This window comes from Caretta caretta, chromosome 12 (genome assembly GCF_965140235.1).
Source record: "Caretta caretta isolate rCarCar2 chromosome 12, rCarCar1.hap1, whole genome shotgun sequence".
Classification (NCBI taxonomy): Eukaryota; Metazoa; Chordata; order Testudines; family Cheloniidae; genus Caretta; species Caretta caretta.
Window position 1 is genome coordinate 40,678,126 of NC_134217.1, and position 121,896 is coordinate 40,800,021.

A 121,896-nucleotide genomic window follows, 5' to 3' on the forward strand; every position below is an offset into this window, starting at 1 on the left:
ACGTGGACCACGTCCATGTCGTAATCCTGCAGGAGCAGGCTCCATCTCAGGAGCTTGGCGTTGGCTCCTTTCATCTGGTGCAGCCAGGTCAGGGGCGAGTGGTCGGTGTACACGGTGAAGTGCCGCCCGAAGAGATAGGGCTCTAGTTTCTTGAGGGCCCACACCATGGCCAGGCACTCCTTCTCGATGGCCGCGTAGTGTTGCTCCCGGGGTAGCAACTTCTTGCTCAGGTACACGATGGGGTGTCTCTCCCCCTTTTCATCCTCCTGCATTAACACCGCCCCCAGTCCCGTGTCGGAGGCGTCGGTGAACACCACAAAGGGCTTGTCAAAGTCTGGGTTTGCCAGAACTGGGCCACTGACCAGAGCCTCCTTCAGCGCCCGGAAAGCCTCCTGGCACTGCTCGGTCCAGACCACCTTGTCTGGCTTCCCCTTCTTGCATAGCTCAGTGATGGGGGTGGCTATGGCGCTAAAGTGAGGCACAAATCTTCGGTAGTATCCTGCCATCCCAATAAAGGCTTGGACCTGCTTTTTGGTGTGGGGAGCGGGCCAGTCTCTGATCACCTCCACCTTGGCTGGTTCCGGCTTTAGGCGGCCGCTCCCCACCCGATGGCCCAGGTAAGACACTTCTGCCATCCCCACCTTGCACTTCTCCGCTTTTACAGTCAGCCCAGCCCCCTGGAGTCGGTCCAGCACTTGTCTAACCTGGGACACGTGGTCCTCCCAGGTCTGGCTAAAGACACAGATGTCATCAATATACGCCACGGCAAAACTCTCCATCCCCCTCAGGAGCTGGTCCACTAGGCGCTGGAAGGTGGCCGGCGCTCCCTTGAGGCCGAAAGGCAGGGTCAGGAACTCATAGAGCCCCAGAGGGGTGATAAAGGCCGATTTCAGCCGGGCATCTGCATCCAGCGGCACTTGCCAGTAGCCCTTTGTAAGGCCCATGGTGGTAAGGTACCGAGCTCCTCCCAGTTTGTCTAGGAGCTCGTCCGGCCTGGGCATGGGGTAGGCATCAGATACAGTGATGGCATTGAGCTTCCGATAGTCCACGCAGAACCGGACCGACCCGTCCTTTTTGGGGACCAGCACCACCGGCGAGGCCCAAGGGCTGGCAGATGGCTGGATCACCCCCAAAGCCAGCATGTCCCGGACCTCTCTTTCCAGGTCCTGAGCAGTTTTCCCTGTGACTCGGAAGGGGGAGCATCTTATCGGCGGGTGCGACCCTGTCTGCACCCGGTGGACAGTCAGATTAGTGCGTCCAGGCTGGTTGGAAAACAGCTGTCGGTACGGATGCAGCACCTCCCTGACCTCATCTTGCTGGGCAGGGGTTAGCTGATCCGAGAGGGGGATTGTTTCCAGGGGGGAACCAGCTCTAGTCCCAGGGAATAGATCCACTAAAGGGTCATCTCCCTGCTCTTCCCACTGTCCACACACGGCCAACACCACATTCCCCCTGGCATAATATGGCTTCATCATATTCACATGGTACACCCGGCGGTGGTGCGCCCGGTTCGACAGCTCCACCACATAGTTTACCTCATTGAGCTGCTTGACGACCTTGAAAGGGCCCTCCCAGGCGGCCTGTAGTTTGTTCTTTCTCACTGGGATGAGAACCATCACCGGATCCCCGGTCGCGTAGGCACGGGCCCTTGCCGTGCGGTCATACCAGACCTTCTGCTTCTTCTGGGCTCTGGCCAGATTCTCCCTGGCCAGGCCCATGAGTTCAGCAAGTCTCTCTCGGAAGATCAGGACATACTCCACCACTGACTCTCCATCGGGAGTGGCCTTCCCCTCCCACTCGTCTCTCATCAGGTCCAGGGGGCCCCTCACCCTCCTTCCATATAACAGTTCGAAAGGCGAAAATCCGGTAGACTCCTGTGGCACCTCCCTGTACGCGAACAGCAGGTGAGGTAAGTACTTGTCCCAATCCTGTGGGTGCTGGTTCATAAAGGTTTTCAGCATCATCTTTAGCGTCCCGTTAAACCTCTCCACCAGCCCGTTGGACTGGGGGTGATAAGCTGAGGCCCAGTCGTGCCGGACCCCACATTTCTCCCACAAGCACCGGAGCAGGGCCGACATGAAGTTGGAGCCTTGGTCTGTCAAGACTTCCTTGGGGAACCCCACTCGGCTGAAAATGGTCAGGAGTGCATCGGCCACGGTGTCTGCTTCAATGGAAGCTAAGGGCACTGCCTCGGGGTAGCGGGTGGCAAAATCTACCACCACCAGAATGTATTTCTTCCCCGACCGGGTCGTCCTGCTGAGAGGCCCCACGATGTCCATGGCCACCTTCTGGAAAGGCTCCTCTATGATGGGCAAAGGTCTCAAAGCCGCTTTCCCCTTGTCCCGGGCCTTCCCCACCCTCTGACAGGGGTCACAGGATCGGCAATACTGCCGGACCGTGGTAAAGACCCCGGGCCAGTAAAAGTTCTGTAGCAACCTCTGCCGGGTGCGCCGGATTCCCTGGTGCCCTGCGAGGGGGATGTCATGGGCCAGGTACAGGAGCTTGCGGCGATACTTCTGGGGGACCACCAGCTGCCTCCTGATCCCACAGGACTCTACTTCCCTTGTGGGAGCCCATTCTCGGTATAGGAACCCCTTCTCCCACAGGAACCTCTCCTGGCAGCCTCTCCTCATGGTCCGTACCACCCTGAGGTCGGCCAGGTCCCTGAGCTTCCGCAAGGAGGGATCTTTCCTCAACTCGGCCTGGAACTCAGCAGCTGGGGAAGGGATGGGGACCGGTTCCCCCTCAGTGGCCAGGTCTGAGGCCTCAGCCTCTCTGAGCCGTGCCCCTCGGCCCTCCCTTCCCACCAGGGTAGGGTCCTGCGCCTCCGGTGCGGTACCCTCCCCGAGGTCAGGGAGCAGTGGCCCTCGCCGGCTCTGGCTACGGGTCACAACCAGGGCGGTCTGGGGCTTGCTTGGCCAGTCCTCTAGGTCTCCCCCCATCAAAACTTCAGTGGGCAAATGGTGGTGTACCCCCACATCCTTGTGGCCCTCCTTGGCCCCCCATTTCAGGTGTACCCTTGCCACGGGCACCTTAAATGGGGTCCCACCCACCCCTGTCAGGGTCAGGTAGGTGTTGGGCACCACCCGATCTGGGGCCACCACCTCGGGCCGGGCCAGCGTCACCTCCGCACCCGTATCCCAGTATCCATTGACCTTCCTCCCATCCACCTCCAGGGGAACAAGGCACTCTCTCCGGAGGGACAGCCCCGCGCCCACCCTGTAAACTGAGCGCCCTGAGTCCAGAGCCTCCAGCCCTCTGGTGGAGCTGGCCTGGGGTACTCTTCCCTCCGGGGCAGGTGGTAAACTGGCAGCCCCCCTTGCCTGAGTCGTCTGCCCCTTGTCCAGCTGGGTCCCTACCCAGTTAACCCTGGGTAGGTTGGGTCTGCTCAGTTTGTCCCTGAGCCCAGGGCACTGGGACCGTACGTGGCCTCTCTGGCCACAGTGATAGCAGCTCAGGTCACGTTGGTCCCCTCGAGCGGGTCGGAGGGGCCCGACGCCAGGCGTTCCCCTTGGGAGGGGGTTCTCCCTATTTCCCCGCTGGGAGGCCCCCTGGTGACTCTCTCTCTGCATCGGGGGGGGCCTGTTCTTTTGGGACTCCTCCCGGCTACCCCCTGACCGACTGTTCACAAACTCGTCGGCCAGCTGCCCTGCGTGCTGGGGGTTCTCGAGCTTTTTGTCCACCAACCACAGCCTCAGGTCGGAAGGGCACTGTTCATACAGCTGCTCCAGTACAATTAGGTCAAGCAGGTCCTCTTTAGCTCGGGCCCCCGCTGTCCACTTGCGGGCATACCCCTGCATCCGGTTGGCCAGTTGTAGGTAGGTGACCTCAGGCGTTTTACGCTGACTCCGGAACCTTCTCCGGTACATCTCGGGGGTCAGCCCAAACTCACGGAGCAGGGCCTGTTTGAACAGTTCATAGTCCCCTGCCTCCGGCCCTGTCATCCGGCTGTACACCTCCACGGCTTTGGGGTCCAGTAAGGGGGTGAGAAACTGGAGCCTGTCTGCAGGGTCAACCCTGTGCAGCTCACAGGCATTCTCAAAGGCCGTCAGGAAGCTATCTATGTCCTCCCCCTCCTTACGCTGGGCCAGGAAGCACTTATCAAAGTTCCTTGCAGTCTTGGGTCCCCCCTCACTCACCACAGCCGGGGCCCCACTGCTCTTCAGCCTGGCCAGCTCCAGTTCGTGCTGTCTTTGTTTCTCCTTCTCCTGGCGCTCATGTTGACGTTGTTTCTCCTTCTCCTCCTGCTCATGTTGACGTTGTTTTTCATGATCCTCCAGCTCCCTCATTTTCATCTCCCTCTCCCATTCCAGCCGCCTCCGCTCCAGGGATGGGGAGCTCCGCCGGGAGGATCCCCTGCTGGGTGCTGGGGTCAGGGTGCCCTCGGTATTCGCTGGGCTTCCCCCAACCCCTCCCCCAGACATAGGTAGGAAGGGTCTCGGGATGTCCTCGGCAGCAGTCTGACCCCTCCCAGCCCGGTCAGGCCCCAGGGCCCACGCTGCGTCTGCCGGGCGGCTCCCCTCAGGGATAGGGATCGGGTCATCCAAGCGATCCCTCTCCTCCAACTGGGCAATCAGTTGTTCCTTGGTGGACCTCCCGATGCGCAGCCCCCTCTGCCTGCACAGCTCCACCAGGTCACTCTTAAGGCGTTTAGCGTACATCTCCCTGCTGGCCACTCGCAGGCCGGGCAGCTTCCCACGGTTTCCAGGAAAAGCCCTTAGTGTGCCAGTCCTTCTTGAGGTCACCACCTCTTTGCCAGGGTCGAGCTGCAGACTCCTCCGCCCCTGGGACTGCTCGCTGCAATCCCCCGGGGGACCCTGTTACTGCAAAAGTCTTTCTCTCTGGTCACACATTCCCAGGGGTTAACCGCCCCCCGAAACCGTCTCTGAGTCTTCAGCACGCCTGGTCCCCGTCAATTCCCCTTCGTTTTACTGTTCCCCAGTCACTTACTGCAGGAAGCGCCGTTCACGGGGTGCAGTAGATCCCACCGCTGCCACCAGTTGTCACGGAGTGTGGGGGAGTCCAGGCCCTGCACCCCTCTTCCTGGGATCCACTGAGACTCTCAGCCAGCCAGTAAAACAGAAGGTTTATTGGACAACAGGAACACAGTCCACAACAGAGCTTGTGGGTACAACCAGGACCCCTCAATCACGTCCTTCTGGGGGAGCAGGGAGCTTAGACCCCAGCCCTGGGGTTCCCTGTGTTCCTCCCCCCAGCCTCCAAACTGCCAACTAAACTCACCCCGCAGGTTCCCTGCTGCAGCCTCTGTTCACATTCCTGGGCAGAGGTGTCACCTCCCCCTCCCCCTCCTGGCTCAGGTGACAGGCTCTCAGGACTCCCATCCCCAGGGCACATTCCCAGGTCAACACTCCCCCCTCCCTGCTGAGTCACATCGTCACACCTGCACACAGTGCCCCTGGGCAGACGCGGATCTGCCCCCGCTGTCTCTGGGCAGACACAGATCTGCACACGGTGCCCCTGGGCAGACGCGGATCTGCCCCCGCTGTCTCTGGGCAGACACAGATCTGCACCTGGTGCCCCTGAGCAGACGTGGCTCTGCACACGGTGCCCCTGGGCAGACACAAATCTGCAAGCGGTGCCCCTTGGCAAACAGGGAACTGCCCCGTCCATCTCTGGGCAGACACAGATCTGCACACAGTGTCCCCAGGCAGACACAGATCTGCACACGGAGCCCCTGGACAGTCACAGATCTGCACCTGGTGCCCCTCTACATAGGAATGCTCCAAGCTGGGGATCCAGCTGGCGCTGAGATGCCCAGCCCCTCACTCTGGGAGTGAGTACCCAGCTGCTTCCGCCCTGGCCTCTTTCAGTCAGGAGCCTGCCTTGCCGGGAAGCGCTTCTCATCTCCCTGGAAGTGGAGCAGGGAGCTGGGCTGCCCAGGGCTCTTGAGTCTGGGACAGCTAAAGCAGAATTGCCTCTGTTTCCTTCCTCGGCTTGTGCTCAATCTGCCTCCCTGTGTGGCACCGCCAGGCTCCTCGCGCCGTGCACTGCCAGGGAAAATGCTCCCCAGGCTGCAGATGAGGGAATGAGGAGGCAGCCTGGGCCCAGCTAGGAGAGTTACTCACAGAAGTGAGGGGTTGATGGTGCCGGGGGGAGGGAGAATGGCTGTGTAAGCTTCCCTCCACAGCTCTGCCAGTAGCCCTGAGTCCTGCCCCCCAGCCCCTCCTGCTATCCCGTCCTTGGACTCCCCAACCACCATCTCTGCCGATGCCCCTCAACCCCAACCCGCAGCCCCTCTGCTAGTCCGGCCCTGGGCTCCCAGGTGCTCGTGCCCTAGGTCTGCTGTGGGCTGCCGGGAGTCAGGGATTGCCAGGTGGGCAAGGTGTCTGGCACAGGCAGCTCCACTTACACAGCTCCTGGCCTCAGCCCCGGGCAGAGTGTGACGAAGCGGGACTGTTCTTAATGTTTCCTCTGAATAGTGTGGGGGTGCCTCAGTTTCCCCATGCAGTTCTTAAGCATCTAGGTGGTGGGATAAGGGTGTATGATCATTGCAGAGCCCTAGAGGGCAGGTGTGTGCGGGGGGGGTGTGTCTGGACACAGAGAATGGCCGACAGCCTGTTTCCTGGCAACTGATGGCCTGGCCCTTCCCCCCTGCAAGGTGAGAGCTAAAGGTTGGAGAAGAAAGGAATCCGGTGACCTCCTGGCCCAGGAAAGGGGAAAACCCAGAGGAGGAAGGGCTGGAGGGAGTTTCAGTTTGGGGCTGGCTGGAGACATGGAGTGAAGTGCAGATGTGGTTGTCTGGCTCATTGCCCCCCAAAATGGACCCAGCTGAGGGGTCCAGTTCTCTGCACCTACAAGCTCTGTGTTAGACCATGTTCCTGTTGTCTAATAAACCTTCTGTTTTACTGGCTGGCTGAGAGTCACGTCTGACTGCGGAGTTGGGGTGCAGGACCCTCTGTCTTCCCCAGGACCCCGCCTGGGCGGACTCGCTGGGGGAAGCGCATGGAGGGGCAGAGGAGGCTGAATGCTCCGAGGTCAGACCCAGGAAGGTGGAAGCTGTGTGAGCTATGTGTCCTGCAGACAGTCTGCTCCCAGAAAGGAGACTTCCCCAGAGTCCTGCCTGGCTTCGTAGGGAGCAGTTCCAGAGCATCGCCAGGGACTCCATCACACAGAGTCACTGCAGAGATCAGGCCCAGCCAGCCAGCTGCAGCCCTCAGTCCCCAGCCTGGGGAGGGCCCAGAGTCAGGGCCCAGTTCGACAACCCAGGCAGCTTAGGGCCCCCAATTTACCCACCAAACAGCTGCAGGCCACGCACTGGCAGGGCTGGGGCACTGCCCTGGGGACGCTGGGCTGGGGCAGAGCAATCCGGGCTCTGGGGCTGAGCTGCCAGGGGCTGCCAGGGGCCGGGTTCCAGCATGGCCAGCCTGTGCACTCATGCCTGCAGTACCAGCAGCCTCTGGGGACGGGCTTTCAGGCAGTCGCCAGCTCATGCCAAGACCTGATTAGGGGTAAGTGGAAAATCAATGCTAATTGGATCCAGCGCAGGCCACGGAGCAGCTTCCTGCTAATAATCTTTATGCCGTCGCCAGGGGAGCACACGGCTCCAGCCCAGACTGCGGTGCTCCCAGGCGTAGAGGGGAGCGTGCGGAGGGCCCTGCCAACAAGGAGCTTTGCGGGGCAGCAGCGGGTGAGGGGCTCCAGTGGGGAGACCCTGGGGAGCTAACTTGGGGGCCACCCAGCTCTGTGCCTGCGGGGCCGAGAGATTCCATCCCCTGTTCTGGGATACCTGGGGGAGAGCAGCCGGACGTGAGGCAATGGGGCTGCCTGCTAACACTGCACACCCCCCGTGTGGGGGCCCGGCTAGTAGAGCAGCTGCCCCAGTCAGGGCCTCAACCTCCAGCCCTCCCATGGTCAGGGCTCCCTGTGCAGCAGCTGGCTTTGGAGAGGCTGGGCGTCGCGAATCACAGCACCTCGCCGAGCATCGTTAGAGCCCCGTCGGTGAGAGCGGAGCAGGAACAAGGCTCCTGCCCGCTCGCTGGGCCTCAGCCTCCTTCCCCGCACCAGCCGCTCTCCCCAGCAAGCGCGGCTTGTGCCTGGGGCCTCCCAATGGCCCCTCTGCTGCCCCTTCTTCTCTGGCCACCCCGATGCCACCCACTGCCTCCTCCACAGCCAGCCAGCTCCCGTCAGACCCACAGCTGCTGCAGAGCCCTGGGCTGGGCCCGACCCGCTCCTCCTGGGGTGCTTAGCAGCCCTCAGACACGTTCCCCCTGGGCCCCGGGAGCCCTGGCGAGGGAGTCCCCTGCCAGCCCCCCTGCAGCTTGTTCTCCAGGGCACAGGCAGCCCTGCCTGGCCCATCTCACTGCCACTCCTGGCAGTCTGGCCCCTTCGTTCAGTGAGCCCCAAGTCTGTCCATTGGCTTCCTCTCCCCACATGGCCCAAGCTCGGGCCCTGCCCCAGAGACTCCCCTACCCAGCCCCTCCCCACTGTCCCTGCCCTGGCCTCAACATGACCTTCCTTCCCCTCCTCCACCTCCTGGGCCGTTTTCCATGCTGGCCCCTCTGCTTGGACCCCCCCCCAATACCCCCACCCTGCCAAATGGGGGTAGTGCTCTGTGCCTGGCCCTGCCGCCTGTCCCAAGGTGGGTGTCAGCTCGGAGGGCCTGAATCAAATGGGAGTGGCTGTGATCTGAGCCCCCACGCGCCCTGCATGCAGCCAGCAGGTCTTAGCCCTCCCCAGTAATAGCGCCAGCAGGCATGCCAACCACGGCGGGCTGGACTGGGCGAGCTGCTGTGGGGAGATGCGGGGCAGAGCCAGAGGCTGGGGAGGTGCAGCCGTACCGTCCGGGAGCCACTTCTCAGCCAGAGGCTGGTGCAGAGAGACGGCCTCGTCCGGCCCCGGGCCCCAGCCCCAAGCTCTTTGCAGGCTGCAGCCTCAATAAATAATTAGGATGTTTAATTCACTCGCTGGGTTAATTATTCACTTCGCCTGCATTTAACAGCCATCTTTTATAATGGGCTGCCTTCCTCTGGCTGCCCAGCCAGTGACGGGAGGGGAATGAGGGCATGTGAGGGGCTGCATGTGTCAGGATGCACATGTGAGTGGGGGGCTGCGGGGGGGATTGTGACAGTACAAAGCATGTCTGTGTTCACACCGGAGTCAGAGGCTCGTATGCACGTGTGTGCGCGTTCCCAGTGTGCCCGTGGCTGGGGATGAGCCACAGGCTGCCGATACTTGGCTGCACGTAGCTGCACACGCGCCCCCGGTAATGTTCGGCCCCTGACCTGCCCCTTTGGGCACACCGTTACCTGGACTGCGCATGCGTCCACTGTGCTTTGCCCACACCCCAGACAGCCCGGGAGCAGGGCCTGACACTCCTTTCGTATTGAGAGAGCAGCCAGCAGGCCCCCAAGAGCTTTACAAACTGGAATCCAAGCAGATTGCCTCCCCCCTCCCCCGAATGCAGCCCCCGGGGGGTGGAGCCCCTGAGCTGGCACCGTGAGGAGACCCTCGTTCAGCAGAGACTGCCAGTGAGCGGAGGGCAGCCGAGTGGAACCTCCTGGCCCCGGGGAAGCACTAACACCCCCAGGGCTGCAGGAAGTGCCACAGGTCCTCACCCCCGGGGTGGCACCTCCGGGATCTCGCATCTAAGGAGCAGCCCCGCCCAACGCTGCTGAGCTCGGGTCAGAGCCCTTGGGGAATGTAAGTGCTTGCCCCGGGCCTGTAGCCTCCCACGCAGCCCCTGTGTATTTCAGGACCAGCCAGGAGAGCAAAGCCCCCGATTCCCATGCGAAGCCCTGGCTGGGCGCTGGCTGAGCGGAGACAGGGCAATGCCCCCCTACTCCCTCGCCGCTGAGCAGGATGTCAGTGCGCTCAGTAATCAGGGCACCAGCGGGAGGCAGGGGGCGGTAAATGCTCTGTCAGAGCCTCGCCGAGACTCATGCAATATTTGGTTGAACAAATCTGCCGGCGTTTAGGAGGCTGTGCCGGAGGGCAAATGCCGCAGGGAAGCCATGAATAAAAGATGACAGGGAAGCACCAAGCAGAGCTAAAAAGCTGCTCATCAAATATCCATGCCAGGGGGGAGCCAGCAGCGAGCAGCACCAGCTCCTGCAAACGGAGCCAGCGTCCACGGGCTCAGGGCTCCCCAGTGGGCAGCACTTCTGTCTGTGCTGAGCCACCCTGCACAGGGCCCTCACGCACCTCCCCACTCCAGTGCTCACTGGCCACTAGGCACCAAGGCCCCACCACCCTGAGAGCTGGCAGGGTGCGGGTCCCATCACCCACCTCTGCACCCAGCAGTGTGGCACTCACTGCCCCAAGGGCCCCTAGCTGGACACTCAGCTGGGGGCAGTGGAGATGTTCTCAGCCTGGGAAGCCCTGTGAGATGTTCAGCAATTTACTCCAAGCTGGGGCTCTTTTCTCCCTTCCAGTCGCTCTGCCCAACCCTTGCAAGCCTCTGGGGTCAGGCACGAGTGCTGGGAGCATGGGGGGTGATTCGGCAGGACAGGGGCATGGGCCGGCAGGGTCGAGTGAGTGGCAGGCACTGCAGGGGCTCTCACCTTCACACCACGCTCAGGGTGCCCAGTGCTCTACGTGCCCATGGGGCTCCACATTCAGACCATCTCCCAAGCAGCTCTGCCATCCCCAGCGGCCGGGAGGTCTGGCAGAATAGGAGCAGGCCCCCAGTGCCTGGCAGGGTAGGAGGACAGTGCCAAGCGCTGGCTGCTGGCTAGCGTGGGAGGGAAGTGCAGGTTCAGGCCAGCCCACTCGCTGGTGCCCCGTGGGGCAGGCTGCGTTTGCTGCACAGCTGACTGGCAGGCCCATAATTAAGGCACTCACCAGAAAGCGATTGCAGCAAGTAATCAGCTCCACGTCTGGGGGCTGAGCCGCTCCAAACAAACAGGAATGATTTCTGCCAAATTGCTGCAATTGCAGGGTTTGCAAAGCAAAATGGAGCAGAAAAGGCAGGAAGTGTCTGAGCCCCGTTCTGGAAGGGGGGAGGGCCAGATGTGTGCTGGAGGGTGGGTGTTAGCATCTGGCCTGTCCCCGGTGGAGGACTCCCCCACCCCCTGCAGAGCCACAGGCAGGAGGAAGCAAAATGAAAGGAAACCGGGCCAGGTCACTGGTTCTGGGCTCATCTCTGCCCCTTACTCCCTGGTCTGGGAGCAGTGCGGTAAGCAGCTCCCAGCCCTCCACGGGGAACCAGCCCCATCCCCCCTCCATGGGAACCAACCCCACCTCCCAATGAGGAACCAGCACCAACCCCCAAGGGGGAGCCATCTCAGCCCTCCCCACAATGGGGCTCCAGCCCAGCACCCCATCCCCAGCAGGGCCAGCCCAGTGCACACACCCAGTGGGAGCCAGTGAATGTCCCAGACAGATGGGTCCAGCAGGGGGCACCCTACTGCACTGGGAGCTCCTTGGCTTCCCTTGTATCTTGTGCCTCCCCATGCCATTTCTCTCTCGCTCCCCCCTTCTATTCCCCCTGAAATCTCAGCCCCCTGCAGGGCAGGAGGTACTTCCCAGGGACCCCAGAACTTGGGGTCACTGTGGTTTCAGATGAGGTGACTGGATCATCGCCCCATTTAACAGCTGGGGCTTCACCTGCCGGGAGGTTGCCCCTGCCCATTCATTCCCCACTGAGAGTAAGGGGCAGCGCAAGGGACAGGGCGCAGTTCCCAGCCACGCCCTCAGCCACAGGAACAGAGGCGAGGGCAGGGCAGAAAGGAGCATCGTGATGAAGCAGGGGGTGGCGAGAAAGAGCAAGAAAAATGGATTGCAAGGGCTGTAGCCAAGGAATGAAGGAGAGGCGGGAAGCCAGGCTAGCAAAAAGGGACAGTGAGAGAAGGGGGACAGTGGAAAGCAGTTGGGCCCAAGCCCCGGGATGCACACGTCTGGGAGAGCTGACATTAATGGAGGTGGGCCTGTGACATTTGGAAGCTGATGGCTTGGTTGCATCGAGCCTGGGAGAGAATTAAGTGCAGCCAGCTTCAGGCAGGGAGTGGCAGGACCGCCCCAGACCCCTTTGGGATGCTGGGAATCACACTCAGGAGCAGGTGTGGGGACGAGGGCCACAAGAGTGTTATGCTGCCCGTCTGGCACCCCACTGAATGGGCAGAGTGGCCAGGAGTCCCCGCCAGCCCCAGGAGAGGCCTGAGTTTTCTAGGTATGCCCAGCTGCTGGAGGCGGGAATGGCAGGTCCAGAGCAGCTCGTGGGCTAGGCCAGGCCAGCTCCCTGCAGGGCACAGGGCTTGGGCCACTGCAAGGGGCCTCCAGCATACAAACGCTGCTCCCTCGCGCCCAGCCTTGGCCATGGCTGCCCTGCCGGACCCCATGGCTCTCCACTCACCAGTCGCGGATATTAATAGAGCGCTCAAAAGCCACCATGTCATTCAGCTGCCGCCTGCTGCTTCCAAGCAGCAACATCGAGCTGCTGCCGACCCCCCAGTGTGAGCTTCAGGCTGCATTCAATTAGCTGGGGGAGCAGGGGGCTGTCCTCTAGGCCCCCTCATTTGCCCACCCTGGCCTCCTGCTCCATTCCCAGTCTCTGCTGTGCTGCAGCAGGGGAGGTGCCTGCTTTTGTCTGCACTCAGGACACACGCAGGAAAGTCCTTTTCCCTTCCGTACACACACGTGGACTCACCTGGAAGCAACTGAGCAAACAGGTCCCAGTTTGAATGGGAGGAGGCTGGGAGCAGGCTATTTCAATGGACAGGTATTCAGTTCTGAATCTTGTATCCCAGTCGATCTGGGAAATCCTCCAGGGACAGAGCCCCTCTTTCTTCTGAGTAGGGGGGCCCTGTGAGCTGTGCTGGAGAAGGCCTCATTTCCTGGGTGTGTGGGTGGATCTCAAATATCGGACACTGACCCTGCATCTGTTCTATTGCGCAGCTTTTCTGCACACGCCTCCTGAGCATCCACAGGGCCCATTTTTAAGTAAGCCCACGCTATCGCCATTCAGGCAGCGAGGGACCCTGGCCATTGAAAAGCAACTGATTCAACCTTTTACCAAATCTGAGTTTATTAATTTTCATTTATAAACTGCTGGGACTTCCCACCCAGTTAAGGGAAGATCTTATACATAACAGAGGTGAGGATAAAACTCACAGGTGCACATACATGCAGGCAGCCTGTGCTTTGGTGGGCTGAGAAGGGAAACACTAACGAACAATTTCCAGCTTTGATACATCCGATAAGGCTGGTGCTGAAAGCCGCGTATTAAGGATGTATCCCTGGCTTTGCAGGATCTCCATGAGAACTCTTTGCCCTGGTGCTTATTAACCATCAATAACCCTCAGCAAGGCAGAGTTTCAAAAGACACATGGTCAATCCTGAAATGTGACGGGTGGATTTCACCTCAAGGGCAGCATTCGGATGCTAGACCAGCTAACCCTCTTGTGGTGGAACCCGCTCCAAGTCCTCATTCTGACTATGCACATACAGGAGTGCGAGGAGGAACTGCCTCTGATTATTAGACATTGTAAGAGACGTCTCATCAAACAGCAATGAGAAAACACCATGCCTGACCCGGAACGAAAGGCAAAAGACACAGAGATGACATCACGCTATGGAGCTACCTGCCCCGGGATCAGTAACGGACATTGGACCAAACCGCAACACAATCTATAGCTCTGTCCTGGGTGGATTGTGCCTCTCTGCCAAAGACCTGAGGGGACCAACTCTTTTTACATTTTGGCAACACTTGCCCTGCTTGTCGTGCCAAGAAAGTCTCATTCCGTTGAGCTGAGTTTGCAATTCAGAATCAGAACCCTCCCTCTGTTTCTCCATCTGTTTCGTGCCTCATCACTAGAAATGCTTTGCTCCCATGGATGCTCCATAGCTGGGTGGGGACGGCATCGCAGCCTCACCTCCTCTCTCAAGGAAGTTTACATTCTGGACCCTCTCCCATACAGCTCTTACTCCTGGCTCTGTTAAAGGGCAATTATGCTAAGAAAAGCGTCCATGTAAAAGCTGCCTCTTCTTGCTCACTGGTTAATTCCCCGCATGCATGCTCATTTGCCAACTCCACTGACTGTGGGCTTGATTGCCAGTGACAGGCCAGAGTCAGAAGGAACCTACATTCATTTGGGGAGCCTGTGGCAAGTTTGCTCTGTAATGTGAGCAGATCGGTCCTGGCTGCTATTAAGGCAATCTCAGCATGGAATCCTTTAATGTCATTTTTACAGTCCCTTTCCAGCTGATAACCACAGTGCAAGGATCTAGCTGCACAACTAATAAGGATTATTCCTACAATTTAAGTCTCCTGTAACCCAATTTGCCCCCCAAGAAGGATTCAGAAACAGATATTTACAAACTAGAACTAGAGAGCTCATTTTGTAGGTGTGACGAAGTGGGACTGTTCTTAATGTTTCCTCTGAATAGTGTGGGGGTGCCTCAGTTTCCCCTAGGCAGTTCTTAAGTATCTAGGTGGTGGGGTAAGGGTGTATGATCATTGCAGTGCCCTAGAGGGCATGTGTGTGCAGGAGTCTGGACACAGAGAATGGCCGACACCCTGTTTCCTGGCAACTGATGGCCTGGGCCCTTCCCCCCCTGCAAGGTGAGAGCTGAAGGGTTGGAGAACAAAGGAATCAGGTGACCTCCTGGCCCGGGAAAGGAACAAAGCCCAGAGGAGGAGGGGCTGGAGGGGTTTTTTCAGTTTGGGGCTGGCTGGGACATGGAGTGAAGTGCAGACGTGGTTGTCTGGCTCACTGCCCCCCAGAATGGACCCAGCTGAGGGGTCCCGTTCTCTGCACCTGCAAGCTCTGTTTTAGACCATGTTCCTGTCGTCTAATAAACCTTCTGTTTTACTGGCTGGCTGAGAGTCACGTCTGACTGCGAAGTTGGGGTGCAGGACCCTCTGGCTTCCCCAGGAGCACCGCCTGAGCGGACTCGCTGTGGGAAGCGCACGGAGAGGCAGAGGATGCTGAATGCTCCGAGGTCAGACCCAGGAAGGTGGAAGCTGTGTGAGCTGTGTGTCCTGAAGACAGGCTGCTCACAGAAAGGCGACTACCCCAGAGTCCTGACTGACTTCATGGGGAGCAGTTCCAGAGCATCGCCCAGGAACTCCGTGACAACTGGTGGCAGCGGTGGGATCTACTGCACCCCGTGGATGGCGCTTCCTGCAGTAAGTGACTGGGGAGCAGTAACACGAAGGGGGATTGCCGAGGACCAGGCCTGCTGAAGGCTCAGAGAGGAGCGGTTTCGGGGGGCGGTTAACCCCTGGGAGTGTGTGACCAGCGAGAAGTACTGTGCAGTAATGGGGTCCCCCTGGGGACTGCAGTGAGCAGTCTCAGGGGCGGAGGAGTCTGCAGCTCGACCCTGGCAAAGAGGTGGTGACCTTGAGAAGGGCTGGCACACTAGGGGTTCTCCCTGGAAACCGTGGGGAGCTGAGAACACACGGGCCTGTGAGTCCACAACAACTTGGGAGGAGCGGAGTGATGGCCTGTCACCGTCTCCTTAAGAAGGACATTGTAACCCTGTGCAGAAAGAGAGGGTTGAGCATTGGAAAGTTCACCAAAGCAGAGTTAATCGTGCAGCTGGAGGAGGATGACCGCTCTAAGGAACAGATTCCTGACCCCAACTGGGGCTATAGCAGGATCTGGGAGCAGCTGAAGCGGGAGCCAGGCATCGCCAAGACTCCTGTCCCCGACCAGACGAGGGTCTTCATGATCGGGTTCCCCATCGGGGGATCAAGACGGACGGGATTGCAGCTGAGTCTGAGAGAGCAAGAGGACCGTGGGAGACAGCGAGAGCCCGAGAAAGAGCTGCAGAAGCAGCAGCAGCATGAACTGGCGGTGGTGGGGCGGAGAGGCCTAGGGGACCTCCCCGGGGTGAGTGGGGATAGATCCCGGGGGGCCAGTTCCGCAGGGAACCTCGAGACTAAATTGCTGCCCCTGGTTAAGGAGGGGGGGGGTGTGGATGCCCACCTCACTGCCTTTGAGCAGGCTGGCGATTTGAACCAAGGGGACCCTGCGGAAAAGCCCCGGTGTCTAGCTCCCTTGCTGGGTCCCAAGGCCATAGACTCCGTCAGCCAGGTGGTTGGGGATGTGGACAGGCTCCCACTCCTGACCCCAACCTATATGTCTGTGTGGAGTTTCCTGGGGCCAGGCCCCCCGGACCTCCAGTGGGAGTAGAAGGTGATGGTCAATGGGGAGACATTCTTGGGGTGGCCAAAGGGCATGGGCTGCATAAACCTTCCCACATGCGGCCTGCGAGTGCTATCGACCACCCCTGATCTAAGGGAGGGCGTGAAACTGGAAGGGCCTGGTGTAACTCCTACCAAGGAATGGGAGAGATGCTGGGGCATCCATGGGAACGTTGGTGGCTTCGAACTTCCCCAGGTCACCGGCTAAAGTGACCCCGCTCAGTTCGATCTCGAAGGGGGGAGAGATGTGACGAAGTGGGACTGTTCTTAATGTTTCCTCTGAATAGTGTGGGGGTGCCTCAGTTTCCCCTAGGCAGTTCTTAAGTATCTAGGTGGTGGGGTAAGGGTGTATGATCATTGCAGTGCCCTAGAGGGCATGTGTGTGCAGGAGTCTGGACACAGAGAATGGCCGACACCCTGTTTCCTGGCAACTGATGGCCTGGGCCCTTCCCCCCCTGCAAGGTGAGAGCTGAAGGGTTGGAGAACAAAGGAATCAGGTGACCTCCTGGCCCGGGAAAGGAACAAAGCCCAGAGGAGGAGGGGCTGGAGGGGTTTTTTCAGTTTGGGGCTGGCTGGGACATGGAGTGAAGTGCAGACGTGGTTGTCTGGCTCACTGCCCCCCAGAATGGACCCAGCTGAGGGGTCCCGTTCTCTGCACCTGCAAGCTCTGTTTTAGACCATGTTCCTGTCGTCTAATAAACCTTCTGTTTTACTGGCTGGCTGAGAGTCACGTCTGACTGCGAAGTTGGGGTGCAGGACCCTCTGGCTTCCCCAGGAGCACCGCCTGAGCGGACTCGCTGTGGGAAGCGCACGGAGAGGCAGAGGATGCTGAATGCTCCGAGGTCAGACCCAGGAAGGTGGAAGCTGTGTGAGCTGTGTGTCCTGAAGACAGGCTGCTCACAGAAAGGCGACTACCCCAGAGTCCTGACTGACTTCATGGGGAGCAGTTCCAGAGCATCGCCCAGGAACTCCGTGACAGTAGGTGCTAACTTGACTCATTATAGACAACTTAACCTTTGGCTGCTGCCATGTAAACCAAAAGGCGAGCAAATTAGATAGCAGGATAAAGGGGACCAGCTGTGCCGATGAATGTTCAAAAACCAAACCATCCAGCTAGACTTTAAAAGAAACATTTCTCCCATTAGATCAGAGGCCCAGTTCAGACAGACCCAGAAAACTTCAAGCACACATCACACAGGGGACTCTAGCTCTACAGAACAAGGACAGATGGCTTTTTTTTTCATCCTAAGGCAAGCAGAAATCCACACTTGCTATGGAGATTTTTGGAGCTGGTCTGAAAGAAATCTTTGGGGCACTTCAACAGGGTATTGGGAGAAGCAGGGACTCACTCAGGGACACGGCCAGCATCCTTTCTGGTATAATCACCGTCAACAAACCAGGCAGAGTGAGTGAGCACTCGTCACTGATGCAGAATGGTCTAGACAAGAGCTGAGGACAGGCCTCATTACCCTGAATTCCTTGCTGGAGAGACCATGTGAAACTTTTACATCAAATCAGACCAGGGAGGGTCCTCTAGGGTTTTTTCTTCTTGTTTCTGAGCAGAGGAGCAAGCCCTCTTGGAGGCTGGCTGTGGGAACTTGAGGAGCTTTTTACTACAGGCCACATACATTCCTATTTCAGTACCCTCCCATTGAACTGTATTGGGCACTGAGCACCTCTCCCAGCCCTGCAATTGCACCTCCCAAGTGCCAGTCCCGTGAACCAAGAAATTTTCTCAGTACAGATTTGCCTAGAGCCATTTTTCCCATTGCAGGTGTTTGAAGGAGCTTAAACAATAGAACTGTCTTTGCAGAGACATAGCTAAAGAAGGGAATGTGGAATTGGAAGCAGATGATATCCAAACAGCGAGGCTCTCAGGCTGTGTTCAATTGTGCTTCAATAGGAAAGACCTCTGATTCAAATACGTCTCTTATGTTTTTGGGAACGCGCTTTAAAGAGAGACATTAAAGAAAGCACCTTTTCAAAATAATGAGTCTAATCTCTCTCTGCCTAGAGAAGCTAGAGAGAAAAGCAAACAGTCAGGGAATTGTTGCCTATCATAATCACTGCATGAATCACGCTCCACAAATCCCTGATAAATTGGGGCTGTCAGACATGTTCCGTTTAATAGGCAATTCGTGCCCCCACACTACTCACTCAGTTAATATTGCACAAGGAATGACAATGCTCACCAAGAATACATGCTTCTCAGACACAGCTGTACAGATTGTCTGGTTCCAAAGCTTCACTGTCCCAGGTTCTCCTGCACCCCAAAGGAGCTAAGAATAAGGGACTCTTAAACCCAAATAAGAGCATCTACACGGGGTCTGCACCTGTTTAATGAAAAAAGCTTAAAACTTACACCTTTCATTAAACTGGGTCAACTTTCTTAAAGAGACAAGGCTTTAAGCACATTTTTTTGGGCTTTCATTCTGCATAAAAGCTCCCAAATTCAGGAGCGTGAAACTTCTCCCAGTGCACAGGGTCTGCTCCACTCTGCTTAAACCCATATTGTGAGGCTGTACTTAAGTGATGAATAGAGCCTCATGCAGGCTTTTTTCAATGCGGTGAAAATCACTCACAATATTGTGTGTTAAGCTGACATTGGCCATCTGTGTCAGACATTGAGGGCACACTGATTCCCTTTGCCAGTGTTCTGAAAGGTGGATCTGAGAGCAAAAATGTGCCCTAATAGGGGAAAGGAACAAAGGTTTGTGTGCTGGGGGTGGGTTGTTTTGATTGATCATTTTAATATTGCCACTTATTCAGATTTTGTGAGCCCCAAAATTAAACTCCTTTTTTTTTTTAAAACCCTTATGTCTCCTTCTTCATTGACTTTGAAGCCAGTTTGCTCTGAGCTTATGAGCAGAGTAGATATGGACATCTTTTTTTATATTAAAAATAATAAATCCTGCCTGTTCACTGGATAGTCTTTTTCCCAAGACCGTACAAGTGGCTTTCTTTATTGTTTCCATCCCCCGCATAAAGCCTCATGTAAAGATAAACATGAGGTCTGACCAAGGAGGTCTGACCACATCTCCTTTAGCGCCACTCCCAAACTGCTCCAGTGGGGGGTCATACATTGGAGGTCTTTTCAGGAGCCAAACATGCTGCCTCATAGCAAATATAACAGGGTTCGTAGGACTGAGCTCTTATCTCAGATTCAGACCTCACTGCACCAATATTGGCCAACTGGCTTGCCCAGCTTCAAAGGTTCATATTTTCAGGTGCACACAATTGTTACTTTTGGTACCCCACAGCAGACACACAATACAGAATAAGCTCAGATATCTTTCTTCACAGTTCCACTTATATTTAGTAATCTGTTTCATATTCCCAGCAGTTAGATTGGTGGTGTTCCTGCCAACAAAATACACTCAGGACGCCACTTGCAGTAGATTCTGTGGATGTCTTCCCAAACCAGAGAAAGTGAGGGGAGCAACTGTCAGGTGTTGGTATAAAAGAAACATCATGAGCTCTATAATCAAGTGAAATTCTGGGGATGTGGGTGAGAGAGCTAATTCAAAGGCAAGGGTCAAGATGTGATGCCGAATGCCAGGTGTGCATGAGTACTGTTCACTCATGGAACTTGAAGTCTTTAAACCAGGATTTGAGGACTTCAACAGCTCAGACATAGGTGAGAGGTTTTTCGCAGGAGTGGTGGGTGAAATTCTGTGGCCTGCGTCGTGCAGGAGGTCAGACTAGATGATCATAATGGTCCCTTCTGACCTAAATATCTATGAATCTATAAGACTGCATGGGACATGTTTGGCCACATACTCGGTGCCATCCCCAGCTGGTTCATGTCAACAGCAGCTTCTCACTCATTTCTAGAGAGCACTTCCATTTCTTCTGTTGTTTACTCCACTGATACCCTCACCCTATCCACAAAAGAGCTCTCCATACGTCCTAGTGGGACCCTGCTGGCTGGTACTTCACAGGACAACCCAAATGCTCCTTCCAGCAGCAGGACTGAAGAGGGACACACCATGCAGCCTACTATTCAGCTGCTTTTGGAACACATCAGATGGAAAGGATGACAATGCCCCAAACCCACACTGCTGCTAACAGGGAATACCCCCTCTGCCCCATTGTATCAGCCATCCCTTCCCATGATGGGCAACCTCCAGGCAAAGAAATCAACCGGGCCATGATGTCTGGCATTTGGTAGTGGGGGGGATGGGACGGGACTCTCCAGGATGAACTAAACATTTAAGGCTTTAATATAATACATTGAAGCTCTTTCAGAAGGGCACAGACGCTGGCTGAGCTCCACAACTTCCCTGTGGGGCGGATTACTCTCCCTTTGCAGTTGGGGAATCAGAAGCAAGGGAGATTAAGTGACCTACCCCATATCACACGGGAAGTCTGCACCAATGCAGGAAACCGAATCCAAGTCTCTTGACAGCAGGTTTCCTGCCTTACCTACAAGACCTTCCTTCCTCCTATACATGTCCTTTCATCTGTCTCTGTGCCCGCGTGCCCTGTCACTCCAGCTATGCTCTGGCCAGGATGGTTCACATTCAGAACTTCCGACCACTCAGCAGCCTTATTTGGCTAACCAGGCTCAACCTTTGCCACCCCATGCAGTACTACCAGCCTGGCAGTCATCCTTAGGAACCCTACCCTTGCTCTCAATATCACTTAATGGATCTTCAATACTGCAGCCAGAACACTGGGAATGAAACCCGCCCAGTGCTGCGCTCTCTTGGCTGCATCTGGTCCAGTTTAATTTCCACTGAATCCTAACTGCAAATTCACACGGAGGTGATAATTGACAGACTCCTTGTGCCAACATAACCAACCACTTTCAGCATCCAAACATTAACCACGCAGGGACTCTTTCCAAGCCAGCGTAAATGTAGCTTTGTTTGTTACAAAACATAACTGGCATTTTATGGGCACTGGCACATCTGTCTGGAAAATCAGAGCACATCTAGTCAGGCAAAGGGTCAGAAAACAAACGGATATAGGAGCAAGCTCACAACACACTTCTGCTTGACTTAAAACAGCAGCTCTCTTCCACGCAGTGCCAAGGATCCTCAGGGCAAAAATCCATGCCCTCGCTCATGCAGTCACCCAGGTTTTGTCACATATCTGGGGAATACAGCCCAAGTGGCAGTGCCTCCTGTGAGCGGTCTGAAGGGGAGAGGAGGTAAAACCTTTGGAGAACAGAATACCTTCCCCAGGGAATCTCCTTTGAAAACTGTCAATCAGGGGAGAGAGAGTGTAAAATTCTGGGCTGCAGGGCCATCTATCCATCATCTAGGTTCTCATGTTCCCCTTTGTATTGTAGCGTCTTCATACAGGATCAGAGCGTTGATTTGCATGAGAGTGCCTAGAGGCGCCGGCCAAAACCGGAACTCTGCTGTTCTGGGCACAGAACGTAGAAAGAAACAATCCCTGGCCCAAAGGGCTTACAAACGAATGAGACCCAAGTTATTTGCCCAAGATCGTACAATAAGTCTGCTGCAGCCACTGGAATAGAACCCAGGCCTCCTGACTCCCCATCCAAAGCCCTAGCCACTAGACTGTGCTGCCTCTCAGCTCTTCATCTTTTTTCATGGATGCAGACAATGCATTTTTTCTGCTTCCTAGTCTCTTACCAAGATAGAGACTTGTATGACAGCAAACTGTCTCCAATCTCTCTCTCTAATACCTGGGACCAATACAACTACAACACACAACAAATGGTCTGAAATTCAACCCAAAAAGGCAGAGGTGACAGGGGAAAGCAGCACGTGAATCTGAGATGGTACAATCTGCCCTCTCTCAAGCAGGAGTGCCTCTTTTTAACAGTGGGTTGTATCTGAGTCCTGATTCTTTTGGACTCCCAATAGCCTATGGAAGCTGAGGTAGTGGTGATGGACACTAGCATTTTGCACTGGGCTAGGTTATGATTTTTCTTCTTTAATACAGACCCCTCCACAATGATCCATGTTTTTGTCTCTGCCACGTGAGACTGCTCCAAAGTGCTCTGCACTGGGTGGGGGTTACTGAAGCTTCAGCTGGTGCAGAAAGCATAACACATTTGTTTGATGTTAGTCATATGCACATAACCATCCTGGGCTGCTAAGGAGAATCGGCTTCCTATCTGCTTCAGGATCCAATTCAGAGCATTGATTCTGTTCCAGATACTGGCTATAAGACAACAGCTTTCTATGAAACATGCCTGTAATTGAGATCAGCTGAAGGACTTCTTGCTGATACAGACCCAGTGATCTTGCATGATGGGACCTTCAGTCTCCAAACTCTGTACCCAAAAAGACGTGGTTACAATCTGTTCCATTTTAGATAAGAGACATAGCCCTTAGGCTTCGGGCACATTGCCAGTATGGCTCTTGGTAGAGCAGACTGGTCAATCCAACGAACATGAGCAGGGTTTTTCTGCATAGACATCCATCCCCACATGGGATATGTTGGGGAATGACGATCAACCAGTGAGTACTGGGCCTTACAATCTCCAGAGCAGGGTGAAGGAAGCCCATGGATGTGCTCTCTTCAGAACAGTTGGAGCTGCCTTCAATGCTCCAGTCAAGAGAGGTGACAAATCTTCAGTGGGAGCTTTTCTCTACTAAACTCTTTCCTTCGGCTGCTACTGATACTGAATGGTTTTGGCTCAAATACCACAGGGAAGGATCTTGTGCAGAGAGAAGAAGCAGTTACTCCACTCTCACAATTGCTTCCTATCTAAATCAACTTGGATAAAGACCCAAAAGAGAGCAAACTGCAGAAATTCTTGATTTCATCCCTATTGTTATCCCACATGTGAGAAATCAGCAGTCCAACTCCTGCTGCCTCTTCTGTTCCTGAGTATCTTCACTTATAAGAAAGCAACACTGCCTTCAGTTTAATTCACCCACCATCTTGGTAGCAGCTGGTCAAATTCCTGGAAACTCCAACTGCTCTATCAGACAGTCTGACGAAGGAAAAGCATCAAGAATGCAAATAGCTTGATGGGCATCATACTTTCATTTCATCAGCTCAAAGTAAGAGTACATGGCCAGGGAGGAAGCATGGGAGTCAGGCTTTGGGTTCCCTTCCCAGCTCCGCTACTTAAATGTGTGGCCCACGGAAGATGACATAGAGAAGAATTTTCAAAAGTGTCTGCATGGCTTAGTCCTGCTGCCTTTCAATGAGACTTGTGCTGATAAATTACTTTGGCACTTTTGACAATCCCACTCTTAATCTATATGTGCCTCAGTTTCCCCATCTGTACAAAAATGGAGAACACTGAGAAATCCACACAAAGGCAAATTGTTTACACTTAACCGTCAAGGCAAGTTTCAGCTATGTGTTTTATTTATGGACAATGGCACAAGAGGGAGTGACTGTGTCCCAGACAGCCTTGGCTCCGAGGCGGACTCGGACACAGCGTTGAACAGGGCTGGCTGAATTCCTTGCTCAGCATTTAATCTAAAGACGTGAATGTACGTACTAAGCTCCCTTCTCCGTGGTGTTTCCCTTTAAATCTTCCAGTCACAGCTGGCAGCTGGAGAAAATGTTCGAGGGCTGGGGCCGCTGGCGCACGAGCCGCTGCCACAGCCGAAGCCTGTCCGAAGTCGCAGGGGGCTTCGTTTTGCTCCGGGGGGGGGGGCCCTGTCGCCCCCGCCTGGCACCACCGGGATACGCTGGGACCCCAATAAGGCGACCCACACGCCCTGCCGGGAGCCCAGCTTCCCCGCCCCCACCCAGCCGGCTATATAACGGCCTGGCCCGGGGCGCTGGGCCCCCAGGCCGGGAGGGAGCATGCTCGGGATGGGAACCGGCTTCCCCGCCTTCCTCCTCCTCCTCCTCCTGCTGCTGCTGCTGGCCGGCGCCCCCGCCTCCCGCTGCGGGGGCCCCGGGGCGGAAGCGGGGCCGGGCGGGGCGGCCCCCGCGCCGGAAGCGGGGCCCGGCGGCAGCCGGCGGCTGAAGACCGGCATCGTCTGCGCGCTGGGGGCGCTGGTGCTGCTGAGCAACGGGGCGGCGGGGGCGGTGGCCGCCTCGGCCGTGGCGGGCTGGAGCCGCAGCAGCCGCCTCACGCTGCTCTCGCTGGCGGCGGCCGACGCGGCGCTGGCGCTGCTGGTGGTGCCGCTCAACCTGTACGGCAGCCTGGGGCCCGGGGCGCCGCCCGAGGCCTACTGCCGGGCCGTGGCCTTCGTCAGCGCCAGCCTCTTCGGCGCCGCGCTCTACTCGCTGGCCGGCGTCTCGCTCGAGCGCTACGTCGCCGTCGCCTTCCCGCTGCGCCACGCGCGCCTGCTGGGCCGGCGCCGCCTCGCGCTGCTGCTGGCGGGCGCCTGGCTGGGCCCCGCCCTGCTGCTGCTGCCCGTGGCCCTGCCCGGCCGCGCCGCCGTCCTGCGCGTGCGCTTCTCGGCCGCCGCGCTGCTCTGCGAGCCGGACTACGGCTCCAACGCCGCCTACGCCGGCCTGCTGGCCGCCGCCATCTTCTGTCCCGCCGCGGCCACCGTCACCTTCGCCAACCTGCGCCTCTGGCAGGCGGCGCGCGCCCAGCGCCGGCGCGGCGAAGGGGCGGGGCTGAGGCGGCTCCGCCTGCTGCAGCTGGACGCCGCCTCCCGGGTCCTAGTGCCCGTCGTCGTCGGCTTCTACGTGTGCTGGGCGCCCTGCATGGCCACCATCCTGTACAACGGTGAGGAGTGGAAGGGGGCAGTGGGGAGGGTCAGAGGGATGGGATGGAGCAGTAGGGTGGGGGCAGGGAGCAGGGGGATGGGATGGGGCTGGGGGCAGGGGGAAGTGGGGGGGGGAACAGGGGGTTGGGATGGAGCAGTAGGGTGGGGCAGTGGGGAGGAGCAGTGGGGTAGGGGTGGGGGATGGTGGAAGGGGGCAGTGGGGAGGGTCAGAGGGATGGTATGGAGCAGGGGGGTGGGGCAGGGAGCAGGGGGGTGGTGGAAGGGGGCAGTGGGGGATGGTGGAAGGGGGAAGTGGGGAGGAGCAGGGGGTTGGGATGGAGCAGTAGGGTGGGGCAGGGAGCAGGGGGATGCAGAAGGGGGCAGTGGGGAGGAGGAGGGGGTAGTGGGGAGGGTCAGAGGGATGGGATGGAGCAGTGGGATGGGGCTGGGGGCAGTGGGAAGTGGGGAGGAGCAGGGGGATGGGATGGAGCAATAGGGTGGGGCAGAGAGCAGGGGGATGGGAAGGGGGCAGTGGGGAGGAGCGGTGGGGTAGGAGCAGTGGGGTGCGGCTCGGGGCAGTTGGAAGTGGGGAGGAGCATGGGGATGGGATGAAGCAGTAGGGTGGGGCAGGGGGATGGGAAGGGGGCAGTGGGAAGGAGCAGTGGGGTAGGGGTGGGGGATGGTGGAAGGGGGCAGTGGCGTGGGGAAGGGAGATGGCGGCTGTGGAATGAGGTGGGGGGGAGACATGGGGTATAGATAATGGAAACTGGATGAGCTGCAGTGGGTACCACGCTCTAAGAAGCCTGTGCCCAGGATTGCTGCTGGGCTCCCACGCTCTTAGAAGCCTGTGCTGCAGGGAGTGGGACCCTTGCACAATGAGGATGCAAGAGGCTCAGTGGAGCTCCCTTGGGTGTGTGGGGGTGTCACGGAATCCCTGGGCGATGCTCTGGAACTGCTCCCCATGAAGCCAGTCAGGACTCTGGGGCAGTCGCCTTTCTGTGAGCAGCCTGTCTTCAGGACACACAGCTCACCCAGCTTCCACCTTCCTGGGTCTGACCTTAGAGCATTCAGCATCCTCTGCCCCTCCGTGCGCTTCCCACAGTGAGTCCGCTCAGGCGGGGCTCCTGGGGAAGCCAGACGATCCTGCCCCCCAACTCCGCAGTCAGACGTGACTCTCAGCCAGCCAGTAAAACAGAAGGTTTATTAGACGACAGGAACGTGGTCTTACGCAGAGCTTGTAGGTGCAGAGAACCGAACCCCTCAAGCTGGGTCCATTTTGGGGGGCAGTAAGCCAGACAACCACATCTGCCCTTCACTCCATGTCCCCAGCCAGCCCCAAACTGAAACTCCCCCCAGCCCCTCCTCCTCTGGGCCAGGAGGTCACCTGATTCCTTTGTTCTCCAACCCTTTAGCTCTCACCTTGCAGGGGGGAAGGGCCCAGGCCATCAGTTGCCAGGAAACAGGGTGTCTGCCATTCTCTGTGTCCAGACCCCTGCACACACCTGCCCTCTAGGGCTCTGCAATGATCATACACCCTTACCCCACCACCTAGATACTTAAGAACTGCCTAGGGGAAACTGAGGCACCCCCACACTATTCAGAGGAAACATTAAGAACAGTCCCACTTCGTCACAGGTGGTGCACACGTGTTTGTGTCCGATCACATCTTAAACCTGAAATGCTCACACCCAGGTTGGCTGTCAGGGGAGCACAAACAAAAACTGCTCATGCTTTTATGATCTCTGAGCTTTTTAAGCCAACCTCATGTCTTTGGGGGTCTGACTTGTGTGTGTAACCTTTGGGGCTGGCAATACTAGGATCAGCCTCCGGGGAGGGGCACCTCAATGCCATGTGCTGATATTATTATTAGGTGCACTTGCCCTGTCCTGGGGGAGAGGAGAGACCCAAAACCAAGGGGTGGTTGGGAGCCCCGCTTGAAGTGGCCTGGCTTTGAGTGCTTGCCTGGGAGAGGTGAGGGGTGGGGAATTGGGAGACTTGTTTCCCTTTACCTCTGCCCCATGTTACAGGTGAGTCATGGTCTCAGCTGGGGCAAGTGAGGGTCTAGAATGGGAGCATCACACTAGTGGGCCTGGGCTGGTGTGGTGCTGAGGCTGCCCACAATGAGTGGGGAAGGACCATAGGGTCTCTCCCCTGGGCATGAAGAGCCCCGTGTAATGTGGGGAACACTCACCTGGTGCTCTCCTTCTTGCAGCAATCACGAAGGATAGAGTCCACGAGTGGCTGGAGTTCGTGGCCCTGTGGCTGCCTAGCGGCAGTGGCTTTCTCAACTGCTTTGTCTACTTCTGGACCAACAGGAACTTCAGGCACAAGTTCCAGAAGATCAGGCACAAGCTCTGTGGGCCCTGCAGCCGAGACAAGTGGGAGCAGGACGTGCACAGGATGGTCACCATCAGTGCAGTGGTGGAGAGGAGCAGCAGCCAGCCTGTTCTCCTTCTGGACCGCTCCTGCAGTGGGTCTTCCACCAGCATCTTGCTGCCCAGAGAAGCACAAACTAGCCTATAAGCTACTTTGACACCTTCTGTGTCAGCTACAATATGTCAGGCTCTTTGTGTCCTGCAAGATGTGTGAATGCCTGGCTTTGTCAAGAGCCTGGACGCTTGTGCAGCAGAAGGAGCTGCTGCCTCCTCCTGGGGCTGAGGCTGCTCTGGCTGTCAGAAAGAAAATTGTGAAAAGTCACCAGAGGAGGTCAAGCATCTTTCTGTGAGCTTCACCAAATGGTATCAGTGGAGAAATATACAAAGAGTGTTTGAGTTAAGGAGCCCTCCCTGGGAAGGGGTTTTGTGTGGGGAAACTGGTCACAGCATGGACATGAGCGTCTGCTGTGAAAGAAACAGGACATCCACTCGGAGCTAAGTGCCCTGATCCACCCCAGCCAGGGGCAGAGAAGGTATAAAGTCCCTGCTGCCCTACAGCCCCACACACAACTACCTCTCTGATCAGCACAGTGTGACAAGGTCTCCCTCTAAGCCAAAGGGGACATGGTTCTCTCACCACCAAGCCAGGTCCATCCAAAGTACCTGATGGGTTGGCAATAATGGCTAGTGCCAGGTTTTCAGGAGAAGGTTGGGTGAAGCTTAAGGGCTGAGGGGAAGGTGTGAGATCCTGACTGCAAAAGGGACTGTCAAGCAGGCATTGCGGTTCATGCCCCATGGCTATTACACCTGCCATGTGATCACTTCTGAAACCTGCCCAAGGGCCTGCTGCACTGTTGCTCTGACTGCAGACTTGCCTATCTCCATTCACCAGGTTCAGGTTCTGCCTCCTGCTCTGTTTGCCATCCCAGCTGGGTGATCCTCCTTCCCCTCCCCTCACTTCACGGGGACCCTGGGCATAGAAGGACACAAACTCACTTGGGGGAAGGGTGGAATACTTTTATATAAGTTAAAAGAGAACTGCAGCTTCTGGCGTGACAGTCTGTCTGGTTTTAACACCTTTTTATCTGCCAGCCTCTGCCATCCAGATGTTGAGGGTTTTTAGAGTAGGTTTTAGTTAAATTGGATAAATTCTCACCGTCCGTGTGTTTGATCAATCTGGACAAAGGACTCCAGGTCATAGGGGTGGAACTTTAGGGAGCCCTTTGCTGACAGCATTGATTTTTGGGTGCTCTCCTAAACTGTGTCCTGGTGCAAAGGAAGGAGCAGCAGGCTGATGGGTAGCCTCACTCCTCCACTGTATGGCTGGGGGTTTTGCTAGGCTGAATGTCCCATTCTACTGGAGCTGCCTCCCTTGCACCTTGCTGGCCCACTCCCCAGAAACAGGTGAGGAAATTGACATTTTGTAATTAGTTAACCAGACTTTTAATGACTTGGGCTGGTAATGGAGAAAGGTCAGGAGATGGAGCTCGTCCTCCATTCTCCTCTCACCTCTAGTCAGACCAGAGGATTAAATGAACAATCACGGAAAGATGAAGTGAGCAAACCAAACATGTAGCAATCTGGGAAGTGGAGCTGTGGTTAAGGCCTGCCCAGTTTGTCTTTGCTCTTTTGCAAGGTGAATTCTTCCAGCCGCTGAAACCTCCCCGTCCAGGGAAAGGCTGGGGTTTGTTCCTATTGTCAAAAAATATTAAGTCTTAAAGTGAATGTGTGATGTCAGAAGGAAAGCAGCAGTGCTGGGTTAGAGGAAAATGGCCTCTGCTCTCCACTGTGCCTTAAATTAGGGAATTATTCTCTTACTGTTGAATTGTAAATAGCCATTTTACCTGCTCTACCCTCCCAGGGTTCCTGCTGCTCTTCTCCCCTCCCGCCCCCTGTGATTTATGCATCAGGGACCAGTGGAAACTGCATCAAATTGAAATAGTATTTGTAACTGACTTGATCAAGTGTATACTGTAGTGGATTTGGAAAAAGCTTTACTGTGGAGTCTCTCCTGTCCTGTATGCACCAAACCCTCTTTAAATGCACACTGTATTTTTTATTGCTGTCTAAGGTGTATTTTATCTCTTGGGTTTGGAGCTGTCTGTAGGGAGATTCCCCTCCCCCTCAATCTTTAAATGTTCTATTTCTGGAAAAAAGTATTTAATTACAAGGACTGTAAATAAAAAATAAAGATTTAGTTATTTAACTTCAGGCTGAATGTGTTTCCTTGGCTGGCTGTGGACTGCAAAAGCAGCAAATCTGACACGCCAAAGGGGTCTGGAATAGGGGAGGTGTTCTGGTGAGCAAGTGTTTTTGGCAGGGGTTGTGGAGTTCTCAGGACTCTGGTGAAGTAGGATTGGGAAGACAAGCACTAGAGGAGCTTGCAGTGTAATGTAAAGGACAATAGCACTGCCGGACTTAGAGTACACTTGGCTGGAATTACAATAAATGAAAAGTTATGGGGGCCGGGGGTGGGAGGGAACCTCCATGATCTAGAATAGGATGGAGACAGTTCTGCTCCTGCTTTCAAGCTTGCATGAGCAAATCTGGGTATTTTCCCAAATAAATTAGGTGCACAAAATGCATGTGCAGTTGGGTACCTATCTTAAGCTAAAAAATCTGGTCCGTAAAACGTCCTTGACACTTTGAATCCCTGGGCAGGTAAAACAGTCCTGATGCTCATGGAACTGAGTGAGTTCCCAAACTCTCCGGGAAGAGAACTGAAGTTCTAGTAACGGCAGCCTGGCCATCCTGCGTACGTGCCTCAAGGCCTCATTCTTGTTTTTAAACAACCAGCTGTTGTCATAGAGAAGGCAAGGCAGCAGCCAAGTTCTGTGCAGCTTCATGTGACATTTTATGTAGAGCGTTTAATCAGCCAGTTTGCAAAACCATCTACTCAACTTCCTGTACCGTGTGACTACAGGGTTGATAAGGGCAGCCTGGCTACACAGAAGTCTGTTTTACTCCTGAGGGCATTCTACACTAAAAAAAAAAATTAAAACTACAGCAAAAAAAGTAAAATATTGTGCACAGAATTTTTAAAATTATGCAAATTTTATTTGTCAAATAAATGTGAAGGCTCCAGCATAGCAGTGGGGAGCACAGGCCACTGGCTGCACAGAGGTGGGAGATCAGTGTGCAGTTCCCCCACTACAGGACACGCACTGAGGGAAGAGGCTGCACTCAACCCTGACACCGCGCAAGGACCGGGCCTGCCCCAGAAACACCTCAGGGCCTGCCCCTCCATGCCAGGTGTGGACAGGCAGGCTCAGCAAGGCAGGATCCAAGTGTGGAGGGGCTTAGTGTGAGGGGATCCAGGTGTGGGTTGAGAGGGTTCTCTGTGGGGCAATCTGGACTAGGCAGGCGGCTCGGTGAGGGATCCGGGTGTGGGGGGGAATCTGAATGCACAGGGGCTTATTGTAGGGGGGGCTCTGGTGTAATGGGACTCCACAGGGGGGTCCAGGTGAAGGTGGTTCAGGCTCAGCGGGTGTGGGAGGAGACAGAACTTTCAGGGGGGCCTTGGTGTGTGGGGCTCAGCGGGGGAGGACCTAGATGCTGGAGGAGTGGGGCTCAGTGAGGTGGGGATCCAGGTGTAACTGGCTCATCAGGGTGGTCTAGGTGCAGGGGGAGTGGGGCTTATCAGGGGGGAGTTCTGGGTGTCGGGGGGGTTGAGGCTCGGTGAGAGGGTCTGGGTATGATGCACAGGGGTTGGGGAGATGGGGAGAAGCTCCCTGTACAGTGATCCCGCCCTGTGCAGCTGAGGGGAGGTAGGTGGGTGGGTTGCAGAGCTTCTTACAGCTGGGGGAGAAATCTGGGGTGGGTCTGACCTGGCCCTGGATGCCATGCAGGGGTTAGCCCTGCTTTAAGCAGGGGTTTGGACTAGATGACCTCCTGAAGTCTCTTCCAACCCTAATCTTCTATGAAAAGGAAGTCCCCGTCCTCCCTAACCCAGCCAGGACTAGCAGCTGAGCCCGTCTCAGGGTAGGAGCCACCAGCCGTGTCTTCCCCAGTCCCGCCCCTTGCCCCACAGTAATTTTGCCGGCTGCACTGGGCACCCGAAACATATTGCTGGGGAGGGTCTAATGACCACTCTTGTGGCTTCCCATTGCTTCCCTGTCAAAGATATTTTTCTGTGGAGAGGCAAAGAAATCTGCAGGGAACATAAATTCTGCACATGTTCAGAAGCGCAGAATTCCCCCAGGAGTACTGTTTGTCAGAGGTGCAGCCACAGAGCAAACTCCCTTCACCTTGATCTCCGGGGAATAGGGGAAAGCAGCTTCCTTTAGGGCAGAGTGGGGCAGTTCAGCTGCCATGGGGTGCCTTGCCTAGGCCTTCCAGAGGTGAGTCTAGCATTGCTTCACATTTCCCCAAGACTCTGCCTTGTTTTTTTCAGTGGGAGGCCATGCCTCCTTGCCCTGGATATGGGTTTGTGTTTCAATGCTGTACCAAGCACACCTGTGTGCTGGGCAGTGCCTGCTGGCTCATGCAAACGCTGGGCCAGTCTTCCCCCACCGAGGCCCAGTGGGAGACACTGGCGTACCTGTTTGGGCAGTTTGACGGTTCTCCAAAGAATTCACCAGACACTTTCCATAAACGGAACCATTCAATAATTACATGTAACACTCCAATACAAAAACCAGCCCCAGCTCTGAGGGCACGAGTGACCCCCCCCCCCCCCCCCGGGTGCGCTCAGCACTGTCACCATAATATAGAACTGTGGCAGTTAGACAAGTCTTAAACCCGCTGGCCATGGCAGGGGCTGATGGTTGGCAGGGCCTGCAGGCTAGTTTGCACTGGGCCAAGGGCTGCCGCTTGGGCCAATGGGCCCGCCAGCCCGAGGGGAAGTCTGCTGCCTTCTGATATATAAATACAGCTTATCCACAAACCCTCTGGTCAGAGTCAGCCTGTCATTCTGAAGCTTATTTTGGCTTGGAGACAGGAGACCCTTGTTTCCTAAAATGATTCACAGGAATTTCACAGCAGCCACCAAAGCTGCATCGCTCCCCAGCCCCCGGGGCCGGTGCTTCCTTTTTTGGTCACAGTCAGTGTTTTGCAAAGTCTGAGGAAGGCGGGAGTAACTGGGCGGAGGCAATGTTCCCCCATCAGGACCCCCAGAAAGGCTGCTGCCCTGGCTCCCTCTAGGGGACTGGCACAGCCCAGCGGGCGCTCGCTTTTGTGAAGGGCTGGGGGATGGTGCTCACAGCTGTGTGTGGGGTAACATTCAGCAGGGCGGGGCCTTGTGACCCTGGTTGTGACCAATGCATCCCCCCCGTGATGTTCCATCCAATCTTCTGTGTGCCCCCCCTCACTCCAGGAGAGGCCAGGGGCCTTGGTCAGCTCCCTAGGGCTGTGACTGGCACAGCCTTCTCCACTGTCCGGGGCTGGCTGGTGGGGGGCCCAGCACGTTACCCAACAAAGTACATAGCTTAGAGTTTTGTTCCCCGAGTCCCAACTGTGGACAAAGCCTCTGCCCTGCCTGCTTAGCCATGTCCCTCGCCCGTGCAGCCCCCGCATCAGTCCATGAGCCAGCGGAAGCACAGACTGGAGTCCTGCATCTCCTCCTGGTAGATCTTGTGGAAGAGCATGTTCTGCCGCGGGGTGAAGTGGTCTCTCCAGTCTCCAACTGTCCCTAAAGCAGAGGAGAAGATGCAGAGCGAAGCCGGGTACTGGGCCAGAGCCAGGCTTGGCAGCCTTTTCCCTATCAGGGCCCAGATACCATGGCAATGGGCGCAAAAGGCCCATATAGAGGGCACATAGCTCTGGGATTCACTCTGCTCCTTAGCACCCCACAGGGGATCAGCTCAGAATGCAGAACATCTGCCTCCAGGAGCACAGCATGCTGCCCCTTCCCACTCCAGCCGCAAAAGCCCCGGGGCTGCTGCAGGACAGCCCTTTGAAGGTTTGCTAGCAGTCCCCGGTGGGAGGAGTTCCCTGGAGTCCCTGCAGCCAAGCCTGGGTTACATCCGCCCCTGACCGTTGCAACCCACTTGTGACGATGTGACGCAGCAGGGAGGGGGGAGTGTTGACCTGGGAATGTGCCCTGGGGATGGGAGACCTGAGAGCCTGTCACCTGAGCCAGGAGGGGGAGGGGGAGGTGACACCTCTGCCCAGAAATGTGAAGACAGGCTGCAGGAGAGAGCCTGCTGGGTGGGTTTAGTTTCAGTTTGGGTCTGGGTGGAGGAACACAGGGAACCCAAGGGCTGGGGTCTAAGCTCCCTGCTCCCCCAGAAGGACTTGGCTGAGGGGTCCTGGGTGTACCCACAAGCTCTGTTTTGGACTGTGTTCCTGTTGTCCAATAAACCTTCTGTTTTACTGGCTGGCTGAGAGTCTCAGTGAATCCCAGGAAGAGGGGTGCAGGGCCTGGACTCCCCCACACTCCGTGACACTACTGCTTTGGCAGCAAGGGCTGCGGGCACACAAGCAAGCAGGACATGCCTGGCTCCTTCTGACTCAGCCCGCCTGCTCGTGGGGGTGGCTCACACCCATCGTTAGCTCCCATCCAGGGGCAGCCACAGGGCAGCGAGCTGGTTCCATCCTGCCGCAGCAGTCGGAGCCTCAAACCGTCAGCAGAGCACCCACCAGCCTGCGGGGGCGGAGGCAGAGAGGCCAGGGGATGAACGAAGGCCCTTTGCTGCCACCACTGCCCTGGTGGGAGGGGAAGGGGCTGGGACAGGACTGCTCACCCCCCGCCCCCGTACCTTTCCTCATGAACTGGCCCTGGCGGTGGTCCATGATCTCGCAGGGGATGAGTGTGTAGTTCACCATCTCGTTCTCGCGCATGGAGGAGAAGCTGCAGTGCTGCTGGATTGCTCTGATCGCCTCCGGCTGCAGCGGGCAGCCCAGCCAACCAGCGAGCTGCTCGACCGAGCGCCCCAGCTCCTGCGAAGCCGTGGCGACCGGCAGCGTTAGTGAGGGGCACCCCCAGGGCAGATCGGGTGAGCAGCCAGCGACTGGGGGGGCTGGACCCCTGCTCCGGGGGCTCCGGCTCAGCCAGGAGGTGTTGTGTGAGTGGGTCCAGGTCACGGTGGGAGGTTCATGTGCCTTTGGCTTCACCCTTCAGGGGCCCCCCTCTGCCTGCAGCTGTGCTGGGCGTAGCACCCCTGACCAGCCTGGGATTCCTGCCAACTGCTGCCACCCAGACAGCTGGGATGCCGCAGGCGGTGTCAGGGTGAAGCAGAGGCTGCTGGGCCTTGCGGGGGCCTGCAGCAGATGTGGAGCCATGTGGGAGTTGGCGGCTGTCGCTGTCCCACAAACTAAGGCCACCCATGACCTCCCGGAGCCCAGACAGAGCTCAGCTCCCCCAGCTCCCAAAGTGCACACCAAGGGAGCGGCTCCTTCAGCCGGGCCATTTGGCTGGCCCCGGCAGACGCCGGTGGCGGTGACCCACATGCCCGTGGCAGCTGGGAGCCCCAGGGCTAACCCACCTTTTGCATGTCCTCATAGGTGATGTAGAAGAGACCCAGCTCGGCCTGCAGGCTCAGCCAGCCCTTGATGTGGTCGAACCAGGAGCCGTACTGCACTGTGGGGAGGAGAGAGGGTTGGGATCGAGAGGTGACTCTGGCCGTGGTGCAGACGGCCCTGGGAAAGCTCCTGCTCTCGCACTCCAGAGCCAGCATTGGGCCCCGTGTGGCACTCCTCCAACCCTGCGCTGTGCAGTACCCTTGGTTCTGACGGCAGGGCCCTGGCAGCCTGGATCTGCCCCTCACTCCCTCTGGCTCAGCTGCGCCGTTGCCCCTCCCCAGAGCACTTCCTGGGGTGCTGCTTGGCTCAGGCAAAGCCCCAGGAGCGTGCCCAACGGGACTGTGGGGGGTGGGGGCAGCCACATCCCTGGCTGAGTGTAAGGGACGGCACTAAAAGCAAACCTGCCTTTGGGGCAGCAGAAAGCTGGCTCCCCTGGGCTCTCCACTGGGTGTGACTGGGCTGCAGCTAATTCTCAGGCTCCTGCGGATTGCCTGAGCCTCTGAGCTGACCCCCCAGTCTTCCTGGGCAAAGCCTAGTGCAGGGGCCACAGAGCCAGGCCTCCTAAGCTCTGAGCCCAGCCAGCCTCCTCATTAGCGCTTGGGTGAGTCATGCCCTTCCCTGGTTTCCCCAGCTGTAAATGCGGGAGACGGCACTGCTGCGGGGCAGTGAAGCCTAGGGCATGTTTGCAAAGTGCATGGAGCTCTCTGGGGCAGAGGATGCCGCTCACCTGTGCCATCCAGGAAGCGGATGAGGAAGTCCTCAAAGGAGCCCGGGTCAGGCAGGAACTTGGCCATCTTGTGGAAGTGATAGAAGGAAACCGCGATGTCCTTGGGGTTCCGGGCCATGTAGATCACCTGGGATCAGGAGCAGACAAAGGACATCTGCATCAGACAGACACACAGACAGGAGGAGCAATGGCCACATGCCCTGCCCCTAGCGGGGTGGTTCCTCTACGCTGCACTCTGCCGTCAGGATTCGCCTCCCTTTCCATGCCCCATTCCCAAGACACTGTCTCCAGGAGTGTCCTGAACAAGGTGGTGGGACCCAATCGCGAGGCCTTTGGAGCAGCGAGGCTCCTTACCCCACCCCAGTGACTCAGCACGCCAAACCCCTGGTCCACCACCCCCTGGGCCCGATGTGTGGCAGCAGGGTGCTTCCTCATTTGTAAATTACCTGAGTGCACAGAAAGCCCCAGGGCAAGCCCGCTGACTTGGGGGAAGCCCCTTTCAGCCACATGGCTCACTCAGCCAGGGCAGACCCACCTAATCTAGTGCAATCCCCTTGGGGCTGAGACCAAACTGAGGGAAACCCAGTCACGGGGTGTCCGGGCAAGCTCTGGCAGCCATTTGAGTCTTCTCCATCTAGCCCCACTGCTGGGCAGGCGCTGGGCACATGGGCAGAGCACTCGGCCACGTCCTCGCCCCACGGTGGAGATACAAGCCACAATACAGCTGGCCCCAGCAGAGCAGGGTGAAGAGCTTGTACCCCAAACACTCATTCTCTCCCTGCCTGGCCCTTCTCTAGCCAGCCCGTGTTAGGACGTGGGCACTCACTTTGGCCTTGGATTTCCTCAGCGCTGGGGCCAGGACCTGGCAGGGGAGGTGTGTGGTGATGAGGCGGGGCTCGCCGGTCTCTTGCAGCATGTCCTTGAAGTATGTGTGCTCCAGCCAGGGGGCTCTGGCCCAGTTCGGGATGGTCTTGGCTGGCTCAAGGTCCCCCTTGCTGCGGATCAGGGTCAGGATCTCCTGCATCCAGGTGGTGCCTAGAGAAGAAAGGCAGGGCTCTAGCGGTGAGCTTCTCAAGGGATCCTCCCCTGCCCCAGAGACAGAGCAAGGGTGATAACCTCTGGCAGTTCCAGTGGGCCTGCCTGGAGCGAGCCCGCCCGCCCCTCAGCACAGACACTCCCAGCCCCCAGCTGTGCTGCATTCCCCCACCAGAGCAGGGGCGACAAGGAGGGGCTGCGTGCTCCTAGAAGCCTCTTGCATAACAGAGAATTCCAAAGAAGTGGAGTGATCGAAGGGTCAGACTCGGGGCTGTCATAACACAGCTGGCTTTATGGACCTCTGATCCAGAGCCTTGAGTCAGAAGGGGGGACCTGGCGCCAGCTAGTCCTGGTGCAGTCCAAGTGCTGCACTCCTGAGCAGGGCCCTGGCCAAGCATTCCTACCAAGTGAGCCGATCCAGGCCAGGCCTGGGCCAAGGAACACCCAAGCCAAGCGAGGGGCCCGTGGCCCTGAGCTAACACAGCCAGTCACCGGCCAGCTGGAGCAGAGCTGCAAGGACTCATGGCTAGTCCCCCCAGCCCTCACAGCCTGGGAATTCAGGTGAATGTGGGGCCCCACAGCCCGCGCCGTCCCTGGCGTCTCAGTGCTCTGAGCAGAGTGTGACCTTTGCTGGAGCGGGACAGTGACAGCAGAGACCGCTCCACGCCAGGGGCATGTCTGCGCTTGGCGCCGACGTTGGGGAGTCATTGCAATAGTCTGGGCCCACTCCACTGCCCGTGCTTGCTGGGAGCCCCCCTGCACAGAGCTGGGGGGCCCAGGCTCCTCGCTGCTGTGGACCTCCCAGCCTTGCAGGCGGTTGATAGACACCGTCCTCCTGCCAGGCACCCTCCAGCATGCTGCAATGGGCACCCAGGGCACCCCTCCCCGACCGTGCAGGGTGCCTGAGGCGGGACACAGCTGGCATTGGGGGCTGTTAGGGTGGGAATGCAGCTGAGCTGGGGCTGGGGGGCCTCCCTGGGGCCAGGCAGGGGTGAGGGGGGATTTTGCCAGCCCTGCTGCTCACAAGCATGAGTCCTGGTATCTGGGCGCTCCCTGACAGTGTCTCGCTCTACCAGATGCTGATAAACATGTGGAGAGCAGAGCCTGTAATCCGTCCAGCTGGCCACAGAAAGCTCTTCTCCAAGCCAGCGGTGACGGGCTGGGAGCCAGAGGGCGTATGCAGCCCCAGACAGAGCCCTCTTCCCAGAGGCTCTGGCATGCAGCTTCCACCACGCTGACAAGCGGTGCCCGGGGCCGGATTGATGGCCCATATGCCAGCCTGAACAAACCCTCTCCTGCAGCCCCCCAGCACCGCACTGCCCAGGAGGACAGTTCAACAGAGTGAGACATGAATGGCAATCCAGTCCCTGCCCTGCCTGTCTCAGGGCAAGTGCTGCCCAGCCAGCCTCCTAGCGGTGGCCCCTGCTAGGCTGGGGAGCAGGGTCCCTGCCCTTCGCCACAGGCACTGGGTCAGCGAGACTCCGGCTCTTACCAGACTTGGGGTAGGTGGCAATGACGACATCCGTGTCTCGGAACTGGAAGCTGCTGGCAAAGCGCAGGGACTCCTGCGTGTGCAAGTAGCCAGGCAAGGACATGCCAGCGAAGGTCTCTGTCACCTCCATCCTGTCCATGGTGACTGCAAGCGGAGGAGTCTGAGCACTCCCAGGTGCCAGCAGCTTAAATAGCCAGAGAAAGAGGAACCTTCCCTTGCTGGCTTCACCCTCCTCTTATGGGCGTGGGGCCAGTGGAGAGGGAGGTCTCAGGCTGTTCTGCTTTGATTCAGGGCTTGTCTACATGATAAACTTGCTCCACTTGGCTGCAGCGCTTCTGGTGAAGCTGCTCTGAGCCGATGGGAGAGAGCTCTCCCATCCTCTGAATAACCCCGCTCCATGATGGGCAGGACTGTGTCTGTGGGCAACACTCTCCTGCTGACATAGCACTGTCCATACCAGCAATCAGGTCAGTATAACTCTGTCGCCCGGGGGGTGGATTACCTCTGAGCGTCACAGTTATAGCAAAGGAATTCTGCAGTTTAGACCAGGGCTCGGGGGCTGAATATTGACCTCAGGGCACACTGCTGGACTCCAAACTACCTGTGAGAGCTATACTTCGATTTCACCAACCAGTTCTCAAGTGTAAACCCCTCAGGCACTAGAAGAGCCTTAACAAGGAGTCAGACAGTCCCCTTGGGTGCACCGCACTGTCTTGCCACCCAGGTGAGCCTGCTTTGTGACAGATGGTCCTTTACACCAAGACTCAGCAATATTCAGGTCAAGGCAAGTCGCTTACCCCAGCTCAATTGCACGTCAGATCTCACGCCAAAGACAACGCTTGTAGCCAGTCCTATAATAATCTGTCTCAAGATTTATTATGTAGGACAAGGAAACAAGACAGGTATTTACAAGGCTAAAGCAGCTAAACACACACACACACATAAGTTCCAGTTGTAAATTTCAAAAGGTAATAGAAGCTTGTATGATCAGCAAGCTCTATATCTTCTCTAGAGCTAACGCAGGCCAACCATTGGGGAGCTTTTCTTAAGCTTGGTGATCCTTGCCTCTCACAGTCCAAGCAGCATAAAGACACAGTTCCTTCTTCTTAGAGGTTTTTATCCCTCCTCACCTTCTGCTTGGAGTTGCAAACTGAGTTGTTGGGAGGAATTCACTTGCAAGACGGCTTCATGGGGGTTGTGGGGGAAGAGCAATCAGCAACGTCTTTTGTTCTCTTTGATGTTCCACAATAGTTCGTCTGGTATCCATGGCCTCCCTTGCGAGGCAGGACATAGCACAATCTGTTGGTGCTCAGCACTTTACACTAATGTCTCTCTCCTGGCTGGTGATTTACACACGGAGGCTTATTGTACAAACACTTAAATATTACCATACCATACGGGACATGGCTATTATAAGTGAGATTACTGTAGGCAGCAACATACCAGCATCCAATAAAATCTAAGCACTAAGCACATCTTCATAAGTCTAAGACCTATTTTAACAATACTGACATACAGATGAGCCAGATTGATTCCAGCTATGTCTGTCAGTGCTCAAGTGAGCCATGGGGACCTTGGCATCAGCAGGCACCTGGTCAGCCAGCGTCACAGAGTGGGTCTGGCTGGAGCAGCTCACACAACACTGGCAGATTAAATGTCCCATAGACGAGTCACCCCATCAAGATCGGGGGCCCCTTGTGCTGGGGCGCCCCCTGCCCAGCGCCCTGTAACCAGCCGATTCCTCATAGGCACCATGGCAGAGCTGGGCTGGAGGGGGCGAGGGGAGGGGGCTCGCCAGGCAAGCAGCTTTTGGAGGCAGGATGACCTATTGTGGGAGAGCAGGCAGTGCTGGTCAGGCAATGGGAACCTTGGGGGGAAGCTGAGCCTAGAGCAGCTCCCCATCCCGGTTAGCCCGGGGGCTCAGTCTGCGCAAGCTGGGAGCCCCAAGTTCCAGCAGGCAATGCTGGGGGAATGCCCTGGGGATGTGTGGGGTCCACCCGGACTGCTCCCAGATGGCGGTACCCTCCCTGCTGCCCCCTGCCCTGCCTGCTTCTTGAATTGGCTTCCAGGCCACGGACTCCTCTATGAGGCCCCAATCTCAGCCCCCTACATCTCTGCTTCCCTTCCCCTGCTCCACTTGTTCCCTTTGCCCATTCAGCGTGGCACCCCTACACCGGAAACAGTCGCCTGTCCTGTCCCATCCCCCGCACCCCCCAGACCAGACCAGCCTGGCAGCCAAACCCTCCTGCCTTCCTCCCCAAGAGCCCCCACCCCTCTCCAGGCTGGTGCCGGAGCCCGTTCCCCAGAACGGTGGGGGAGGTGCCGGAGCCCAGTCCCCAGAGCAGTGGGGGAGGTGCCGGAGCCCAGTCCCCAGAGCGGTGGGGGAGGTGCCGGAGCCCGTTCCCCAGAACGGTGGGGGAGGTGCCGGAGCCCAGTCCCCAGAGCGGTGGGGGAGGTGCCGGAGCCCACCCCCACGGCGCCAGCTGAGTGATCACATTCACCACTGTTAGCATCCAAGGTAGGTGACTGGTTTACTTTCACAGACTGCCAGCAGACCAGGCACCATCCGCCCCAAAGCCAAGGGTGGCTCCAGGTCTGAGCAGACCCAGTGCGCCTGCTCCAGGGGGTGACCCTGAGCAGGCGCCAGGCCTGAGCCCAGCCGTGCGCTCGTCTCCCAGGGTCAGGCTGACACTCGGCGCCCATCCCCAAGGAGGGGAGCGTGGAGCAGAGCGGGAAACATGCTCTCCCCAGCACAGCCTGGGAAGCACTCGGGACCTTCCGCAAACCCCAGCCCGGCCCAGGGTGGAGAACGACGCGACGTGTCAGCCTCAGCTTCCCCCAGCCGTCACCCCCACCCTGGCCCGGCTCTGCAAGCCACACGGGCCAGGGCTCACCACGTTCCCCCAACAGCCAACCACTGCCCAGGCACTGCGCCCCTGCCCCAAACCGCACCCCCTTCCCCAGCAGCCACCTCACCGGCCCATGAGCCGGGCCCTGGCCAGTGGTTCTGGGCCTCCTGGCCAGCCAGAGGCAGCTGGTCCCCTTTGCAGGGCGGGCTGCCCTTTGTGCCGTAGGCCTGTCGCAGGTGGCCCCCTCACTCCCCCACCGGCTGGGAACACTGCTTACCATTTAGAGCAGCGATGCCAGCGATCTATGACGGCCCCAAGCCCACGGCCTGCTCGCCTGAGACGCTCTCGGGGCACCAGGCCAGGAGACAGCGGCGCCACCTCAAAGATATGAGAACTGCTGGCACCACCCGGAGCAACGGGGCCTTCGGCTCCCTCCTGAGCGAGACACTGACGATCCTGTAGCCTGGGCTGCTCTGCTCCCCGCAGTGCCCTCCCGCCCCTGGGCTGCTCTGCTCATCGGCCAGCGGTGCCCGGGGGCGAGGGCCGGGACGCTCCTGAACAAGCCCGACGGGTCTGCCAGTGGGCAGGGGTGCCGAGGAGGGGCAGCTGCAGCAGCCACTCGCCATGCTGAGACTGGGTGCTGGCAGTAGAGCCGGTGGCTAGAAAGGGAGCCGGGCGAGATGGAAAGAGCCTAGAATCATGCCAGTGGGATGGCAGCACCTGCCTGGGACCAGCACGGGAGAGTCTGGCAGGAGCACAGAGCTGGCTACGGCTTTGCAGCCTGCCCAGTGCCCAGGGGCCCCAGGAGGGAGCCAGGTACCTAAAGACGCTCCCTTGCGAAGGGGGGTAAGTTGGCATCTCCGCGCACCACAGCAGGCCCCACTGTGTCTGCCCTGGCCTTGCTCACAGGGCGCTAGGCGCCACCCCAGAGAAATGGATTTCCATCGAGCACGGTGCTGGGGGCCTTCGTGGGAACACACAGGCAGCAGTTCCGTGCATGGCACAGACCGGAGCATAGCCATCCAACTGCCCTCCGCCCCAGCCAGCCGGCAAGCCCTGCACTGACTTTAACCCAGCGAATCTCTACATGAGCCCTGCAGCTCCACCAGCCTGCAGGAGGTGTGAGATCAGGGGTGTTGGCCAGACCCCCCACATACCCAAAAACCCAGCCCTGGAATCCCTGCCGGTTGGATTCCATCAATGCTTGGAGCTGATCGCTCCTGGCTCTAGCTGCTAGCTGGGGCTCATGTTGGTTGGGGCAGACAGTGACAGGCCAGCAATAGCCTGAACAAAGCCTAATGGGATTAAGATAAATGTTATTGGATTAATTTAAACCTTATTGAATTGCGGTTAGCGCCTTTGGGGTCCATTGGATTAACAATGCAGTTGTGTCTGCTACTGCAGCATTGCACACACCTGCTCTAGTAGGAGTGGGGGCTAATTTAATTCCTCCTTTATCAGCCCTTTGAAGCCACCCCCAGGGAGATGCACATGTACTGGTCAGACTGGATCCTCCAGGGATCAACACTCAAAGGAAGGGTTTGGGGATAAATAGCCTGGTTTTAAACAGGCTTGGGGCTTTCAATTCTGATCTAGAATCATAGAATATCAGGGTTGGAAGGGACCTCAGGAGGTCATCTAGTCCAACCCCCTGCTCAAAGCAGGACCCATCCCCAATTAAATCATCCCAGCCAGGGCTTTGTCAAGCCTGACCTTAAAAACTTCTAGGGAAGGAGATTCCACCACCTCCCTAGATAATGCATTCCAGTGTTTCAACACCCTCGTAGTGAAAAAGTTTTTCCTAATATCCAACCTAAACCTCCCCCACTGCAACTTGAGACCATTACTCCTTGTTCTGTCATCAGCTACCACTGAGAACAGTCTAGATCCATCCTCTTTGGAACCCCCTTTCAGGTAGTTGAAAGCAGCTATCAAATCCCCCCTCATTCTTCTCTTCCGTAGACTAAACGTCCCCAGTTCCCTCAGCCTCTCCTCATAAGTCATGTGTTCCAGTCCCCTAATTATTTTTGTTGCCCTTCACTGGACTCTTTCCAATTTTTCCACATCCTTCTTGTAGTGTGGGGCCCAAAACTGGACACAGTACTCCACATGAGGCCTCACCAGTGTCGAATAGAGGGGAACGATCACGTCCCTCGATCTAGCAACAGCCAGGACCCTGGTCCAGCGAGGGTCCCAATCCTTAGGGTAGGGTTGGCAGGACTGGGCCTATGGGGCCCCATACAACTGGGTGCTCGTTCTCAGCTGAGGCTGTGATGAACTTGTAACCACAAGGAAAGCCTTTCGGTGCTGGGAATAGCACAGGGAAGGCAGGGAGCTGGCAGCCCAGAAATACCCTGCTCTGAAGGGAGACGGACACAGGTCTCCACCCCAGAGAGGTGTCAGCCAGGGGAGCTGGAAACCTGGGCCGTGGAGGGGAAGTACAGGTGCACTTGCCCAGAACTGTGACAAGTGGCTGGAACACTTTCTCAGTGCCAGGCTAGGCGGCAGAAGTGGCTGGTAACAAACGCATGCCAATGAGCCCCCTCACACATCCCGCACAGGGCGAAAAGCGCAGCACTGGCCCTGCCCAAAGAGTGTCGGCCGCAGCTCTAGGGCCGCACAGCGAGCCCGGGCTGTTTAAAGCATTGGTTGTCTCTGGGATTCAAACTCTGGGCCCTGTGTTCCCGGGCCCAGCAGAGCGGAGGGCAGGGCCTTGCAGGGCATGCTAGTCTGAGCAGCAGCGCCCAAGGCAGCCAAGTCAGAGCTTTGTGCAAAGCCAGGCCCGAATCTCCCCTCTCAGGCCCCAACCACAGAGAGTTTTCTCCCTGGTGCTCCTCCACATCACTGCTATTGTTTGGGGCTAACCCCTTCTTTGCCACACCATTTTAATTTGGATTCAGCTGGTTGCTGTTGTGAGCATGTGGCAAGTTCTCCAGCTGGGACTGCCCCCCACGGGGGAGAAAATCCAGAGCGGGGAGGGTGGCTTTTGTTTTCACACCTGTGCATTTCGCTGTCTGGTTATTTACACTGCGCTCATCACCTTGGCATCTCCTCAAGAAACACGCTGCACTTTAGACCTGTGTCTTCCACACGCGCCCCATCAGCTGACACAGCCGACAAACCAGCTCAGAGATCAGGGAAGGTGCCATCAGCTGAGGATGGGCGTATGCGCCCCACTATTTGCCCCGTCAGGAGTACATCCTGAATGGAACCTGGCACCAGGCCCAGAAGGGAATGCTCTCTGTGTAAACCCAAAACCAAAACAAATTTGCAAAGTCCGTGAAAACCCCGGGGGCCTTTAGATCATTAGCAAGGGAGCCCAGACAGTGCAGCCATTAGTACATGGGCTCTGCTGGTTTGCAGTCCCTGCCTATGCCCCGGGATGGTCTGGAATACAGACTCTGACTCACACTTACTCTAAGGAGAAGCCCTCCAACTTCCCCTCTCCCTAGCCAAGGTCCCCTAGACACAGGCGTCATGGAGTGAACTTGAGGGCCCTGGTCTCTGCTGGAAGGAGACTGACCAGGTCGGGCTGAAGAGGAGCTCTGTGAAGCTCGGAAGCTGGTCTCTCTCACCAACAGAAGTTGGTCCAATAAAAGCTATTCCCTTGTCTCACTAATGTCCTGGGACCAACACGGCAAACCGCAGCTGGGCCGGAAATGTGTGGAATTGAAGGGACCCCTGAAAGCAGTGGCAGGGCCTGCCCCTGCTGGTTTTCCATGGTTTCAGCACAACATTCTCCTCTTTCAAAGACTCCTTTCCTCCCCAGCTGCTGCTCCAGGAAGGAGAGAATCTCTGAGAAGTGACAGCGGCTGGCCTGGCCTGGCCGCACACAGGGAGTGCTCAGCTCCCTTCTAGATGCCTTGCAAATGAGGGATTGTACAGGCATCTCCCACTTCCAGTCTCCTGCCCGGCCCCGCATGTCCTTGGACTTGCCTCTCTTGGGGTATGTCTACACTACGGAATAAGGTCGAATTTATAGAAGTCGGTTTTTTAGAAATCGGTTTTATATATTCGAGTGTGTGTGTCCCCACAGAAAATGCTCTAAGTGCATTAAGTGCATTAACTCGGCGGAGCGCTTCCACAGTACCGAGGCTAGAGTCGACTTCCGGAGCGTTGCACTGTGGGTAGCTATCCCACAGTTCCCGCAGTCTCCGCTGCCCATTGGAATTCTGGGTTGAGATCCCAATGCCTGATGGGGCTAAAACATTGTCGCGGGTGGTTCTGGGTACATATCGTCAGGCCCCCGTTCCCTCCCTCCCTCCGTGAAAGCAAGGGCAGACAATCATTTCGCGCCTTTTTTCCTGAGTTACCTGTGCAGACGCCATACCACGGCAAGCATGGAGCCCGCTCAGGTAACCGTCACCCTATGTCTCCTGGGTGCTGGCAGACGCGGTACGGCTTTGCTGCACAGTAGCAGCAACCCATTGCCTTCTGGCAGCAGACGATGCAATACGACTGGTAGTCGTCCTCGTCGTGTCCGAGGTGCTCCTGGCCACGTCGGCTGGGAGCGCCTGGGCAGACATGGGCGCAGGGACTAAATTTGGAGTGACTTGACCAGGTCATTCTCTTTAGTCCTGCAGTCAGTCCTATTGAACCGTCTTATGGTGAGCGGGCAGGCGATACGGATTGCTAGCAGTCGTACTGTACCATCTTCTGCCAGGCAGGCAAGAGATGAGGATTGCTAGCAGTCGTATTGTACCATCTTCTGCCAGGCAGGCAAGAGATGAAGAAGGGTAGCAGTCGTACTGTACCATCTTCTGCCGAGCAGCCATGAGATGTGGATGGCATGCAGTCCTTCTGCACCGTCTGCTGCCAGCCAAAGATGTAAAAGATAGATGGAGTGGGTCAGAACAAGAAATAGACCAGATTTGTTTTGTACTCATTTGCCTCCTCCCCTGTCTAGGGGACTCATTCCTCTAGATCACACTGCAGTCACTCACAGAGAAGGTGCAGCGAGGTAAATCTACCCATGTATCAATCAGAGGCCAGGCTAACCTCCTTGTTCCAATAACAACGATAACTTAGGTGCACCATTTCTTATTGGAACCCTCCGTGCAGTCCTGCCTGAAATACTCCTTGATGTACAGGCACCCCCTTTGTTGATTTTAGCTCCCTGAAGCCAACCCTGTAAGCCGTGTCGTCAGTCGCCCCTCCCTCTGTCAGAGCAACGGCAGACAATCGTTCCGCGCCTTTTTTCTGTGCGGACGCCATACCAAGGCAAGCATGGAGGCCGCTCAGCTCACTTTGGCAATTAGGAGCACATTAACCACCACACACATTATCCAGCAGTATATGCAGCACCAGAACCTGGCAAAGCGATACCGGGCGAGGAGGCGACGTCAGCGCGGTCACGTGAGTGATCAGGACATGGACACAGATTTCTCTGAAAGCATGGGCCCTGACAATGCATGCATCATGGTGCTAATGGGGCAGGTTCATGCTGTGGAACGCCGATTCTGGGCTCGGGAAACAAGCACAGACTGGTGGGACCGCATAGTGTTGCAGGTCTGGGACGATTCCCAGTGGCTGCGAAACTTTCGCATGCGTAAGGGCACTTTCATGGAACTTTGTGACTTGCTTTCCCCTGCCCTGAAGCGCATGAATACCAAGATGAGAGCAGCCCTCACAGTTGAGAAGCGAGTGGCGATAGCCCTGTGGAAGCTTGCAACGCCAGACAGCTACCAGTCAGTTGGGAATCAATTTGGAGTGGGCAAATCTACTGTGGGGGCTGCTGTGATGCAAGTAGCCCACGCAATCAAAGATCTGCTGATATCAAGGGTAGTGACCCTGGGAAATGTGCACGTCATAGTGGATGGCTTTGCTGCAATGGGATTCCCTAACTGTGGTGGGGCTATAGACGGAACCCATATCCCTATCTTGGCACCGGAGCACCAAGCCGCCGAGTACATAAACCGCAAGGGGTACTTTTCGATAGTGCTGCAAGCTCTGGTGGATCACAGGGGACGTTTCACCAACATCAACGTGGGATGGCCGGGAAAGGTGCATGATGCTCGCATCTTCAGGAACTCTGGTCTGTTTCAAAAGCTGCAGGAAGGGACTTTATTCCCAGACCAGAAAATAACTGTTGGGGATGTTGAAATGCCTATATGTATCCTTGGGGACCCAGCCTACCCCTTAATGCCATGGCTCATGAAGCCGTACACAGGCAGCCTGGACAGTAGTCAGGAGCTGTTCAACTACAGGCTGAGCAAGTGCAGAATGGTGGTAGAATGTGCATTTGGACGTTTAAAGGCGCGCTGGCGCAGTTTACTGACTCGCTTAGACCTCAGCGAAACCAATATTCCCACTGTTATTACTGCTTGCTGTGTGCTCCACAATATCTGTGAGAGTAAGGGGGAGACGTTTATGGCGGGGTGGGAGGTTGAGGCAAATCGCCTAGCTGCTGGTTACGCGCAGCCAGACACCAGGGCGGTTAGAAGAGCACAGGAGGGCGCGGTACGCATCAGAGAAGCTTTGAAAACCAGTTTCATGACTGGCCAGGCTACGGTGTGAAAGTTCTGTTTGTTTCTCCTTGATGAAACCCCCCGCCCCTTGGTTCACTCTACTTTCCTGTAAGCTAACCACCCGCCCCTCCTCCCTTCAATCACCGCTTGCAGAGGCAATAAAGTCATTGTTGCTTCACATTCATGCATTCTTTATTCATTCATCACACAAATAGGGGGATGACTACCAAGGTAGCCCAGGAGGGGTGGTGGAGGAGGGAAGGAAAATGCCACACAGCACTTTAAGCACAGCACTTTAAAAGTTTACAACTTTAAAATTTATTGAATGACAGCCTTCTTTTTTTGGGGCAATCCTCTGTGATGGAGTGGCTGGTTGGCCGGAGGCCCCCCACCGCGTTCTTGGGCGTCTGGGTGTGGAGACTATGGAACTTGGGGAGGAGGGCGGTTGGTTACAGAGGGGCAGCAGTGGCAGTCTGTGCTCCAGCTGCCTTTGCTGCAGCTCAGCCATACACTGGAGCATACTGGTTTGGTCCTGCAGCAGCCTCAGCATTGAATCCTGCCTCCTCTCATCACACTGCTGCCACATTTGAGCTTGAGCCCTGTCTTCAGCCCGCCACTTACTCTCTTCAGCCCGCCACTTACTCTCTTCAGCCCGCCACCTCTCCTCCCGGTCATTTTGTGCTTTCCTGCACTCTGACATTATTTGCCTCCACGCATTCGTCTGTGCTCTGTCAGTGTGGGAGGACAGCATGAGCTCGGAGAACATTTCATCGCGAGTGCGTTTTTTTTTCTTTCTAAGCTTCACTAGCCTCTGGGAAGGAGAAGATCCTGTGATCATTGAAACACATGCAGCTGGTGGAGAAAAAAAAAGGGACAGCGGTATTTAAAAAGACACATTTTATAAAACAGTGGCTACACTCTTTCAGGGTAAACCTTGCTGTTAACATTACATACATAGCACATGTGCTTTCGTTACAAGGTCGCATTTTGCCTCCTCCCACCGCATGACTACCCCCTCAAACTTCCCCCCTCCCTGTGGCTAACAGCGGGGAACATTTCTGTTTAGCCACAGGCAAACAGCCCAGCAGGAATGGGCTCCTCTGAGTGTCCCCTGAAGAAAAGCACTCTATTTCAACCAGGTTTCAGAGGAACAGCCGTGTTAGTCTGTATTCGCAAAAAGAAAAGGAGTACTTGTGGCACCTTAGAGACTAACCAATTTATTTGAGCATGAGCTTTCGTGAGCTACAGCTCACTTCATCAGATGCATACCGTGGAAACTGCAGCAGACTTTATATATACACAGAGAATATGAAACAATACCTCCTCCCACCCCACTGTCCTGCTGGTAATAGCTTATCTAAAGTGATCAACAGGTGGGCCATTTCCAGCACAAATCCAGGTTTTCTCACCCTCCACCCCCCCACACAAATTCACTCTCCTGCTGGTGCTAGCCCATCCAAAGTGACAACTCTTTACATAATCAAGTCGGGCTATTTCCTGCATAAATCCAGGTTTTCTCACATCCCCCCCACCCCCATACACACACAAACTCACTCTCGTGCTGGTAATAGCTCATCTAAACTGACCACTCTCAACCAGGTGACCATGAATTATATCTCACTCTCCTGAGGATAACACAGAGAGATAAAGAACGGAAGTTGTTTGAATGCCAGCAAACATACACTGCAATGCTTTGTTCTACAATGATTCCCGAGTACGTGTTACTGGCCTGGAGTGGTAAAGTGTCCTACCATGAAGGACGCAATAAGGCTGCCCTCCCCAGAAACCTTTTGCAAAGGCTTTAGGACTACATCTAGGAGAACCGCAAATGCCAGGGCAAAGTAATCCTTTCACATGCTTGCTTTTAAACCATGTATAGTATTTTAAAAGGTACACTCACCAGAGGTCCCTTCTCCGCCTGCTGGGTCCAGGAGGCAGCCTTGGGTGGGTTCGGGGGGTGCTGGCTCCAGGTCTAGGGTGAGAAACAGTTCCTGGCTGTCGGGAAAACCGGTTTCTCCGCTTGCTTGCTGTGAGCTATCTACAACCTCCTCATCATCATCATCTTCTTCGTCCCCAAAACCTGCTTCCGTATTGCCTCCATCTCCATTGAAGGAGTCAAACAACACGGCTGGGGTAGTGGTGGCTGAACCCCCTAAAATGGCATGCAGCTCATCATAGAAGCGGCATGTTTGGGGCTCTGACCCAGAGCGGCTGTTCGCCTCTCTGGTTTTCTGGTAGGCTTGCCTCAGCTCCTTCAGTTTCACGCGGCACTGCTTCGGGTCCCTGTTATGGCCTCTGTCCTTCATGCCCTGGGAGATTTTCACAAAGGTTTTGGCATTTCGAAAACTGGAACGGAGTTCTGATAGCACGGATTCCTCTCCCCAAACAGCGATCAGATCCCGTACCTCCCGTTCGGTCCATGCTGGAGCTCTTTTGCGATTCTGGGACTCCATCATGGTCACCTGTGCTGATGAGCTCTGCATGGTCACCTGCAGCTTGCCACGCTGGCCAAACAGGAAATGAGATTCAAAAGTTCGCGGTTCGTTTCCTGTCTACCTGGCCAGTGCATCTGAGTTGAGAGTGCTGTCCAGAGCGGTCATAATGGAGCACTCTGGGATAGCTCCCGGAGGCCAATACCATCGAATTGTGTCCACAGTACCCCAAATTCGAGCTGGCAACGTCGATTTAAGCGCTAATCCACTTGTCAGGGGTGGAGTAAGGAAATCGATTTTAAGAGCCCTTTAAGTCGAAATAAAGGGCTTCATTGTGTGGACGGGTGCAGGTTTACATCGATTTAACGCTGCTAAATTCGACCTAAAGTCCTAGTGTTGGACCGAGCCAATCAGGCCTAGCAGGTGGAATGCGGCTCACTCCCCGTCCCGCAGCCAAGTAGCTACACGCAGAACAATGGCACCTTCGGGGGATGCAGCAATGGTGACCTTCTAAACAGAGCAGCCGGGCAGCACAGCAGGGGCTAGCTACCCACCTGGACCCCGTGGGCACGGACTCGGGGCAGCTGGCCCGTGCTGTCACTCACCCCCTCCTGTGCTGCTTCTGGTGCCCTAGTTCACCAGAGCTACCCGGGTGTCACCCCCCAGCTCCAAGTGTAGACGTGACCTTGGCAGGATGGCACCTGAAGCCGCCACTTGCGCGTGACATTTCTGAGCGGGGGGGCTCTGAGCTTCAAGACCATGTGTGGGGGTTGCCCCATGTGTGCCCAGAACGCTTTGTACAGGGCACTTTTGTGAAGAGCTCATGTGTGGCAAGGCTAAGAGATAGAGATAGCTAGAGATTGCAGCCAGCTAGAGAGAGCTCCGAATCGCTTTATGATCCAGCACAGTTATTTATTGACTCTGGGTTGTTACCTAAGCCAAATTCCAATCACTGAGATCTTGGTCTTGGACTAGACAGTCTCATTTATGCAGCGCAGTCTCTGTGCCCAGCCGAAGGGACCCCTCTAGAGCAGGGTTGGAGGTGGAGGACTCAGAAGCCAAGGCTGGGCTGTCTGGCCACCATGAAGCCAATGCTGTTCAGCTACTTGCTTTTATCCATTTTCCCATTCTGCTCAGCGGAGCTTTACAGGGCGGAGGCAGAGAGAATCATGAACGAGACTCCTCTAATAGACGGGTAAATACCAGCCCCTGCTGCTCCCTGCCCTGTCTCGGCAAGTTGGGAAACTCCCCCTAGAGGGAACGAGCCTCCCCCCGTACTCCTGCCCTGGGCCCCCCGTACTCCCTTCACCACCTGAGCTCTGCAGGAGAGGGAGGGGGAGCGATATGGTTTACCCTGGAGCTGGGCAGGTGATATATTCTCAGCACCTCGTGGCGTGAGGCCAGGCCAGCGTGAGCGCATAGCAGCTGCCGAACTCAGGCAGTGGAAATGCAGGCTCAGGAGTGAGTCCCCACTGCACGCAAGAGGCTCTCCATGGCAGGGATGCATGCCTGCTACCCCGGCGCCACGCAGCCCCTGAGGGAGCGGCCGGCCCTCCCGGGAGCTTTTCCTTACCAAGGGGTAGAGTTATCCCCTCTGCGCAGCCCCCAGCTCAGGGGAAGGCAGGGTGCACCAGCTCCATCCAACAGGAAAGTTTCCCACCTGCTCAAGGATTCTCAGTTCCCTGAGAAACCCCCCAGTGATGAAAGCCCTGCGCGGCTCCATTTCCAGCAAACCCCCACCCTGGGGAAGCCCCACGGCTTGGAACTCCACAGGGACCTGCTCAGTGTGCCCCATGGGAAATGCTGGAGTTTCTGGCATGCCCCAGGGGAATGGGAGGGCAGGGTGGATTTGCATGTGGTGGGTTATCAGGGCCAGGCCATGCTACACTACACCATGAGTTCGCTGCAAAACATAAAGGGGAAACCCAGCCCTGCTGGCACATCACAGCCAGGGGAAAGTGGCTGCTCCCAGCTGGGGGAGAACCCCATGAGGTCAGGCCGGGAGCAGCTCGGAGAGACCCTGAGGAAGGTGGGAGCATTGGTCCAAGGACCATGTCCGTCCCACTGTGCGACAGGCACAAAGCTAGTGGGCTGTCACGGAGCTGGAGGAGAAACCCCAGCACTGAGTCATTTTGCTAGCCTGTGGGGTTTGGCTGCAGGGCTCACTGGGGCTTCCCAATCTCAGCTGGGCAAAGCCCTGGGAACTGGCCTGCCTCAGAGAAGCTGCCATCCCCAGCGCATGCCAGGAGGTCACTGCTACCCAGCAGTGTTTCTGCATTTCCCTCGGCCTCGTTGGCACTAAGGAAAGCCTGGGTCCCTGGAGCTGCTGCAGACAGCAAGCCAGAGCCCAGAGGGGGATGAAGCGCAGGGTCTGGCTGGGCCGGGCAGGCGGGTGTGTGGCATGGGCGGGGGGACGCAGCTGCTGCAGTTACTAGCTTCAGGGGTAGAAGGGGTAAGTGTGATGCTGATCTGCAAGCTGCGCTAGAGGGAAAGGGGCACCTGGACTGAGACTGTTACTGATACCCGGGGGGTTGCCAGACTCAGGCTTTGGGGCTTGCCAGATTCAGAGCAGGCAAAAGGTCTGCACACCTAGGGGGAGTCACTGAGACAGGGGGCTGGGTGTCACGGCTCTTCCACCCCTGGGCCTCCACGTCGCTCTGCCAGTGACTTGTGTCACCCCTCCCGCTGCTAGTCCGTTAGTGGGCTCCCACCCCCAGCTCGGTCACTGCCCCCAGTCCTGGCCCACAGCCCCCCAGGCCTGCCTTGGGCCCCTCCAGCATAGCGACGAGCAGGTGGACCCAACCGCGTGCGCATCCGTCCAGTGGAGCTGGTCCTGCTCGCAGGGCTGGCATTGCCCCATATCCATGGGAGACTGACCTGAGCCTGCAGCGGTGAGGAGCCAGGCACAGTCCCGGCAAGCCCTGGGGGGGCTGGACTGCAGGGTAAGCCCCTTGTCAGCCCCTTCCCTTGGGCTCAGTGGGGAGACGCTCTTCACCCCCCGCAGTGAGGCTGAGGGCTGCCAAATTGGGCAGCGTCGCCCTGGGCCCCCCATACTCCCCTCAGCCCTTCCACACCCTGTCCCCAGGTTAAACCAGAAAGAAGGGGCAGGACCCCCCCCCCCAGCTATACAGAAAGGGAGGAGGATCCCCCCAGGCTGAGACCCCGCGGGCTGGTGCTTGACAGAGCCAGAGGGACCCCTCCTCTTTCCTGGGCCCCAGCCCGACTGCCCTGGCGCTAGGCAGCAGCACAGAGGGAGACGTCATCCCGCGTGAGCTTCCAGGCCGAGGCACAGTGACCAGGGACAGAAATAACCCCCGCGGGCCGTCTGGTGCTGAGTGACGTGGGGAGGGGGCCGTCTGCGGACCGAAAGGGGAAGACGCCCCCGCAGTTGCAGCACACACCTTGCTTCCCCCAGCCGCGTGACACTTCCTTAAATGACGGCAGTGGCAGCCGCGTAAGTCAGCAAGCTGGGGCGGTTCTCGGGGGCCTGACGGGGGCCGGTTTGAGGTGGAGAGGGACCGCCCCTGAGAGCCCACCACGGGCGCAATCCTGCGCTGGCCAGGGGGGCGGATGAGCTGTGTCTGTGCTGCCGAGGGGGCATCACAAGCCGGCCTCAAATGCAGCTGGCTGGGGTGTGGGAGCAGGGCACGCTGTGGGTGTGGGCTGCACAACCCTGCCGGGAGCCCTGGCAATGCCCAGCTGGAGTCTGTGGTGTGTGCAGGGCAGCCGGCCCCTGCCGTGCTCTGAGTCGGGAAGCTGAGGATGCTGGTTAAAGGCCCAGAGGAGAGGAAACTCACAGGCAGCCAGTTCAGTAACTAACCCTACCCCCACCCCCCAGGAGAGCACCCACGGCAAATGGCAGCTGCCTCCCTCCAAGCAGGAGCCTGCTGCCACCCACCCCGCTGTGCCACGTGGCTCCGGCCACCTGGCCATGGCTCCCCAAGCCTTGGAGCAGGTCGATGTTGCCAGGAACAGTGCCTGGAGCTGTGGCCTGCGGAGTTCCCTGCGGGGTTTTCCATCGGCTCTTGGAACCCCTCTGCCTTCCTTCTTGTGATTAGTTTCTTACCCAGGAAAGATAAACACTCAAAACTCCTGGAAAGAAAAACTCCTCCAGCCTCTCTGCTCATCGTGGGCTCGCTGGGGAATTCCCCTCTGGCTCCAGCGTGGTGCAGGGAGGCTCTGGGTGGAATTTCGGGCAGTAACACAGGAATGTCTGGGCACCTCTGGCTGCTCTCGTTCCAGGACAGAATGGTACCTTGGCTGAGTGCTGGCATTTGCCTGGGCTCTCTCGCATGCTGAGCAGGGGCAGGGGTCTTTGCATACGCATCTGGGACTATCACAGCTACCTCCTGGCTGCTGTATAACACCCCCGAGCAAGGCCTTGGATCAACCCTTCCCGTGCCAAGGCCGCATGCCCTCCCAGGCTGGGCACGGCCCTCCCTCCACGGAGCAATCCACAGCCCTGCCTGTGTTCCGGCAGTGAGAGAGTTAATTCAGCGCCCTTGAGCACAGAGCTAGGAAGCCCCCAATCCATTTCCCTGGGGTCAGCTGCTTCCATGAGCCTCCTGCAGCAAAGCCAGCGGAGGGGCTCTCCTGGGGCTTCGTTTCCTGCTCTGGCTCATACAGAGCAGTCCGGGAACTGTGGCCTCTGGAACGCAGCCCAGGTAACAGCCAGTGTCATCCCTGCCGCCTTCACCTGGGGATTAGGCAGGAGCCAAAGGGCAAAAGAACGTAGGGTTGCCAACGCTCCAGGATGTCCTGGGATCTCCAGGAATTAATGGTTAACCTTTAATTAAAGCTTATGTTACGTGATGAAACCTCCAGGAATATGCCCAGCCGAAACTGGCAACCCTAAGGAAGTGAATGGTGGGAAAGCCTGAGAAGGTGAAGGGGTACCGGGGGGCCCATGGGGAGCACTAGCCTAGCTCCTGGCAGCTGAGATGCGGACACATTCCACAGGCCCATGGAACAACGGATCCATCACCCCTGTGTACAAACACAGACCCAAACAACTGCCACGCCGCAGCAGCAAACTCTTCCCTAGCACCCTCATCACACGGCAGCCAGCCTAGGGTGACCAGACAGCAAAAATCGGGACGGGGGTGGGGGGTAATAGGAGCCTATATGAGAAAAAGACCCCAAAACAGGTCTGTTCCCATAAAATCGGGACATCTGGTCACCCTAAGCCAGCCAGTCACACGGACACCCTCCAGGAAGGCAAAGTGGTTCCCTGCCAGGAAGCGCTTCGTGGACAGAGCTTCATCCCGCAGAGGGAAACTGCCAGCAGGGGAGGATACGTGCTGGCTGCGTCACCTACACAAAGCTTTCTGTTCAGCAGGGAAGCTTAAACTGCTGCAGAAATGGAACCGGGGGGAATCAGTAAATCCACGTGCGGAGCCGTCCAATGCGGGAGAAAAAACAACCAGCAGCAAAGAGTCCTCCAAGCGCAGGACTGTAGAGAAGCCTCTGCCTCATCTGGAAACCTCCCGCCAGAGCTGGGAAAGACACCCAGCAGGAGTTTTCAGAGAAAGCCCCCAAACAACCCAATGAGAGTCAAATGTTACGACAGAGATTGAACAGGCCCTGAGCTGCACTCAATCAGCCTCAGCCACAGTCTTTCAGGGAGTTTCAGCCTGGCTGGCAAAGCACCAGGAGAAAATCTCTAGGGGCCTTGCAAACATGTAGGGTTGCCCAGCATGTGACCCACCCTCAAGCCACCTCCCCCGCCCCCAACACACCAGGGGTCTGGCTCTTCCTGACACTGGGGCAGGGCTTGTCTAGCTGGTCCTGCAGCAGCGCCTCACTGGAGTGCAACCAACCGATCGTGATCATCGGTGGTTAAAAACAGCGCCTCCTGACTCCAGCCACCGCCAGCATCCTCCCTCCTGCAGCCCCTGCCTCACTGAGCTCCAGGGGATGAGGCGCTTGGGCACGAGGCAGCTGCCATGCTGTGTATCATGCTCCCTAATCTGCCGCCAGCCCAGCCCTGCTCCCCTCCTGGCCCCCTCCAAGCCACCAGCAACCTTAACAGCTCTTTGTCCCCGGCCCCTGCCAGCTGCCACCTCCGTTCCACACACTGCCACAAACCGGGCTGGGAACCAGCGGCTCCCGGGTTCTGATCCCTGTCTGGAGGCCAGCACACCTGCCCAAGTCACTGCACCTGCCCAGGCCGCAGTTTCATGGGCGATGTCAAGGCCAGAAGCCAGCCTGAGCTTGTGCAGAGCGCAGCCTCCTGCCTGGCCCCATTGCCTTGGGCTGGACTGTATCCACAGAAAAAGCCATTCGGTCTTAGGCTAAAGATTCCTTGTCCCTGGGCAACCCTTCCCATGGCCAATCCCCCGCCGAGCAGGACGCCTGTCTTGTTGTCTAGTCTTCAACTGCCAGACGCTGGGAAGAGACGCAAGCCTAGCGGGGCTGGAGACGGCACTGCGAGGGTTAATCTGGGCTGCTGGGACCTCCTGCCTGGCCTCTGCCCAGGCTGGGTTAGTGTAAGGAGGGGAGAGAGGCAGAGTGTCTCTGCTCGCATGCAGAGAGCTGGGCAGGGCTCCCGGGGGGGCGGGGAGGCAGGATATTGCCATGCTCAGGACTGCAGCCGTGTCCGGAGGGTTTCTACTAAGGGCAGGCAGGTTCCAGGCACCCGCCAGCTGGCAGCTGAGCCAGGGGCAGCTCAGCAGGGCAAGGGCACAAACCGGGGAGCCGGTGCCAGCCCTGGGCACTCAGCCGCTGAAGGACTAAGGTGTGTCCGCTGTATGGGCTACGGCCCAGGTCTCGCAGGCTGCCGAGGGGCCAGCCAGCTCCAGGCACTGGGCCTGGAATTGCTGCTGGCCCCGGCGATCTCGGCTTCGCTGAGCAGGTTTGGAGGAGCTGGGACGGGACCAGTGGGGATGGCCCGTCCCCTCGGGCTGTGCAGAAGCCAGCTGACACCCGGGCATGGCTAATGCCACAGTGCAGAGAGGGCCCCGTCTCCGCTGCGCAGAGATGGGAGGAGAGAGCACGGGCGGGCGGGCAGGCGGGTCTGTGCCAAGCCATCCCTTGCTTTGAAACGCACGCAACAGCAAAAAAACTGGGGGTCTGGGTCGGCAGCAGCAAAGGCGCCAGCCCAGAGTTGGTTACGGTTGTGGCCCCGGTTCCAAACGCTGGCTGCAGCCGGCTGCGGGGCTTCGGGGGGAGTGGCGCGCTCACGCGCCGGTGTGGAATCCTGAAAACACAGAGCTGGGGCAATGCTCAGCAGAGAAGGGGGCCGAGGTGCCGGGGCAGGGATGGGGACCAGCTGCCCCCCAGGCCGATACAGCCCTCCAGCCTGCCTGTGTAGGAACTAACCCTCACCAGGCCTCGTCTGCAAACACCAGTTGTTCTGCTTCAGCTCTCTGGACACAATGGACAAGGTACAAGCCCCGAGCGAGCGTGTGTAACCCACACACCTCCTGGGGTGGGGCTCTGTCCCATCGAGTGGCACCGAGAGAGCGATTAATGAGTCTGCCCTACAGCCTTCGCTACCAGCCAGTTGGCTCTTTGCTCATGTGGTAGCGGCTCATGCACTAAGCTCCAGAGGGTTCGATCCCGCCCGCCGACGACCAGGGTACATGTGGACGCAGCTACCCTGGGATAAATGTGCTTAGAGGAGAGTGGCTAGTCCTGTCCTGGCAGCGGAATAAAGCTCCTTTACACCATAACCTGGTGTCCACGCCAGGGGGTGACCTGGTGTAACTGTCGGTACCTGGCCCCCCTGCAAACATGGGGTGTAGCCCAGCCCTAGGATCTGCTCCTCACACCAGCATACCGTTTTTGGGTATTGCTACACGCCAGCCTTGCCTGGTGCCCGTCCACGCCCAGGCTTCCCCTGGGCTGAGGGCTCATGCCAGACACTCGACTCCCCTGCCCCAAGGGGTCGGGCGGGGCTGCTCCCCCCGCATGTGGGGGGCACAGGAGCACGGCTCCCAGGCTCCCTCACTTTCATCCCTTTCTTTTCCAGACACAACGACCTGCCCTGGCAGCTGCTGAAAAAGTTTAACAACAGGCTAAGCGTGGCGCCGGCAAACCTCACCCTGCTCAACGACACCCACACCAGCATCCCCAAGCTGCGGAGTGGGCGCGTGGGGGGCCAGGTAGGCTGTAGATCCCGCGGGCAGGGCCCACACAGCCACGCTCGCAGCAGGGCACTGGTGCACACCGACCGGCAGCGCTCACGCCCCCATGAAGGCAGCAGAGCCGGGGACACTGACTCCAGCCGAGGAGCCTGTATGACTCAGCCTGGCTCCCTGGTGGGAGATCTCCCTGGAAAGCCCCCGGCAGGCGAGCCGCCCCTCGCTCTCGGCTGAGCAATTGCTGGACTTTTCCTAGGGCCAGAGGAAGCCAGCCCCTGTCACCCACCTGCTGCCTGCACTTCCCCAGCATGGCTGCTTTCACTTCCACCGTGCTCAGGCTCCGGCTCCCCGACGCCCAGGGATCCAGCCCAGCCCCCAGGCCAGGTGGGACCCGGCAGCTCATCTGCAAAGCTGCTCACCACTTTCACTGCAGGTCCCAGAGGCTCTGAGCCCAGGGATGGAGCCAGGAGCTACTGACGCTCTGTGACCGTCAGCAGCCACCTGACCTCTCTGGGTCTGTGCCCACCCGGGGTGAGAATCCCCTGGCAGCGGCTGGCTGCTTGTGCATGTGTGAGGATGTGACTCAGCAGGGAGGGGGGAGTGTTGACCTGGGAATGTGCCCTGGGGATGGGAGACCTGAGAGCCTGTCACCTGAGCCAGGAGGGGGAGGGGGAGGTAACACCTCTGCCCAGGAATGTGGACGGAGACTGCAGCAGGGAACCTGCTGGGTGGGTTTAGTTTGCAGTTTGGGGCTGGGGGAGAGGAACACAGGGAACCCCAGGGCTGGGGTCTAAGCTCCCTGCTCCCCCAGAAGGACGTGATTGAGGGGTCCTGGTTGTACCCACAAGCTCTGTTGTGGACTGTGTTCCTGTTGTCCAATAAACCTTCTGTTTTACTGGCTGGCTGAGAGTCTCAGTGGATCCCAGGAAGAGGGGTGCAGGGCCTGGACTCCCCCACACTCCGTGATAGCATGCCACCCCCCCAGTCCCAGGTACCAAGCGAGCCCGGGGCACCCCTCTGCTCGCCCCACAGCTGGCTCTGGGATGGGTGTGGGTTGAAGGTGGGAATGTATGAAGCAAAGCAGCCTCCTGAACAACTTAAGGCTGCCCTGCCCCATGGCGCTGCCCCGCACGGAGGGCCGGGCTCCTTAACTCCCCGCTTGTCTCCCTGCTCAGTTCTGGGCGGCTTACGTGCCCTGCGATACCCAGAACAAAGACGCAGTGAAGCGAACGCTGGAGCAGATCGACGTCATTCACCGCATGTGCGACAAGTACCCCGAGGCCTTTGTGTGTGTCACCAACAGCACAGGTGAGCGATGGAGCGTGGCCCCTGCCCAGCTCCTTGCGGGGATGGGGGGTGCAGGAGCTGAGCGAGGACGCCCCAGGCCGCATCCCAGCCCAGAATGAGCTGGGTGAGGGGGACCTCCCTGCCCAGCAGCCGCTGCCATTCCGCACCCAGCACCCTGCCCGGGCATGGTCCTTGCCAGCCCCTTGTATGGCGGAGGTAGCTCCCTGGTACCCTGCCATGTGTGCCTCTGGGGGAGGCATCTCTCTCTGCAGACGTGCCTGCCCTGTGCAAAGCCCACTGAGGTTTCCAGCAGTCGGTAGCTGGGAGCTCGAGTTGTCACGAGCCAGCCCCTCCGAGGTCTCCTACAAGGGTAGCTAGGGCCTGCCAGGCAGAAGGGGAGCTCAGCAGGCCCTAGGCAACACCCCCTCGTGAGCAACCTGGCACTCATTAGCCGGCGCGGCTCGCTGGGACTCCCCCTGCCCGCTGACTCAAGCCTGGGAAATGCTGCTCTTGCAGGCATAGAAGACGCCTTCCAAGCAAAGAAGGTTGCCAGCTTGATTGGCGTGGAGGGCGGCCACTCCATGGACAGCAGCCTGGGCACCCTGCGGACGTTCTACCGGCTGGGGGTGCGCTACATGACCCTCTCCCACAGCTGCAACACCCCCTGGTAAGGACCCCAGTGCTGGGGCGCATGGCAGCTTGCGGGGCCCCCGTGGGGTCGGGCCGCAGGGGGCAGAAGCACGGGGCCTGGTGGGTTTGGAACAACATACAGGGACCCAGGGATTCCCCAGGTGAGTGAGTCCCCGCGTGGGTCCCGGGGCCCAGAGAGGGCTGAGAACGATGCCAATGCCTTTTCCTGCCCCCGTGCCGGCACTCGGGGGCAGGCAGCAGCCTAGTGCCAATAAATAGCTCAGGCCGCGTGGGCTCACCAAGAGCTGGGCTGACGTGTGCGCTCTGGCTCGCAGGGTGGACAACTGGCTGGTGGACACAGACCAGGAACAGCCCGTCCACAACGGCCTGTCACAATTTGGGAAGGTGAGTGGGAATGGCCCCTGCATGTGCACTGCCTGGGGGGCTGGAAGCCGACATCCCCATGCCCACACATGGGGCAGGGAGCTCTCCAGCTGGAGACCCTCGTGGGGATGGGGAGGGGACAGAGCGCCCGCACTTCTCCAGCCAGGGACCAGCCTTTCTGGAAGGGGCGCTGCTGGCATATCAGGGCCTGGGACAGGCTGTCTACTCCCATCACCGGGGCTGCTCTTGCCACGTCCCAGAGCAAGGCCCGCCAGGCCTGCTGCTGCGGAGGCTGATCTAGCCTGGCTCCCAGCGTGACAGCTGCCAGTCCCTGGCCACATTCCCAAAGCCACTGTGGTGTTTTCCAAGGCAGCAGCAGCCTGGCAGTACAAACTCCTGACCCCACTGCACCGTCCTCAACCCCCGGCCTCTCTGGGATGCCTGCCCCCCCATTCTCATCCCCCTGCCCCATGGGCAGAGAAACCTGGTGGCTGCTCACCCCCATTTACCCACATGCAGGGCACAGCGAGCCGGGGCAGCTCACTCACACAGGGGCCAGAGGAAAGCGTGAGCTGGTGGAAGTTGACACGGGGGTGGGCGCTCCTGTCCCTGCCCCCGTCTTCCCCCCCATCCCCATTCGATGTGCTGCCTGCTGCACTCGCTCCCCGGCCCCCTGGCTCAGACTCCACTCGCCCAGGGGGAGGGGGCAAGGTCCCATTCACTCGGGCAGGTGGGGTGAGTCTAAGTGGGGTGAGGAGGGGTGCCCAGGAGAACATGCAGGTCCCACCGCTCAGACTCTGCAGGGCCTGGGGCCAGCTTGTCCCTGATGTGGCCTGCGCCGCACAGGAGGGGCGCTCACTCAGCACCCGTCCCTCATCTGCTCCCCCAGCGCGTGGTCCGGGAGATGAATCGCCTAGGCATGCTGGTCGACCTGGCCCACGTGTCTGTGCGGACGATGGCAGACGCCCTAGAGGTTTCCAAAGCTCCTGTTATATTCAGCCACTCATCAGCCTATGAGCTCTGCAGAAGCAGGCGCAATGTGCCCGACGACATCCTCCGCAGGGTGGTAAGATGGCCTGGATGCGCAGAGTGATGAGCGTTTCCTCCAGCACAGGAGATCGGGGCGCACAGCTCCAAATCAGGCAGAGAGGGACCAGCTCTTGGGCAGGAGCAGCTCCCGCACAGACAGCCCCTAGGCAAAACCGGCACGAGCCACCAGTGCTTTCACCCCAGCAGGGGTCAGGAAGGAAATATCCCTTGTGGGATAGCAGGCCCTGCTGGGAGCCCAGGCCAGGGGCGGGATCCCTGGTGTGAGGGGCCGGGCACAAGAGGCTGGGGGCGGGATCGTGGGTGCGAGGGGCCGGGGGCAGGATCCCATGGCGGGATTCCAGGCACAAAGGGGCAGGGGCAGGATCCCGTGGCGAGACCCCAGGCACAAAGGGGCAGGGGCAGGATCCCGTGTAGAGACCCCAGGCACAAGGGGGCAGGGGCAGGATCCCGTGGCGAGACCCCAGGTACAAGGGGGCAGGGGCAGGATCCCGGGTGTGAGGGGATGGGGGCGGGATCCTGGGCATGAGGGGCCACTGGCAGGATCCCATGGCAGGATCCCAGGCACAAGGGGGCAGGGGCGGGATCCTGGGTATGAAGGGGCAGTGGCAGGATCCTGTGGCGGGATCCCAGGCACAAGGGGGCAGGGGTGGGATCCCGGATGTGAGGGGCCGGGTGTCACGGAGTGTGGGGGAGTCCAGGCCCTGCACCCCTCTTCCTGGGATCCACTGAGACTCTCAGCCAGCCAGTAAAACAGAAGGTTTATTGGACAACAGGAACACAGTCCACAACAGAGCTTGTGGGTACAACCAGGACCCCTCAATCACGTCCTTCTGGGGGAGCAGGGAGCTTAGACCCCAGCCCTGGGGTTCCCTGTGTTCCTCCCCCCAGCCTCCCAAACTCCCAACTAACCCCACCCAGCAGGTTCCCTGCTGCAGCCTCTGTTCACATTCCTGGGCCGAGGTGTTACCTCCCCCTCCCCCTCCTGGCTCAGGTGACAGGCTCTCAGGTCTCCCATCCCCAGGGCACATTCCCAGGTCAACACTCCCCCCTCCCTGCTGAGTCACATCGTCACATCTCTCCCCCCTTCCAGACTGAACTGAGCGGGGTCACTGTGACCAGTGACCTGGGGAAGTTCGGGGCCCCCTCTCCGGGACAGCGCATCCGCTATCAGGTTGGCACTTCCCTTCACGTGGACCACGTCCATGTCGTAATCCTGCAGGAGCAGGCTCCATCTCAGGAGCTTGGCGTTGGCTCCTTTCATCTGGTGCAGCCAGGTCAGGGGCGAGTGGTCGGTGTACACGGTGAAGTGCCGCCCGAAGAGATAGGGCTCTAGTTTCTTGAGGGCCCACACCATGGCCAGGCACTCCTTCTCGATGGCCGCGTAGTGTTGCTCCCGGGGTAGCAACTTCTTGCTCAGGTACACGATGGGGTGTCTCTCCCCCTTTTCATCCTCCTGCATTAACACCGCCCCCAGTCCCGTGTCGGAGGCGTCGGTGAACACCACAAAGGGCTTGTCAAAGTCTGGGTTTGCCAGAACTGGGCCACTGACCAGAGCCTCCTTCAGCGCCCGGAAAGCCTCCTGGCACTGCTCGGTCCAGACCACCTTGTCTGGCTTCCCCTTCTTGCATAGCTCAGTGATGGGGGTGGCTATGGCGCTAAAGTGAGGCACAAATCTTCGGTAGTATCCTGCCATCCCAATAAAGGCTTGGACCTGCTTTTTGGTGTGGGGAGCGGGCCAGTCTCTGATCACCTCCACCTTGGCTGGTTCCGGCTTTAGGCGGCCGCTCCCCACCCGATGGCCCAGGTAAGACACTTCCGCCATCCCCACCTTGCACTTCTCCGCTTTTACAGTCAGCCCAGCCCCCTGGAGTCGGTCCAGCACTTGTCTAACCTGGGACACATGGTCCTCCCAGGTCTGGCTAAAGACACAGATGTCATCAATATATGCCACGGCAAAACTCTCCATCCCCCTCAGGAGCTGGTCCACTAGGCGCTGGAAGGTGGCCGGCGCTCCCTTGAGGCCGAATGGGGCTCTATGAGTTCCTGACCCTGCCTGAGGGGTGATAAAGGCCGATTTCAGCCGGGCATCTGCATCCAGCGGCACTTGCCAGTAGCCCTTTGTAAGGTCCATGGTGGTGAGGTACCGAGCTCCTCCCAGTTTGTCTAGGAGCTCGTCCGGCCTGGGCATGGGGTAGGCATCAGATACAGTGATGGCATTGAGCTTCCGATAGTCCACGCAGAACCGGACCGACCCATCCTTTTTGGGGACCAGCACCACCGGCGAGGCCCAAGGGCTGGCAGATGGCTGGATCACCCCCAAAGCCAGCATGTCCCGGACCTCTCTTTCCAGGTCCTGAGCAGTTTTCCCTGTGACTCGGAAGGGGGAGCATCTTATCGGCGGGTGCGACCCTGTCTGCACCCGGTGGACAGTCAGATTAGTGCGTCCATGCTGGTTGGAAAACAGCTGTCGGTACGGATGCAGCACCTCCCTGACCTCAGCTTGCTGGGCAGGGGTTAGCTGATCCGAGAGGGGAATTGTTTCCAGGGGGGAACCAGCTCTGGTCCCAGGGAATAGATCTACTAAAGGGTCATCTCCCTGCTCTTCCCACTGTCCACACACGGCAAACACCACATTCCCCCTGGCATAATATGGCTTCATCATATTCACATGGTACACCCGGCGGTGGTGCGCCCGGTTCGACAGCTCTACCACATAGTTTACCTCATTGAGCTGCTTGACGACCTTGAAAGGGCCCTCCCAGGCGGCCTGTAGTTTGTTCTTTCTCACAGGGATGAGAACCATCACCGGATCCCCGGTGGCGTAGGCACGGGCCCTTGCCGTGCGGTCATACCAGACCTTCTGCTTCTTCTGGGCTCTGGCCAGATTCTCCCTGGCCAGGCCCATGAGTTCAGCAAGTCTCTCTCGGAAGATCAGGACATACTCCACCACTGACTCTCCATCGGGAGTGGCCTTCCCCTCCCACTCGTCTCTCATCAGGTCCAGGGGGCCCCTCACCCTCCTTCCATATAACAGTTCGAAAGGCGAAAATCCGGTAGACTCCTGTGGCACCTCCCTGTACGCGAACAGCAGGTGAGGTAAGTACTTGTCCCAATCCTGCGGGTGCTGGTTCATAAAGGTTTTCAGCATCATCTTTAGCGTCCCGTTAAACCTCTCCACCAGCCCGTTGGACTGGGGGTGATAAGCTGAGGCCCAGTCGTGCCGGACCCCACATTTCTCCCACAAGCACCGGAGCAGGGCCGACATGAAGTTGGAGCCTTGGTCTGTCAAGACTTCCTTGGGGAACCCCACTCGGCTGAAAATGGTCAGGAGCGCATCGGCCACGGTGTCTGCTTCAATGGAAGCTAAGGGCACTGCCTCGGGGTAGCGGGTGGCAAAATCTACCACCACCAGAATGTATTTCTTCCCCGACCGGGTCGTCCTGCTGAGAGGCCCCACGATGTCCATGGCCACCTTCTGGAAAGGCTCCTCTATGATGGGCAAAGGTCTCAAAGCCGCTTTCCCCTTGTCCCGGGCCTTCCCCACCCTCTGACAGGGGTCACAGGATCGGCAATACTGCCGGACCGTGGTAAAGACCCCGGGCCAGTAAAAGTTCTGTAGCAACCTCTGCCGGGTGCGCCGGATTCCCTGGTGCCCTGCGAGGGGGATGTCATGGGCCAGGTACAGGAGCTTGCGGCGATACTTCTGGGGGACCAGCAGCTGCCTCCTGACCCCACAGGACTCTACTTCCCTTGTGGGAGCCCATTCTCGGTATAGGAACCCCTTCTCCCACAGGAACCTCTCCTGGCAGCCTCTCCTCATGGTCCGTACCACCCTGAGGTCGGCCAGGTCCCTGAGCTTCCGCAAGGAGGGATCTTTCCTCAACTCGGCCTGGAACTCAGCGGCTGGGGAAGGGATGGGGACCGGTTCCCCCTCAGTGGCCAGGTCTGAGGCCTCAGCCTCTCTGAGCCGTGCCCCTCGGCCCTCCCTTCCCACCAGGGTAGGGTCCTGCGCCTCCGGTGCGGTACACTCCCCGAGGTCAGGGAGCAGTGGCCCTCGCCGGCTCTGGCTACGGGTCACAACCAGGGCGGTCTGGGGCTTGCTTGGCCAGTCCTCTAGGTCTCCCCCCATCAAAACTTCAGTGGGCAAATGGTGGTGTACCCCCACATCCTTGTGGCCCTCCTTGGCCTCCCATTTCAGGTGTACCCTTGCCACGGGCACCTTAAATGGGGTCCCACCCACCCCTGTCAGGGTCAGGTAGGTGTTGGGCACCACCCGATCTGGGGCCACCACCTCGGGCCGGGCCAGCGTCACCTCCGCACCCGTATCCCAGTATCCATTGACCTTCCTCCCATCCACCTCCAGGGGAACAAGGCACTCTCTCCGGAGGGACAGCCCCGCGCCCACCCTGTAAACTGAGCGCCCTGAGTCCAGAGCCTCCAGCCCTCTGGTGGAGCTGGCCTGGGGTATTCTTCCCTCCGGGGCAGGTGGTAAACTGGCAGCCCCCCTTGCCCGAGTCGTCTGCCCCTCGTCCAGCTGGGTCCCTACCCAGTTAACCCTGGGTAGGTTGGGTCTGCTCAGTTTGTCCCTGAGCCCAGGGCACTGGGACCGTACGTGGCCTCTCTGGCCACAGTGATAGCAGCTCAGGTCACGTTGGTCCCCTCGAGCGGGTCGGAGGGGCCCGACGCCAGGCGTTCCCCTTGGGAGGGGGTTCTCCCTATTTCCCCGCTGGGAGGCCCCCTGGTGACTCTCTCTCTGCATCGGGGGGGGCCTGTTCTTTTGGGACTCCTCCCGGCTACCCCCTGACCGACTGTTCACAAACTCGTCGGCCAGCTGCCCTGCGTGCTGGGGGTTCTCGAGCTTTTTGTCCACCAACCACAGCCTCAGGTCGGAAGGGCACTGTTCATACAGTTGCTCCAGTACAATTAGGTCCAGCAGGTCCTCTTTAGCTCGGGCCCCCGCTGTCCACTTGCGGGCATATCCCTGCATTCGGTTGACCAGTTGTAGGTAGGTGACCTCAGGCGTTTTACGCTGACTCCGGAACCTTCTCCGGTACATCTCGGGGGTCAGCCCAAACTCACGGAGCAGGGCCTGTTTGAACAGTTCATAGTCCCCTGCCTCCGGCCCTGTCATCCGGCTGTACACCTCCACGGCTTTGGGGTCCAGTAAGGGGGTGAGAAACTGGAGCCTGTCTGCAGGGTCAACCCTGTGCAGCTCACAGGCATTCTCAAAGGCCGTCAGGAAGCTATCTATGTCCTCCCCCTCCTTACGCTGGGCCAGGAAGCACTTATCAAAGCTCCTTGCAGTCTTGGGTCCCCCCTCACTCACCACAGCCGGGGCCCCACTGCTCTTCAGCCTGGCCAGCTCCAGTTCGTGCTGTCTTTGTTTCTCCTTCTCCTGGCGCTCCCTCTCCTTCTCCTGACGCTCCCTCTCCTTCTCCTGACGCTCCCTCTCCTTCTCCTGACGCTCATGTTGACGTTGTTTCTCCTTCTCCTCCTGCTCATGTTGACGTTGTTTCTCATGATCCTCCAGCTCCCTCATTTTCATCTCCCTCTCCCATTCCAGCCGCCTCCGCTCCAGGGATGGGGAGCTCCGCCGGGAGGATCCCCTGCTGGGTGCTGGGGTCAGGGTGCCCTCGGTATTCGCTGGGCTTCCCCCAACCCCTCCCCCAGACATAGGTAGGAAGGGTCTCGGGATGTCCTCGGCAGCAGTCTGACCCCTCCCAGCCCGGTCAGGCCCCAGGGCCCACGCTGCGTCTGCCGGGCGGCTCCCCTCAGGGATAGGGATCGGGTCATCCAAGCGATCCCTCTCCTCCAACTGGGCAATCAGTTGTTCCTTGGTGGACCTCCCGATGCGCAGCCCCCTCTGCCTGCACAGCTCCACCAGGTCACTCTTAAGGCGTTTAGCGTACATCTCCCTGCTGGCCACTCGCAGGCCGGGCAGCTTCCCACGGTTTCCAGGAAAAGCCCTTAGTGTGCCAGTCCTTCTTGAGGTCACCACCTCTTTGCCAGGGTCGAGCTGCAGACTCCTCCGCCCCTGGGACTGCTCGCTGCAATCCCCCGGGGGACCCTGTTACTGCAAAAGTCTTTCTCTCTGGTCACACATTCCCAGGGGTTAACCGCCCCCCGAAACCGTCTCTGAATCTTCAGCACGCCTGGTCCCCGTCAATTCCCCTTCGTTTTACTGTTCCCCAGTCACTTACTGCAGGAAGCGCCGTTCACGGGGTGCAGTAGATCCCACCGCTGCCACCAGTTGTCACGGAGTGTGGGGGAGTCCAGGCCCTGCACCCCTCTTCCTGGGATCCACTGAGACTCTCAGCCAGCCAGTAAAACAGAAGGTTTATTGGACAACAGGAACACAGTCCACAACAGAGCTTGTGGGTACAACCAGGACCCCTCAATCACGTCCTTCTGGGGGAGCAGGGAGCTTAGACCCCAGCCCTGGGGTTCCCTGTGTTCCTCCCCCCAGCCTCCCAAACTCCCAACTAACCCCACCCAGCAGGTTCCCTGCTGCAGCCTCTGTTCACATTCCTGGGCCGAGGTGTTACCTCCCCCTCCCCCTCCTGGCTCAGGTGACAGGCTCTCAGGTCTCCCATCCCCAGGGCACATTCCCAGGTCAACACTCCCCCCTCCCTGCTGAGTCACATCGTCACACCGGGGGCGGGATCCCATGGCAGGATCCCAGGCACAAGGGGGCAGGGGCGGGATCCCGGGTGTGAGGGGCTGGGGCGGGATCCCGTGGCGGGATCCCAGGCACAAGGGGGCAGGGGCAGGATCCTGGGTGCAAGGGGCCAGTGGTAACTTCACGCTGGTAGTGAGAACCTAAGTGTCTGAGCTGGAGCTGCTGACGGTGCCTTGCACAGCCTGCTGGCTGGATCGCTGCAGGGAGGGGTCCAGGGCTCTGAATGGGAAGCAGCATGCTAGGGACCATGGCGAGCAGCACCGCCGCCGGCTCCCCAGTTCATGGACAACCGGCTCCTCCGGCGCTGGGGCAGGTGTGGGATCCCTGCCCCAGGAGCAGCAGCTGAGACCCTGGGCTGCCCGGGCCACAGAGCCCTCACCTGCTGCAGCCTTTGGGAACCCGCATGCATGGGCCGGTGGTAACATCGGCCAGGGGAGGCTAAGCCTCCCCTAACCCAGGCCCTGGGCCCGCCCATACTCTGCCCCAAGGCCCCGCCTTCACTCTCCTTCTCCCCTAGGTCGGTGCAGCGGTCGAGCCAGCTCCTTGGGCCAGCCCGCAGCCTGGTGCTCGGGCCAGTGCTCGGGGGTTGGACCAGCCAGTGCAGCCAGGGGTGGGCCAGTCAGCAGCTCAGGGAGGGTGGGCAGGGGCTCCTCTGGTCATGGGGGGACTCGGGGCTCCTCTGGCCGTGTGGGGGGGTCTCATGGCTTCAGCAGGTGCGGGGCAGGGCCCCCTAGCCTCCCCAAAAGGCAGGTTCACCTGCTGCCCATGCCTGCATGTCTCCGCCTGCAGAACGAGACGGGTGGCCTGGTGATGGTGAACTTCTACAACATGTACGTGTCCTGCAACAAGGAGGCTGCCAACCTGTCCCAGGTCGCAGGTGAGTCTGGCGCCAGCCCTGAGGGACGTGGGGTTCCCGCACACCGGGCCTTGCCCGCTCACCTCTGGCACTTCCCCTCGCAGATCACCTGGATCACGTCAAGAAGGTGGCTGGCTCCGCGGCGGTTGGCTTTGGCGGGGACTACGACGGCGTGCCCACGTAAGGAATGGCACGTGGCGGAGCGGGCGAGGGCTTCCTAACCCCACCGAACAGCCAGCCCCTGGCAGCGCTAGCAGGGCCATCTGTGAGCCATGCCCAGCCATGCAGGCTGGGGCCCAGCTCCCACAGCCCTGGGGCCCAGGGCACCCCAGAGCAGGCTGACCTGGGGTTTGCCCTCCTGTAGGTTCCTTCCCTGAGCTTGCCCCAGAGCCTCGGCGTCTCACTCCACCCCTGACCCTGCTGGTCTCCAGGGAGACACTGGCCAGGCCTTGGGGGTTGCTTTACTGCTCAGAAACAGGTCCTGGCCCGTTGCTGAGCCTTGGAGAGAAATGTCCCCCCCATGCCAGGCCCCCTCCAGCCCTGGAACCGAGGCATGGGGCAGCTCCTGGTACCAAGGTTCTACAGGAGACAACAGGCTGCAGCTCCCCCCCGCCACCTCAGCCCCTCGGCTAGGGGCCCTGCGCAAAGGCGTCCCGAGCGAGTCATGTCTCCCTCGAGGGGCAGCGCGCGCACCCTGTGTGAGCCGGCCCGTGCACCGGCTCCCAAGGACACAGCGCCCTGGGCTGGGGTGCCTGCTTCGTAGGCCTCACCACCTCTTCCTGCTGTGGGGCCCATCGGCTTGGGAGCTGGGGGAGGGGAGAGGGGGCTCCCCAAGGCAGAACCCTTTGAGTCACACTCCTGGGTCTAGCAAGAAGGTGCGTTACCAGTGAGGGGCTCTAAGGGGCGCACACTTCATAGCTCCTGTGGGCTGATTTCGTGGTACATCCCAGGGGCTCTTGGCGTCCCCCCATTCCTCCCACCAGCTCCCTGTGTGCCCCATCCCTCTATAGTGCCCATGCCCCTCTAGTGCATGGACTCCCTCAGCTTCCCCCCCAACCAGGGGTCCTGGGCAACCCTCATTCCCCTCCTCCCCCATACCAGGGTCCCCCATTCTTCCCTCATGCCAGGGGCTGTGTGCACCCCCAGTTTCCTCTTCCCCCACTTATTTGGGGGGGGGGGGAATTAATAGGGGGCAAGAGGAAACTGGGGGCAGGAACCTTGAGTGCAAACTCTTTGCAAGTTGGGCCAATTAACCCTGGGAACCACGTCCCCAGGGGAGCCCCATGGCCTGAGCTATGCAGGGGTCAGAGTTGCTACTCACAGTGCTTCTGGCTGGCCTGGGAAGCGCCAAACCAAGCTGTGAGCTCAGTGCTTTCCGGCACGTTGCAGGCTTCCCCAGGGGCTGGAGGATGTTTCCAAATACCCCGAGTTAATAGCTGAGTTACTGAGAAGGAAGTGGACTGAAGCCGAAGTGAAAGCTGCCCTCGCCATGAACCTGCTGAGAGTCTTCAAGAAGGCGGAGGAGGTGAGTGAGAAGAGATGGGAGAGTCGCTGCACGGAGCGCTGGCCCGCCTATGCCCCCCTCATTGCAGGGCCAGGTGCCTGCCTCTCCATGAGCCACCCAGCAGCCCAGCCCTAACCCAGCAGTGCTGCCATGGGGCTCTGTGCCCCCACCCCGCACCTGCCATGCTGATCCTGCACGCAGCTCTATGTCCCCGTCCCATGGCACAGTCCCGGCCCTGGCCCGTGCACTCCGTGTCCCTGCTCCGCAGCGCAGACCCGGCCCTGGCCCGTGGCCCTGAGCCCCTGCTCCGCAGCGCAGACCCGGCCCTGGCCCGTGTCCCCGCTCCGCAGCGCAGACCCGGCCCTGGCCTGCGGCTCCGTGTCCCCGCTCCGCAGTGCAGACCCGGCCCTGGCCTGTGGCTCTGTGTCCCCGCTCCGCAGTGCAGAGCCGGCCGTGGCCCATGGCTCCACTCTGCAGCACACTGTGAGAAGCTGACTGTTTCCTTTCCCTGGTAGGTGAGGGACAGCCTGTCCCAGGAGCCACCTGACGATGAGCCGATTGCGTATGAGGAACTGGAAGGGCAGTGCAGAACCAGCTACGGGTACCCTGCCCGTGCCAAAGCCAGCACCCCCAGCGTGCTGCCAGCCGCTCTCATCATCCCCCTCCTTTACTCCCTCCTCCTGTAGAGCTCTGGAAGCAGAGCCCAGACCCCCACCCCTTCTCACTTCTGAGCCAGCCCGGCTGGAGTGGGAGGGGTGCAACCCAACTCTCCACTGCCCTGGGGCTGGCCCTGCATGAAGGGGAGCCGATCAGACCACAGCTGCCCTGCTATCTCCCAGTCTCACTGGGCCCAAAGGGGGTAAGATTCAGTCATGTTGGACACAGGCCTGGCTGCCATGACACGGGCTGCCATGATCGAAGCTGGGTTAAGTGGCCACGCCCCAGCCTGGGCCCCCGTTTGCCTCTGGCCAGTCAACCTGGGCCTCCATGCGGCTTTCACAGGGGTTGAGCCTTTGGCACCCGGCCATCACCTGCAATGCTGCAGTATGTGAATTAAAGCTGTCTCTGCTCCCTGCTGTCTGTCTAGTCTATGAACTAGGACCAGCCACACCTCCCCAAAGCCAGTGCAAGCCCTCACCCCAGCAGGCCAGGCTAGGCCAGCCCCCAGCTTTCCCCTGGGCTGAAGGCAGGAGCAGGACAGCCTTTTCACTAGGTTCTTTCCGAGACGAAGCTCAGGGGCTAGAAGGCTGGGGTGGGAGAGGAGCAGCTGCCCCGTGTGCCCACGCCAGGGACCAGCAAAAAGTGCGGAGCAGTGGGGATCTGTGGCAGCCTTTACATGGTGAAGGCACTGTGCAGACGTTAATCATTAGCTAATTAGCTGGCCAATCAATCATCCTGTTAGCAATTTCCTCTAACATTCAAAGAACAGCCTGTCTTTACAGCGGAGGCGGCAGCAGGCACCTGGTAAACAGGCCTGCAAAAGCAAGCTCTCTTCCTGTTGCATTTGCAAGTTGGCTGCGGCACAGAGCCCCCACCTTCCAGCGAAACTGGCAAGGATACATAGCGCTCCTGGGCTCTGGCTATCCCGTACCAGGCCTCCCAGCCAGGCCCCTTCCCTCCAGGGAGGCAGGCACTGGAGGCTTCTACCCCAGCTGCAAGATGGGGGAGTGGCAGGCTCAGGAGCCAGCTGACCGGATAGTTGCCCTTTCATCCCCTATTCAAACCCAGCCTGGGTCAGGGGCTAAACGGGTTAAGTGAGTCAGGCTCAAAGTTCACCCACCTCCCCCGGAATCCATGCTGGTGCTTTCACCAAGTGCCTGGGCCGTGCGATGAGCCAGCAGGGAGCAAACCGCTTCTGGGAAGAGGGGCGAGGGCTGGAAACCCCGCACAACACAGGGTTAGTATCCCCCTGGCGTGAGCGCTGGTGAGAGGGGCCAGAATGCTCGAGCTGAGGCCTGGAGCCCTCCAGTGTCTGCAGAGCAGGGACCCGCATGAGCCATAGCAGTGCCAGCGTCCCCGGCCGTCCACCCACGAAGGGATGCCCTCAGCTGCTCCATGCTGCGTGTACGCGGAGCTGAAGGCACCAACTCCTACTGATGCAGGATTTGGCCCTTGAGTTTGTTTGACGGCCCCTGGGGCTGACTCTTCGTGCCTCCTGCAGAGGTGGCAGAGCTGGTGCCCCCCGCCAGGGGGAGGCTTGTTCCCTGCCCTGGTGGACACTATAACTCGCTGGGTTATTGATGAGCCGGTAGTTGCTCATCTGCAGCTTTGCTGTCCTAGAGAGTTCTCTGCATTGCAAACCCCTGTATGCAGGGCTGGGTGAAAGGGGCTGGGGAATTGGCTCTGGGCACCATAGAATCATAGAATATCAGGGTTGGAAGGGAACTCAGGAGGTCATCTGGTCCAAACCCCTGCTCAAAGCAGGACCGATCCCTGACTAAATCGTCCCAGCCAGGGCTTTGTCAAGCCTGACCTTAAAAACTTCTAGGGAAGGAGATTCCACCCCCTCCCTAGGTAACGCATTCCAGTGCTTCACCACCCTCCGAGTGAAAAAGTTTTTCCTAATAGGCAACCTAAACCTCCCCCACTGCAACTTGAGACCATTACTCCTTGTTCTGTCATCTGCTACCACTGAGAACAGTCTAGAGCCATCCTCTTTGGAACCCCCTTTCAGGTAGTTGAAAGCAGCTATCAAATCCCCCCTCATTCTTCTCTTCTGAAGACTAAACATCCCCAGTTCCCTCAGCCTCTCCTCATAAGTCATGTGTTCCAGTCCCCTAATCATTTTTGTTGCCCTCAGCTGGACTCTTTCCAATTTTTCCAAATCCTTCTTGTAGTGTGGGGCCCAAACTGGACACAGTACTCCAGATGAGGCCTCACCAATGTCGAATAGAGGGGAACGATCACGTCCCTCGATCTGCTGGCAATGCCCCTACTTATACATCCCAAAATGCCATTGGCCTTCTTGGCACCAAGGGCACACTGTTGACTCATATCCAACTTCTTGTCCACTGTAACCCCTAGGTCCTTTTCTGCAGAACTGCTGCTGAGCCATTCGGTCCCTAGTCTGTAGCGGTGCATTGGATTCTTCCGTCCTAAGTGCAGGACTCTGCACTTGTCCTTGTTGAACCTCATCAGATTTCTTTTGGCCCAATCCTCCAATTTGTCTAGGTCCCTCTGTATCCTATCCCTGCCCTCCAGCGTATCTACCACTCCTCCCAGTTTAGTGTCATCTGCAAATTTGCTGAGAGTGCAATCCACACCATCCTCCAGACCATTTATGAAGATATTGAACAAAACCGGCCCCAGAACCGACGCCTGGGGCACTCCACTTGATACCGGCTGCCAACTAGACATAGAACCATTGATCACTACCCGTTGAGCCCGACAATCTAGCCAGCTTTCTATCCACCTTATAGTCCATTCATCCAGCCCATACTACTTTAACTTGCTGGCAAGAATACTGTGGGAGACTGTGTCAAAAGCTTTGCTACAGTCAAGGAACAACACATCCACTGCTTTCCCTTCATCCACAGAACCAGTTATCTCGTCATAGAAGGCAATTAGAGTAGTCAGGCATGACTTGCCCTTGGTGAATCTATGCTGACTGTTCCTGATCACTTTCCTCTCCTCTAAGTGCTTCAGAATTGATTCCTTGAGCACCTGCTCCATGATTTTTCCAGGGACTGAGGTGAGGCTGACTAACCTGTAGTTCCCAGGATCCTCCTTCTTCCCTTTTTTAAAGATTGGCACTACATTAGCCTTTTTCCAGTCATCTGGGACCTCCCCCGATGAGTTTTCAGAGATAATGGCCAATGGCTCTGCAATCACATTCGCCAACTCCTTTAGCACTCTCGGATGCAACGCATCCGGCCCCATGGACTTGTGCTCGTCCAGCTTTTCTAAATAGTCCTGAACCACTTCTTTCTCCACAGAGGGCTGGTCACCTCCTCCCCACACTGTGCTGCCCAGTGCAGTAGTCTGGGAGCTGACCTTGTTCGTGAAGACAGAGGCAAAAAAAGCATTGAGTACATTAGCTTTTTCCACATCCTCTGTCACGAGGTTGCCTCCCTCATTCAGTAAGGGGCCCACACTTTCCTTGACTTTCTTCTTGTTGCTAACATACTTGAAGAAACCCTTCTTGTTACTCTTAACATCTCTTGCTAGCTGCAACTCCAGGTGTGATTTGGCCTTCCTGATTTCACTCCTGCATGCCCGAGCAATATTTTTATACTCTTCCCTGGTCATTTGTCCAATCTTCCACTTCTTGTAAGCTTCTTTTTTGTGTTTAAGATCAGCAAGGATTTCACTGTTAAGCCAAACTGGTCGCCTGCCATATTTACTATTCTTTCTACACATCTGGATGGTTTGTCCCTGTAACCTCAATAAGGATTCTTTAAAATACAGCCAGCTCTCCTGGACTCCTTTCCCCCTCATGTTATTCTCCCAGGGGATCTTGCCCATCAGTTCCCTAAGGGAGTTAAAGTCTGCTTTTCTGAAGTCCAGGGTCTGTATTCTGCTGCTCTCCTTTCTTCCTTGTGTTAGGATCCTGAACTCGACCATCTCATGGTCACTGCCTCCCAGGTTCCCATCCATTTTTGCTTCCCCTACTAATTCTTCCCAGTTTGTGAGCAGCAGGTCAAGAAGAGCTCTGCCCCTAGTTGGTTCCTCCAGCACTTGCACCAGGAAATTGTCCCCCAGATTTTCCACCAGCCAGACCTGAGGGTAACAAGGAACAAAGAGCTAGTCCCATGAGCTGCTTCAAGGAACCGAAGCAGCTAAAAGATCAGTGGAAAAAGCCGGCAGCGCCTGCTCTTGATTACAAGCCAGATAAGGGACTGTCTCCACAGGCCCTGTCCAGGAGGGGCCCAAGGAAAAGTTCTCTCAGAACTGACCCAACGCTTGCTGATACCAAGCCAGCCCTCGGCCACTCAGCCCAGAGGTACGTTTTATGCCTGCGAGACAGTGATCTTGGTAAACATCCCTCAAGGCTCAAGTGCCTGTGTTTTCCGAAGCGATGCTGCAGCAGAGAGTTTGATGTAACAGGTTGCGAGGATCAGTTCTGCTATTTAAGAGGAAGAAGTGAAGAATTTGCAGCATGCAGCCTCCTGGGATCTGTAGCCAGCAGTGGGAGAGGCACATTGCCTAGCAGAGGGCTCCCCTGCATGGTACAGCGGAGTACAGCACCCACTACACGGCCTCAGAGGAGAAAGGCATGGTGGAGCGGCAGGGTGCTAGAGGACAGGGGCTGTCTGGATCCTTCGTGCAGGTGTAACGGTCCCAGAAATCGGAGCTGGAGAAGATAGGTTAGGGCTCCCCCCGGTCCAGTGCTGGGGCCAGGGCACGACTCTTCAGCCAAGCCCATTTTTAAGTAGAGTCCAAGCCAGATAAATCTAGCGTCAAAAGAAGAGAGGTGGGGGGGCGGGGGAGGGGGGGAAAGGACCGGAAAGCTCTACATCACACAAGGAGCAGGAGCAGCCTGACAAGAGCCCATGGAGAAGCAGGGCTGGTGGATTCCCTCCCCGAGCCACTGTGTCAGGCTGAGACAGGCCAGTGCCGGTCCCTCCAGAACCCAGCAGCAGAGCCCCGAGACCAGCACAGGCCATTTGCTTCTCCTACCCAGGCCGCTTCCCACCTCTGCCCTGATGGCTCCACATCTCGGCAGAGACCTGGGCAGAAGCGGTGCTCCCTGGAACGCAGACAGGCGGATTTGCAGGGACAGTTCCTTTATTTAAAACAGAGTGGAATTTACAGCGTTCATTTCAAAACCAGCAAGGGAAAGCAGCGTTGTAAAACCACACAGACAGCACCACACGGAAAGAAAAGGCCCATTTACAGAGGGCAGGGTCTCCTCCCCAGGGCAAAGGCCGGGCCCACCTGTTTACAGACCCCTTCTGCTGATCTCTCTCCTGGCAGCTGTGAGGAGCTGGGCATGGTTACGCCATTTCCACAAGGTAGGAGCCTGGGGAGGAAGGGGGAAATTAGGGCTATTGCTCACTGTGCCTCCTGCAAACACCCCAGTGGAACAAGACGTTCACAGCTGCCCCAGGTCAGGCTGCCCTGCAAGCCCAGTTAAATGCCCCCCATGGGGTTGCCCTGGAAAGCTCTGCTCAGATTTTTAGGGGGGCTCCTGCGTTTTACCCAGCTGGGTCTGACTGAGGCACAGAGACCAAACACCCAGTCAGGGACTCTGCCAGGATGAGAAACAAAGCCCCTGGGCTCGCCTACAGTTCCTCCTCAGTCTGGGAAAGGGGCCTGCATCTCCTCTGTCACTGTGGGGGGGCGGCCACAACTGGACTCAAACAGCCCAGCTCGGGGTAATCGCAATAGGGAGGCGAACATGCATCTTCCAAGGCCACGAGACTCGGAGGGAAAATATCGAGAGATGTCGAAATGTGTTCACACGCAAGTGCTGACTTCTCCTGTACTCCGTACCCCAGCAACCTGCTGTCTGCACTGGGAGTGGCAAGGCCAGCCACTCTCAGGCACCAGGCTGCACCTGACACTCTCAGGGGCGAGGATGATGGGGATTGTGTCTGATGCCATCTGCCTCCCCTGCTCCCCAAAGTGGGGATTTCTTGCCCCCTAGCCAAAGGGAAGCAGGTCCCTTAGCACATCTGCGAGAAGCTACTAGACACTTAACACTTAGAGACAGTTAAAGAATTGTGAGCCAGCCCTCCTTGTGAAACCAGCAATCCAGCCCCAGGGCTGTTCATCACAGTAACCACTCCTGACTGTCGCTGCTGCCAAACACGTGCCATGTTGCTGGGTATGCCAGATGTGCTCTGCACTGATTCCGGCACAGCGGCACCAGACTCCCGGCACATGGCAGCTAGTGTGGAGCCAGCAGGGATGGGGTTAAAACGCTAATGAATGGGAGCCTGGCTCGGTTCCCCTCCCACCTAGCAGCAAGCTGGGCTCAGATCTCCCCTCGCTACCTCCCACGCCCCCAGCCCAGCGCTGTCTCCCACCATTACAGGGAGCTGGGCTGAAAAGGCTGAGTGTGAGAAGTGACACCATACGCCTCCAAAAGCTCTCATGCCTGGGGCTGAGGGAAGTGGGGGGGCTGATCCTTCCCTCTCAGCCTGGCTCCCGGCCCTGCAGCATGGAACCGGGTTAAAGGAAGTGATGAGCTTACACTCAGTCATCAGTGGAGCTGGGGCATCTCGTCAGTGTCAGCCCTGAGGAAGGGAGTGGGGGGAAGAGACCCAAGAGGTAAAGGCAACCGAGGTATTTAGGACAGTGCAGACATCCTCACCATTCACAGGAGGGTCTGGACATGTGTTCTGCTACAGTGCTGCCAGTGAGAGAGCTTGGAGACAGACCAGTTCCCAGCAGCCACGCTGCCCCTTGAACGCTGCCGGGTTGGAGCAGCTCAGGCCAGCTTCACCCCTGGGGTGGCGTGCATGAAGAATCCCATCTCGCCTGGCCAGATCTAAGGGGTCACAGCGTGTGGTTGTGGAGGCAAACTTCTCAAAGGTCACTTAACGGTGAGAAAATCCAGGGCGGGCAACGTGACAAGCAGCGCAAGGGCTAAGAGTTGGCAAAGCGAGATCCCTGCGCACTGGGCATCACCACTGGGCTCCCTATCGTCTCAATGCTACGCTGCACCAGGGACGAGCCGATAACTGGGAATATGGATGTTAGAGTAAGAGACGCCATTACACAGATTTGCGCCTTTCATCCAAGGCAGCTGCCTCGCCCATGAAATGCTACCAATGCATACGTACACCCCAGCCGGGCATCCCTTCCCCCCAGCTACAAGAGGCAGCGGGGAAGAACGGGGCTTGGATGGAAATGGGAAGGATCTGTGGCACTACCTGCTGCAAGCTGTTAGTAGAGGGTCACCCACAGCAAAGCACACAGTGGCTAAGAGAGGCAACGTACAGGATGTGGAGATGAAGACGCACTACACATTTGCTAGACATACAGCCAGCCGGAGATGGTCAGGCCCCCAGTGTCCCATCAGAACATGCACTTCCCCTTTCAACAAGATCTCCATGTAGTGTTAGAATCAAAGCAGCATCTTCACTCCCCCTAGAGGCCCAGGATGCAGAGGGGGAGCAGTAGCATTGCTTTAAAGACAAGAGCCCTGAACACCCTGCCGCCAAAGCCCAGAGCAAGGTCACGCTCACTCAGCAAACCTCCCTCCAACATCTCTTCCTGCTGCCTCTTCAGGAAGTAGTCATCATCGAAAAAGACCAAAGAGAGTCCACCACAGAGCAACAGGCAGCTGAAGGAGTGACTGGCTGGTTGGGTCTGGTTTTGCTAGCAGAAGGCCAGAGAAGGGATGGAGTGGGAGGTTTGGGGGGGGTCTCCCCCGTCTCCCCACTCGATGCATGATCAGTAGGGGAACAGCAATCCTCCAGAACAATGGGAGACTTTAATTCCGCAAGGCAGCCAATCTGGAAGAAACAGCACAAGAGAGTCAAAGGGGAGCACGAAACACTGGGAGCTGCTTCCAGGTGAACCCAGAGAGCACAGGGGGAGCTCTCTGGAGAACTGGGCAAGGCTGGGGGCACTACGCCCAGTGATGGAAGGAGTCTGACTTGAGGAGGAAGCGGTTTGCAGGGACAAGACGTCTCCCCCTGGAGCACAGATAACCATTTACGTTCTAGCAGGTGCGTTACGAGCACCTTCCGTCCCAACACTGCCAATGCATTTCCTGCACTCAGGTCAGAGCGGGCCCCAGCAGCGAAACACGGCTGTTTGAACAGCACAGCCATGCGACGCCGCCGGCCAGGAAGGGAAGAGCGTGGTGCCGCTGGAGCCCAAAGGGGCCCGGGGCTCAGCACAAGCACCACGACTCCCTGCAGCACACGGGTGGCCCAGTCTGAACTCTGACCTGAGCATCAGGCAGGGCTGCGTGTGGAAGCAATTGGGCTAGTTCCTGGGGACGGCCGGGAATAGCGCTTAGAGCACAGAGGGAGTTTAAGGAAAGGCTGGATGCTCCATTTGTCATCTCATAATCTATCTGATGGCCCCATGAGCGAGGAGAAAGAACAGCATCTCCCTCCATCACAAAGCCCTGGAGCCCGGGCCACGCCATCTTGTGTGTGTGTGGCGTGACAATCAGACATCTTCAGCAACAGGCACCTTTCATCCGCACCACACGATGCAGCCAGGCAAGGGTCTGCATTTCTCCAGGTCTGCAGAATGCCTCCCACCCTGAGGACACCCCTCAGCTCACACCAGACCCACCGCTCCTCTCCGTGCTTCAGACAACCCGAAGCGAGAGAACCTGGAGAAAGTCTGGCAGCTGTGCAATGACTTCTGGGAAAGGGGGGGTGGGTCAAGGGAGCTCTGTACAGCCAGCAACTGCAGGGCTATGTCCTCGGAGGGACCCTCTCACGGTAACTGCATGCAGAGCTGCAGGGATGGGGAGGTGGAAGAGGAGCTCACCAGCAATAGGAGGCAGCCTCAACCCTCTTCTGCGGAGGTTCCAGAGAAAGAGCCTGTTTGAAGGTCAGTGCCAAGCATGCCCAGAACAGCATCAGCTGCATGAGGCAAGCACGGGCCAGGAGAACTCCCACCAGCTGGATACTGAGCTGAGCAAGCAACACCTGCCCCAGCGCTAGTAGAATCAGGAGGCCCCTCTCCTCCATGGCGCACGACAAGGTACGCTGCCTGTAGGTGGCTCCTCTGGAGCTTCGCGAGGCTCCACCATGCATGGGGACACGAAAGCCCAGAGGTTGCCCCAACGGCTGGCTTCCCTCCCAGCCATCCCTTCAGCCTGAACCCCCCGTACGAGCCGTGAAAGAGCTGCCTGGGGGCAGTTCAAGCTGCCAGGAACACGAAGCCCAGGGACACAATCACACCAAGGGACGTGGGGGAGAAAAAGGGGAAGAGAAAGAACCTTCGGGACAGCTGGTCTTCCTGGGTGCGGACAGAGCTCTCCCCCACTGACGAAGCCCCCTCGGGGAGCTGGTTGAGTTGGTCCATGATCTCCAAGCCATTCTCTTCGGCAATCTGCACGATGAGGCTGTCCACCTGCTCCTGCGGCGTGGTCAGGGTGGTAGCAGAGCTCATGGAGTCCTCCATCACCTACCGCGGGCAGAGTCAGTATCTGAAGCCAAGCCACCATCTGGCTCCATTGAAGAACCCACCCAGCCCACGTTCCTGCCCATAGGAGCCAGTTACAGATCTTGAGTTTGGCCCACTACTCCCCTCCCCAGAGGGCTCTCCACATCCTTGTCAGCCAGACAGCTAGGTCATAGGACAGGACGACGGGTTGGAGCCAGAGAGATCCTGAGGCCCGTAGACATCAGTGTACCACCCAGCACCTGACAGCACACAGCCATATGAAGCGTTATGTCCACATTAGCCCCCACCCTGTCTCAGGTTCTCAGTGAAGCCTTCAGATACCGTAGACATAGTCAGACACTTGCACAGGGGCTTTTCCTTGCCGTGAGGGGCAGCTCTCTTCTCCTGGTTAGACACACTGCCCATCCAGGGTCAAGGCAATATTCAAGAATGAGCTCAAGGCCGGCTCTACTTGGGAGCACGGGACGTACTAGACTGCGTCCAGACTGATCAGATCAAAAGTAGGCAGAACAGAGTGTGCGCTACAATCACTCATGTGGCCCAGCCCCTTAAGCATACTGGGGAGTGCGGGGAAATCAAACAAGCCAGCAACCATCACCATGAGAAGGATGGACTGGCCTGTGGCTGAGGCACTGGCCTGTGACTCAAGAGCTCTGGGTTCAGTTCCTAGCTTGGACAGACTCCCCGTGTGACCTCGGGCAAGTCCCCTAGTTCCTTGTCTGTACCATTACTCCTGGGGGAATTCTGCCCCGCTGTGCACATGCAGAATCCATGTCCTCTGCTGATTTTTTTCTCCGCAGAAAATGGATTCTACCAGGGAGGCACTGCAGTTACAACTTTCACCCACCAGGGAGTGCTGTGGCACCAGAAAAGAGGGAGGCCGGCTGACCACCGGAGCAGCCAGCCATGGAGAGGGAGGAGAAGAGGCTGCTTTCCTCACAGTTCCCTGCCCACAGGGCCTGGTGAGGGGGTGTGGGGGCGATGGACAGCGTGCGGCACACAGGGCTGCCGGGGAGGCGTCACAGACGGTGGCTCAGAGGGGCTAGTGAAGTAACAGCACTGAGCCGGAGCCGAATGGGAGTGGGGGTGCAGGTCCACATGGGGATGGGCAGATGTGCCTGGCTGAATGAGAGGCTGGGGTGAGCCAGGGTCTGCACAGGGGAGGTTCCCCAACTCCCTAACAATCCCTTCCCCCCAAAAAAACCCTGTTCCATACTTCTCCTACCCACACTGAACAATTGTTCAGATTCGCTATCAGGCTTCTTCCCAGCAATTGCTTCCTTCTGCCACATCTCCTCCATTACCCTGACTCCCCCAACCCTTTCCACTGCTTCTGAGGGGTGCGGGAAATACGTTTCTGTATTGTGGTTTAGATGAATTATTACTGAATGTTCTGTATTAATACGCCTAGGGAGAAATCTAATTGTCAAAAACCATTTCCTGAATCTTTTTTGTTGTCTGCATTGTTACAGACATACTTGCTGATGTGTATTTTGAAATAAATTACCAAAATAACTGAAAGTAGCGTGATTATGTTGTGTTATTTTGACAAATAAAATAAGCAGAATTTTTCAAAATTTAAAATAGTGTGTGCAGAATTTTTATTTTTTTTGGCACAGAATTCCCCCAGGAATATGCCATGGGGACAAGACTTTCCGCACCCTTCCTCTGTATGTCTGCCTACTTTGATCGTGAGCTCTTTGGGATAGAGATTCTCTACGTGCAGCTCCTAACCCAAGAGAACCCTGATCTTCCTTGATGAGCTCTATAGACCAGAGCTCTGGAAACAACTGAGCCATTAATCCAAAGACCGCATCTGGGAGCCCGGGAAGGGCCTCACAAACGGGATGCTTGTGTCTGAGCCCATGATACTCATGGTTCTCTCCGCTCCACCCCGCAGCCTCCAAGAGTACAGACATGCCAACGAGTACAATTCTTCCCACTGCCCAGCAGTCTACCCCCAGGCTAGCGAGTGCCCAGCACTTACCGAAGTGTGAACATCCAAGTTCTGAACCTGATGCTCAAATTTATCCATCACCGCCGAGACCTTCTGCAGGTCCATGGAGCTCAGAGCTTTGTCCAAGGCCTTGGTCACTTGAGCCATATTTTTAGTCACCTGTAACAGGAGGTTGGAAAATATACACACCAAACAAAGTCAACACAGATGTCCCAGTTCAGAGTGGGAGCCGAGCCTGGCCAAAAGGAATTCAATGTTACTGGCATTTCCACTGCAGTGCAGCCTCAGTCTGCACAGGGCAGCGACGTCCTGCCGTGAATAGCAGGGACTCTCAGCTCAGATTGGCCCCCACGTTTTAGAACTGTGCATATGCAACCGTCTGCACGATTCCTGAAAATGCACATGCAAGTGATCTGCTAGCCTTCTAGCTGTCACTGTGCACATCGGAATCGCACCTGGCGTCTACTGCGCACACAAACGATACACACGCATCGTTTTCATATACAACCATGGAAATCTGCCCTTCAATAGTACAGAGGCAACTTCACCATGACACTCACATGAAAATAGTAACCGTGCCCATGAGCTCTTCTATGCAGGGGCTTCATGCATTTTTAGCGCATCCTCATGCTACTTCTCCACTGAACATTTTGGAGAACAGAAATGTTACTCCAAACGTTAGTACAAACACCGTGAAGACAGGTGCTCCAGCCCACCAGGCACAATGTGCTTCAGGGGCTGTTCTTGCTGCCCATCCTCTCTCTAAGCTGGGCCACATAAGTCCAGGTGGGACTCCAGTGTTGGTCACGTGACTCACAGTGACGAGAGATTCCAGACATAATCTGAAGAGGGGACAAGCGGCCTCAGCTCCCAGCAAAATCAAAAGGACTTGAGGGTGCTCAGTACCTTGCAGAAGAGAACTCTAACCCCCAGTCCCCTGCACACAAGCATGCATGGACACATGGCTAAGGCAGGGGAGTGATTTCAGGCACACACCTTCCAAGCCTGCAGACGTGGGCTCAAATATGGATGAAGCCACAAATGCAGCAAGTTTGAGGGGCTCATTTCTGGTCCCCCAGTGAAACGTATTGGCCACATCACAAGGCAATCACACACACACACACTGGCATTTCAGCAGCTGTGGCAGTCTCTGCCAATGTGCAGTCTAGCTCCGGGCCCTGACCAAATCCCAGTTTGGGGGTGGGAGGTGTCACAGCACCTGCCAACACTAAAGCCCAGTTCTAACCAAGTTACAAAAGAAGAGAGGAATGTCAGCAGGAGAGGGGAGGGACGGGCCAATAGCCTCTATCTGTACAAGGACAGGAAACAGCTCCTGTCCCTCCAGGGATACACCTGAGATGACAAAGCCTCTTACCCCTTTCATGGTCACTGCTGTCTGGACCTTGGAGGACACTGCATCCACTCGGGAAGCCATCCGAAGCCAGTTTAACCCTTCGTTCTTCTTCCGGATTGCATTCTCTGCATAGACACGAGCACATTCTACGTTCTTCTGCTGAAGGGCCTGGAACATGGAAGGGAAAAGATTTGCAGGAGGAATCCATTTTGCTTCACACATCAGAAACAAATGTCTTCCATTTCCACCCAAGGGATGTCATGCAGAATTTGGTGTTTGCTTGGATCAGGATTAGTGGAGCCAGTGGCAGCCAAACACCCTAGGATACACAGGATTCGGGTTGAGGCTAGGAGATTTGGGGATTTCAGGATGGCCTATTGCGCCTGGAACGTCAATCAGTGATGCAGGGGGAGAATGCGCTTGCTTGGATCTCAGCAGTACATAGACAGGTCAGAGAATGCAGGACATTAGATTCTGCTTATTAGCAACCCCTCGCTTGCTGTTATCTGGCAGCTGCCAACCAGCAAAAGGCAGGTTTGCAGGGCTGCAGCCAGGGTAGCCAGCACTGGTTCATGCCTTCCCTGACTGCAGCCCAGCAAACCTGCCTTCAGGCCAGACAGCAGCATGGAGCATGGCTGCAGCCCAGATGCTGGGGCTTTCTATGGGGAGTGGGGGCGTTAGGGCCCTGTGTTCTCTCCCTGTGTTCTTCGGGGACTGGGGCTCAGCACATCCCAGTGCTTCCTTGCCTGGGTGCAGCTCCCAGGCAGGATGCAGCCCAGAGAGCCGGGAGTGGTATGGTGCAGCTCCAGCATCCAGGCGGCAGCCCCCCTCCCCACTACTGCCTGGCCCACAGCCCCTTACTTCCTGTGTGGGCTCCCTGCGCAGGCAGGTTTGGAGGCTGCAGTTAGGGAAGGCACGTCCCAGCACTCCCTTCCCGGGCTATAGGCCTACGCACCTGCCTGCAGCCGGGGCCTTTCTTCCAAATGCTGCTGTTAATAGGCGCCATCCCGTTGCCAATATCCAAACCTATTAACATTAAAGTCAACGGGGCAGCGATGGCTCCCAGCCAAGCGCTGCCATTAACCAGAAGCTGTTAATATCCAGGTGCTACTAAGTGGAATCTACTATAATTCCTTGGGTTAATCCCTCTGGTACAGAGCCAGGGATTGACGGCACAGGCTCAAGGGCGTGATGGCTGAAAAGACACCTAGCACTCAGAGATGGTCTGTGTGTGTTACTTTCATCTCCACCAGGGAGTTCCGCCGCACTGGCCTACCTTCTTGACCTTGGCTTGCTCAGTCTTCGAGTCCTTCTCAGCCTTCTTGGCTAGCTTCTCCAGCTGCTTTGCTGTGAACTAAGAGAAACAGACTTCGGTGCTCAGCCGTGAAAGGGGCAAACATTAACACAATCAGAGGCTCCCACAACTCTCACAAAAGCCCACAGGCTGTCCTAGCAAAGCGTGTGTACGGTGCCCGCAGTGTCTGCTGCCACTGCCTCAGCTGCCTTTGCGGGCTGGATTGTCCTTTATACAACCCTAAAACGCAGTGAGACTGGCTGGGCAGGTGCCATAGTTATGGATGTGTCTGGGGATACAGCAGAGGCCGCAAGAGGAAAGGGACTCAGTGAGCTGCAGTAGCCCCTTTGGCTGACTGATGGAGCAGAGCTGGAACGCTCTGAAGGAAGGCCTGGCTTCCTTGGTCAGGCAGGTAGTATCTGTGGCATGGTACAGGCTAAAGCACACTGTCCTCTCTCTCCTGCTGCGCAATACAAAGCCGTAGCGAGCAGTGGAGGCACCTGAGATTTCAGCCCCCTGGTTTAAGAGGCAGGGACCTGGGGGCTCTCAATGAAGCGTCTGGAACATACTCCTTAGCCTGGGTTCAGAGACCTTCAGGGCATGCTCACAGGCTCACTTTTCAAGGCTTTTTCAGAGGTGAGTGAAAGGGACTGATTGGTGCTTGAGGGGAGTGATGGGAAGGAGTTTGCTTTGGACTTGGCATAGTCTTTCCGTCACGTCCCCTGCCATGCATGACAATTCTGGACTGCGTTTACACTGCCTATGTGGCTCCAGAACAGGTGGTAAGTGATCTCTAGATAAATAGCTCCCCCTTCCTGTTGAGGCTGGGAACTGCAGAGGCAGAGTTGCAGCTGTTATTTGAAACAGATTTTCATAATGGCAAAGCTCTGGAAGGAGGGATTTTTGTCTCCCCTCTAGGAATGGAGGTAGTTTTTGGTACCATACGTATTCCACCTCTCTTCATTAGCACAGGAGAATATGCTCTATAGGTTCCTGTCACATTTAATTCAATTACCAGATGAAGGGCCCATTCAGCCTAATGCACTTAACTGATTTGCGGCTCACACCAATGGAGATTAAGCACCTTATGCAATCAAGAGCTGCGCTGCCACTTCCTTTACATCAGGAGAGTCAAGGGCTTGCAACAAGATCACTGATGTCTTCAGGGTCTAAATCACAGCATCGCTAGGGACCTCTGCACTGCTCCCTCCCCCGAAATAACAGACACCGGTTTCTGTTCTTTCACCACCACAGCCTTAAATATTGGCATCTTTGTGTAGCTGTTGACCTCTCCCCAGCCCCCGTGGACAGAAAGCCCAGTGGCCCCCCCACTCTGGGAGACTATCACACCCCTGCTGGAGGGAGAGCACTGGAAGGAGGAGATAAAGCCTTGGGAAGACAGCACAATGAAAGCAACAGGAGTTGAAGATACAAAGGAAGGTTCTGGGAGAGGTTTCTCCAAGTCAGTGAACTCTCCATCGAGTGAGAGAGAGAAGGTCGGAGCAGAAAGCATTCGAGAAGCCAAATTTAAAAACAAGGGATAAACCTAGACCCATTGTAGCTGCTTCTTAAAGATGATCAACCCTAGCCTTCAGTTGTCGGAGGAGCCCACAAAACACCCGACTAGTACAGGGCCTGGTAGTCAGCTAGGCTCCTAAGCAGCCTGTTCCAGGCAGAAAGTTTGGTTTTGTATAGACCACCATAAGAGGGTCTTAGAGCAACAGTTCAGTTGGGTTTGTCCACTTTCAATTGAAAAAGGTCTCGCTGGGCAGCCCATGCTGGGAGGTGTATAATAGTGAATCCCCATGCAGGGGCAGAAAGGAAATCCTGTAATGGCCACACTCACCTTCAGCTGGAAGAGTGTATCTGAAACAAGAGAGGAGGTGACTCAGATCACAGGTTTTTAGAGTCGCTGTCACTCAATAACATAAAGGTCACACAATCTTTCACCCAAGGAACTGTGCTTTTAGGAGGTACCTTCCTTCTATGGTGAGTCTCCCCAGTTCACACCCCCCGTTTCCCCTCCAAAGCATCACACCAACATTCCTTCTGCCTGAAGGGGACTAGACAGGCTGAGGTTGTGCTGGTCGCACATCCCAATACCACCACCACGATTGTTCAGAAAAGTCTTTTCTGGGCAAGCAGAGGCCACAGCACTCAGCTGCCTCAACTGCACTCTCAGCCTTTGCCTGTGCACCGCGGACTCCTCAGGCTACCTAGCTAAGGTACTCCATATGGCCTCCATCACCCTAGTACGTAGGCACCTCCCAATCTTTACTCAGTGCCATTATCCCCTTGTACAGATAAGGAACAGAGGCACGGGGAGACTAAGTGACATGCCCAAGGGCACACAGAAAGCTAGTGGCAGAGCAAGGACTTGAACCTGAGTCTCCCAAGTCACAGCTAGTGCTCTAACCACTAGGCAAAACCATCCTCTCCTGTCATGCTAGAACACAGAAGCAGAAACTCCTGTGTTAAAGGCCTGTCTACACGTAGCTGACCAAACTCTGCTGGAGTCTCATTTGGCTACAACTGAGCTCAAATGACACTGGTTCTGATTTTTAAATGTGGTTGTAAGGCCAGTGGGGATTGCACTATCGTACACAGTAAGAAAAAACTACCTAGAATGGAATACGAGACATCTCAGAGAGCTTGTTAAAAAGGCTGTTGGAGGGTTTTACTGGAGACACTCCCACAGGATTGACTCCTGCTTTCAATTTCAATCAGTGAGGGTCAGGTATATGCACTGATAACAAAGGCCCCGAGCACCCAGGGTAACAGGCAGTGTGCTATCTGAACTGCTCTGCTGGGGACTGGCTCAGAATACTGAAGGAGCCATACAAGCTAGTGAATTATCCCTTGGATACGGCTCTTTGAAATAAACGGACTCACTGAACGTTAGATACTGAAATATTCATGGGAAAAAATTATCTACCATAAATTAATCCATATGTGACAAGTATCACAGCATTCACAGTACAGGATAGTGACTTCACTATTCAGTTCTCTCTCAATTTGACACACGTCAGGCACAGGACCTAAATCCTGGAGTGGAGCTAATAGAAACCACATTCTGTCTCGCAACTAACAAGTGATTCCTCAGAAGGCAACTTCATGACTTTTATTGAAATAGCTGTGTTACTTGTTACTGTGGTTTCTCAGATTACCATTACCTGGTGACCTTTGACCCAGAACTTGGCACACCCCAGATACCCATGTAAATAACTCTCAGCCAGCTTCACCCGGCCAGTTTCATGCAAGAGGAAATGGATCAGTTCAGGAATTTGGGGTGATTCTAAAGACTTTTTAGTTTTCTTAAATACCTGGACCTATTTCAACAAATCAGAAAGGCCAAGAACAAACAAGCTACCCTTGAGTTCTTCTCTCCCTGACCAATGTACCATGGGCTCTCGGCCGCAGCTTTACCCAGTGCCACACACGTGACAGGGTCTCCACCATCCTCCTCAGGAGCCGATTGGCCAGGATGACTGAGCAGAGCCACTGGAGGTAACCCCCAGGACTCCCCACTCTGGGATCACAGGGAACTCCCGCTCCCATGTCACATCATCATGTGCCCTGATGTCACCAACGGATTTCCCTCTCCCCTCCCCAATGGCTGCCACCACCCCCACTTCTGACCCCCTTCCCCTCCCACCAATTCCCAAGGACAGCCCTCTGACCTGGCCCTTACCTCCTTCCCTTCCCCATCCCCGGTCCCAGCCCCGGCCCTGACCTCCGTCCCCTCCCACGCCCCGGCCCTGGGCCCACTCCCCTGACTCAGCCCCGACCTCCTTCCCCTCCCCCCCCGGGCCCACTCCCCTGACTCGGCCCCGACCTCCTTCCCCTCCCCCCCTCCCGGGCCCACTCCCCTGACTCGGCCCCGACCTCCTTCCCCTCCCCCCCTCCCGGGCCCACTCCCCTGACTCGGCCCCGACCTCCTTCCCCTCCCCCCCTCCCGGGCCCACTCCCCTGACTCGGCCCCGACCTCCTTCCCCTCCCCCCCTCCCGGGCCCACTCCCCTGACTCGGCCCCGACCTCCTTCCCCTCCCCCCCCCCGGGCCCACTCCCCTGACTCGGCCCCGACCTCCTTCCCCTCCCCCCTCAGGCCCCGGTCCCAGCTCCTCCCCTGGGGGCAGCAGGAGGCCCCCGGCGGGTCGGGCCCGGACTAGCGCCCCGCCCCGCCCCGCCCCCTGGCTGGGGGGGTCTGTCTCTTACCGTCCATCCTGGACCCAGCCCCTGCAGCTACCACTTCCGGGTTCTCCAGACACTTCCGGATTGTTGCGTCATCACGACGCTTGTTCTCGCGAGGTTTCCCCTCACCACCTGGTCCGCTCGACGCATGCGTAAATGCAGGAGGGTTTTCCAGAGCGAAGCCAGGCCGGGGGCGCTATAGCGGGCGGGGTGGGGAGTCCCATGACCAGAGCGAGGCTCACGCGCCGCTTCGGGCTGCCCTGGGCCCCCCCACCCCGCTCCCAAAGCCCTCCTCCCGCGGGCGGCAGCCCACGTGGCTCCCGGAGCCTGGGCCCCCCCCCCGCTCTGTGCCTCAGTTTCCCCACCTGCAGGGTGGGCTTGGTGGGGCAGTAGAGAGGGACGGAGGGCGCCCCGGAGTGGAGGTCGGGGAGGAGCCGGGCCGCTGGGCTGGCGGCGGGGACAGAGCAGGCACAGCGGGGCGAGGGGCTGGGTTACAGCCAGGGGTGGAAGTAGGAATCGTTTCTTGCCGGCTCTGCCCTCATGGGAGGGACACAGCGGGGGGCATGGGAGCTCCCCTGCGACTCCTCCCAGCCCGGGCCCCCACGCTCTGCCCGTCCCCTCTGACGTCCCCCTTTGCACATCCGAACATCGACATGCCTGGCTGCTCCCTTTCCCCCAAATACTAGTCTTGCCGGCCCTTTTTATGGAAGAGGGGAGTTGGCTGAGGAGCCATTTCAGCATACGTCTGGCTTAATAAAAGACAGATTTTAAGTATAACTGTGTCCTACGCTGCTTTACGGTATTGCACCCAAACATTGCATTTCAATGCGGGATTCAACTTCCTTTATAGGACCAGACTCCTGAAACTCTTACCAGTCTACAAAAGTGGTCCACAGTCATGCAAATAGTCCTATTGTCTTCCATGGGATGGATCGAATGATTGAGGCTTTACAGGATTAGGTTCCAAGTTGATAAATTGTTCTGGATGAAACCGACAAGGCCTGGGCTGTCAGATCAGGAGCGTCATTGGAATAAAGGTGGGCAGACGCGTGATACGTCTTAGCTCCGTTGCTAACATGAGGAACATATTTTCAGTAAAGTTCTTGGCAGATTCCTGAGGCTGCTGGTTTAAGGCTGTCAGTGTCCAGCATTATAGTTCTCTCACCCACAAAGCTGGAAAAAGAGGCATTTGTTTTCTTTGTTTTGCTGTTCCAGTTCCAATTAACAAAATGCATGTTCGACTAGTTTGGCTGCAAAGAATACTAGGCACACTGGGGACAACAACTGATTCCCATCAGGCTGCAGAACTGGACTGACATCAGAATCCAAACATCCTCTGGTCAGTGCAAGCAGAGGCATTCCTCCAATGATTTGGACTTGATGTGATGCAGTATGGATGTCATGGATAATTCAGACCAATGGGGAGAAACAGAATAAAAAACAGCTTCCATTGCCCCCACCCCTCCCCCCTTGAGGACTCCTAACCAATGTAACAGCACATCCGATGAAGTGAGCTGTAGCTCACGAAAGCTCATGCTCAAATAAATTGGTTAGTCTCTAAGGTGCCACAAGTCCTCCTTTTCTTTTTGCGAATACAGACTAACAGGGCTGTTACTCTGAAACCAGCACAATACATATGTTAACAAACTTAAACAAAGCCTTTGTTTAAGTTTGTTAGCATATGTATTGTGCTGTTAAAGTCATATAAAGAATGAATGTCCTCCCTAGCCCCATTCTGCTCCTTTAAGGAGCAGAGTGCAGCCCCCCCACCCCACCCCAGAGTGGGGGCCAGCCCCAAGTCTTCCCAGTATCCTGTACCCACTAAAAATCTCTTGCCGGTACTGTTTACTGGAGGGTACCGCCCTACTTGCACCTCTGGTTACAGCATGGATTGAGTGTGGGGGTGGGGTGAACCCAGAGGAAAGGGACGGGAGTGCTGCTTTGGAAAGACAGAGGCGAGAAAACAGGAGGGAGGGAAAAGACTGACTGTGGAGAGAGGTAGAGTGGAAAGAGAAAAGTGGGATAAGGGAATAAGCAGGGCAGTGTTTAATTTTTAATGAGAGAGGTGCTGGGGCTCAAGCAATTTTTTTTACTTTCATAACTAATGCAGCAAGCCTGGAGGTGCCATGGCTCAGCCCTGACAACAAATTAAGCACTGAATCGGGGCCCACAATGCTCAGATTAGTGAATCTAATCTTTGTTCTTTTAAAAAAAAATTAATATTGCTGACAACTCTGGCTTCTGTAGTTAAACAGCTGGAGAAAAAGGCAGGGAAAACAGCCTCAATTAATCAGAATGCACAGTCCCCATCCCAGTAGCCCCCCAAGCCTCCAGCTTGTCCCTTGGAAGTTGTTTAAATGTTAGAACACAAGACTGGCCAGACTGGGTCAGACCAAAGGTCCATCTAGCCCAGTAACCTGTCTTCCAACAGTGGCCCAGTGACAGGTGCCCCAGAGGGAATGAACAGAACAGGTCATCATCAAGTGATCCATCCCCTGTTGCTCATTCCAAGCTCTGGCAAACAGAGGCTAGGGACACCATCCCCGTTCATCCTGGCTAATAGCCATTGATGGACCTATCCTCCATGAACTTATTTAGTTCTTTTCTGAACCCTGTTATAGTCTTGGCCTTCACAACATCCTCTGGCAAGGAGTTCCACAGGTTGATTGTGCATTGTGTGAAAAAATACTTCCTTCTGTTTGTTTTAAACCAGCTGCCTATTAATTTCATTTGGTGGCCCCTAGTTCTTGTGTTATGAGGAGTAAATAACTTTCTCCACACCAGTCATGATTGTATAGACCTTTATCATATCCCCCCTTAGTCATTTCTTTTCCAAACTGAAAAGTCCCATTCTTATTAATCTTTCCTCATATGGAAGTCATTTCATACCCCTAATAATTTTTGTTGCCCTTTTCTGAACCTTTTCCAATTCCATCTTTTTTGAGATGGGGTGACCACATCTGCACGCAGTATTCAAGATATGGGCATACCATGGATTTATAGAGAGACAATACGATATTTTCTGTCTTATTATCTATCCCTTTCTTAATGATGCCCAACATTCTGTTCGCTTTTTTGACTGCCGCTGCACATTGAGTGGATGTTTTCAGAGAACTCTCCACAGTGACTCCAAGAGCTCTTTCTTGAGTGGTAACAGCTAATTTAGACCCCATCATTTTATATGTATAGTTGGAATTATGTTTTCCAATGTGCATTACTTTGCATTTATCAACACTGAATTTCATCTGCTATTTTGTTGTCCAGTCACCCAGTTTTGACAGATCCTTCTGTAGCTCTTCGCAGTCTGTTTGGGAATTAACTATCTTGAGCAATTTTTTATCATCTGCAAATTTTGCCACCTCACTGTTTACCCCTTTTTCCAGATCATGTATGAATATGTTGAATAGGACTCTGTCCAGTACACACCCTGGAGGACACCACTATTTACCTCTCTCCATTCTGAAAACTGACCATTTATTCCTAACCTTTATTTCCTATCTTTTAACCAGTTACCAATCCATGAAAGGACCTTCCCTCTTATCCCATGACAGCTTACTTTGCTTAAGAGCCTTTGGTGATGGACCTTGTCAAAGGCTTTCTGAAAATCTAAGTACACTATGTCCACTGGATCCTCCTTGACCACATGCTTGTTGACCCCCGCAAAGAATTCTAGTAGATTGGTGAGGCATGATTTCCCTTTACAAAAACCATATTGACTGTTCCCCAACAAATTATGTTCATCTATGGGTCTGACAATTTTGTCCTTTACTATAGTTTCAGCCCGTTTGCCCGGAACTGAAGTCAGGCTTATCTGCCTGTAATTGCCGGGATCATCCTTTTTAAAATTGGCATCACATTAGCTATCCTCCAGTCATTTGGTACAGAAGCTGGTTTAAATGATAGGTCACAGGCGACAGTTATTCGTTCTGCAATTTCACATTTGAGTTCCTTCTGAACTCTTGGGTGAATCCCATCTGGTCCTGGTGACTTATTAGTTGAGTTTATCAATTTGTTCCAAAACCTCCTCTAATGACACCTCAGTCTGGGACAGTTCCTCAGATTTGTCCCCTAAAAAGACTGGTTTGGGAATCTCCCTCACATCCTCAGCCATGAAGACCGATGCAAAGAATTCACTTCGTTTCTCCGCAATGGCCTTATCGTCCTTGAGCGTTCTTCTAGCACCTCGATTGGCCAGGGGCCCCACTCGATTATTTGGTAGCTTCCTGCTTCTGATGGACTTTAAAAAATGTTGCTATTACTTTTGGAGTCTTTGGCCAGCTGCTCCTCACATTCTTTTTTGAGCTTCCTAATCATATTTTTACATTTCATTTGCCAGAGTTTATGCTCCTTTCTCTTTTCCTCCCTAGGCTTTCACTTCCACTTTTTAAAGGAGGCCTTTTTGCCTCTCACTGCTTCTTCTACTTTGTTGGTTAGCCACAGTGGCACTTCTTTGGTTCTCTGACTGTGTTTTTTAATTTGGAGTAGACATTTAAGTTGAGCCTCTATTACGGTGTCTTTAAAAAGTTTCCTTGCAGCATGTTGACAACGAAGCACCAAACCCATGAGCTTCCAGGCTCTGCTTCCTTTGCTGCAGGTGGGTGGTGGATCAAAAATTCCCCCACCCTTTTAAATGAAATGAGTTTAAGTATGTGAGAGCCCAAGTAATCTCCCGGCTGATCCTCCGCCAACCCCAAGGCTGGTCCTCTACTTCATGGTGGCTAGGAGTCAGTTTAGTCTGGGGGTAAGGAGAGCCAAAAATGTGTTTCGCAGTCTCACCTCATAGTGCTGAGGTCCCTCTGGCAGCAGCATCAGTTCACTGTGCCTGTGATGATGATGCTTATTGATGAGTCACAAAAGGGCCTTGGTGGTGCAAGCAAGAGAGCTGCAGAGCCCACCACCTGGGACCAGGCCTGGGGGCTCATCTATGGGGCAATTCCAGAGCAAACATGGAGATGTGAGAGGTAAAGTGTTCTCCTTCCCCAGTGTAGTTTCTGTGCTAACAGAGAGCGGCATCCCAATAGGGTAAGAAGGGTGAATTTTATGTGCTTGTTGACATAGTTAGATCCATGCCAATGCAACAAAGAGGTTGCTGAGTATGATTTCTGTGGTTAAAGCAGCAGAGAATTGGAGTCAGGACTCTTGCATTCAATTCCCAGCTCTGTGAGGGAATGTGATCTGCTGGGAGAAAAAGGGACTGGAAGGCAGGACTCCTCCAAGCTCTGTTACTGATTTCCTGTATGAACTTGGGCAAAGTCATATGACGTTTTTGTGTCTGAGCTTCCCTACAGAGGAGCTGTGATTAATTAGGGAAGGCTGGAAAAGCGATGTTGAGAGCCTCAAGTGAATGTCACTACAAAAGCAAAGAAAGATAATTTTTCCTAGAAGAGAAGAGGAAAGGCTGTGGGCCTTTTTGATCGTTTGGAAGTTCTCTTAGATGAGTCTCCAAAATGGAAGGTCCAGGAAGCCCCTGGTATCCATGTTTCTATCAATGGGAATCTAAGACCCAACAAAGGTGTCTCACTCCTTCCTCTAGAATAAGTTTTCATATATCCCTGGATGAAACATGCCAAGAACATTCCCTGGCACTGCACTGGAGTTCTAAACCAAGAGCCACCGCTGGATCTCACATATTTGAGAAATTAGAGAGCTGGAGTGGAGTGAGCAACAAGTGCTACAGCAGTGGCTGTCAGCCTTTCCAAACGACTGCACCCCAGTCAAGAGGCTGATCTGTCTTGCGTACCCCAAGTTTCACCTCACTTACAAACTGCTTGCTGACAAAATCAGACATAGAAATACACAAGTGTCACAGCCCACTCGTACTGAAAATTTGCCGACTTTCTCCTTTAGTCTCGAAGGTGCCACAAGTCCTCCTGTTCTTTTTGCGGATACAGACTAACCCGGCTGCTCCTCTGAAACCCATATAAAGAATCACACTGACAGCCCAGGGACAAGAGATAGACGTGGGGTGCCTACTCTGGTGGATGGGGAATAGCTCTGTAATCTAACAATACTGAGGTGTAATAATTGTATGAACCCTGTATGGTACCTGGTCAGTAAGGTAAAGGTACTCATAGCTATGGTCGGTTATTAGAATTTCCTGTATTACTACTGATCTAACACTAGGGGACTGTGGGAAGAGCAAACAGGAAAGCTGTTAACGTTAAGGATCCTGTCTTCAAGAAGATGGTCAGCTTGTTTTACCAGGATGGGAACTTGGAGATCAAAAGAATAATAAAGAGTTTAAAAGGATTTATCAGAGGGAGAAGGGGAGTCACTTGTCAAAGCTGTCTAGGGAGACAGGCTGAGAGATAGAGAAAAACATTGTGGGGGAGTCTAAAGAAATGAGCCTTCCCAGAGCCTGGGAATGGTAAGCCTTAGAATAAAGCTAGACGTGAACAATCTGGTTCGTTGTTTTTAAGATGTGTTTTCTCTGAAATACTTTTGTTCCAGACTTTTGTTCCAGTGCTTTAAGTAGGCTGGCTAGACACTGTATTTACCACTGTCATTGCTCTCACAAGGAGCAGAATTGCAAGGTCTGAGCCATTCAGACCTGCTGAGGCAATCACGTAAGTAGCAGGGGACTGCAGCTCAGGGCCTGATCTGAGAGTGGGAGAATCATGTCATTCCACCCAGAGCCAGGTGACGGCTAGGGGCCAGAGACCTTGGAGGGGATGCACTCTGCAAAATAAGGAGGGGTCAGTTGTGCAGTTTGCCCGGTAACTGCAACCTGCAATTTCCCCAGCTCTGCGCCTGTTTGCCTCATTCCATAGCTCCAATAAATCCCCCAAGCGCATGTGCATTGAGGAGAGCAAGCTCTTTCTGCACTGACAGGGATCCAGTTTTCCCAAAAAACGGATGAGAAGAGAAAAACCAACCATTTCCAAGAATTCCTCCCTAAGCGCTCAAGCAGCCAAGTAATAATGAGCGACCTTATCAATAACACCCGCAAATCACTACCAGCTGTATTGTAAATAGCCATGTATAAAAACAAGTGGGAGCAGACTGTGGCAATGGGCTACTAATGTTCTGTGTCCAGCACTAAACAACTGACAAGGGTTATCAATGTTTCTCTTTTCTTTGCATCCCAAATTCTTGCAGCTGAAGTCCGGCACAGTTTAGTTGGTAACCAGAGCAGGGAGTCCAGACAGCCAAATACCCAGGAGCCATCTCAGAAACAGCAAAGTTCAGCACCTTCACAGGAGCACAGCAGACCTGATCAAGCCTCTGTTTCTATATCACCAAAGAAACTGCAGCAAAGTCAGATGTCTACTGGCAGTTCTTACAGACAAGGTAGGGGACAAACAGCAGGGCATTCAAACCACAGAACAAAACTGACCTCAGGGGAGTCACACCAGGGATGTGCGTGGCCCATTAAGGTCCCAGGGATGATCCTCAGTAATCACACCAGTTTTAACCCAGGTCACTTTTTAGGCCTAAGCTACTCAACAGCAATGTTCCCTTTTAATATGTGATTTTTAATGGGCCATAACAGGCCACAGACCGTGTGAAGTAGACCCAGATCTCAACATTTTGTCCCCTTAGAAGTTAGCTGGGTAAAACAGGTCTCAGGCCAGATGTTCTAAATCCACTCAGAAGACACACTGAGTCAGAAAATGACTGCTGGACATCCAGGAACCCTGGGGAAGCTAGTGACTCTATAGACACCACGCAGGAGGAGGTGATGGTACCATCCAGTATTGTTCAGTGGTTAATTGAACCATGTCTTCCTCCCTTTCCCAGAACGTCCTCCTTCAAGAGCACGCCCTTTTCCAGTCAAAGGCTTTGTCACCCAGGCTTTTCATCCACAGCTATGTAGGCTACTGGCCATTTCTAAGCATCTTTTTCCTGGGGCTTCCCAATCTTTGTCATCCCCCAGAACATTGTGTGTTTGGGCTGCAGCTGGTTTCTTACTTGCTATCACAAATGTGGCTTGTAGGAAAGTTCAAGGGAGGGAGGGAGGGCAAGTACTGGGCCCACCCAGCTGGCAGTTGTGGCCACTGGGAGAAGATGACTTACTGGCAACATTACTGATCTACCTAAGCCACATCTTTGGGCACTTCCTGTCATCCCTAGACTCACTGCAACTCTCCTCCCCAGAGAAAAGACTTTTCATTTACTGGCTGGTAATAATCACTGAATTACATGCTTTTTCAGCCCCCACCTGAGCTCTCTCCAATTGATACATATAGTTTCTGGTCTTATCAAAGTGCACAGATCCTGGATCAGCGGCTTATATAATAGTAATACTAAGCTCTCACATCATGCTTTTCACTCAGAGATCTCAGAGCACTTCCCAAGGGAGCCCTTTATTGCTACTAGTTCAGCATTCCCAGTCTGTCCAAGCAATAAAAGATGTAGAACCTTGGTTGGACTTTTATCCTCCAAACCTGGGCTGCATGTCAGAATGGGGGGGTGTCCCCATACCTCTGATCCATTAATGTCATACCCTGCCTTTTTGTGTGCCTTCATTTGTCGTTACAGCGTTGCTTGCAATGGTTGTGCTCTGACCTGTGGTTTGCAGTTGTGGGTTGCTCAGGAGGGCTGGGCTGTTGACACAGATTTTGTTTTTTCTGAAACATTTGTTTTGAAAATATTGCATCCAACTTGAGAAAATGTCATCTTGACAAATAAAGAGGAACTGACCATAGAACTAAACATTATTGGGTTCTTTATATTTGTTTTATGAAAACAGAATAATCACCTAAAGTCCAAACCAATAAAAACTGTGTGTATCTACCTTTATACACACACACACATATACAATTTCATGAAGTTGAAAAGAATTATGAGCCAGATCAGCTGGGAGAAAGAATTTTAAACAGAGAAATGGGAATGATAATTGGGAACTATTTAAGAATATATTGCTAGATGCCCCCAAAGCCACAATCAAGACAGAAGACTACATTGGTTAAAAAGCCAACCTGGCTTAGGGGGTAAGTGAAAGCCGCTATAAAAATTATATACATAACAAATGGAAAGAGAGGAAGTTGATAGAAATAAATATAGATAAGAAGGTTGATAGGGGAAGCAAAAGGACACAAGAGAAGTCTATAACCAGAAGAGTTAAGGACAAAAAGTAGTTTTTAAGTGTATTAGGAACAAAAGGAATCCTAACAATGGTACTGGTCCATTACTAGATGGAGATGGTTGAACTGTAATAATGCAAAAAAAAGAGCAGAAAAGCTCAAGAAATATTTCTGTTCTGTATTTGTAAAAAAGCCCAGGTGAAGTAGTCATATCATCTGATGATGGTGAAATAGAATCACAGAATCTCAGGGTTGGAAGGGACCTCAGGAGGTCATCTAGTCCAACCCCCTGCTCAAAGCATTTCATTCCAGCAGTAACTCAGGAGGATGCTAAACAGCAGCTACCAAAGTCATTCATTTTTAAATCAGCAGGTCTAGATAACTTGCACCCAAGAGTTTTTAAAAAGCTGGATGAGGAGCAGTCTGGATAGGTAGTATTGATTTTCAGTAAGTCTTGGCACACTGCGGAACTTCCAGAGGACTGGAAGAAAGCTAATGTTGTGCCAATATTTATAAAGAACAAACAAGATGACTTGGGTAATTATAGACATGTCGGCCTGATATTGATCCCAGGCAAAATAACGGAATGATGCTAGACTTGATTAATAAAGAATTAAAGAAGGGTAATGCAATTAGTGTCAATCAATATGGATTTATTGAAAATACATCTTGTCAAACTAACTTGATAGGGATTTTTGATGAGATTACAAGTTTGGTTGATAAAGGTAATAGTGTGATGTAATATATGTAGACTTCTGAAAGGCATTTGATGTGATACCACATGATATTTTGATTAAGAAATTAGAATGATACAACATCAACATGGTGGACATTACCTGGATTAAAAACTGGCTGGTAGTTTTCAAAATCTAATTGTAAACAAAGAATCATCATGGAATGGGTGAGTTCCTAGTGAGGTCTCACAAGGACCAGTTCTTGGACCTGTGCAATTTAACATTTTTATCAATGACCTGGGAGAAAACATAAAATCATCACTGATAAAGACTGAGGGAATGGTAAATAAGGAGGAGGGCAGGTCACTGATACAGCGTGCTCTAGATGTCCTAGAAACCTGGGCGCAAGCAAACAATGTGTTTCAGTACAGACACACAAAAGGTCATACATCTAGGAATACAGAACGTCGGCCACACTTACAGGATGGGGGACTCCCTCCTGGGAAGCAGTGCAGTGACTCCGAAAAAGACTTGGGGGTCAGGTGCATGGGCAGCACGTGAACCGCTGGCTGCGAGAAGCTAGCCTCCAACCCCGCCCCTTCCACCCAAGGCCCCGCCTCTTCTGCCCCCTCCGCTGGAGCCCAGAGCCCCCTCCACCATGGCCATCGGCCCAGTCCCGCCCAAGGCTAGCATCCCAGCCCCAAAAGCCCCCACATCCCTGGAGTGCCAGGAAGGCGGGCGCTGTGTGGCTGCAGCCCTTCCAAACCCAGAGTGCTGGGAGGGTCGGCGACGTGCAGCTCCAGCCGTCCCAGCTCCATAGCGCAGGAGGGTAGGCGGCCGTAGTCCCCGCCCCCGGTTCCGGAGCATGGGAGGGCGGGCAGCCACAGCACCCAGAACACCCCAGAATGTCCCCAGCCCAAGAGTGCCAGGAAGGCAAGCAGCTGCAGACCTCCCCAAGCATCGGAGCATGGGAGGGTGGGAGGCCGCAGCCCCCAGAATGCCCCCCCCCGAGCACCAGGAAGGGGAGTGGCATGCGGCCCCAGCCTCCCCAGCCCCAGCTGGAGCACTGGGGACTGGAGCTGCACACAGGGAGCAGTGGTAAGCAGGGAGCGGGGCCATGCCTGGCTGTTTGGGGAGGCACAGCCTCCCCCCGCCTATGCAACCCGCCGCCCATGGTCAGGTGGGTAATCACCTGAACATGAGATCCAATGTGGTGCTGTAGCCAAAAGGGCTAACGCAATCCTTGGATGTATAAGCAGAGGAATACTAAGTAGGAGCAGAGAGAGTATATTATCTCTGTATTTGGCACTGGTGCGACCACTGCTGGGACGCTGCGTCTGGTTCTGGTATCCACAATTGAAAAAGGAGGTTGATACAGTGGAAAGGTTCACAGACAAGCCATGGGAACGATTAAAGGATTGGAAAACCTGTCTGATAGTGACAGACTCAAGGAGCTCTTTCTATTGAGCTTAACAAAGAGAAGGTGAAGGCGTGACTTGATCCCAGTCTATAAGTACCTACCTGGGGGAAAAAAAGTTTATAATAGAAAGCTCTTCAATCGAACAGACAAAGCTGTAACAAGCTCCAGTGATTGGAAGTTGAAGCTAGACAAATTCAGACCGGAAATAAGGTGCAAATTTTTAACAGTGAGGGTAATTAACCATTGGAACAATGTACCAAGGGTTGTCATGGTTTCACCATCACGGGACACTTTTAAATCAAGATTGGATGTTTTTCTAAAAGATCTGTTCTGGTTCAAGCTCAACTGCTGGCCTTGAAGCAGGAATTAATTCAGGGCCATCCTAGGGCCCGTGTTATGCAGGACATCAGACTAGATTATAACAACAGTCCCTTCAGCCTGCCTTGTAATTCATAAATCTATGAAAAGCAATTAAAATAAATTGATTGCCCAGGGACAAGAAATACTATATGTGGGGTGCCCACCATTTCCACAGCTCTGTGCCTATCTGCCTCATATCCATAGCCCCAACATATCCCCAAAGTGTGTATGCAATGAGGAGAGCAAGCATTTTCCTCCTGCAGTGTCAAGGCTTCAGTTTTCCCCAAAAAGAAAAGAGGCACAAAGAGAGAGAGACCAGACACTTCCAGGAATTCATGCTGGGCCCTGTTCTCTCTAGCTGATCCAACAGCCAAGTAATGATGAGTGACCCTATAAACAGTAAACATTCTCACATCTCCAAGAGCTGTATTTTAAAAGACCATGACTATAAACAAGGAGGAGCAGACTGGGGCTAAGGCCAGGGCTACTAGCATACTGTGCCATAGCATTAAACAACTGAAGAGGGCTCTCTTTCTCTCTTTCCTTTGCATCCCAAATTCTTCTTGCAGCTGATGTCCCGCAGAGCATAGTTCGTAACAAGTACAGGGAGTCCAAACAGCCAAAAAAACAGGAGCAATCTGAGAAACAGCAGAGTTCTTCATGGGACCACAGCAATCTCTCTAAAGCTTCTGTTTCTAAACCAACAAAGAAACTGCAGCGAGGTCAGATGTCCACTGACAGTTCTTACGGACAAGGTAGGGGACATACAGCAGGGCATTCAAACCACAGAACAAAACTGACCTCAGGGGAGTCACGCAAGGCATGTGCTTGGCTCATGGATGCTCCTCACTGGATGATGACAGTTTTAAACCAGGTCAAGTTTTCTTTAGACCTAAGCTACTCAACAGCGATGTTCCCTTTTAATATGTGGTTTTTAATAGGCCATAACAGGCACAAATGGTGTAAAATGGGCCCAGATCCCGGATCACACCACACTGCCCCTATTGTAAATTTGCGGGGTAAAACAGGTCTCAGGCCAGATGTTCTAAATCCACTCAGAAGACACACTGGGTCGGAAAATGACTGCTGGACATCCAGGAGCTCTGGGGAAGCTAGCGACTCTATAGACACCAACGAGGTGGAGGTGATGGTAGCGTCCAGTATCGTTCAGTGGTTAATTGAATCATGTCCTCTTCCCCTTCCCAAGACCTGTTCATTCAAGAGGGTCCGTTCCAGTCAAAGGTTACGTCACGCTGGCTCTTTATCCAAGTTTGCATGAGCTACTGGCATCTTTCCCCGAGGCTTCCCGCTCTTTGTCCTCCCCATAGAACACTGGGTGTTTGGGCTGCAGCTGGTTTCTTTCTTGCTATCGCAAATGTGGCTCATAGGAAAGTTCAGAGGCAGGAGGGTGAGTAGCAGTGACCGGGCCGCTCTGGTTGGCAGTTGTGGCCATTTGGAGAAGGCGGGTTACTAGCAATATCGCATTCACTGAAGCCACACCTCTGTGCATTTCCTGTCGTCCCCAGGCTCACTGCAACTCTCCTCCCCAGAGAAAGGACGTCTCGTTACTGGCTAGTAATAATCACTGAATTACATGCTTTTTCAGCACCCAGCTCTCCCCAGTTGACATAGTTTCTAGTCTTATCAGAAGAGGCTGATACTGGCTCAGTGGATTATAGAACAAGAATACGGAGCCCTCACAATGCTTTTCACTCACAGATCTCACTGCACTTTACAGGGGAGGGTATTACTACTCCCCTTTTACAGACACAGCGAGGGGCAGGGCCTTGCCCAAACTCATACATCAGGTCAGTGGCAAAGCTGGCCTGTCTCCTAGTCTGCTGCCCTGGATTATACAGCATAATCCATTATTCCTAGAGATGGGTTCAAATCCTGGACTGAATCGGAAAGAAACCTGTTTGGTAGGTCCCACCCTCAGTCCTCTTAAAAGGGCCATGCAGTTTGTACTGGTGACCTGTGCTCATCAGAGGCCCAGACTATTCATGGGTGCCACAGGTCAGACTTGTGATGCTTGGGTGGAAGGAGAGGGGAAAGGGGACCCCAGGTTAGAATGGCACCTGTGCTCACTTTGCCTGAACCCACCTGTGCCACCACTGCTGGAAGTGTTTCCTGCGTACCTGTACCTGACTCTCCCTGTGTCCTCTCGTCACTAGTACAAGGTTTTCTGAACTCTTAGTTCAGTAAAAGCCCATTAGAGGAGATGCCATCTCCCAGACCCATATGCCTCTCTGTCTATATTGGATGAAGATCTGCTGAAGCCTGGATGTTTGTCTGGATAAATTATTTACCTGATTGCTAGATGCATGCCCCTATAAAGTACAATCACGTCTCCTTACAAGTGGGCATATGGGTTTCCCCCTGTGTTTATACTCCAATGTAAAAATGCAGCAAGCAAGAGAGAATTCAGTCCTTTATACAAGGCTTGGTTTTCTTTCTCTATCCCTTTCCTGTAGAGACACTGGATAAACTGATGAAGAAAAGGGTTATCCCCAAAATTGTTGTCACTGGTCCCTTGGATGATGAAATGTCGAGTACTTCAGTGGATGATCTCCCTGAGTCAAAAACCATCAGGGATATAGCTGACAGCGGTTCATACAATGTGCACACAAAACCCAGCACCATAGCGGCTTACAAAGTCAGAAAAGAAGCAGCATGAGCTCTGGCTCTGGAGAGTAGCTATTGCTCATAGCAACAATACAAAGACACCAGGATGTGATGACTGCCACCACACAGGGCCAGTATACAACCCTGGACCCCACAACCATTAAACAGGAATCTGACACAACCAGCTCTTCCATGGTCTCACTTTCCTCAGCTCTATATGACATCTGGAGAAGGGCAGGAAATAGCTACATTTAAAGGTGAACTGAAAAGCTTGCTTCAAAATAAATATATGTAATCAATGGCTTAAGTGTGCAAGTCAGTAACAGAATACATGTGTGGGCAGACACATGACAGATAAATCACCATGGCAAACGATCTTCACCCCAAACGATCCCACAGCGTGTATGTGCAGCACCCTGGAAATGCGGCCACCTTTGGAGTGGAGGGCAGCAGAACACTGAGGGAGGGGAATTTTGGGCCAGGCCCCATCTTTATGTGAAGTGGCTCAAGCAGTCTTTAATGTCTCCGCAGAGTAGATGGGACCTTGGTTTTGAGGATCCTGCACTGAACTCTTTTAATCTACCAGACCTCAGAAGGAGAAGGGCTGAGATGATCCTGCTGCTGGGGTCTGAACCTTGTCATTCCAGGGAGCCTAAAGATTTCAGACCCAATTGTTACACGACAAACAGACCATCAGAAAATCATTTCTTCCTTCATTTAGATTCCAAGATCCAAGCTTAGGGCTCTGAGCTACCCCAGCAATAACTGATGACATTTTAAGCACCTAAAATGAAAATACTCGCTACTCTTTGGATATTAGTGATGTTATCAGCTGTAGCCACGAAAACACAGAAGAACCTTAAGCTCAGGTTTTGGCAGGTAAAAAGCCTTTCAGTTCACCTTTTATGTAAAAACTGTAATCTGCTAACTTGGCGCCAGAACCACAGAGTGTGAGATTTTTATGAGACTCCTCAGTTATAAAATATTTATTTGTAAAAAGCAGGTGAAATGTGTGTTTTAAGGCACATACCTAAACCCCTCATTATGGATCAATTTTAGGTTTAAGCAAATATTTGCCAAGAAGTGCTGCTTGGTACTGAAAGCTGATTTTCCAACAAATATTGTTTTATAAACTCTCCCTTTCCCATCAGGATACCCTATGTAGTAAGAGAGGCTGAGACATAAGCCCTTGTATCAGAGGCTTGGTATGAGGCAGGACCTGCTCACAGAATCTGAAAAGAACAGGGCTGATATTGCAGAAATACCCATTCCTAAAATGTGCTAGTCACAGAGTACTCACGCAAACATAATCCTGAATCAAGTGGTACCAGAACATCCCGATATCAAGGATGGTACAAAAACATCCCCCAAGGATAACAGGAACACACTGACCCCTCCTAAAAGATAAAGTCAGGATGACCATACGTAATAGAGAAGTTTTGATCCAACCAACATGTACAAGGTGATGGGTGATAACTAATCACATCAGGGGGCAGTAACTATTATGTCAGAGGGGCAGTACTAACTTGTTTGTTTTGGAGTATAAAGATGTATCTCAGAGGGATTATCTTTGTCTAGCCTAGGAAGGAACGGAGAGGTCCACCGTTCACTGAGCTGGTCCATTGTAATGGCCATACATGTGTTAGTGGTTTGGTAGAGTCTGCAGGATACTAATACCATGTTCTGTCGACAACAAACCTGGCTTGGTGCCTTCGTTCCTTAATGGATCTTGTGGTCGTTGGGCAGTTTGCTAGAGGTCTCCCATGCCAGCTATCTGCGCAGGGCTGGGGCTGCACACAGAGGGAACACACACATGCAGCCAAACATCTATCAACATCTAACCTAGTGTTCAGAATCTCTGCATCTCTGGTCATCACAAAATCTATTCGCTCATCTGTATCAAGAGGATGATAATGACAAAACTAAGGACATTTTACTTACCTGTCAAAAAAATAATTTGCCTCACCTGAGGACCTTTCCGCTCCTCCCTAGACTAGAATTTTGCAAGGCTATCCTACTCAGTTTTAAAAATGTATTAATATTAATTCAGTGCTGCTGGTGAGTATGGTCAGGCATTTAATAATGAGTGTACTTTGCACTACTATAGAAACTTCCATTCAAGGATATCAATGTGCTTCACAAATATAATTTAAGACATATAGTACTCTTGGGAGGTAGGTTGGTATCATTATCCCCATTTTACAACTGAGGAAACTGAAGCAGGTTACTCAGGAATTCCACAGCAGAGCCAGGAATGGAGCTCACGTCTCCCAACTCCAGACAGATTTAAATTTGACATGCTCTGCATTTAAAATCATTGAACTCATTGGAAGTTAAGAGCTGAAACACCTTTGTGAATCTGGGCCTTTGATCTTAGCTTTTAGTATTTGTCCATTCCACCATGGCTGTCGAAAGTGTTTTCATTTTCCAAATATCTAAATTGCTTCTGACATTATTGGTCCAACTTCTGCCTCATGACACACAGATGTCCTCATTAAATAACGCAGGTGAACATGATGCTGATCGCAACTTTTACCGGGCCTCGGAGATTTCTTACCTGCCAACTGTCCCTAACAGAGAGACAATCCTATCAGATTTCCAATCCCTCCAATGAAATGCCAATGGTGTTAAAATGTCTACCCTATTCCTCTCTCCAACAGACAGCTTTCAAACATTGTCAGCTGTAATATGTCCAGCCACTAAATAGAGCCATCATGATTAGCAGGTAGAGCAGGTTTCACTGCACTGTATATTATCTGCATTGCCTTACAACAAATTCTTACTGAACGAAATGAAAAAATCCACAAAGTAGCATCTGGTTAATTGTGTGTTATTGCTGAGGTGGGAGTTGTCTGTGGTACATGCACTGCTAGGCAAGCTGGCCACCTCCTTTCCCTCTCTATTACTCAGAGCTCCCAAGCAACCTGAACCCTCCAAATCTGGAATTTTTGAAAAGAGCAAGAGCATCATTGTTTTCTCTGCTTCAAAAAAAAAATGAGTTGTGGCCAGATCCTTACACAGTCGGCTGGTCTTCTGCCCGTTGCCTGAGGCCAGATCCTCTCTAGGTATTTCTACCATGCTCATCACCGCGCCCTCTGAGCGCCATCCCAAACAGCATGACACGAAGCAGCTCACAACTGTCCATCATGTTCAGTGCGGAGGTCTGCCCCTTGTGAGAGGGCAGCTTCAGCAAGCTATGCTTCTTCCTGGCCCAAGCCACCAGCCCCCAGGGACTGCAGCACACCCAGAGGGAACTGAAACCAGAGAGATCAGGATGGAACATCCCCTCCTGGATCCCGACCTCTCCATGAACAACACAGCAACGTGGGCCCTCTCGGGACACTGGGGGTGCCACCTCTGAGGTGTAAAAATCAGCACATCAGAACCACATCATCCAAGAGAGTGGCTTCAAACAAGGGGCAATCCTGGGAAAACCTGGGCAGGTGGCAACTCGCTCCCCCGGGGCCCCCTCCACGCCGCTCACCTGGCCTGCCTAGGCGCTCCCCACCCACAGCGCCCTCCCCCCCCGCTCACGGGGGCGCTCCCCACAGCTCCCCACCCACAGCCTCCTCCCCCCCACACTCACAGGGGCGCTCCCCACCCCGAGCCCCCTCCCCCCGCTCACGGGGGCGCTCCCCACCCACAGCGCCCTCCCCCCCGCTCACGGGGGCGCTCCCCACCCACAGCGCCCTCCCCCCCGCTCACGGGGGCGCTCCCCACCCACAGCGCCCTCCCCCCCGCTCACGGGGCGCTCCCCACCCACAGCCCCCGCTCACGGGGGCGCTCCCCACCCACAGCCCCCTCCCCCCCCGCTCACGGGGGCGCTCCCCACCCACAGCCCCTGCATAGCAGGCCCTGCAGGCCCTGCATAGCAACCGTCGCTAGAGACGCTGAGGGCAGGGTGGGCTAAGTCACGTACTGCGCCTGCGCGAGGAGGAGGGACGGGGTTGTGCACATGCGCCGTGGTGAAGCGCGAGGCTCCACCCCCCGGGTGCGGGGATCATGGCGGAGGACGCTTGCCCCGGGCAGGAGCCAGAAGTGCTGCGACTGAAGCGCCTGCGCGGTGGGGGCTTCTTCCCGGTGCCCCCTGGGGACAGGGTGAGCGGGGTGCCGAGTCCGAGCGGGAAAGGGTTAAGGCAGCGCCCCCTATGGAGCCGGGGGGGAAGAAGGGGGGGTGGGGTGACCGGGGGTGCAGGGTAGGAGGGAGGGGCGGGGTGACTGGGGGGAAAGGTGGGGCGGGGTGACTGGGGGTGCAGGGAAGGAGGGAGGGGTGACCGGGGGAAGGAGGGAGGGGCGGGGTGACTGGGGTTGCGGGGAAGGAGGGAGGGGTGGGGTGACTGGGGGGGAAAGGTGGGGCGGGGTGACTGGGGTTGCGGGGAAGGAGGGAGGGGCGGGGTGACTGGGGGGAAAGGTGGGGCGGGGTGACTGGGGGTGCAGGGAAGGAGGGAGGGGCGGGGTGACTGGGGGTGCAGGGAAGGAGGGAGGGGCGGGGTGACTGGGGGGAAAGGTGGGGCGGGGTGACTGGGGGTGCAGGGAAGGAGGGAGGGGCGGGGTGACTGGGGGTGCAGGGAAGGAGGGAGGGGTGACCGGGGGAAGGAGGGAGGGGCGGGGTGACTGGGGTTGCGGGGAAGGAGGGAGGGGCGGGGTGACTGGGGGGAAAGGTGGGGCGGGGTGACTGGGGGTGCAGGGAAGGAGGGAGGGGCGGGGTGACTGGGGGTGCAGGGAAGGAGGGAGGGGCGGGGTGACTGGGGGTGCAGGGAAGGAGGGAGGGGCGGGGTGACTGGGGTTGCGGGGAAGGAGGGAGGGGCGGGGTGACTGGGGGGAAAGGTGGGGCGGGGTGACGGGTTGCGGGGAAGGAGGGAGGGGTGGGGTGACTGGGGGGAAAGGTGGGGTGGGGTGACTGGGGTTGCGGGGAAGGAGGGAGGGGCGGGGTGACTGGGGGAAAGGTGGGGCGGGGTGACTGGGGGAAGGAGGGAGGGGCGGGGTGACTGGGGTTGCGGGGAAGGAGGGAGGGGTGACTGGGGGAAGGAGGGAGGGGCGGGGTGACTGGGGGGAAAGGTGGGGCGGGGTGACTGGGGGTGCAGGGAAGGAGGGAGGGGCGGGGTGACTGGGGGTGCAGGGAAGGAGGGAGGGGCGGGGTGACTGGGGTTGCGGGGAAGGAGGGAGGGGCGGGGTGACTGGGGGGAAAGGTGGGGCGGGGTGACTGGGGTTGCGGGGAAGGAGGGAGGGGTGGGGTGACTGGGGGGAAAGGTGGGGTGGGGTGACTGGGGTTGCGGGGAAGGAGGGAGGGGCGGGGTGACTGGGGGAAAGGTGGGGCGGGGCGACTGGGGGAAGGAGGGAGGGGCGGGGTGACTGGGGTTGCGGGGAAGGAGGGAGGGGTGACCGGGGGAAGGAGGGAGGGGCGGGGTGACTGGGAGGAAAGGTGGGGCGGGGTGACTGGGGGTGCAGGGAAGGAGGGAGGGGTGACTGGGGTTGCGGGGAAGGAGGGAGGGGTGACTGGGGGAAGGAGGGGTAGGGTGACTGGGGGGGAAAGGTGGGGTGGGGTGACTGGGGGTGCAGGGAAGGAGGGAGGGGTGCGTGGGGGAAGAGTGGGGGGATGCCTCCAATCCAGAGCCCAGGGTAGGGTCCAGCGAGCCCTGCTGGGGTCTGGCCATGGGAAAGCCAAGGCCAGGTCCTGGATGTGCAGACAGGTGGACCTGCCCTCCCCACCACACGCCCAGGCTGCTGGAGTGCGCTTTGCGTCTGCAGACCCCCAGGCTGTGGAAAGCGCGGCGGTGATGGTGCCGATCGACAGGCTGACGTCGGCTCGCAAATTCAGTTCCCACGTTTGCACGCGCAGTGGTGGTAACGTGGCGTGGAAATGACAGACGTGTTTGCAAACACAGAGTTGGGAATCTGGCCAGATGTTGGGCACAGCCCAGTGATAGCTGGCGAGGGGCGCCATTGCTCTCGCCCCATTTCACAAAGCAAATCAACAGCAGGTTGCTTTGTGAAGCGTTAGCTAGAATAGTGTCCAAACAGTAATAATCCCATAAGCATTACACTAACTCTTTGCTTATAGCATGATGCCCTGAGCCTTTCTGAAGCTCTTACATTTGCTGTCCAAAGGCTGAAATGCTGTCATATAGCTGTTCTACCCTATAGTGCAGGGGTTCTCAAACTCCATTGCACCACGCCCCCCTTCTGACAAGAAAAATTACTACACTGCCCCAGGAGGGGGGGGACCAAAGCCTGAGCCCACCTAGGCCAGAGGGGGGCCAAAGTCAAAGCCCACAGACTTCAGCCCCAGGTGGGAGGGCCTGTAACCTGAGCCCTGGGCTGAAGCCCAAGCCTGAGCCCTGCCGCCCAGGGCTTAGGCTTCAGCCCTGGGTCCCAGCAAGTCTAACGTTAGCCCTGGTGACCCATTTAAGGAGGTGCTGACCCACAGTTTGAGAACTGCTGCTATAGTTGTTAGACCATGCTCATCACCCTAGTAGCTAAGCGCCTTCCAGCTGTGCATTAAGCAACATAACTCACATCTGTCTTGGTTTCATGCTGGTGATATATAGCTGTGTATCAGTCTAGCAGCAATGACATATTCCAGCTTCTGGAGGGCTCCATTTAAAACTAACTTCACAATGAAAATCATAAGCCCTAATCATTGAACACTGTCCCCAAGACAGCTCTGGCGAGGGGGCTGGCTGGTCTGTGATATGGCTCTCTGTTTTCAGCTGGGAAGGTGTCGGAGTGTGAAGGAGTTTGAGAAGCTGAATCGAATTGGGGAAGGGACCTATGGCATCGTGTGTAAGTGTTATGTGTGCTGCAGGCTTCAGCAGCGGGAGCCGGTTTGCTTCCTGCAGTAGGGGGTGCTGACAGCAACTCCTCACGACCCAAGACAGTGGAAAATACTCAGTGGCACAGGTCCCTCGGCGTAAGGGCAGCCCCAGCACAGGCTGAAGCCCATCTTCCAGGATCTGGTCTGTTCCCCAGTGATGAGCACATCAGTTTGGGGGGGGGGGGAAGGGGCTTTCACTGTTTACCTCCCAGTGTTGAGAGGTGATGGTTAACCGTTCACTTGGTGACTGGTGTCAGTGGTGGATCAGGCATTGACTTTGCTGTGAGACATGGCTTCCAGGTACTGACCACATGGTGTGTGTTACTGTTTCAGACCGTGCTCGAGATACCCAGACGGATGAGATTGTGGCACTAAAGAAGGTGCGGATGGACAAGGAGAAAGATGGTAAGGGGAGAGGAGAAGGGGAGTTGCTGTTCCTAGGAAGCTCTGGGGTAAAGCTGAAGTTTTAGGGATGGCGAGGGCTCTCTTAAAACACTTATTCAGAAATGTGGTTAGCCCTGCACAACCACATCAGAGCCTCGAGTCAGGCCAGGGGACTGGAGGGGGAGTTCTAATGCGTGACTCAACAACCACTCTGCAGGAATCCCCATCAGCAGCCTGCGGGAGATCACTCTGCTTCTGAAGCTTCGGCACCCCAATATCGTGGAGTTGAAGGAGGTTGTTGTGGGGAACCATCTGGAGAGGTAATAGTCCCACAGTACTGGCCCTGCACCTGCTGTCCCTTCAGAGGAGGTGGTGGGTCCTGTCTCTCCCACCCCTATATGCCATGTGTCAGTACTGTCCCTGCTCTTGGCAGGAATGGTCGTTGGATGACCCCTGGTGGCGATGGCGTGTGCGCACTGAGGTGGGGGTGGTCAGCACAGTAGAACTGCAGTGAGGTGACTGACTGTGGTATGTGTCTCCTGCAGTATTTTCCTGGTGATGGGTTACTGTGAACAGGATCTCGCCAGCCTTCTTGAGAACATGCAGACGCCCTTTTCTGAGGCTCAGGTACAGGTGGATTGTGCGGGTGCATTACCACTCCTACCTGTAAGAGGGAGCTGTGGCTCTCGCCAGTGCAAGCAGGCTACCAGCATATTCTGCTCAACTTGCAGCCAAGGATGCAGATTCCAGCCCAGAGCATTGAGGCAGCCTGCGTCGATAGTGTTGGTGGAGCTGGTGGTGGGCACTGGAAGACAGATGCCAGTCTGTAAATTGGCTGTCAGTCATCAGGTCACATGATCTGATTTCATCATAACTTGACGACCTCTTTCCCCTGTTTGGCATAGGGTAAAATAATCTAACCCCCTTGGCCCTCTGTGATATGGGGCACTGCCTGCTGCCTGCATTAAATCCTGTAAGCATCACTGCAGTTAGAACACCCCTTTGTTACAATGTTTTGGGTCTTGGGCTCCAAACTAGGGTGCACGGCTTTGCATTGACCTTGAGCTTCTGCATAAAATGAACCAGGGCATAAGCTGTCAGCAGCTGTTAGTCAGATTGCTTAATGCACGACTGGAAGGCACTGAGATAGTAGAGTGATGGGGACAGGGTAGGAACCAATGCAGATACATGTTAAGTACTAATGTGATGCTGTCTTGCTAATCCTGTCTCCCACCACTCGCAGGTGAAGTGTATCATCTTACAAGTACTCAAGGGCCTTCAGTATCTTCATGAGAACTTCATCATCCATAGGTAAGGGGCAGAGTGAAAGGCACTGTGGGTAAAGGGCTTGTATGGGAGGGCCACTAGGTAATGGACTGGGCATTGGGAGCCAGCTGTGCCACTTGGGCTGTTTTCTTGGCTCTCAGTGGAACAGAGGGAGACCCTCTTAGAGCAGCAGGTACTTTGGGCAGCATGGAATGGCCCTAGGTGAAGCATTGCCCCTAACACAACCATCAGTAACTGGCTTCTTTCTGATGGCAGGGATCTGAAAGTGTCTAATCTGCTCATGACCGATAAAGGCTGCGTGAAGATAGGTAAGCTCCCCTGTCACGTTTGCTAACACAGCTCCAGAGATGCTTCCAGTTTTCTCATTTTGCAATGCAGAGGCAAGGGCAGTAGCTGGCCTGCTTTTTGACCTTGAATCTGTCCTCTCTTGCAGCGGATTTTGGGCTGGCTCGTGCTCACGGTGTGCCACTAAAACCAATGACCCCTAAAGTCGTCACTCTCTGGTGAGTAGGCTCTGCTTAGTCCTGAGTGAGTCACCCTATCATGGACCCCCTCGGAGGCTGTGGGTCAGCCATGCAGTCAATCTGGGACAAGTTTTGGGAGCTCCACTGATTGGTAATTCCTGCATTCATTCCGTTGCACAGGTACCGGGCCCCAGAGCTGCTGCTGGGAACGACGACCCAGACCACGGGCGTAGATATGTGGTAAGGGGATCTCGTATTGGAGAGTAACGCTCTTGCCAGGAATTTGCAATTTGCAGAAGTACCTGGGGGACAGCCAGGGACAGATTGGGGTCAGGGCAACAACTTGGTACTTCAGGAAGCAATGTGCACATCTGTATAAAGATCTCCTACTGAACCAAAGCCAAGATGGGTCGATAGCAACAGGAGGTATCTGCTGCTGGGGGCAAAGGAGGAGGAGTCTGATCCAAGAGATTCATGTGCCTGATTCCTACTAACCTAGGAGGCCTGTTCCCTCCCCAGGGCAGTGGGATGTATCCTCGCGGAATTGCTGGCCCACAAGCCGTTACTCCCAGGCAGCTCGGAGATTCACCAGATTGACCTGATAGTGCAGCTGCTGGGGACACCCAATGAAAACATCTGGCCAGTAAGTGCTCGCTTTGCATCGCCCACCCTGCCACACTCTTCCCTGACTCTTACTTGTGTCTCCCTGTCCCCGCAGGGCTTTTCCAAGCTGTCCCTAGTGAGCCAGTACACCCTGCGGAAGCAGCCTTACAACAACCTCAAGCACAAGTTCCCATGGCTGTCGGAGGCTGGGCTTCGCCTGCTCAACTTCCTCTTCATGTATGACCCCAAGAAGAGGTAAAGAGCCATCTGCAGCCCAGTTCAGGCCATGGAACTGCCAGTGTGATGTGGGGCCCAGGCTTCTCGGTGGGTGGCAGGTGGCTTCCAGGCAGGGCTGTTCCCCTCCAGTGTAAACGGCTGCAGTGTGTGGGGGAGCTGTCAGCTCCCAGGAAGCACTGGGCAATCCCGAGCTGGGGGCTCATTTACATTGTAATCAGCTCCTCCCCTGAGGATAGAGCAGATCACGGCAAACCAGCTGGGCCTAAGGAGCAGTGCCAGTTTCTGCAGTGCTGCCTTGCTCCCAGGGCTGATCCCCACGCCCCCAGGCGTTGCTGCCCCCTTTACCCTAAGCCTGGGGCGATGTCTGACCGTTCTAGGACAGGATTGCACTGCCCCGGCCAGATGCTGTTGGCAGGCAGGGCCTGCGGGATTCGGCAGCAGGAGCCCAGCGTGGGATGTACTGCGCATTGTCCCTCTGGACAGGAAGTGAACGCAGCAGCGTGGTCACAGCCTTGCTGTGCTGCTCGGGCGCAAGGAAGGTCTCGCTTTTATGCAAAGGTTTCCTGAAGAAGCAGCGGGAGTGTTTGCGGGGGACGATGGACTTTTCCTTTAACCTGCATTTGCCTCCCCAGGGCGACAGCGGGAGACTGTCTGGAGAGTTCCTACTTCAAAGAAAAGCCCTTGCGTAAGTGACTCCACTGTGCTGTTGGGGCCTGCGGGACTCAGCCCTTCCTGAAACTCATTTCCTCTCCCCTTCTCCCCAGCCTGTGAACCGGAGCTCATGCCCACCTTCCCCCACCACCGCAACAAGCGAGCTGCTCCCGTCAGCGCCGGGGCGGAGAGCCAGGGCAAGCGCAGCAAGCCCTGAGGCTGCACGTTCTGCCGGATAAGAACTATCTTCTCTCTCCCCTGGAATCGGACCAGCAGTGACCCAGCCCTACTGCAACACAACAGGGGAGGCATAAGCCTCTCAATTCAGGATGAACTGAGTGCTTAGGAGAGTGCAGGGCAGAAGCCCCTGCCCCAGCTCCGCCAGCGCCTCAGCCCTGACCTGCAGCCTCCCACGCCGCCCTGCTGATGCTCCTCACCAAGAGCACTACGTGCTATTCCAGCCCTTGGGCCTCTCCTGAGCTGAGACGTTCACAGCTGGCAGGGGGTTGTGATGGGGACTGGACAGAACCACAGGTGCCTGGAGGCCAAAGCACTAATGGGCTGCCCCACTTCACTTTCTGCCCCAGGATTCTCAGGTTCCACTGCTTGCAAAAGACGGGAGCCTAGCTCGTGTTGGGAGTGCAGACTGGGAGCCAGTTTTCCCAGTTACTTGTCAGGAGAGGAGCCTTGGTGTACTGGCCCACCTGGGAGAGGCACAGACCCACCTGTGAGTGGGGAAACGGACCTCCCTGTCCACGTGCTGCTCTCGCCCAAGAGGGCGCCTGCTCCCTCCTATGGGCCTCTTCAGTCCCAGGAGTGAGTGAGTTTTTATGTGCAGACTCTCATTCCCAGAGGCTCCACGTGGTGCCATGCATTGGGGTGCTTGTCGCTGCCTGAGTGAGCGTGCGGCCTGCAGCACTCCCAGCCCAGGCCCAGCTCTGCTGCCTCCAAGGCAGCTTGTGGTTCTCCCGTGCCCCACAGGGCTCAGGCCATGCTTCAGAGGACCCAAAGTTCCCACCCCACTCCCAAGAAGCTGGTGGGCTCCACAGTGGTAACAGCCTCAGCCAGTCTGTGTGATTAGCTACTCCCACGTGGATAAATCCTCAACTTGTGTTCTTCTGGGTAAGGTTTGGATAAAGATGCGGATAAAGGGACCATCCAAAGCAGATGATGGGAAGGCTCTGGGAGCTGAAGGAGGATTTGTAACCAGCTGCTATAGGACCCAAGGCAGACGCAGTACAAGCTCCTCTTGACCTGTCGATATTCTCAGGGTGCCTCCTGCTGGGGGGTTCAGTGCTGGCTAGGAGGACGGTACCCCAAACTTCGACTCAAATGCAGCTGCTGGAGATACGCTCAAGGGTTGTGGATTGTTCTATCACCTTTGCACAAAGAGAGCAGTCAGGGCAAACTTCTTATCTATCCTGCATCCCTCTCCACCCAGTGCCAGTTGCATCCTTCATGGCGCCTGGCCCATCACCAGCCCCTCGGGTTGGATCCTTCTACCAGGCAGAAGCTCCAAGGAAAGGGCAATGTGTAAACACATTCCTATGGGCTGAAAGGAACCTCCAGCCCTGCAGTGTTTGTCTTGACCCCTAGGTGGGCAGCCAGGGGCAAGACGTGCTGGCCAACCCTGAATGGCTGCTGGGTTTGTTACAAGCTGCAGGCCTTGCCCAGCTCACTGTTGATAGAAAAGTCCCTTCGTTCTTTATTCCTCATGGGGGTTCATGTGATCCTGCCTGCAATAAAATATCATGCCAGTGTCAGCTGTAAGGGATAGTCCTGCAGAGCTGCTCTCCGGGCCAGCTAGCTTCTTTACCCCAGGCAGCCGAGCCAGTGCAAGGCAAGAATGGCTGCCCTTTGCGTGGCATCTCCCAGCCAGAGCCCTCGGGGCGTCACAGCTCTCCCGTCACCTAACCCTGCCCAGGGCAGGGAGCGCAGTCCTAGAAACGCAATGTAGTGACCTAGCTCAGAACTCTCCCCCCTCCCCACCGAGCACCCCCGGGGCTGCAGTGAGAAGCATTCCCAGCCCAGCTGCAGGTGAGGGGCATGGCTTGGTGCGCTCCTCTCAGCCAGTGTACTGCAGCAGCAGCATCACTTCCTCCAGTAGCTGTGCCTACCTTGGAATTCCACCCCAGCAGGGGCCTGAGCCAGTCCTGTTTGTCTTGTGCTGAGAGCTCAAGGCTTCTGACTCATTCTCCTGTGACACACTGCACTCTCAGCAGCTTGGGTAGCCACAGCTTCCCCTCTACCCGTCATCACCTGGAGCTTCTTAACAAGATCACCCTCTGTTAATGAGCCGCTGACCTCAGTGAGTTAAGGACATGAAAGTCTGAAGCAAGAGCCGCTGGTAAAGGGCAGGTGGAATTTGTGGGGGCATGGGATGAACTCACGCTGCTCCTGCTCCCACACCCTACCCAGGAGCCAGAATACCAGGCTAGCAAGAAAAACCCTTTATTACATAACTGTGGAGGTGACAGAGAATGTTCTTTCTTTCTTCTGAGGAGAGCAGAAATGAGGTGAGGTTTACCAGTCAGCGCTGAGTTGGGAAGGGGGCCTTACCCAGTCAGAGGGGCTGGGGTACTTGGCCAGTGCAGACTGACAGTGGGCCAGCTGAAAGGCAGGTGTGCCCTGGAAGGTACAGCACCCAGCACTGGATCTGACCCTGGGGTGGGTTTTCGGGGCGGTTCTGTTTCGTGCCTGGCTCCTGGCACTGATTCCAGCCACCTCACACTGAAATGGGGGAGATCCCCAGTGTTCTCAGCTTCCCCTTTCTGAGTTTGAGCTGGGAGTGCTAGCGGTGCTGCTCTAAATAGCATAGCAAGAGGGGGCCTTGCCCGCCCCCAGGCCACAGCAAGAGGCAGCTCCCTTTCTTTTTGGCTTTCCTGGGTCCAACATCCTGCTGCCTTTGTGTTTCCAGCTGGGTTGTGCACACATGGGGAGGGGATAGGCTGTCATTTCCAGGAGCCAGTGCCCATTCCACTTAACCCTTAACGCGGGAGGGAGAAGCTTTTCTCTGCCCCAAAGCACTGACCAGCTTCCCAGGAAAGGTGCAAGCAGTGACCTAGGCAGAGGAGTAGTCCCGAGACATCAGAGCTGAGCCCTGGGGAGATGGTAACTGAATCCCTACAGCTCTGACCAAGGAGCTGGAGCATCAGCCATAGCACAAAGGAACTCCCAATGCACTGCATCCCGTGGGACTAACGGTGTAACCCTTCCTCCAAGCTCCAGCAACCATTGACTCTGGAGAACCCAAAGTGCCACAGCACTCATGAGGAAAGGTATTTGGTGCTAGGGGATACTGCAGTGCAAGAGTCTAGCTTGCTAACTCTCTGAATGCTTTAAACCCACCCTGAGCAGCTGAGCCAGGCAGGATGAGGGAGACACATCACCCAATAAAGGGCAGATGCACACAGCTAAAAGTGTTTGTCATTTCCTTCTGACCCATCAGTCTGGGGCAAAAGCTGCTCTACCTCAAACCCCCAGTGCCAGAAGGGGCCAGGGCCCAGCCTAAACCCACACACTTCTTCCCCTGGGCACCTTTAGTCCCATCCAGAACCTTAAGGCCAGTCAGCCTGAGAAGCAATGGATAGGACCAGCATGAGCTGGGAAACAGCACAAGATCTTCCCCAAAGCCATCTTCTCTCCTGGGGCAGAGCTGTCCACATGGGCCGTGCCACAGAGCACCTGGACGGAGCAGCGTCCTTCCACCAACTCACAGGAATTGCTTGAAAAAGAGCGAGACTCTTGTTTCTCCTTGTCCTTACCTAGGTCCAATATTTCAGGCTGTGCTGAGAAGCCTGTGAGCTAAGAGGCCCCAGCTCCTCTGGCAGAGGGAAGCTAGAGCGGTGACTAAGCAGGGCCAGGAGATCATGCCAGAGACACAGCAGAGGCCAATCCCTGGAATTGGCTCATAGGAGTTGGGAGGGAGAGTAGTAGTGTTGAACGTAGGGCAGGGTTAGTGTAGGCAGCTACAGCAGGGGAGGGTCTGGGGCGAGTCTCTACGGAGCACTGCTCTATCGGGGTGGGGGAAGGAAAGCAGCTCTGCCACCAGAGGTTTCCCCTAGAACAGAACCAGGTGGCATCAGGCAAGTCCTGAAGCTTCTGCCAGAGGTAGGATTTGGTTGGCATATCCCATAGCATTTGCAGGCCCTGGGGAGGCAGCTCGTCCTGTAGCTAGGGCCGAGCCCCAGAGCCTTCATTCAGCAGCATGTCCACCTCGGTCCTCTTTAACCACAGGAGCTTCTGCTTCTCGCTCTGCAGCTCCTCCATGCAGTGGCTACTCCTGCAGGTCTGCATGGCATCGCAGCCGCTGGCATGGAGCAGGCAGCATGTGGCACAGCAGTAGGAAGGGAGAGCACCTCGGATCAGGCATGAATGCAGCTGGTAGCACGGTGACTCCAGCACCTCCCTTTTGCTGCTCTCTAGCCATGGGGCAGCAGGCGGCAGCTCCCATGGGCTCTCTGCAGCCTTTGGCCAGATGCTGGCAGCTCTACAGTCCAAGGGTATAACCTTGCCAGCAGAGCGGGGCATTAGGCAGCTTGCTGCCCCATGTGGCTCGAGCACTGCAGTGTCAGAAGGGGAGCTCAGAGCAGGGTTTGTGCTCTCCACATTCTCAGGAGAGACTGAGTCACTGATCCTGCTAAGCTCCCGTCTTAAGGAGATAAAAGAGAAGGCAGCAGCTTCTGAGTCGGGCCCATTTCTATAAGGCTGCTCCTGGCCGGACTCGCTAGCCCCCCCGTTGTCCCAGATCCTTCCCTCATTTCCCCCGAGATCCTCAGGACAAGGTACTCCAACAGCCTCACTCCACAGGTTGGAGTTCTGTTCCCAGATGGGAGGCCTATGTAGCTCCTGAGAGGACAAACCCCATGGGGATGATTGCAACCTGGCCCCCAAGGGGGCACTGTATAGATTCGCAGCCTCTGGGCTTTTCAGCTCATCCCCATAGAGATCAATGCTTTCAGCACTGCCAGGAGCCGCCTTGGCTCTGGGCTCTCTGCCTTTCGGCCATCTAACAAGCCTCTTCAGCTTCTCCACACAGTCATGCAGGTCCCTGACGCCCCTCCGCACGTGTAGCAGGTCTTCAGCAGACACTGGGCATGGCCCCAGCTGCCGTAGGATCTCCCCCAGGATCTCACACTCCACCCTTGCTGCAAAGAAGCCACAGGCAGCTTGGACAAGCTCAGCTCCCGGGGGTGGGCGGGACACCACGAGGTGATGGTCATCTCTCTTCACATATCCCATCCTGTGGAAGCTCTTTGCGATGTCACTGTCTGACAGCGCCGCCTGCAGGGAGTGCACATACACCCCCGAGAACATCTGTAACAGAAGCACCGCGTTATTTGCTGAGCACACAGCTAGTCGACCCCCAGCCAGTCTAACCAAGTGACCTCGCCACTCCTCCCTCCGCCCCGCAAACGCTGACACAATGAGCAATTAGTCACCCTGTTAGCAATCAGCACCACCAAGCCCATGGCAGCCTGAGCGCACCTTGAATTCTCAGCCCCCGCCCAACAGCCCAAAGCATGGTCACTGCAGGCCACCACTAGCCTCCAGGCTGCCCCTGTGGGGATGGGGCTCCAGGCAGCACAGCCACCAGAGGGTGCCACAACTCCCTGTGGTGCCCCTCCTCACCTTCGTTCACCTTGCTGTCTAACATCAGCTGCGGGTGCCTCAGGACCTGCCCCTGCTGCATCAGGGTTCCTTTGGAGACACGACCCACTGCATCAAGGAACCAGCTAGTCCCAAGTCCTACTCAGCCCTAAGCCCATGGCCCATTTCTGTGGCTTTCCCAATCATGTTGCTAAGATCCTTGAACCCAAGACTGTGCAATAGCCATACAAAGAGTGACATTGCCCAGAGACGAAGTACCTCTGCCCCTTCACATTCTAGCCACTCGGGGCCATATAGGCACAGGCAGGGTTTCCATCATGGTGGAATCCCTTTGTCTAAAGGCCCTACACACCCCTATGCTGCTTCAGCAAGGATCGTTCCTGACTCCTGGTCCTGGGGTTAGACTGCGCCTCTCCCATTGAGGGGGTCTCTTTAACAAATCCCAGATCTGTCTGGGCACAAGTGTAATCATCAGCTACACAAGGGAGGGCCTGAATATTCTATTCCCCTGGGGAATTTGGAGCCCAGGAAATCTGTGCTGAAGTCCCTGGAGTGACCCTCTCTCTCTTCAGTGATTTGCTCGGAATGGCCCCTGCACACTGTTTCAGCAGCTCCCTGTCTCTATCCAGCATGCCCAAGAGACACACCGGTGCAGCCAGGAGGCACCATGACCACACACCAACCCTCACCTTGATTGTGCTGAACTCCTTGCGCCAAGGGAGGAGGTGTAGATGGACAGCTGCCAGCTCAAGGACCTCGAAGGCCCTGGCCAGCCCCCTGAGTGCCAAGGGCAAGTCGTCCCATCCCTGAAGGCTGCTGGCGAGCGTGGCAAAGACGTCGTTCCGCAGGGTGCCGTGCAGCTCCGGATCCTCCAGCAGACGCTGCCACAGCAAATCCCACAGGGCCAGGTCAGTGCAGACCCCAGCGTGGCCCCTTCGGAAATCCCTCTCCAGACACTTCCTGTACTCCTGCTGCACCAGGGCGCTGGAGCCCATCCTGGACCGCAGAGAGGGCAGGGGTGAGCGGCGAAGAGCCCACGAATGGCAGCACCCACCCAGGGCCACCAGAAAGTCCTGGGCAACCCATATAGGGGCAGCTTTGCCCTGCCCTGCCCCGCTCCAAGTCCACCACCAAGAGTCAGGCCAGCTTCCCTCCCCCCTTAGCGATTCCCTCAGACACTGCCAGCCACTCCCCGCGGGGCTGGAGGGACTGCGCTGCCCCACTTCTCAGCAGCCGGTGCCCTGCCTGGGGAAGGGGGCTGGGCGGGCGGGGCCAACCCTTTGCCTCTCCCTCCAGGACTGGCCTGGCCACCCCCAAAGACACCTTTGATACGCAGACATACCCAGCCCCTCCCCCGGTGTAGGGGGCAAAAGGGGGAGGGGCTGAGACACAGAGACCCCTCCCCCATCCTTGAGGGAAGGGGCTGAGAAAGGCCACGCCCCCTCTGTGGGGTGAGGGGGGGCTGCGAGGCGGAGGCCACGCCCCCTCTGTGGGGTGAGGGGGGCTGCGAGGCGGAGGCCACGCCCCTCTGTGGCGCGAGGGGGGCTGCGAGGCGGAGGCCACGCCCCCTCTGTGGCGCGAGGGGGGCTGCGAGGCGGAGGCCACGCCCCTCTGTGGGGTGAGGGGGGCTGCGAGGCGGAGGCCACGCCCCTCTGTGGGGTGAGGGGGGGCTGCGAGGCGGAGGCCACGCCCCCTCTGTGGGGTGAGGGGGGCTGCGAGGCGGAGGCCACGCCCCCTCTGTGGCGCGAGGGGGGTTGCGAGGCGGAGGCCACGCCCCTCTGTGGGGTGAGGGGGGCTGCGAGGCGGGGGCCCCCGGGCTCCACTCACCTGCCGGCCCAGGGTCTCTCCGCTCCTCCGCCGGGCAACAAGTTCCGGTTTCTTCTCGTTCCGCCCCCTGGCCCGCGGAGGTCACGTGCCGAGAGGCGGGGCTTCCCGACGCCCCGCCCACTGGGGGTTTAACCCGCTCCTTGCCGGGCCCAGGCGGGCTGTGTCGCCGGGGGCCCCTGGGCTCGGCATCGGGCGGGGAGCTGCAGGGGGGCCTGGTTCCCCCGTGGGACGCCTGCGGAGCCCAGGGAGGGGGGCTGGGCCTGGCCAGAGACCCCACCCAGGGACCCCTGCCCAGAGCACCCCAGGGCACCCACCCACCTGCCCCCCTCCCACTTGCGGCACCCCGGCAGGACCCCCCACCCCAGGGCACCCCCAGCCCCCCCGGGGCTTCTTCCCACACCCTTGTCCCACCCAGAGGCTTCCGCCCACCTGCCCGCCCCCATCCCACCTGCGGCACCCCCGGCAGGACCCCCCACCCCAGGGCCCCCCCAGTCCCCCCTGGGACTTCTTCCTTGTCCCACCCAGAGGCTTCCGCCCGCCTGCCCGCCCCCATCCCACCTGCGGCACCCCCGGCAGGACCCCCCACCCCAGGGCACCCCCAGCGCCCCCTGGGGCTTCTTCCCACCCACCCCAGAGCCGCCCACCCCAGGGCACCCCCAGGCCTGGAGGCTTTTGCCCAGCCATCTGCCCCCATCCCACCCCAGAACTTGGCTGGGCCAGTGGGAGGGCAAGAAGCCACTAGCCACACTAGTGGTGCCCAGCAGACCAGGATCTCTCCAGGGCACCAGCGCCTTCCCTTGGCCTCCATTCCTGGCCTCCACAGAGGCCTCGCTAGCTACTGCCACCCCCTCGGCCCATGGCCACAGCACAGCTCTGCTGACTGGAAGCCACAGTGCCCCCAAACCCTCCGTGCAATGGCGGTGGTCACAGGTAGTGGGTAAATGCACCCAACACAGGGGAAACCCCCTCCCCACCCAGCCTTGGCCAGGGTCCCAGCTCGAGCCCCTCAGCCTGCTGTGGTGACAGCCCGCCTGTCACTACGGGGGAT

At 56.3% G+C, this 121,896-nt stretch overlaps 6 protein-coding genes across 12 annotated transcripts; 3 read left to right on the forward strand and 3 right to left on the reverse strand.

Moving 5' to 3' along the window:
- The first annotated feature begins 23,863 nt into the window (after positions 1-23,863).
- Positions 23,864-29,295, forward strand: LOC125620918 (melatonin receptor pdcr-1). Its single transcript, XM_048817202.2, has 2 exons — positions 23,864-24,734; positions 26,927-29,295. Exons 1-2 carry the CDS (start codon positions 23,864-23,866, stop codon positions 27,235-27,237), a joined length of 1,182 nt encoding a protein of 393 aa, XP_048673159.2. The 3' UTR covers positions 27,238-29,295.
- A 2,378-nt stretch (positions 29,296-31,673) lies between these two features.
- On the reverse strand, positions 31,674-38,036 carry LOC125620920 (sulfotransferase 2B1). The gene is made up of 6 exons (XM_048817204.2): positions 37,805-38,036; positions 36,104-36,312; positions 35,278-35,404; positions 34,514-34,608; positions 33,788-33,968; positions 31,674-32,718 (listed from the first exon to the last, which is right to left on the reverse strand). The coding sequence occupies exons 1-6, from the start codon at positions 37,941-37,943 to the stop codon at positions 32,603-32,605; spliced, it is 867 nt and encodes a 288-aa protein (XP_048673161.1). The 5' UTR covers positions 37,944-38,036; the 3' UTR covers positions 31,674-32,602.
- Positions 38,037-50,521: 12,485 nt separating this feature from the next.
- DPEP1 (dipeptidase 1) lies at positions 50,522-71,102 on the forward strand. Of its 2 annotated transcripts, none has more exons than XM_048817201.2 (10): positions 50,522-50,747; positions 57,525-57,657; positions 58,812-58,944; positions 59,440-59,590; positions 59,889-59,958; positions 60,827-61,003; positions 68,456-68,543; positions 68,627-68,702; positions 69,912-70,047; positions 70,542-71,102. In XM_048817201.2, exons 1-10 carry the CDS (start codon positions 50,635-50,637, stop codon positions 70,710-70,712), a joined length of 1,248 nt encoding a protein of 415 aa, XP_048673158.2. In that variant the 5' UTR covers positions 50,522-50,634; the 3' UTR covers positions 70,713-71,102. The 2 variants fall into 2 exon arrangements, with proteins under 2 accessions (XP_048673158.2, XP_074974581.1); XM_075118480.1 differs by lacking the exon at positions 50,522-50,747 and adding an exon at positions 52,914-53,006.
- A 4,633-nt stretch (positions 71,103-75,735) lies between these two features.
- CHMP1A (charged multivesicular body protein 1A) lies at positions 75,736-90,145 on the reverse strand. 3 transcript variants are annotated; one of them, XM_048817205.2, is made up of 8 exons: positions 89,740-90,145; positions 88,891-89,062; positions 86,522-86,541; positions 84,658-84,735; positions 83,403-83,549; positions 82,058-82,186; positions 79,883-80,070; positions 75,736-78,431 (listed from the first exon to the last, which is right to left on the reverse strand). In XM_048817205.2, exons 1-8 carry the CDS (start codon positions 89,788-89,790, stop codon positions 78,410-78,412), a joined length of 807 nt encoding a protein of 268 aa, XP_048673162.2. In that variant the 5' UTR covers positions 89,791-90,145; the 3' UTR covers positions 75,736-78,409. The 3 variants fall into 3 exon arrangements, with proteins under 3 accessions (XP_048673162.2, XP_048673163.1, XP_048673164.1); XM_048817206.2 differs by lacking the exons at positions 88,891-89,062; positions 89,740-90,145 and adding an exon at positions 88,077-88,271; XM_048817207.2 differs by lacking the exons at positions 88,891-89,062; positions 89,740-90,145 and adding an exon at positions 88,046-88,270.
- Positions 90,146-106,920: 16,775 nt separating this feature from the next.
- On the forward strand, positions 106,921-116,830 carry CDK10 (cyclin dependent kinase 10). 4 transcript variants are annotated; one of them, XM_048816485.2, is made up of 14 exons: positions 106,945-107,069; positions 109,682-109,754; positions 110,119-110,190; positions 110,387-110,489; positions 110,715-110,796; positions 111,413-111,480; positions 111,712-111,764; positions 111,890-111,959; positions 112,101-112,160; positions 112,440-112,563; positions 112,639-112,778; positions 113,393-113,445; positions 113,525-113,645; positions 114,538-116,830. In XM_048816485.2, exons 1-13 carry the CDS (start codon positions 106,974-106,976, stop codon positions 113,626-113,628), a joined length of 1,098 nt encoding a protein of 365 aa, XP_048672442.1. In that variant the 5' UTR covers positions 106,945-106,973; the 3' UTR covers positions 113,629-113,645; positions 114,538-116,830. The 4 variants fall into 4 exon arrangements, with proteins under 4 accessions (XP_048672443.1, XP_048672442.1, XP_048672445.1 ...); XM_048816486.2 differs by having other exon boundaries at positions 106,921-107,069; positions 113,525-116,830; XM_048816487.2 differs by lacking the exon at positions 106,945-107,069 and adding an exon at positions 108,578-108,815 and having other exon boundaries at positions 113,525-116,830.
- SPATA2L (spermatogenesis associated 2 like) lies at positions 115,847-120,915 on the reverse strand. The gene is made up of 3 exons (XM_048816484.2): positions 120,849-120,915; positions 119,711-120,017; positions 115,847-118,727 (listed from the first exon to the last, which is right to left on the reverse strand). Exons 2-3 carry the CDS (start codon positions 120,014-120,016, stop codon positions 117,585-117,587), a joined length of 1,449 nt encoding a protein of 482 aa, XP_048672441.1. The 5' UTR covers position 120,017; positions 120,849-120,915; the 3' UTR covers positions 115,847-117,584.
- Between the last annotated feature and the right edge of the window lie 981 nt (positions 120,916-121,896).

Coding starts and splice junctions, on each gene's coding strand:
- SPATA2L (XM_048816484.2), bottom strand. CDS start 120,016: ATGGGCTCCAGCGCCCTGGTGCAGCAGGAGTACAGGAAGTGTCTGGAG. Junction 118,728..119,710: donor AGGAGTTCAGCACAATCAAG/GTGAGGGTTGGT, acceptor CTTCTGTTACAG/ATGTTCTCGGGGGTGTATGT.
- CHMP1A (XM_048817205.2), bottom strand. CDS start 89,790: ATGGAAGACAATAGGACTATTTGCATGACTGTGGACCACTTTTGTAGA. Junction 89,063..89,739: donor TGGACCACTTTTGTAGACTG/GTAAGAGTTTCA, acceptor CGCCCGCTATAG/CGCCCCCGGCCTGGCTTCGC. Junction 83,550..84,657: donor AGCAAGCCAAGGTCAAGAAG/GTAGGCCAGTGC, acceptor TCCATGTTCCAG/GCCCTTCAGCAGAAGAACGT.
- LOC125620918 (XM_048817202.2), top strand. CDS start 23,864: ATGGGAACCGGCTTCCCCGCCTTCCTCCTCCTCCTCCTCCTGCTGCTG. Junction 24,735..26,926: donor GGCCACCATCCTGTACAACG/GTGAGGAGTGGA, acceptor TCCTTCTTGCAG/CAATCACGAAGGATAGAGTC.
- DPEP1 (XM_048817201.2), top strand. CDS start 50,635: ATGAAGCCAATGCTGTTCAGCTACTTGCTTTTATCCATTTTCCCATTC. Junction 57,658..58,811: donor GTGGGCGCGTGGGGGGCCAG/GTAGGCTGTAGA, acceptor CTCCCTGCTCAG/TTCTGGGCGGCTTACGTGCC. Junction 61,004..68,455: donor ACGACATCCTCCGCAGGGTG/GTAAGATGGCCT, acceptor CTCCGCCTGCAG/AACGAGACGGGTGGCCTGGT.
- CDK10 (XM_048816486.2), top strand. CDS start 106,974: ATGGCGGAGGACGCTTGCCCCGGGCAGGAGCCAGAAGTGCTGCGACTG. Junction 111,960..112,100: donor CCTAAAGTCGTCACTCTCTG/GTGAGTAGGCTC, acceptor TCCGTTGCACAG/GTACCGGGCCCCAGAGCTGC. Junction 113,446..113,524: donor CTTCAAAGAAAAGCCCTTGC/GTAAGTGACTCC, acceptor CCTTCTCCCCAG/CCTGTGAACCGGAGCTCATG.
- LOC125620920 (XM_048817204.2), bottom strand. CDS start 37,943: ATGGACAGGATGGAGGTGACAGAGACCTTCGCTGGCATGTCCTTGCCT. Junction 33,969..34,513: donor CCTATGAGGACATGCAAAAG/GTGGGTTAGCCC, acceptor ACGGCTTCGCAG/GAGCTGGGGCGCTCGGTCGA. Junction 32,719..33,787: donor GGGCCAGTTCATGAGGAAAG/GTACGGGGGCGG, acceptor CCTCTGCTTTAG/GGACAGTTGGAGACTGGAGA.